A 144,179-nucleotide genomic window follows, 5' to 3' on the forward strand; every position below is an offset into this window, starting at 1 on the left:
CTAATTTCTTCTTTCAATGGAAATGGAGGAATGATTGGCTGTTTAGGAAGCATTTAAAGGTTCTGATAAAAATATACAATAGATTAAAGGGTTTTCCCCAACAAAATGTTAATACAAAGACTGCCCAGTACAAATGCAATTTGGGGCTGTATTAACAGGAGTGTCAAAATTAGCGGCCCCGTGGCGCAGAGTGGTAAAGCAGAAGTACTGCAGTACTGTGGTCTGAACTCTCTGTTCACAACCTGAGTTTGATTCCAGCAGAAGCCGGATTCAGGTAGCCGGCCCAAGGTTGACTTACCCTTCCATCCTTCCGAGGTCAGTAAAATGAGTACCCAGCTTGCTGGGGGGGAAGTGTAAAAGACTGGGGAAGGCAATGGCAAACCACCCCGTAAAAAGTCTGCCGTGAAAACGTTGTGAAAGCAACGTCACCCCAGAGTTGGAAACGACTGTTGCTTGCACAGGAGACCTTTCCTTTTTCCAACAGGAGTAATAGTGTCCAGGGGGTTTTTTGAGCAGGAATGCACAGGAATGCAGTTCCGGCTAGCTTGGCATTAGGGAGTGTGGTCTAATTTGCAAATGATTTCCTGTTGGGCTTTTTCTACAGAGAAACCCTATGCAAAACAATGCTGATGTCAGGGGTTGTGGCCTAATATACAAATGAGTTCCTGCTGGACTTTTTCTACCCAAAAAAAAAAGCCCTGGTGTCCAGATCACACAAAGTGATGGTATCACTTTACTCTTCTCTGGTTAGACCTCACCTAGAGTATTGTGTTCCATTTTGGGCACCACAATTTAACAATATAGACAAGCTGGTATGTGTCTATAGATGGGCAATGAAGATGGTGAAGGCTTTGGAGATCAAGTCCTACAAGGAAAGGCTGAAGGAGCTGGGTCTGTTTAGCTGGGAGAGGAGACAACTGAGAGGTGATATAATCACCATCTTCAAGTACATGAAGGACTGTCATATAGAGGATGGTGCAGAGTTGTTTTTTGTTGCACCAGAAAGTTGGACCAGACCCAATGGGTTGAAATTGAATCAAAAGAGTTTTTGACTAAACATTAGGGAGAACTTCCTGACAGAGTGGTTCCTCAGTGGAACAGACTTCCTCAGGAGGTGATGGGCTCTCCTTTGAAAGTTTTTAAAAAGAGGCTAGATTGCCATCTGACAGCAATGCTGATTCTGTGAACATTGGCAGATCATGAGAAGGAGGGAAGGAAGGGCTGCATCAGTGCTTACTTCTTGTGGCCCTTTCTTACACATCCAGGGAAATGATGTTGGCCACTTTGGGGTCAGGCAGTAACTTTTATCCAGGCCAGTTTAGCCAGGAATCCTGGAGTGGGGGTTGTTTGTTTTTGAGGGTTTTTTGCTATTTTCTGGGCATGGAGCAAGTGTCACTGGAGTTGTAAGGGGGAGGTATTTGTGAGTTTCCTGCATTGTGCAGGGGGTTGGACTAGATGGCCCTGGAGGTCCCTTTTAACTCTATGATTCTATTTGTTTATTCCTTTAGTTCTCAGCCTTCAAGGAGAACTGTACTTCTCACCTGGTTTTTGAGTGACATTTGGACTTTGCTGGCCTTTATCTCTCCAATGAGATGACTCTTTATTGTTTACTTCTTCCCAGAATGCAAGTGCTATAATCTAAAACCAGCAGCAACTCCAAAGGACAAGCCAACTCAGCATCTTACGCTAAAGGCTGGCAAAACCAGTCTAAAGACCAGGACCTGCAAAATCTGCTTTCTTTCTCCCCTCAATTTTTTCTTATTTTTTAACATCTGGCCTCATGAAGAGTTCTAGTGAGCTTAAAAGCTACACAATGTTTTGTGTTATTTCAGTTGGCCCTTAAGAAAAGGTATTTCATGGATTTTGGTTTTTTGTTTTGGATTTTGTGTGGGCTGTATTGCTGGTTACAGCTTTGTTCACTGAAATGATGAAGGGTTTGCAACATACAATGAAGCTATATTTAGAAAAGCAACAAAATGTGCAAACATCACACAACATTTCATTGGAGGGGGGAGATTCATGTCAAAACAGACGGTTTTGTTCTTCCAGATCCTTTCTAACCCCTAAGGAAGCTCTTGCCGATTTACTTTTCAAATGGAAAACATGCAGGCTCTCAAGGGTGTACCGCCAGACAAGTTTGCTTACAAAGACTTTCGAGCATTTCAAACATTGATGTTTATCACAAACAGGGTACGTGTGCTGTAGGGAGTCTATCCAAGCATGCTATTGCCATTTGCTTTTAAAACCCCACTGGATCTGGAATTTGGAATTTGTTTAAAGGCTTGATGAAAAGAGATAGCTATAAAGGTGATGATAGATTCAGGTGGGTAACCATGTTGGTCTGAAGCAGGAGAACAATCTTTGAGTCCAGTGGCACCATGTCTCCTCTCAAGCATGCAGGTGACCTTACAGCATCTTCTTCTTTGAAGTGGGGCAATTGGCTGTGTACAGTTATCTCCCCTGTCCCCAGACCGGAGAAATACATTCCATTCTACTAAAGTCACCTCCATGCTTGAGAGAAGAAGAAGAAGATATTGGATTTATATCCCGCCCTCCACTCCAAAGAGTCTCAGAGCGGCTCACAATCTCCTTTACCTTCCTCCCCCACAACAGACACCCTGTGAGGTGGGTGGGGCTGGAGAGGGCTCTCACAGCAGCTGCCCTTTCAAGGACAACCTCTGCCAGAGCTATGGCTGACCCAAGGCCATTCCAGCAGGTGCAAGTGGAGGAGAGGGGAATCAAACGCGGTTCTCCCAGATAAGAGTCCGCACACTTAACCACTACACCAAACTGGTGGAGATGGTGGAGTGCAATGGCAGGGTCTCAGTTAGTTATTCTGAACATTCCACAGTTATGATACATCTGCCCATCAGTCTCCAATTTTGACATATTTATTTCCTTCACTATGCCCCCCCCCCAAATTAAGCCCAAACAAATGGTAACATATAAACTAAGCTTGTTATTCCTCTTGAATCTGTTAAACATCTGTGTGCTAATTTACTGCTCACCCTCTAAATATATGCATGGACTGGTAATTTCTGTTTCATTGTATCTGAAGAAGTGTGAGTGCACATGAAAGCTTATACCTTGACTAAAACTTAAAGGTGCCTCTGGACTCAAACTTTATAAAGGTGACAACCACTGTTTATTAAGAGAGTTTCATCCGGATCCATATGCAGCAGGGTTAAGATACCTCTATGCTGGAGCTATGCAACCTGATCTGCAAGTAATTTCTGGACCCAGGTGGCCTCTTCTTGACCATGGGGGGAAGAAAACAAAGCATGCTTCAGCTCCCATTAATGCCAAAGAATCCCTCCTTTGAGCCCCAGCCAGCTGGAGGATTTCAATAGTTCTCTATTTTTTTCTTAGATTGCAACATATTTTCTTCTGCATCATTCACTATGCGGGAGGGGGGGACCCAACCATGATATTTACTTTATATTCGCCTGTTTCACTTCCCTGTAGATTGATTTCTAGGTAAACTGTTGCTTGCCTCAGGATACAGAGGAGACTGGGCTCCTTCTGTACATTTACTCTGACATGTAGAACCACTCTTACTAACAGGCATGGTGAAGTCAACTGCTTGAGACAGCAAACCTGGGGCGCTATTCAAGGACAGTAAATTCTCAGTTATTTCATTGCATCTTATAACCAGAATTTACTATAGAGTTCTACTTGTGCAACAATAGGAATAAATGGGTTTAAACATACTTAATTCTATTTTGGGTTCTGGTCCATTTTTAAAAAAATTCTGGGACAGAATGCCACTTTTATGTTGTACCTTTAACTGTAGGTGCCTGTCAATAACAATTGTTGGTTCTCCCCTTTGCTACTAAACCTCCCTCAGCTTAGCAATTGCCATAGGTTTGGGAAAAGATTGCCCGGGTCCATCATCACCATAGACATCCTAAAACAATGCTATAAAGATTAAGTTTCACTGTCTAATAGAGGAGCCTTTAAACAAATTTCAATAACTTCTTACAGATTTGAATCACTCAGTGACCATTCCTGAAGATGAGTACATTCTTTTGCTCTCTCTGTTCTGAAAACTATGACAGAAAGAGGAGTGGTTAGTATGTAACCCAACATCAGTTGCTTTCTAAGGTAGGTATAATTTGAATTGTCCCACACTAGCAATCAAAGCCACTCAAAGTCTTGAGGATTTATTTAGTTTCATTTATTAGATATACACACTCAAAAATGCTTTGTGCTTTAGACATAACAAGAAATGTTTTCACAATTAAAGCATATGTCCAAATGTAGCAAATTACTGAAATGCAAAATACAGTATTAAAAAACTAAAAAAGAGTCAAAATGACACAAAAAATCTGGGGTAGGGGTGCCTTCAATTACTAAAAGAAAGTAACACTGCTACTTTGTGAGGAAGCATTACTTTGCAAAGCTGGAAAGAGAAGGCTAGTAATAGGTAGTCCATAGAGTATGCCATGCAGGAAAAAGAAATTATTGCTCTAATGCAATTAATGCAGAAAGCAAAGCAATGACAAAGTATAAAATCTGAAGGGGTTTTGTTTTGTTTTTTTAACTGCCCATGCCATGGCAAGGGACTTTGAAAGACTGGGCATGATATCTGGTAATTGCTAGAAAACTGAAATGACAAGCCAGGTTCTTTGGCAAAAGATCTAAGTGAGAAGAAGAAAGCTGAAGCTTTGCAGTCAATACAGCACTTGCAAGCTTCTTTTTATCTGTTCCATATTGTCCATTGATGGGAACCTAGGGTTTTGCTTTGATGAAAAGCAGATGCTGGAGGCAGATGTTTAGAGCTCAAAGGAATGAAACACACTCTTATAAAAGGCTTCCCTTTTAGGCAACCAAGGCAACAAGCAGAAAGGCTGTCTGACTGCAATTTCAAACTTGTGGCAGCTAGATTCAGTCTCATTTGGAATCATATAACTGTGAGGAACTGAATTGGACAACTGCCTCAACTTACCATCATAAATGTTTATAGTTGCCAAGTATCTGGAGGGGGGAAATCCTGGCTTAATCAGGTGTTATTTACATGGTGATATTATTTACTCCATGCAAGAAAAAGCTTCAGCTGCCCATTTCCCTTCTATTCTCTCTCTCTCTCTCTCTCGGCTTGGCTTCGTGAACGAAGATTTAAGAAGGGTGCAATAGTCCACGTCTGCTGCAGGCTCGCTGGTGGCTGACAAGACCAATGCGGGACAGGCAGGTCCGGCCACAGTGGCTGCAGGGAAAAGTCTGATTTAGGGTTGGTGCTGTAGCAGTGCGATTCTTCCTCAATCTCCTTTTGTCCCCAAGACCAGTTATGCGTGCGTTCTCAAAAGAAGAAACAGCCTGGTGGATGGTGTGCCTCCATGCTTTGCGATCTGAGGCTAGGTCAGACCACTGGTGATGGTTGATGCGACAGGTGCCAAGGGATTTCTTCAAGGAGTCCTTGTACCTCTTCTTTGGTGCCCCTCTATTTCGATGGCCGGTGGAGAGTTCGCCATACAGGGCAATCTTGGGAAGGCGGTGGTTTTCCATCCTAGAAATATGCCCTGCCCAGCGCAGCTGCGTCTTCAACAGCAGTGCCTCGATGCTGGTAACCTCCGCCCGCTTGAGAACTTCAGTGTTGGTCACAAAGTCACTCCAGTGGATGTTGAGGATGGTGCGTAGGCAGCGCTGATGAAAGCGCTCAAGGAGTTGCAGGTGATGACGGTATAAAACCCACGATTCAGAGCCGTAGATGAGGGTTGTCATCACAACCGCTTTGTAAACATTGATCTTTGTGCCTTTTTTCAGATGCTTGTTGCTCCACACTCTTTTGTGCAGTTGGCCAAAGGCACGGTTTGCCTTTGCCAGCCTGTTGTCAATCTCCTTGTCGATCTTAGCATCTGAGGAGATGATGCACCCCAGGTAGCTGAACTGCTGGACTGTCTTCAGAATTGATTCACCCACAGTGATGCAGGGAGGGTGATAATCTTCCTGGGGTGCAGGCTGGTGGAGAACTTCTGTCTTCTTCAGACTAACTTCTAGGCCGAATAGCTTGGCAGCCTCTGCAAAGCAGGACGTCATATGCTGCAGAGCTGATACCGAGTGGGAGACGAGTGCAGCATCATCAGCAAACAGTAGCTCTCGGATGAGTTTTTCCATTGTCTTGGAGTGGGCCTTTAGTCGCCTCAGGTTGAACAGGCTGCCATCGGTGCGATAGCGGATGTAGACACCATCGTCATCATCTAGTTCTACTGCGGCTCTTTGAAGCATCATGCTAAAGAAGATCGTAAAGAGAGTTGGCGCGAGAACGCAGCCTTGCTTTACACCTGTGCCTATTGGGAAGGTCTCCGAGAGGTCATTGCAGTGTCTGACTTGGCCTCGCTGGTCTTCGTGTAGCTGGATGATCATGCTGAGGAACCTTGGGGGACATCCTAAACGTTCCAAGATTTGCCACAGGCCTTTCCTGCGAACGGTATCGAAAGCTTTGGTAAGGTCGACAAAAGTCACATACAGAGCCTTGTTCTGTTCCCTGCATTTCTCTTGGAGCTGCCTGAGAACAAATACCATGTTGGTGGTGCTCCTGTTAGTTCTGAAGCCGCACTGGCTCTCTGGGAGGAGTTCTTCTGCAATGGTGGGCACCAGTCTGTTCAGGAGTATTCTGGCAAGGATTTTGCCTGCGATGGAGAGCAGGGTTATCCCCCGGTAGTTGGAGCAGTCTGACTTTTCCCCTTTGTTCTTGTATAGGGTGATGATGATTGCATCGCGAAAGTCCTGTGGTAGTTTGCCTTGTTCCCAGCAGGTGACAAGTACTTTGTGAAGTGAGCTATGTAGTACTGTGCCCCCATGCTTCCAGATCTCTGGTGGAATTCCATCAACTCCTGCTGTCTTGCCACTTTTCAGTTGCTTGATGGCTTTTACAGTCTCTTCTAGAGTGGGGATCTCATCCAACTCTGTTTTCGCTGGTTGAAGTGGGGTGAGGTGAATTGCTGAATCTTGAACTACGCGGTTGGCACTGAAGAGAACCTGAAAATACTCCGACCACCGGTTCAATATGGATGCCTTGTCTGTGAGGAGCACTTGGCCGTCTGCACTACGCAAGGGACTCTGAGTCTGATATGATGGACCATATATTGCCTTCAGGGCTTCGTAGAACCCTCTTAAATCACCAGTGTCTGCACACAGCTGGGTTCTCTCAGCAAGCTTGGTCCACCACTCATTCTGAATGTCTCGAAGCTTGCACTGGAGGTTGCTACATACAGCGCGAAAGGTTGCTTTTTTCCCAGGACAGGAGGGCTGAGCAAGATGTGCTTGGTAGGCAGATCTCTTTTTCGCCAGTAAATCTTGGATCTCTTGATTGTTCTCATCAAACCAGTCCTTGTTCTTCCTTGTGGAGAACCCGAGGACTTCTTCAGAGATCTGCAGGACCCTTCTATTATTGGGGCAGAAAAGGGACTGGACCTTATTCTCTGGGCTTGATTGCAACCAAACAGATGGCTAATCACTCAGAGGACCAGAAACAACAAAGGGCAGGGGCCCTTGTATTTAATACTTGCATAAAAGAGAGAACTTCAGATTATGATTATGATGAAATTCAAGTTTTGGCCATCTGCCTCCTACTTCACACAGTTCACCACTTCACACTGGATTGAACCTGGATGTTCTTGAGATTACATAGGCCCTCCTGGGTGCCATCAACATCATAGAGCACTCCTAGTATGTGATGATTTGCACACCAAGAATCCAGTCTCATCACAGTTTCTATAAATTCAGTCAGCATATAGGGTTACGCACTTGCACTACAAGTTGTTGCTTACCCAAGAAACATGACTGCCTCTTGACCCATGGGAACTGCACTTCCCATTATGCTCATACATGTGTGGATTCATCCAGAACTTTAGTGGATGCCAAGTTGCAACCACCCTTCATCACACTGCTCCTTTAAAGTTATCTGGGTTGATAATAGATATCTATAAAGGATAATGGATATCTCTAATATCTCCATGATGTTGGATCAAAAGCCCAAAAGACTGCATTGACAAAATAGTGCCTCCACACAGCTCTCTCTGTTCATAATTAATATTGACTGAAATGGCCTATTCCAACAAGCTAAAACAGTAAAATCAACAATAAAAATCAGAATAGTTAAAACAATAAACCAATAAACACTGATTCTGAATTAGATGTGAATTGGAATTCCTCATGAATTACAAAAGAATTGATTACAGATTGGGAATAGTGATTAGCCCATTATAGTGATGGTCAAACTCATAGGCTGAACTGGAATAAAGCCTTCAAGCATCATCTGTGAATGCTAAAGAAGAAGAAAAAGAACAACCTTTCCCCCCTCAAGTTTTAAATTGGCACAGGTTTCTTTTTTGCATACATATGTGCATGCTGTCATACTAATGACTAGGAATTGTACTATAGGCATGAGAGGAGGCAACACATTCTCTAAGTAACTACACCAATCTTGCCTATGCATGCCTGATATGATGGCTCCTGTTCCGTTATTACCAGCATGAATTCCCTTGTGCTGATACCCAATGAACACATTCCCAAAAAGGACCTCTATGTTCATCCTCCTCATAATCATCTCTTACATGGCTGCCAGAGGCCTCTATGAAATATTCTGGGTAATATTAAATTGCAGTACTTAGATCTAGCCCAAGTTTGCCTCAGGCCACTCCTGGATAAGAGTACCTCATCTGCCTGAAAAATTCCACAGAAATATTAATAAAGGTCCCATTCATATTCTGGAGCTTCTCTTTGCCCTTTTGACATATGAAATAATGCAGGCATGGAGGGAAACAAGCAAGTTTTCCAACCTGAACATCCCTCTTCCTATCCACAGCTTGATTAAAGCAAGAGTCTGGGAGAATCATTTCACCTCTGCTCACCTAATCACTGCCACCCCTGTTGACTTTCTGATGCACAGTATGGCTGCCTTCCCTGTGTTTGAAGGTTTTTACCTTTCACTCTCCTAAATTCAAAATCTGCCAATGAGAACCAAGACCACACACCTTCAAATATACCCTTGTTCTGTAGTTTCTATAAAAATGGCACTCTAGCCCCCCCAAGCTTTGTAGCTGATTTCCGGATCCAACTGATATCCTTCCTTATTCTTGTGGAAAACATTGAAACCGATTTCGCACACAGCTTACCCCATGGTCACGTTCCTCTTCTCTGCGCAGTGTCCGTCGGATTTTCTACTATCTGTGCCGGAGTTACAGGAAGTGCTGTGGCTTTTGAGTAGCAAACGTAAACTGGGTTTTAGCGGTTTACACTTGCTACGCGAAAGCCATGACACTTCCTGTAACTCTGGCACAGATAATGGGAAATCCGATGGACGCTGCACAGAGAAGAGGAATGTGATCGCAGGGTAAGCTGTGTGAGAAATTGGCATGAGCTTTCCCCTCCTTTGAACTCTGGAACTTCATCTCTCAACCAAATTTTCATCACCCACTCTTGGATTGGACTCAGACCACCTTTTTAGGATCAGGCTTGTATGTTTTATTTCTCCCCTTTATTCTCTCGAAGCATAACAGAGTTGCCTAACTGCAGTAACACAACAGAACAATGATATTTTCAAGTCAGAACAATTAACTTTCCCCTCATTCACAGCTTGCCATCCCCAAATTCTCCAGTTTTACAATTTTCCCCAATAAACTACAGCTTGTAAGCAGGTGAACCTAAGACATTTTCTTGATGTGCATTGTATTTATTTCACTGCTTTAAAATGTTTGATTGTTCTATTTTTGTATTTTCTTTCTTAGACCTATATTCTGGTTAAGGTAATAAAAAACATTTTCCTTCAGTGAGATGTTCTTCTTCTGAGTGTTGTTCCAAACTGAGACCCTGGTATACACTGGACAGTTCAGGACTGTGTTATCTAATGGGGAGTTCATTTGGGACCCTCATCTTAGAAGCTAGTGCACAGTGTGTTCAGCTGGAGACTTCCTGTGCCACCAACAAGAGGGAAAAGATGGTTTTTGGGGGTGGCAAGCTGTGAAGGAGGGAAAAGTTAATTGTTCTGACTTGAAAACATAATTGTTCTGTTGTGTTACTAAGGTCTATGTTTTTGTTACATGATATGATGTTAAGTGAAAAGTAAAAATGTTTTAATTCTCTTTGAATTTTTACAAGATTTATTCCAAGTTCTGCCCCACAGAACTCACAAACTGAGGTTATATAAGCTCAAAATATACTGTACCTCATTTTAATTGCAAAAGGGCTGATCATTTCAGAATAAGGTTCAACCCAAAATTAAAAGCAAGAGGATTCATATTATGAGTCCATTATTTTTAAAATAATTTTATTGAAGTTTTCCAATAAACAATGAACAGAAAACATGAACCAAACAACATTACAGTCTATCGATTATAGGCAATAAACATGAGGAACAAAATACAGAAATTATATTTAAAAAAATATTGAAGTATATCCATTCAGTCATTCAACTAAAATAGGTTTATGATAGCTTATAAGATAAAGGGTATATAATAGAAAAGAAGATAGGATTGTTCCTTGAATAATTTCTAAGAATACTAAGAATACTCTTGGACTACAGTCCTGTTGTCAGACTTTATAATAGTCATTTTGGTTGTTGCTAGGAGCCCAGTGGCACAGATTAGTAAACTGCACTCCAAGCTCTGCTCATGACCTGAATTCTGGGGTTGGTAAAATGAGTACCCAGCTTGCTGGGGGTAAAGTGTAAATGACTGGGGAAGGCAATGGCAAACCATCCCATTAAAAAAGTCTGCCATGAAAATGTTGTGATGCGACATCACCCCAAAGTTGGAAATGACTGGTGCTTGTTATCTATTTTAGTAACAGTAATAAGTATTGCATAGATTTTGGTAATCAGACCATGTTTAGTTCCATTTAAAGTTTTGAGAATCTTCTCAAATTCTGTAAAGGGCACAGAGTGAAGCTTATTGAGTTTAAGATACTCCAATAAATGTTTCAGTTGTAAGTACTGATACCAGGGTATCTTACAGTTAGATACCTCTTCCATTTTAGATTTGTCAGATATACCCTGTTTATTGGAAATGTTTATTAAATGGCATATCTTGGCCTGCTATGCTTTAAAAATAGTCTGATAATTCCCAGGTTGGAACCACTCTTGATTCAGGAAAGATGAAAAAATGGATATTTTAGGTAACAATTTTTATCTTCTTTTATCCCAAATTTGCAGGTGAAGAGTTCAAGAACCTATTGTCTTGGATTGGGGTTGATCCATATTTCGGTTGATTCCAAATGGTATGCTGAATTGTCATGGGTTTAGTATAGGTTTGAAATAACTTGATCCAATCTTTCTGTATATTATGATGTAACATTAACTAAATATGATGTCTCCAAGTTTGGAGAGTTTAAACATAGTGCTAAAGTTAATACATGGTTTATTATTTGACCAGTGATTTCTGCCAATGTTTCAAATAGTTAACTGGAATTGTCAATGGTAAGGCACAAAAATAAAATAAAAATTGAGGGACAATGAAGGTTTTAATGAGGTTGTATTTGTTTATCCAAATTTGATTATTTTTAACAGAGTGGCATCATGACATCTTCCCAGCTCTAGCTGTAGTAGGTCCAGTTTGCTCCAACATAATGCCACAAAATGAGAAATGCAGCATCTGATGAAATGTTTACACCAGTGTTAAAGGTACAGAAGCCCTATTGCTAGTTGCAGCTGCTCACCATGAATTAGCCCTTAAGATAATATTTCTGAAAGATCATGAAAGAAAGAAACAAAACCAATTCCTGCTGGCAAAGAAGGGATCTTGTTTCACCATCAAGTGTAAGGATAAATGGATGCAATGTAAAGACCAAATGCAAAGATACAAGAGTATTTAGTCATCTACAGAAAGAACCCTCTCATCTAGAGTTACTAGTTATCTATCAAGAGATCTTGCCTGTTCCCATAAAAGTTAAGTAGCTGCTATATGCCTCTTCCTCAACCATCTTCTCACCCACTTTTATGCACTGCTTGCTGTGAAACCAGTGCAAAGACCTGCTTACATCAACAGGTGAGGAAGGATAATAGGGGAAGGGCAATGCAGAGTAGGATGTTTGTCAGCTACATGCTAGCTACCTCACCATTTCTGCACATTTGTTTGGAGGGACAGTCATGATATCTAGGATAAAAGATGGCAGTCTGTTCTCAATCCACTCCTGCTGACACGAAACATGGATGGGAGCATGAAAATCAGATGGTGCCCCAGGGAGTCAGTTCACTGAAGTTCAAAGCACTCCTACTGATCCAGATTTTTAAAAATTATCACATCTTAATCTTTTTGAATTTTTGTGGTTTTCAGTCAGCTCTTAGTGATTTGGTGGTTTCATGTGTTAGATCCATTACTCTCTCTGAGCTAGAGAGTTCTTGGGAAAGTGAAATAGAGAAATCTGTTAACATTCCTAATGACAGGACACTTTTATTTGAATTTAGTCAGGAGCACAATAACATAACACATTTATCCATGCAACTTTGTTTAACAATAACACTCTGCCACAAACATATTTCACTGTATATTGATATTACAAATTCTGTTTCACTATATTTCACTGTATATTGATATCACAAATTCTGTTTCACTGTATTTTGCTATTACAAATTCTGTTGAAGTTACTGCACTTCACGTTCCTCACAAATGAGGAATGCTGTGGTCTTGGCCATGCTGTGATGACTTCACTGGAAAATTAACTACAAAGTTTGTTCACCAAGCATAAAACTGATGTGACGGTTTCTCTAAGACTTATTTACAAGATGGATTTAGAACATGTCTCTCTGATAGTCTTGGTTTCTTTTCTTTTACCTTGTTAGCAATGATGTAGGCAGTGGATAAATACAGATAAGTATTTATTGAGAGAGAATTTTAAGAGGTACTTGGCAGGATGGTATACACCACAATGATAATCGAAGCACTTGGTAATTTGTTATTGTGTGCTCATTACACACAATAATTTGTATAAATAAAGCCTGAAGTGATGAGTTCAAGGGGGGAGGGAATTGTTCATACTGGGGGAAAGATTAGAAAAGTCACTTTCCCTTGGTTTCATCCATTCTATATAAAATTATTTCCCTAACAATTTTCAAGTTTCAAACTAGGGATTCCCTAGGAATTACAGCTTATCTCCAGACTACAGAGATCAGCTCCCCTGGAGAAAATGGCTGCTTTAGAAGGGGGGGGATCTATGGCATTGTTCCCCATTGAGGTCCCTGTCTTCTCCAAACTTCATTCTCAAATCTTCAGGAGATTCCCAATCTTGATCTGGCAACCTCATCCCCTGCCGGTGGCCAGGGGAGACCTAGCAACCTTATTTCACATACTCATTGCATATCCTGTTCTATAACCTATGTTTTTATCCTAAACTGACTGGTGCTTAAAAAAAAAATGCTGGATATTAATTAACATCTTTTTATGTTTTGTTTTTGTTATTTTTATTTTATAAGCTGCCTCAGGCCAGTTACTGGAGAGGTGGCATAAAGATGTTCTAAACAAATAAATAATATCCTGATCACCAACTTGCTTTAAGAGAAGGCCACTTTGAAAATAGGATTAAGGATAATGAGTCAGGCTTCCCACCCCTCCCCCAAAGTAACCATCAAGAAATTATTTTGCCATGGCAACTACTTCTCCCACACAAGTTTGGTGTTGCTTTATTGATATAAGGTTTAAAAAATAAGGCCAAGGTCAATGGTGCAAAATCAAGTAAAATATATATTTTATTGCTCAGTTAAATTTCCAAAAATTCCCTAAACATTTTGCCAAAAGGCTTCATCAGGGGAATCTGCAGAGGTTTTTGTAGCAGGAACTCTTTTGCCTATTTGGCCACATACCCCTGATGTAGCCAATCCTCCAAACGTTTACAGTAGACCCTGTACTATGAACCCTGTAAGTTGTTGGAGGATTGGCTAGATCACAGGGGTGTGGCCTAATGTGCAAAGGAGTTCCTGCAACAAGAAAAGCCCTGGGAATCTGTAATATATAATAACAATACTAAGTTTACCTAAGAATAGTTAAACTTATATAAATAAAAGTTAAAATCCAGATCCTAAAATATCAGTCACATACAAAACTGCTAGAGCTTGTTCTGTCCCTGAGACTGCATGAGGAAGAGAAACTCCTTCTGAAGAATAGACGACAACAACAACCTTTTTTGGCATAACAACATAGATGTGCACAATCGGCAAGGGAGAAAACATATATTACCCCAACATTTGCAACATTCCTCTCCTCTTAGAAGCACAGCACAGATATTTAGCCACAGTCTCAATAATCTCAGGGTTATGAGAGGACAATAGGAAGAGAGTCTTACCACCATCAGATTGTCCCTCATGATTTCGAAGAAGAGGATCTAAGTACATGGTATGAATATCACAGTAAAATGTACAATGCAGGAGAACATGTTCAGTACTTTCTATATCCCTTGAACCACAAGCACAAAACCTGTTGGAATATGGAATTTTCTTAAGCCTCCCATACAGCGCAGCAGAAGGGAGGACATTAAAATGAGCTAACCTGGAGACTCTACAAAGGTTAGGGGAAGTCAAGCAAGAAAGATATGATGCCAAGGTTCCACTAGAGGAGATCCCCAACCTCAAAGGGGAACAACTGCCAGAGGCAAGGGTTCTGAGTTCTTGCATTTCAATATCTACAAGTTGTTGTTTAATTAGAGCAAATGCAGTCCTCTCAGGGAGGGAGACGGGCAGCCCAATCCAGACATACATGGCGGCCGGTCGTGGTGTAACTGCTGCGCCACTAGTAGACTTCCTGAGGACTTTGGCACACTGGAGCATGGGGAGGCGAGAGACGTAGCTTGCCATGAGGGAGACGGTCACCATGGCAACGCCGCTGGTGTAGGCATGCAAGGGAGGCAGAGGCAGCCGGAGGGGAGGGCCAGCCCACCCCCCCATTGGCCAGTCCTGGCACATGCGCCGCGGCTCATGACAGTCAGGTATGGGGAGAGGCGACCCCAGAGAGGCTGATAGCCATTCCCAACCCGCCCCCGAACAGAGAACAGAGCCAATGATGGGCAGACCATCAAAGACAAAGGAGAGACGTCCTACCAAAACAAGGAGGGAACAGGAGTGAGGCTGGGCATGCGCAAATGAGAAGCCTAGCTTGCTGGCGAGGTGGGGGTGGGGGCAGTACAGGCCCGCACGGGACCACAGAGAAGCCATCAATCCCCTTAAACCCTGCCGCTGTCAGATACTCTGCCAATGGCAGGCAGACAAGCAGGAAGTACCAAGCGCAGGAGTTCGCTGTCATAGACAGTAGCTGGAATGTGTGTCTGGGAGTGAGCAGCCCAGCAGCAGACACCCCCCCACCCAGAGACCTCCTGTGTTGCCCTGATGCCCCCTGCCATGTGCACAGAACACCTCCCTCGGGGGCCGCAGAATTCAGAGTGCGAATGCAGTAGCTGCAGAACTCAGAGTCCACTTCATCAGCCCCCCCCTTTGTGCCCTGCACACAACAGCCCTGTGGGGTCGAGTAGGCCATCAGCCCACTTCCTCCCCCCCACTCTCCCAGGCATTCCCTAGGAGAGGCAACTGACAGAGGGGGGAGGCTGCCCAGGGAACGTGCAGCAGATGCCAAGCAGGAGAGACAACAGAGGGCACAGCTCAGACTTTATTGTTCTGGAACAGAGTGCAACAGTCTCCCTGGTGTGTACTGGGCAGTCTTGCCATGGGCAGGGATCCATTCAGAGTGGTGGCCAGAAACAGCTGAGGGAGTGGCGGGGGTGGTAGAGCAACACGCACAGAAGCCTCTGGATCCCCACCTGCAAAACGGAGACAGAGATCAAGAGCACCTGCGGGGGTGGCAGCTGGAGGAACAGGCTGCGTTCCAGCCGGGTGCTCTCTTAAAGGGACAGTCTCTGACGCACCTCCCCACATCGGGGCAGCTGCCACCCCCCCATGCCCTGTCAGGGGTTGGGAACGCGGCAGAGGGCAGACCAAGGGAAGGGAGCAGGCAGCAACACAGGGGAGCGGGGTCAGCAACTGCCCCCTGCTGGAGCCCACTGCCTGGTTCAAGTGCTAGAGACGCTTGAACACCAAGCGGTCGAGAGTGAGGGGAGGGGGAGGACACTGGGGGTGCACAGTGAAACTTATCCAGCCATGGACAACAGTCCTCGCGAGCAGAGCCTCCGGGAACCTGGAACCTGTGGAGACCTGGAAACGAGCAGTTAGCCCCAAGATAAAGACCTCGCTCTCCCCCTCGTAAATCAAAGATACTGTCAAAGCAACTGCGCAGTGCAAAACTCATCATCAACATGCCTGCCTGTCTTTCACTCTAAGTCCGTATAGAAGGGAGCTCGCCGGCAGAGCTTCCCACCACGCCAAGCTGTCCCTAACAACTGAGTTGTGCGCGGCCAGAGCAGAAGTATTTCTAGGAGGGGGGAAACGCGATTGGTTGCTGGGGAGGGGGCTCATCAGCCCGAGGCACTAGGGAATTGGTGAGGCAATCACACTGCTCCCTAAGGGGTTTGCGAGCTTCCGCAGTGGTGGAGCCGACCTTTGTTTTTTGTTTCAATGAGTGCTATGGGGTACATCAGCATTTTCCGTGGCGCAGGTTTGCGCCTGGTGGTGGGGGTGTTCCCACACTGAAAGGTCTCTGGGACCCAACCAGCAGTGGCCACGCCCCTGGGTCAGCCCCCTCCTGTGCCGATGTGCTGCCCTGCACCTCTGCTATGCCCCGAACTCAGCGGGGTGGCACTTCACCCTCAGTCAATGGTGGTGGCACACTGCGGCAGCCGGAGAGTGGCACACGCCCCATTTCCACTAGCACTGAGGGGGATATGCTGGAGTATCTCTCCCTACCACTGGCGTAGCGGTAAGTCCGCCTCCAGAGCACTTTCAGCCTCCCCTCTCTGGATTGTGCTGCTAATCATCAAAACTGAACCCAATTATGGAGATTTTTTTTCTATATTGAGTAGCCATGCAGATAATTGGGGTTCAGATAGCATGCATGCAATGAGACTATTGGGGCTACTCCTAAAATGTAAACTTAACCAGAATTTAATTGTTATAATCCTTGCTTTTGTCACTAAGAGTCATTGATTGGTCTCCAAGCATATAGCTGCATAGGGCATGCATGCTGGCAGCCCTAATATTTTCCTTTAAAAGGGCTGAAGAATAGAGATAAAATAAGGAATCACCCAACAGGTTTTGGCTCAAAGTTAAAGAAATTTTTCCCCCTTGTTTCTAAATTAAAGTTACCACCCTGATCATCTTTTATTTTTATTTATTTTATTTTAGTAAATTTATATTCCACCCTTTCCCATAGAAGGGCAGATTACATCCACAAATAAATGACAATTAAAACCACCAACAAAATAATAATAAAACAATATCAAAACAGAAACAATAAGATAAAATACAGCATAGGTGATGCGGGCACATTTTACAGATTAAAAGATGTATATCAGCCTGAGTCAGGATGGTAAAATGATAGTCACTGTGGGGGAGGGAAAACAGATAGTATAAACAAAAACCTGGTGGAATAGCTCCGTTTTACAGGACCTGCAGAATGCTAGTAAGTCAGATAAGGCCCGAATATCTGTAGGGAGCTGATTCCACCAGGTTGGGGCCAGGGCCAAAAAACTTGCAATAGTTCTTAATAAACAGTAAAAGATCAGTAGATAATTTTCACTGGAAGAACTTTACTATATTCTGCCATTCAGGGAATTTTTGGAAATTTAACTGAGCAATAAAATATCTACTTTAGCTGATTTTGCACCATTGGTCTTGGTCTTATTTTTTATGTCCTGTGACTTGTGTGGCTCTTTATCTTCTAGTTATTGATAGGGGGACAACTAATAAATCCTCATGAGTAGACATGGTCCTCCAGTTGCTTATCCTTAGTGCTGTACATAATATATATGTGTGTGGTTTTCCAAGGGGATCAGCACTTCAATCTCCCTGCTGCAAACCAGGCTACAAATTTCACCTAATTCTAATTTAACAGTAATAACAAGTCACTGTATCACCAGATATCAAAAATACATCAAAATTAAGGAAGTCCTAACTAAATTCTGTTTTCAGAATTACTTACGAACATTTAAAAACTGCACACAAATCTCTGTGATCTGTGGTAGCTGCAATATTTGGAATTTTAACATTTTGATTAATTTGCCAAGGACAATAAAACGTAAACAAAAAGTGGAAACCATGGGTAATAATGCTAACACAAATAATGTTACAGAAGGGATAGTGTGGGTCTTTCAAATAGGGTTGCCAAGTCCAACCCCAGAAATATCTGGGGACTTTGGGGTGGAGCCAGGAGACACTGGGGTGGAGCTAGGGGGAAGGGGGGAAACGGCGTTGGGAAGCGTGGCGAGCCACCCTGCAGCTGCCGCCTCTTCTCCGCTCGCCATGGCTGCTCCTGCGAGATGGGCTCAGCCTGAGCCCATCTCGGAGGAGTAGTTACGGCGAGCAGAGAAGAGGCGGCAGCGGCGCAGTGGCCTTGCCCGCTCCGCCTCTGGGGTGGAAGCGGAGGGGGGGTGGAGGCAGGCCGGGGGGCGTGGCGAGCCACAAGTCCAGGTCCTAGAAGGGCCTGGATTCGCGGCTCGCCATGCTCTTGGCCTGCCTCGCCCTCCCCTTCTCTGGTTTTGCCTGCTCCTCCGAGATGGGCTCAGCCTGGGCCCATCTTGGAGGAGCAGCTGCAGTGGGCGGGGAGGGGGCGGCAGCAGCGTGGCGTGGCGGCCTCGCCCGCTCCAGGATCGGGTGGCTCGCCATGCTCCCCAGCGCAGCGCCTTTCCCCCCTCCCCCCGCTTCCGTTTTTTTGGGGAGTGGGGGAAGAGGGTGGAAATCCTGGGGTCCCCCGCCAGGGTGGGAGGGTTGGGAAGCCTATTTTCGAACAACAAGCCCAAAGGGTCCTTGAGAATCAATAGAGTTGCACCTCCTCTGTCAGTCTCCTGGTGCAAGCAAGGCTGTTACCAGCCCTAAACCTCCCTGCCCCAGAAGATTTAAAAAACCAGGAACAGCAAGGGTCCTACAAGCAAGGGGTAGGCCTCAATTCTGCAAGGATCTTGTCCACATCCTCACACTGAAAAAACAGAAAAGTATTCCAAACAGTTGGACACGTTAGCACCCTGGTACCACCCAACCCTACCACTGCTCACTCCATCAGCTTTAAATGTATAAATCCATTAACTTCAATGTATTTAGAAGGGTGTAATTATGTAACAAACATGAATTTGAGCAGACTTCAGAGGATGGTGGAAGACAATAGGGCCTGGCATGACTTTGTCCATGGGGCTGCAAAGAGTTGGACTTGACTGTGTGACTGAACAGCAACAAAACTATGTTTCAGACAGTATTGTGAATGTATGACTTGGCCCTCAGGTGTGTCAGTTTTTATCTGAGTGTCAATTATTTTTAAATAGTTTGTTTCAGTCCGGTGCGCAACCACACAACACAAAATATTTTGAAAAATCAAACTTCAAAGTCTGGGATAAGAGGATTCTGAATGGAGGCCATAATCATTTAAATCTTGAAAATATTTCAGAAATACATCTGAATTCAAAACGACATTCATTGGGAACACTGTTCATAACTGTGCTCTGAAAACACTGCAAAACAATTTCCAGCTAAGTGAAGAAACCACATATCTATCTTCTATTTTGATTTTCTAAAGAAACCATCAGAAGTGGAAAACAGACTTCATGTAATTCTCAGGAGAAACCTTGAAAGAAATATGATGCTGTTCAACTCTTAGGTCAATGCTTCCTTTTTGCATACTTGCACACACTACAGCACGTATGGGTTTTTCCCGTTCTTTATAATATCATAAGGGGAAAAATGCTGCAAATGAAGTAATTTTTTAAAATTATATGTGGAGTTGATATTTTATGCTAAATGCTACCCAGACACAGTGCCACATTAGGGGACTGTTCACAGATGGTTCTTCCTTTCCCAGATGGAATTTTGACTGAACTTTGAAGATAAGCAAGGACAGGCATACCACTAATGATGACAGCAGAATCAAGGAAAGCATAGACGTCCTAGAGTAATGTAACACAAATTGAGTTGGGGTTTTTTTATACTCTCACTTTCTTTCACTGCATCATACTGGTATGATGTCATAAACTTTATCAAAAGTTAGCAACATGAATGTCACCAATGAAGCTGAACATTTTCAAAGAATGGTTTTGGTTAACCAATGCATTAATCTACAACTTCCCATTTGTCATTTTTTTGAAAAGCCTTTCAGTTCACAGACTTTACAGTTCCTGCTTATACAAGTGCCAACATGCATACTCTTACCATTTTAGTTTCCCCTGTCACATATATCAAATGGAAGAACTCAAAGTCTACTCCAAAAGCTTCCACAGTAGTGAAAAGGATGTAACGTATATAAGGAACAATGGTGTAACAATATAAATGAGGAGGGGCCTTGAAACAATAAACTTTAATTGGGTCATGCCCTCAAAGATAGCAAGAGGAAGGATTCCTCTGTTCACATATTAGCTATTTTGAAACAGATGAAAACAGATGTATGTATTATCTGTGATGTTGTAAGCTGAGAGCCACACTATGCTTGCGGAAAGAGGCAAGAATACTGCATGTCATTCCCATGGAACATCTGTTGAATGGGTCCTCAGAGAGCCAGGTGGCTGGCTTTGGATTCTTATGGTTCTGGCAGGAAGACATCATCCTAATTGCTGCTGTAACTGTTTGCTCAAATGCCTAACAAAGGATATGCAGAAATGATAGGCTGCCATCAGGACGGGCCTGACATGCTGTTTCTGTAACATGGTATTCTATGTGTATTCTGACATGACTTCCTGCTTCATGAAAAACCTGATTACAATGCTTGTCTAACAGACCTCTGACTTCTGAATTCTATAACTTTTAATTTTGGCCACTGGTAACAGACATAACTACGTACCCAGTAAGAAATGTGCAGGTGGAGTAGGGAGGAAGATATGTGTGTAATCCAGTGTAGTCTAGGCAGAACTGGTATTTATCACGTTGCTTGGTAACACAGAAGGAGGACTCGGCCATTGACCTTGATTCTCCAAATAGCTCTATGTGGTGCCATCTGTTGGCACTAGTTCTGGGTTGGTGGGAGGCTTTTTGTGTGCATTTTTTGTCTATAGCTGTATGCATTGTTCTTGCTTTCATCATTCCTGGCTTTGGCTGTTCTCAGCACAAGGCAAATGCTCTGTATTTGAATCCAATAAACCTTTTACTCTTTTAACATGAGAATTGGTGAGTTGGTTCAATAACTGGCATAACTTTATAGCTGCTCTATTATGGTGAAATCATGAGATGGACAAAGACATGTGAAATGGAAAGGGTATTCATCAAAATGGCAAAGAAAGATTTTATTTTTAACTAATTTAACTAATTTCAAGGCGCTAAAGGCTAGTACGAATGGAAAGCAGGAGCTGGCAGAGGAGTTAAATACTTTTTATGCCCGGTTTGAAGTGGATCAAAAGGAAGCGGAATTACTAGTAACATCATCATTGGGGACCGAGCAAGGTGCTCCTTTCGTTGTGAGGGAGCACGATGTTAGGTGTATAATGAAGGCAGTAAATTCTAGAAAGGCTGCAGGTCCCGATAATATCCCTGGTTGTGTGGTAAAGGAATGTGCAGGGCAGTTAGCCGGGGTGTGGACTGAGATTTTCAATCGTTCTTTGTCACAATCCATTGTTCCCACTTGTTTGAAGGCTTCCCTTATTGTCCCAATACCAAAGAGGACGCCAGCAAAGGTTTTAAATGACTATAGGCCAGTGGCCTTGACTTCTGTGATAATGAAGTGTTTTGAACAATTAGTTCGAAAATATATTATTTCCTGCCTTCCTGTTATTTTTGATGAATATCAGTTTGCTTACAGGAAAAATAGATCTACTGAGGATGCTGTTAATACTGTTCTTTATACTGCTTTATCGCATTTGGATAAAAAGGGGACGTATGTTAGAATGTTGTTTGCAGATTTTAGTTCTGCTTTTAATACAATATCACCCCATAGACTGTTGTTTAAGCTTAAAGATTTGAAGCTGTCGGACTCTATATGTGAGTGGATTTTGAATTTTTTGTCAGGTCGTTCACAAAGGGTTAAAATGGATGGATATATTTCCTCCGTGAAGATCTTAAATACTGGCACCCCTCAGGGATGTGTCTTGAGTCCACTTCTTTTCACTATTTACACGTCTGATTGTGTTTCTAGCAGTCTGAGTAACAAAATCATTAAGTATGCAGATGATACAACGTTGGTAGGGCTCATCTCTGAGGATGATGAGTCTGCGTATAGGAGGGAAGTTCAACAGCTGTCCCTTTGGTGTAAAGTAAATAATCTTATTTTAAATATAAATAAGACGAAGGAAATTATAGTGGATTACAGGAAGAGTAGTTTGGACACCCAGCCGTTGTTTATTGATGGTGTTATGGTAGAACAGGTGACAGAATGGAAGTTTCTGGGAATTACCATGAAACAGGATCTAACATGGGGGGCAAATACTTTAGCGCTAGAGAAAAAGGCCCAGCAACGACTATACTACTTAAGACTCTTAAGATCACTACAACTGTCAGGGAGTCTGCTGGTTGCCTTTTATTGTAGTTCCATTGAGAGCATTTTATCTTATTGCCTCTGCGCGTGGTTTGGGAGCTGCACGGAAGCAGAGAGAAGGGTGCTCCAAAGAGTGACGAGAAGAGCACAAAAGATTTGTGGATGTTCTCTTCCCTCATTGGTGGATCTGTATAATATGGCATGTAAAAGGAAGATACAAATGATCCTAAGGGACCATACACATCTGGGCCATTTGCTTTTTGAGATCTTACCATCAGGTAGACGATATAGAGTGTTGAAGGCTAGGACAAACAGATTTAAGGACAGTTTCTATCCAAGTGCTGTGGTTAGGTTAAATGCAGGGTTATGAAGGATTATCTGTTTTAGATGTATTTAATGGTTTAAATGGTTTTAATGGTTTTATGAATGTTTAATGGTTTTATGAATGTTTATTTAATGGTTTAAATGGTTTTAATGGTTTTATGAATGTTTATCCGTTTTAGATGTATTTAAATGGTTTTAATGGTTTAAATGGTTTAATGGTTTCAGATGTATTTAAATGGTTTATGAATATGTGTGTTTGATGTGTTGGTATGTTTGTGGAAGAGCACCTCATTTCGTTGCTCTCTTTTTGTTGAGAACAATGACAATAAATTCATCTATCATCTATCTATCTATCTATCTATCTATCTATCTATCTATCTATCTATCTAGAAAGATTTTATTTTTAAAAGTATTTTTACAATGCAATGTTTTTACAATACTTTTGTATTTTTTACAATACAAGACAGCATTGTCTGTATATCTTTGGGACGGCCTCTGCCCATATGAGTGCCCCCCCCGGGCACTATGCTACACAACATCTTCTTGTGATTCCTGGGCCTAAGGATGCCCAACTGGCTTTGACAAGCGCCAGGGCCTTTTCAGTCTGGGCCCCTGGCTGGTGGAATGAGCTCCTGTTGGAGAAGTAAAAGCCTGGTGAAAAAGCTCTGTCTAAAGGCCCTGCGGGATTTAGATAGGTCCCACAGGGCCCGGATCTCCAACAGGAGCTCATTCCACCAGCTAAAGGCCCAGACCGAAAAGACCCTGGTGCTTGTCAAAGCCAGTTGGGCATCCTTAGGCCCAGGAATCACAAGAAGATGTTGTGTAGCTGACCATAGTGCCCAGGGGGGGGCACTCATATGGGCAGAGGCCGTCCCAAAGATATGCAGACAATGCTTAGTCTTGTATTGTAAAAAGACAAAAGTATTGTAAAAAAATACGAAAAGCTTTGGCTGTTCTCAGTACAAGAAAATGCTCTGTATTGTTCCACCACAGGCTTCTGCTGTCCCCAGCTCAAGCAATCAATTCTCCACCAGTTGCTGCATGGGCGCATTTTGATCTGTAGCTCCCTCCAATTTCCCTCACAGCTTCCAGATCTCTAAAAAAACAAGAGCAGGAAGCTACAAGGGAAATTGGAGGTCCTGGACCTAGGTCGTGGTGGTTTGGAAAGAGAGATCCCTTTGCCGACATTTGATGGGCCGCTTTTAGCGCCAGCTTCTAGGGTTAAGAGCTTAGGGGTGCTCCTGGAGCCTAAACTGATAATAGAGGCCCAGGTGGACAAGGCAGTTGGTTCCGTACCTGGAGTGCAGTGACTAGCAACAGCAATCCATGCGACGGTCACCTCAAGATTAGACTACTGTAATGCCTTCTACATAGGGCTGCCCCATTGCAAATTTGGAAGCTGCAACTGGTGCAAAACACAGCAGCCAGGTTGTTATTGGAGCTACCTTTACATTCACACATTCAACCTGCACTGGGGATGCTGCACTGGTTGCTTGTAGCATCCCAGGTTCGCTTCAAGGTGCTGGTTATGACCTTTAAAGCCCTATATGTCCAGGGACCTGCTTACCTCCAGGACTGCTTCTCCCCATACGAGCTCCAGAGAGCACTAAGATCAAGTTCCCAAAAAAACAAAAGACACTTGGCTGGCTACCACTAGAGCTAGAGCCTTTTCGGCAGCAGCCCCTGCCCTGTGGAATGCTCTCCCCAAAAATATCAGGACCCTGCGGGACTTGCCACAATTCCACAGGGCCTGTAAAACAGAATTGCTTAAATTAGCTTTTAATAACTAACGGGGAAGCGACCACTATACCACAGCATGGATATCTAAACCCATCCCAGTATAAATATAGAGCGCCAAACAATATTTGACAATATCACTGTAAGCAGCACTAAATACGAACTAATAATACTGACTCCAGTATTATTATTGGATTTTAGGAGTGAAACTGTAAATGTGTACAATGATTTTTAATAATTTTACTGTATGCTATTTAAACATTATGTATTTTTAACTGTTGTTAGCCACCCTGAGCCCGATAGGGGAGGGTGGGATATAAATATAATAAAATAAATAAATAAATAAATAAAATTGGTTGGGAGAAAGTAATTAAGAATATGATGCTCAGCCTGGAACTGGGGAAATATTTATGTACTTACTTATTAATTTATACTCCACTTGTCTTCCCAATGGGGGCCCAGAGCAGCTTACATCATTCTGCTTTTCTTTTTAGATCCCCACCAGTCTGGTTTTCGCCCAGGCCATGGGACGGAGGCAGTGCTGGTTGCCCTGGTGATCCATGCGACAGTGATCCATGCGACAGTGATCCATGCGACGGTCACCTCGAGGTTGGACTACTGTAATGCCCTCTACATGGGGCTGCCTCTGTGCCAAAGCTGGAAACTTCAGCTAGTGCAGAATGCAGCGGCCAGGCTGTTATTGGAGCTCCCTAGATGAAAGCACATACAGCCGAGGCTGCGGGAACTGCACTGGTTGCCATCAGCCCCAGCTATTGGGCATGGACCTGCTATTGGCTGGCTGGGGCTGATGGGAGTTGTAAGCAAAAAACATCTGGAGAGCTACCGTTGTCCACCCCTGGTGTACTGGATTCAGTACAAGGTGCTGGTCATTGCCTTTAAAGCCCTATATGGCCAAGGACGTGCCTACCTTAGGGACCCCATATATTCCCCAGAGGGTACTGCGATCTGGTTCTCAAAATCTATTGACAATCCCTGGGTCGAAGGAGGCCAAACTGAAAGTTACTAGAGAAACAGCCTTCTCAATCTCAGCCCCCCACTGGTGGAACCAATTGCCAGAAGAGGTGCGGGCTTTGCTGAGCCTTGCTCAGTTCTGCAGGGCCTGCAAGACTGCTCTTTTTCAGCTGGCCTTTACTTAATCCAGAGTTTCCTGGATGACACTTCCACCTTGGATCCATTCCAGTCCGGCTTCCGCCCGGGCCATGGGACAGAGACAGTGTTGGTCGCCCTCATGGATGATCTCCGGCGACATCTGGATCGAGGCGGTGTGGCAGTATTGCTGTTGTTAGACCTATCGGCTGCATTCGATATGGTCGATCACCGGCTGCTGACCCGCCACCTCGCCGATGCAGGGATTCAGGGGTTAGCCTTGCAGTGGCTTTCCTCTTTCCTTGAGGGTCGGGGACAAAGGGTGGCGATTGGAGGAGAGCTGTCCTGGAGACACCTACTTAATTGTGGGGTGCCTCAGGGGGCAGTTCTCTCTCCAATGTTATTTAACATCTACATGCGCCCCCTTGCCCAGATTGCACGGAGATATGGGCTAGGTTGTCACCAGTATGCGGATGACACCCAGCTCTATCTATTGATGGGCAGCCGAACTGGCGATGTCCCTGCAAATTTGGACCAGGCGTTGCAAGCTGTGGCAGATTGGACTAAGTCGAGTGGGCTGAAATGGAATCCAGCGAAGACAGAGGTCCTTTGCCTAGGTCACAGAGGTCCGGAAGGAGGGATCTCCCTTCCAGCTTTTGACGGTGCGCCACTGGTACCAGTGTGCAGGGTCAGGAGGTTGGGAGTGCTACTGGAGTCTTCCTTGACAATGGAGGCCCAGATAGCAGCCACTGCCAAATCCGCCTTTTTTCATCTTAGGTGGGCGAGGCAGTTGGCTCCCTTCCTGGAACGCAGTGACCTGGCAACAGTGATCTATGCAACGGTCACCTTGAGGTTAGACTACTGTAATGCCCTCTACATGGGGCTGCCCCTGTGCCGAACTGGGAAACTGCAGCTAGTGCAGAATGCAGTGGCCAGACTGTTAATGGGCCTACCTTGGTGGGAACATGTGCTGCCTAGGCTGCGGGAACTGCACTGGCTGCCAATTGTATACCGAGTTCGTTACAAGGTGCTGGTTATTACCTTTAAAGCCCTATATGGCCGAGGACCTGCCTACCTTAGGGACCGCCTCTCTCCATATGTTCCCCAGAGAGCACTACGATCTAGCTCACAAAATCTTCTGGAAGTACCTGGGCCAAAGGAGGCCAAATTAAAAACAACTAGAGAACAGGCCTTCTCTATAAAGGCTCCCCAATGGTGGAACCAGCTGCTGGAAGAGGTGCGGGCCCTATGGGATTTTAATCAATTCCGTAGGGTGTGCAAAACCGCCCTCTTCCAACTAGCCTTCTAAGATGGAACCTGGCATAAGCATCACGTCATCTTTAACACAACTGAGATAGTAGCACCACTAAATTGTTTTAGACTGTTTTTAGATTATTTAATGTTAACTGTGAATTGTATTTAATTGTATTATCCTGTTTTTATTGTTATAACATGGCTTATGCCATGTCCTGTAAGCCCCCCTGAGCCTGCCTCGGTGGGGAGGGAGGGGTATAAATAAAATTTATTATTATTATATTAATGATCTTACAGCATACTGTTGAATGAATACCGTCGCCACGGAAAAACTGTACGATGTATAACACCAAGTTTTTAATATTAGAATGTTTTTTTTAATTACAATGATGATTAATTTTATAAATGTTTGATTTATAATATGTATGTACCTATAATATGTATTGTTTTAATTGTTGAAGTGCCTGTGTTGTGAGCCGCCCTGAGCCTTCTTTGGCAGGGAGGGCAGGATACAAATTAAATATTATTATCCTTAACAGCAACCCTGTGATGTAGTTTAGGCTATGAGTATGATGAGCCCAAGGTCACTCAGAAAATTTCCATGGTGAGGTGGAGATCTGAAGGGGAGGGACGGTGGCTCAGTGGTAGAGCATCTGCTTGGTAAGCAGAAAGTCCCAGGTTCAATCCCTGGCATCTCCAAAAAAGGATTCAGGCAAATAGGTGTGAAAAACCTCAGCTTGAGATTTTTTTCTTGCATAGAGGCTTTTTGCCTTTTCTGATTATAGTCTCCAGGTGGTGGCAGGAGACCACCCAGAATTACAACTGGTCTCCAGGTTATAGAGATCAGTTCCCTTGGAGAAAATGGCTGTTTTGGAAGGTAAACTCTATGCTATTAAATCCTAATGAGGTCCTTTCCCAAACCCCATCCTCCCCAGACTCCAACCCCCAATTCTCCAGGAATTTCCCAACCCATAGCAGCCAACCCTAGCTCTGAGCCACTTCTCTCTCTGCTCACACAGAGCTGCTCATTGACTTGCCAGAACACCCCCTCCCTCTTATTTACTTGTGAACACCTCTCCCTGGCTGGGGTTGTGTCAGGTGGACTCAGGACTCTGAGCCACCTGTCCTTCGGCTCATGCCAAGCAGAGGGGCTTAGCTACTGGGCTCCTTGGCTGATGACCCACATCCCCTTTTCCTGGCTGGAGTGATGTTTCCTGGATTGGGCTCTGAGCCATCCATCTCTCTGCTCACACCAAGCAGAGGGACTTAGCTACTGGGCTCCTCAACTGAGGACCCACACCCTTCCTCATTGGGATTTGTGAACACCTCTACCTGGCTGGGGTGGTGTCCAGGGGACTCATACTCTGAACCACCTGGCTCCTGGGCCCAAGGAGAAGGGCTGGCCACCCACAGAATTCAAGTCTACAACAAGGAAGTGGGCAGGTGACCACCTCCTGGGCCAGAAGGGAAGTGTGGCGGGTCACCCTCCAAAGCCCTGTTAGCAGGGGGAGGTGGGTGAGTAACTGTGTCCTAGGCCTGAGGAGAAGGCAACCTTGTCACCCATGGGGAGGTGGGCTAGGGCTCCCAAGTTCCCCATAGCCTTTGGTGGGGAACGTTTTGTGGGGGCAATGCACGGACAGTGTGATGACATCTCCTGGAAGTGCCATCATCGCCGGCTGCTCTAGGCTTTTCCAGGGAAACTATGGATTTCCTGGACTCTCTAGCAATTTGGAAGGGAAAAACTCTAGGGTACCTATTGTACCATAGAGTTTTCCCTCCCAAATCACTAGAGAGTTTTTCCAGAAATGGCTAGAGCGGCTGGCGAGCGACATCGTCAGCACAATGATATCACTTCCAGGTGACATCATAGCACCAGTGACGTCAGGGGAGGTTCCCCCCGCTGGCCCAATGTGGGAACCTTCAGGGCAGGAGAACCCCCGCTCAGCCCGGGGGCTTGGCAGCCCTAAGGTGGGCAGATAACTGCCTCCTGGGCCTGAGGAGAAGGATTGCCCATCTGCAGCAACAATGTCTAAAATGACAAGGCAGGGAGTACTCTGGCCCCCCAAAGCCAATCCTTACCAAACTTGGCAGCCAGGTAGAGGGGCATTCCAGAGATGTCTTCTGTGTGTTTGATGCCTCTAAGTTTGCAGGGAAACTGTTCAACATATTACTGAACCTGCAGTTGTGATTTCCCCTGAGAGCACTTTCCTGGGGGCACCTGCTTCGGGGGGATGTAACTTGCCCCTCTAAATCCAATGCTCACAAAACATGGAGGGCAGGTAGAGAAGAGTAAGCTGGAGAATTGCTGTGAGTTTGGAATTTCTAGCCCACATCTGCATCATGAACTTCACAAAATGAGCCAGTTAAGTGAATGGTTCATGGTGAATGGTCCATGAAGGTTCATGGTTTGTGGTTTGTATGGCCTCATGAACCAAAACAAGCCTCCATTTTCCCATTGTGCCCATCCCTAGTTGGTACCTGCATATTTTTAATTTATATTTTAACATATATAAACCAGGCGCAATGGAAACAGAAAGACTGCTATAGCGGGCCACAAAATTGCTGATCCTATTATCAAATTCCCCAAAGCAACAACATGGATCTTCACAGTTCCTCACACTCCTTTCTATTTAGCTACTGCCAGCTAACAACTCTCTGTGCCCAGAATCAAATAGCCTCTAGCTGTTTCTCTGTCCCTTTACCACCATTTTATGAATGTCACATTCTAGGGACTTGACAGAGATTCTGGACCATTAGGGCCATTCAAAACCCTTTTGTTTCATCCCTGATGTCCTATCGATTTATCAAGGAAAATCACAATTATAGGTCTATTCATAACTTCATCAAGAATTTCAAGAATTTATACTCAGCCTTTCAGTCCATTGGATTCTCAAGGTAGCTACCAATAAAGCTAAATAAAATAATGACACCTTGTAATAAAAAAGAAGGGAGCAACTAAATCAGCCATCTATAACAAAAGCTAATAAAGACGCTAAATAGAACAAGAGGGAAAACTGTAACAGATCAGACTAACATTTTAAATAATATTACTCTTGTAGACTGGAATAAACTGCATGACATTCTAATGATAACAGAGATTATCAAACCACAGGGATTACCATGACACCATGTTGGTATGTGACTTCCTACTCAATGCTTTCTTATCTGTAGCAGTGAAGCAACATTTGCACAAGATCAGAGTGATACAAACATAGCTCAAACAATTTTAATTCACCTTTTCTTCTATGGAGTCATCTAGATTTGTGTTTTGGGACAGATCTTGCTGATAAATCACCAGCATGTGCTAGAAAAGTGACTTCACTTAGCTTGTTTTTCATATACCATTATCGTGCAGATTTAGAGTACCAGTCTTCCATCACCCTGACTGTATCATTCAGTGCTGAGCTATGCATTTAGCAGATAACATTGTGCAACCTTTGGGAGTCTGTGCCACTTCTGACTACAAGTGGGAGAAGCTCATTCTTAATGTTCTTTCACAGGGAAGTATCTTCACTTGTAGTAAACTAACACAACAGACAGAAAGGTTCAAGTTCAGTTCTCTACCACATATCCTAATGCACTGTTTTCCAACACGGCATGTAGGGGCACAATTGCAACCACCAATGTATTCTCTAGCACCCTCGTCTGTTGATTCTTGGGGATAAAATGCAATGAGTGAAAGGGAAAGAAAATGACAGGCAATTTCACTGACTGACTATCAGTTGACATTTAGCTAACTGACAAGCAAGGTGCAGAACTCAGGTAGGCAGGTACCTTTGGTTTGGTCATAGACACAGACATTTTTATATTTCTGGGCTTGAAAAACTTGTGTGCCAGAACACCCCATCCCTCATATTTACTTGTGAACACCTCTCCCTGGCTGGGGTTGTGTCAGGTGGTCAAGGTGATCTGGTCAAGATCAACTCTTTCCCTTTGGAAGTGAAACCAAATAATGTTTTGCCTCCTTCTTAAGGCAAAAAAGCAGCTCCCATATTTCCCCTTCCTCCTTGGTGCAGCAGATGTTGAAGCAGAATCCAGGAGGCACAAGCTTTTCACCTGTAAAGAGCTCCTCTTCAGAAGCAGCTGCCTGCTAGGATTGCCAGCTCTGGGTTGGGAAATACCTGGAGATTTGGGGGGGATGGAGCATGAGGAGGTCAGAGTTTGGGGAAGGGAGGGACTTCAATGGGGTATAACGCCATAGAGTCCACCTTCCAAAGTGGCCATTTTCTCCATGTGAATTGATCCCTGTTGCCTGGATAGCAGTTGTAATCCAGGAAGTCTCCAGCCACCACCTGGAGGTTAGCAACCCTGCCTCCACTGTAGGATAATACTTGGATTGGAGTCTCTCAACATCATTGCCCCCATCTTGTGGCAGGCAGTTATGGTTGACTTTATCCTGCCTCCCATGGTAGCTATTTTATGGTATCTTGTGTCAAAATCCCAAAAGTACCTTCAAGCTTAGCAAGGTTTGTGACCCCTTTACTAATATTTGATGTGCAGGGAAGTTTTGTTTTGTTTTGTTAATAAGGGGGGGAGGGGGAGTGTGATTTCCTGACCTGCAGTCTGAAGTGCTTTAATCCCAGGACGACCTTATCTTATAAATTTGCTGGAAGTAAGGAAAACCACCTAATTTCCTAGGCAACTGGAGACACTTCTTGACAGCTTACAACACAGGATGAGGAGAAGTTAAATGCAGTTTCATAGGCAACTGGATGACTCTTTGTACCTTCCTGCACTGTGCTACAAGGACACAGCACAGTGTGGGGAGAGATGGAACAGCCTACATGGAGTCCAGGCATTGTTCCTGGACACTCAATAGGCTAACTTTGCCCACAACCTTAATGTCCCTGAAGAACCTCTAAAATTGGGTTCCAGCTTTGCATCCCTTAAATGAGGCTGTAAAATTTGGACTTGTCTTTGGGCATAGTCCTAATGTAAATTGGCTTCCACACAAGAATCAATTTATTGGCCCGATAACACTGTGTGGGGAGGATTATGTCTGGGTCAGGGATGCCGGTTATATGGGGGCGGGGAAGATATGGCGGTGGGTCCAGGTCTTTGTGTTTTGGAAGAGGTCAGAGATGCTGGAATGCTCGGACTTCTTCCCATCTGTGCCCCATCCCAAGGCATGTCGGTTGTGAGGCTAGGACAAATTACTCGGCTCTGACATTGGTGCTGATTAATGCCAGATCTATCAACAACAAAACCCATACTCTACGAGATTACCTCGTGGAGCAACAGATAGAACTGGCATGTGTGACCGAGACCTGGGTGCCTGATGGTGAAACTGTGGCACTGAACCAACTTGCCCCGCCTGGGTTCTCAGTCCTTCACCAATTCCGGATGACCGGGTTTGGGGGGGGGGGGGTGTTGCAATGCTCATTCGTGATTCTTTCTCTTTCAGGGCACTCCCTGCCCCAAATATCACCAGCATTGAATGTGTCGGCATTGTGTGGGAGGCTGAGGAGAGTTTGGCTATCTGGGTGGTTTACCGGCCACCTAACGTGCCCCCAGCAAGTCTGCCTGCCCTCTTGGACGCAGTATTGGCCTGGGTGCTGGACTTCCCCAGGTTAATGGTCCTGGAGGGTTTCAACGTCCATGCTGATGATGTGGCTGCTGTACAGGCACAGGACCTAGTGTCCTCCATGGAGACACTGGGATTCAGCCAGATTATATCGACCTCCACACACCAGGCTGGGCACACGCTGGACTTGAGTTTTGAGACAGGGATAACATCTGATCTGATATCTGTCCTTCCAGTTCCATGGTCAGATCATTATGCCCTGAGAGTCTGATTTGGCTTGCAGTCCTCCTTCTGTTTAGGCAGCAGGCAAATTTATGCTCGCCCGCGGAGCCAATTGAACCCAGAGCGGCTTCAAGAAGCTCTGCGGGATCCAATGCCCCCTGGTGGGTCGTTAGATGAGCTAGTGGAGGACTGGTATTCCCAGTTTTCCGCTGCCATCGATGACATCGCCCTCCGTCGCCCTCTTCATTGCCGTACCAAATCGGCTCCATGGTATACCCTGGAGCTGAGGATGATGAAACGGCAACTTAGACGGCTAGAGCGAGTGTGGCAGAGATCTTGTGATGAGAAGTCCAGAACTTCTTATAGAGTGTTTATGAAAGCCTATGAGAAGGCAGTGAAGTTCGCAAAGAAGGAATTCTACACGGTCTCCATTGCATCTGCAAAGTCATGCCCAGCCCAATTATTTAGGACAATTCGATCACTGACTATAGTGCCTATGGGCAATTCACAAGTTAGAGAATTGGAAATAGGCTATGAGGCATTTGCAACCTATTTTGCAGATAAGATCTCGACTCTCCACCACAGCCTCCCAGTCATGATTGATACAGTACGGAAACTGGAAGCCCGTTGCCCATCTTCGGGTCCTATATTGGACCGCTTCAGCTGTCTTAATAGGGAAGATGTGGACAGGATCTTGACTGCAGTGAAGTCAACCACTTGTCCACTGGACCCATGCCCATACTGGCTTATTAAGGCAGGGGGAAAGGGTATCCAGGGCTCATTAGCCAATATTATTAATCTATCCTTGGAAACAAGGACCTTCCTGGCTAAACTTAAAGAGGCAGTGGTCCGTCTGCTTCTGAAAAAGCCAGCTTTGGACCTGACAGTCCTGGCCAATTACCGCCCAGTCTCAAATTTACCATTCCTGGGTAAGGTAATTGAGAAAGCAATGCCACAGCAGTTTCAAGCATTCCTGGAGGATACCTCTACCCTTGACCCCTTCCAGTCTGGCTTCCGTCCTGGCTATGGGATGGAGATGACTTTGGTCACCCTCGCAGAGGACCTTAGATGGCACCTGGACCAAGGCGGGTCAGCGTTGCTGCTGTTGTTAGATCTCTCAGCGGTGTTTGACATGCTCAATTATGATCTAATGACCCACGCCTTGCTGACATTGGAGTTTAAGGGGTAGCCTTGCAGTGGCTCTTTTCCTTTCTCCACAGTCAGGGACAAAGGGTGGTGATTAGTGATCAGACCTTGCTGTGGCAACCACTTGAATGTGGTGTGCCGCAGGGAGCGATTCTCTCACCAATGATGTTTAACATCTATATGCGCCCCCTTGCCCAGATTGCCAGAGGTTTTGGGCTGGGTTGTCACCAATATGCAGATGACACCCAGCTCTATCAGTTGATGGACGTCCAGCCAGACGCCGCCCCAGACCATCTGACCAGGGCCTTAGAAGCCATGGCGGGATGGTTGCAGTTAAGCCGGCTGAAGCTTAATCCAACTAAGATGGAGGTCCTGTACCTGGGTTGGGGGGGACAGGATCGGCCATCTGACTTCCCACCCTAGATGGTGCCCCTTTGGTGCCAGCCCAGCAGGTGAGGAGTTTGGGGGTGATACTGGATACCTCCCTTTCCATGAAGACCCAGGTCACTGCAGTTGTGCGTTCTGCCTTTTATCATCTTCGGCAGGCCAGGCAGCTGGTGCCCTATCTGACTTTTCAGGACCTAGTTACAATGATCCATGTAACAGTCACTTCCAGGTTGGACTGCTGTAACTCGCTCTACGCAGGTTTGCCCCTGAGACTGATCTGGAAATTCCAACGGGTGCAAGGCACAGCGGCACAGCTTTTGACTGGATTGCCTATATGGGCAAACAGTCGACCAATGCTATGCACATTGCAATGGTTACCAATTAAGTACCGGATCTGCTTCAGGGTTTTAGTATTGCCATTCAAAGCTTTACGTGGCCAGGGACTGACATACCTGAGGGACCGCCTCTCCCCATATGAGCCCCGAAGGCAGCTACGATCTGCCAATCAACATCTTCTGGTCATCCCTGGCTCAAGGGATGTCTGTCTTGCCTGGCCCCATCCTGGTGGAATCAGCCCCCAATGGAGATAGGGGCCCTACCGGATTTGTTACCTTTCCAGAGGGCCTGTAAGATGGAGCTGTTCCGCCAGGTGTTTGGCTGAGGCAGGCGGATGCCCCTGTGTTACTGCCTATACCATCAGCCATCCTCCCCCAAAGTGATCTGAACTGCCATATCGGGTCCACTAATTTACCCCAATCTGCATTATTAGTCTGCCACTTTGTTATAATATACTGTATTGTGTCCTACGTTAATTGTATTTTATTGTATTTTATTGGGTTTTATTGGTTTTATTGCATTGCAGCTATTGCATTATGTGTTGATTTTATATGTATATGATCCGCCCTGAGCCCACTTGGAATAGAGCGGAATATAAATGAACCAAAATAAATAAATAAATAAAATAACAGGTATTTCTTTGCTGATATAAGGTTACCTGTTATTGTTCTATATTTGACTCCTTGATTTTAAGAGCCAGTTTGATCTTGTGGTTAACTGCATGGACTCTAATCTCAGAGAACTGGGTTTGATTTTCCACTCCTCCACATAAAGCCAGCTGGATGACCTTAGGTCCGCCACAGTTCTTGCAGAACTGTTCTCTCAAGAGAAGTTCCCAAAAGAGCTCTCTCAGCTTCACCTACCTCACAGGGTGTCTGCTTTGGGGAGAGAAAAGGAAGGAGATTATAAATCAATCTGAGAATCCAAGTGAAGGGCAGGGTATAAATCCAATCTCTTCTTCTTCTCCTTCGCTTCTCTTAATTACAGCCTCACATAGATACTCAGTTCTTGGAGGATTTTGTCCTTTTCATTTAACTTCCATACAGAAAAAGCAGTATCTTCTAAAGTGTGTAAGGAGCATGATTAGTTATTTTTAAAAGGTGGACTGAAGTGTGTATATTTAAAGGGGTTCCTGCTTGACTCATTGGGAGCCTGTAGGACTGAGCTTGGGAACTCAGGAACAAAGGGCGGTAGGATCGAAATCCCTGCTGCCCTACTCCAATCACGGGCCCCCTGCTGGTTTGAATGATCCAATGACATGCTTACACGGAAACCCTGAGGTGTATATAGTTGGCCCAGTCTCCAATCTTTGCCATGTTGTACCCAGATAAAGAGCTATGATCACTACCACCTCGCCTCTTCCTTGCATTGAACCCACTATATTATAGTGGTAATTAGATCTGTCTCAAGAACTTAGGTGCAAACTGACCATTTAATTTGCAGGGGTAAGTCCCAGTGGATCACTGGCTTAGAGAGCCACTGGTGGCCAGGAACAAGTGGATCCAAATCCTGGTAAATCTGCCAACACTTCAGCAGCCACTGGTCTCAGACCCCTCATCAGCAATGGCAGTTGGTGTCTGCTAATGAACTGTCTCACCCTGCACAGCTTCCAGTTTGAGGGATGATACATTGTTAGTCCCACTGAATTGAGTGACCCCTGCTGTGCTGGCTTGTAGCACAGCAGGGGCCACTCGACCTGGCTTCCTCCAGGGCCATTTTACTTTCCAATCCACTGCTGTCAGGGAATGTTAAATGTAGACTGTCAGCCCAGTTTAATGTATGTTTACTCAGAAGTACATGTGTAGGGTTAAACACTTTTGTGTCATCCACAGAACTATTATAATGTAAGGACAGGAAGTACATTTTCTCCCACCTTACAGTGGCTTGTGCAAAAGTGGTTATCAAACTTAATTGCCACAAGAAGAATGTATCATTTTGCTTGTATCACAAACCTGAGGATTTTCTATTCTTGCAGGACTACTCTACTTCAGGATGCATGTGGAGGAGGGGATTGCATATCTGAATGCTCATCCATGTAAAAATAATACAGGGAAAGGTGGAAAGAATATAAAAATGGAATGATCCTGTATGCTGCTCCCTCCCACATCTGCATTTCAGAGTGGTATATTCCAAGGATCTTTTAATATATTAATTTTCTGTAAATTTTGGGTTGTCATACAAAATTCACCTTCTGCTCATGGCAATAAATCCAGACAATCTTCTTTCTATGAGCATGATGGGAGGGGATCTGCCATAAATAGAACTGTCCTGTTACTCAGGCCCTACCCACGGCCAATGCTGTCCTCAAAAGTGACACTGTTCTAAATCAATTTAAGTCAATGAACTTAGAAGGGTGTAAATCTGTTTATGATGGCACGGTAGCCATTGTGTGCTTGGCAGCCACTTCAAACCTTGAATCTGGCTTCATACAGTTGAACAAATATCTAGAACTCTATAATGTAATAATTGTGTCAATGATTGGATCTCATATAAAGGGGGAGAGCATAGCTTTGCATCTAAAAGAAAAAAATAACGTGTAGGTACCCTTTTAATCCTCCCAGAGTTTTCAACAATTACAGAAACTTTTTTTCATTTGGTTTAACACCATCCAGCTTTTGAAACCTCTCGCTGCTCTGTGACCAGTGGACCTATTACATTTTCCAGTCCCTGTTTGGATTTTCTCTTAACCTTGTGTGTGTGAGAGAGAGTTTTCTGCAGAGACATAATTATGTTGTCTCTCTTGTTATTTTGAGGTCTTAACGCCATTCGGATTAGAATTAGTGCTTGGGTAAGTCTTCAAATCTCTCCTCCAAACATTTTAGCAAATTCTTTCACATCTCTCCAGGTGTTCTGAGAGTCCAGCCTGCTTTATCCCAGAGATTAATTTTTGCCAACTAATTGTGTTTATAACAATAGCTGATGCAGAGCGTGGGAAACTAAGAGCAAAGGTTTTCACTGCCTGAGTTCTAATTCAGGATATCAGCGCGGAAAACAGGGCTATGGTAGAGGTTTGGTAGAATCATAAGAGAGGATGGGTTTGAGCAGAGTCACAGAGTTTGCATTCCCAGTCCCAGCTCTCCTAAATGCTCAGAAGGATATTAGGCTGTGTGAGCTTTAGAAGTGTGCCTTTAACAAGAACACTGTGAACTGGCTGGGGAGAGAGGAAGGGAGTCAGGGAACCATGTCAAAAAGAATGGGAGAAAGTGCTCTCTTTTTCATACAGAGAGAAGCTTTTTGTTCCAGCCAACTTGCTGAGAATAAAGACAAAGGTTTTCTCCTCATTTTGATGCATAACAAGAAAGACCACAATTCAGCCTCCAATGGGCTTGGCTGGCTCAATCAAGCAAAATTCACATGTAGGACAAGTGAACAGTGCTAATTTTTTCTTCTTACTCACTTAAGGTGACCATCATGTATTCCTTCCTGTGTAAGTAAAAGCTAAAGGGCTCTCCACACACACCTTTCAAACATACAGCTTCTCTAAATGGAGTTGCCAACTCCAGCTTGGGAAATTCCTGGAGATTTGGGGCAAAGCCTGGAGAGGGCAGAGTTCAGGTGAGGGAAGAAGCTCAACAGGTATGTGATTCCATAAAGTCCTCTTTCCAAAACTGCCATTTCCTCTGAGGAACTGACCTCTGTAGTCTGGAGATCAGTTATAATTCCAAGAAAACGCCAGGCCCCACTTGGAGGATGGCAACCCTATGCCATGACATATGGTAATTTTTTCAGGTGCCACAAGACTCTTGGTTGTCTTTTCTGCAATAGCTAACTTAGCTACCCCTCTGGAATCATACACATGTATGTATCATACACAGAAATCCAGTCTTGGACTGAATGCAATTCTGAGAAACATCCAAAACAAAAACATAGATTAGAGTTTTGCTGTGACTGTAGCCATGAAATTAAAAGATGTTTGCTCCTTGGGAGGACAGCTATAGTGAACCTGGGCAGTATAATAAAAAGTAAAGACATCACCCTGCCAACAAAAGTCCGTATAGTCAAAGCTATAGTATTCCCAGTAGTAATGTATGGTTGTGAGAGCTGGACCATAAGGAAGGCCAAGCGCAGGCTTCTGAAAAGATCAAAGCATTGACTTTCTACCATGTGAGAAAGCTTTTTCTAAGATGGTACTTGCTGTTTGTAGCTTCTGCAGGGACTTGTATTGAAAATCATTGATTGATTGATTGATTTCACATGGTGCTTTATTTGGTCAGTCCAAAGTTATTTAATCCAAAGTATTTATCATTTTTAAAAGTGCAGCCCAACATATTTTTTCATCAGTCTCAAAAAGGTAGATGCTTGGATTTGCTGTGAAGTAAAATGGGTTACAGTCTTCTACCTCCCCCATTACTATCCCTGCAGAAAGAGGAGGAAATGGGAAATGCCTCCATTCTGCTGGTCAACTCAGCCCCCTTCTTTCTCCTGTTTCTCCCCTTATGAGAAGGCACAGGCTATGAGGAGGGAATCAACAGCCAGCCACTTTATGCTTCTTCTTTAGTGGGATAAATGGGACAGATAGAGACCTATCCTGCCAGATATCAAGCAGGACAGAATGTTAGCACTATATTATCTATTTTGTGGCACAAACAATGGGTACTTACTTACTTCGTTTGGATCATATCATTCTCTCTAGTGTGGACCCAAAACAACTTATGTCATTATCTTTTCTGTTTATCCTCATAGCAAATTAGGCTGAGAGTATGTGACTGGCCCATGGTCATCCAGCAAGCTTCTATGATAGAGTGGAGATTCAATCTTAGGTCTCTCAGATCCTAGCCCACTATCCCACACTGGCTCTCAGTTTGATAAATCAATTGGGTAGGTAATTACACAATGAGTGATTTATATATACTTCCTCTCTAAGGCTTCCAGCCTTGGTGAGCACCACCTCCCCCTCCAGTCCTGGTTCATCTCAGATTACCAGAGATCAGTGTGGCATGCTGGAGTGAGTGACTTAGCATGACTCCTCTCTCTCTGGTTTTATCCTCTCACTTGCCTCACATGGCCTTCCATTGAGCCATACCTCTCTGCAGATCTCTCTTGTCAATACAATGCCCCCATACTCCCACACACACAATGCCAGACAAACTGGCTATTTGTGATTGGGAAAGTACTCTTTAGATTAGGTTTCTTTTTCTTCTTTTGACTGCAGCCTGAATGTGAACTGGATCTATTTGAATAAATGTTAGTTTACCTTTTTTGCAATATACTTCTTGGGAGTTCTATTTACTGCACTCAGTAACATGTTTCTATGACTGGGCAAAACTCTGCTATATTAACCAAATATCCCGATATGGAGGAATATAAAAAAACCCCTAAAACTTGACCTGGATAACATCTCAAGTTTGGGGGAGGGGAGGGAAAGAGATTCTCAGAAAGGTTTCAAGGCCTGGTTTTGCTTTGTTTTTCAAGATTAAACAATTTTTGAAAAGACATTTTATTTTTGTGCCTCATAATACATGAAGATGCTCCTGATCAATAATCACATGTCTGAAATTTGGAGATACGATGACTTCTCCCTCTGTCTCCAAATGATGATTCTGAACTTTATCCTCTGGAAAGTGATCAGACCAAGTGATTATGGGATTTGTTGGTTATGCCCTTCTTAGGCCTAAACCCCAATTTCTGGATGTGGAAATAAAAACACTCTAATAAATCACATGTGTTTTTTGACACCTTTCAGTTTCATAGATTACTAATAATTTGGGAATGTCTATCAGTTTCACCGAACTATGGAGTAGGATATGATTCTCCATTAGTTTTCTTCCTGGAACTTTTTGTGTCTATGAGTAAACACTTCTTAGTTCCCACACTTCTGCCATTGTTCTCTAGACATTCAAGCACGACAATCCTATTATTTAACAAAGAATATTTCCTCCATCCAGCTTTATGAGATCAGTAAATGTGTTAGTAGCTCAGAGTTTTTATCAGCAATCTGAATACTAGGCCTAGCATGGATAAAAATGCAATACAAATAAGTATTTGAACAATGAACTAACGAAGTCAGGGCTTTTTTTGAGCAGAAACGCATAGGAACGCAGTTCCGGCTGGCTTGGTGTCAGGGAGTGTGGCCTAATATGCAAATGAGTTCCTGCTGGGCTTTTTCTAGGAAAAAAGCTCTGAACTAAGCCATTGTTCCGACTCCTCAACAAAAAGGATAACTGTTGGTTTTTAAGTCAGTGCAAGTTTTAACAAACCATTTTAAAGAAACGGCATATGGAATATTGTCTCATAAAATAATCATATGGATGGTTAGATTTGCTTATCATTCTTCATTTACAGAAAGGTAGGCCAAGCACTGCAGGATAAATTCCTTGCTTTTTGTTCATCATGCCATCTAGATGATACAAAAACTTTCCCTCCCACTAGACAAAACCATTTACAGGTAAGTTATGCTGGAGAGGCTTAAGAAGCAGACAGCTGAATACAAGCTACTGCTTCAAGAGAAGATGAAAGTTGTGTGACACTGTGCAGTAGGTGCTGTTTATGACTTTCTGTTGGTTTGGTGCCAAATATGAGCTTATGTTTGATTATTATTACCGCCATACCTTTTATTGCATTGCAGAAATGCAGCCAACTCTGATCGCTTCTTATAAGTGGAAACTTTCAAACTAAGTTGTCATTGGTATCCTAAGCTAAGAAAAAGGGGGAATGACCACTGTCTTTTATAGTGGGGATATGGTGTGGACATTCATTCATCTGCTTTATGTATAGTTTGCCCTTCTCACTGAGGCTCCAAGCAGATTATATGGTATGTTAATGCAGTCAAATACTGTGAAGCAAATAATAAGCAATGTGATAGAATTAGAACTGCAAAAATTGGAAGCATTACAAAAAAAGTGTACCTCTGAATACATATGAAAGCCAGTGTGTTGTTATGGCTAGAGCCCTGGACTAGGACCTGGGAGAGCCAGATTCAAATCTCCCCTCTGCCATGGAAGCTTGCTGGGTGACCTTGGGCAAGGCACACACTCTCACCCTAACCTTCCTCTCTCCACCAACGAAGCTGCAATTCCATTAGAGGAATTTTTAAATATATGAAATGAAATAAAGTTCAGCCTATTGTTTGATATCTGTGGTGGCCCATTCACACAGGAAAGACAACGTTTGATATGACACGAATAAGTGATAAAAAGCGTACATGAATCAGCCTTCAGCCTCGCACCCAACTACCATGTCTTACCTTGTATAACTTTCTGGAATGAATCACAAAGAAGTGTGGGGAAGACGATGGACTGGGATAAAATAAACATGTTGCTGCTTAGCAACATCTGCATAGCTCAGAAATGATAAGAGTAGCAGCCAGATTGATGCCTGGCAACTACCCATGTTCTTTCTCAATTTCCCTCCTTTACAATATCCAGAAGAGCTATGGCTCAGGCCCATTAGCAGCTAATTAGATCTGCAGACTATAAATGAACAACCATTCAGTGATACTTTTCAGGGAGGATATTCAGTGGTGCTTTCTGGGATTCACACACATAGACATGCACACCACCAGGCCTCGGATTCAGTGGGAACTCACAGGAGCACAGCTCCTGAACCTTTCTGAGAGTTCCACATCCTTGTTCATTGAATAGTATGTGTAGCTGCATAACAATCCCTGGATGACCTCCATCATCTATTTTTCCTACAAAATGACCCCTGCACACCACCCACATAATCAGAACCACCAACACCTCCTGCTGACTCTTGCACCAAGTAACTAATTTTACCCCTTGATAAAGGAGAAGAAATGAAACATCTTGGAAATCTGCATCATCTGCCTTTTCAGAGCGTCACACATTATTCCCAACCCAATGCAGGTATTAAGGCAATTATTTAATCCTCCATCTCTTAGGGTAGTTAAGATGTCGAGTACTCAGGACACACAGAAGTTCTGGAAATGAAATCAGAAGGATTAAGGAGTCACTTTCCCATGCTGCAGAGCCCAGGAGACTTTTTGTCTCCTAGAACATTCTGGGGACAAGATCATTTGGGTTAGTTCCATGTATTAATGGCTTCGCTGATTGCTCTTAGATGTTTAATGACTGGAGTCAGCACAAATCCACCAACCAGGTATTTCAATTAGAGGCAAACTCTTTACCTAATTACTCATGCTGCTATACCTGAAAGTAGCTACTCTCAAATCCATTCCAATCAAATCCCAAGTTCCCTTCTTAATGATGGCCAGGCATGGGGGGAGTCATCAGAACACACTGTGTGAGGTGATGTCAGGAATGGCTCTGTTTGAAAGGGAGGATGAGCGATTATCAGACAGCTGGAGGCATCCTTATCAGGCCCAAAGGAGTGAATAATCTTGACAGAAGGTTAGTGAGAAGCCTTGAGCAATGTATTCTGAGGAAACAGCTTTCTCATAGTCATCAGTGACTCCAGTGATGTGTCAGATGTGTGCTTAAGCTATGTCCCATTTGACCACATGGAACCATTACTCATTGTGCATGACCATTTTTTTCCTTTCAGGGGATCATGTATTTAAAATCTACATGAAATAGGTGTTGCTTTTTGCTGGGATGGGGAATGAGCTGGCAAGGAAAATTAAATCTTTTCCATTTCTATCACCAGCTGTTATGATGGCCAACTTTTCAAAAGGCCACTTTAGCTTTCTGTTTAATAGCAGCTTAATGTGCTGAAGTTAGCAAGAGACACTGTTTATCTGCATTCTGTGAAAAGTGACACCTGTTCATTTCAGTGTATCCCCAGTCATTAAAAAGTGCAAAACAAGACCAGGTCCTTCAGGAATGAGTTGGCAAAGGTAGGATATAAATGTTTAAATAAATTTAATAAATAATAATTGTAAAACAATATTAATGGAGTATTAAATAAATGTTCTTTATATTCATTTCATAACAATGCTAAGCATGGCTCATTCTAAGGGTCAAACTACATATCACACTGGAGATCTATTACTGGATTTCCCAACATGCATTTAACCTTAAAGAGCAGCAGGAGGTAAAAAGATCATTTGGCCCAGAGCTGTGGTACTAGGACACAGGAAGCTATCTCTTACCCCTTGTATTTTCACCAACTTCCTGAGCTGCTATTAAACCCAGTAGGGGAAAAAAAGACAGACAGCCATGTCATAAATGCCTTTTTACCCCTCTTGTCAGGGCTCATACAGAAATGGCACAGGGCACTCTGTGCTACCCATAAGGGTTTAAAAAAATGCATCGGAGTATTCAAGCACATATTTTCAACACAATGTAGTTCAACCCTAAAGGTTTCATTTCAATCCACTTGAGAGGAAGAAAAAAAAGCTAAGTTGTTTGGTACTGTTTATATGATTTTGTGTTTTTTCAGTGGAACTAAAGCCTATCTTGTCATAAAAGTATACTTCTTAGCCTATAATAGATATATTCCATGCAGGGCAGAAAAACACTTGAAGAAAATTAGAAGACCTGAACAGTATCTCTCTGTAAACATTGTTTCTTGCTATTAAGTGGTGTCAAGAAGCAGTATACATGCAGTAGCAGACATTCATAAGGGGTACCATATTAGGTGAATCTATTAGAGATGAACAATTCCTTGCTTTGTTTTGACATAAAACCAATCTTTGCTTACTGTTTCAAACATTGATTAATGTCTGCCTCTTTCATTCCAAAGAATATATGGAGATGAAAAGTACAAATGGCCTAGTATCACCAAGTAATATTACAATTTCTACTCTATGTATAGTGTTTAATCTTGAGCAGGCAAAAGCTCCATGTGATGGATATATGGCTGGAATCATGTTAGTGATCCTTCACACAATACCATACAAATAAGAAATGAGCTTGTAATCAAAGGGTAGCCTAGAAATGTTTTGTCGCCTTGCTAGTTTTGTATATGCAAGGAGTGTTTAATGCTAGTGGAATGTCCGAGTATTCAATCTCCCCAGCTTTCATATAAAATGATAACACATAATAAATAGATACCTGCTGTGGAACTTCTAATTATCTGTTCTGCATCATCATATTTCAGCTGGAAATATTTTCATACCCAAGTCCGGTCATTTTTATGTGAGTCTCAAGCATATTAATGATGAAATGTTGCTGGCTAGATTACCAATAGCACTTCAGCCAGTTGTATTTGACATATATCCACATTCAGGGACTTAGAGAACTGGTACCCTTGCTTTTCTTGCTTGCAAGATATGGATTGTGCACAGATTTAAGATTCCATCCAGACACAGTGAAAAACAGCTTCATTGTGACCAACCCAAAGTCAAAGAGTACCATAGAAGCCTTTGAAATCTTCTTTAGGTTAGGTAGGAAGTAAAAACAAGCAAGCAAACAAACAAACAGGACAGTAAAAGAGGACAGTAGAAAAAATGGTGCTGCTGAACAGAATGCATGTTCTAGTCAGCAGCTTGTAAAAATCTTAAAATGAAATGTAGAGGACAATTTCCAGACTAGTGATGGGCACAAATCTAATTTTTGAGGTTCTGCTCATGTTTGGTGACTGAGCTATGTACTGATTTGCTGGTTTGTGATCAAATTGGTTCATATCAGTTTATGAGCCATTAAAAGTTTAAACCCCTGCTTCTGCTCCCCACAGTTTTTGTAGTGAGAAGAAAACAGCTGAGCAAACAGCTGAGCAGCAGGGACTACCACTTCACTGTTTGGTTTAAATAGCTCCAAGCCTGTGAGGAAAATACCTCTAATTCCAGAACATCGTAGTCACCCGCTTGGTTGCCAGGTTGCCTGGAGACTCAGCTCACACACATCTGCCAGGAGAACGTGGACTTTGTGTAACCAAACTGGAAGGGACTTATGAGTACTAACAGCCATAATGTTGCAGCAGCACTCCATGTCTCTGGAGGAGTAACCAGGAGAACAGATGGTTTCCAGTAGCTCCGTGCAATCCCCATCTTGGCCTTGGAAGCAGAAGAAGGTGTGCCGCCCGGAACTGTCCAGGCAAGTGGTTTCCAGCATCAACCATAGAATCCATCTTGGGAGGCTAACACCACCACCAGCTATCTTCCTGCAGTGCCAGACTCCATCACAGCGAAGCGGGAGGCTCACGTACTCAACAGATGTCAGCTATGCATAAGAGCCATCAAGCTTATCTTAGGCGTGGATCCTGTCAGACCGCCTAAGCCTTTGTCCAACAGAACTCAAGACAAAGACTGGTACCAGTAGAAGATCGAAGAGGAGGAAGAACATCTTCACCAAGAGCCAAGTTCCATTGTATAGACCGGGTGTTATCTAGGCAGCAATTTGGCCATCTATTGTCACCTTTTTAGATAAGTTTGATAGACTTAAGTACCCCCCACCTTAACAATTTTTCCCATTCTTTCCCTTAACCGTCATCCTGGAGCTTCCCCCTTGGCCCATTGTTACCTGGAAATCCAATCAGGTAACTAAGGCCAAGTTTGCTCATTGGCTAGCTATGAGCAGCCAATCAGGGAACACCAATTAACTGGCTATTGGCTACTGCAGAAGTCCAGCCCTTATGGTCACTGCAAGGCCTCCCCTTTTTCTGAGGTCATGTACCAGCTGACCACTGTCATCCACCCCTGTACCTCCCATCCCCTGAGGGCTCAAGCTAGTCCTTATAAACTGTGACCCAGCTCCTCACAGGTGTGCATCTAGCAGTACCCCAGTTCCACTGTCTAGATACATCCCCGATTCCTGATGAGTTGAGGGTCCCCTTCCCCTAGTCCTCATTCGCTGCCATTGGAGCCTTCCTTGAAGGCTATGATCGGTAATTATCACCCTGTTTGTCCATCCTTGTGTTATCTCTGAATCTCTCTCTATTTTTCTCAGGACTGTATGGCCGAGGTCACTCGCACATAACCTGACGAGATGGGCATGGATGAAAGCCAGATGCATGTCAGATTTTATGCGGTTGTCCAAACATCAGCATCTGGCAATGGTCATTGGCTCGTTCGTGTCCCAAACTGCCACGACTGAAATGCGGACTTTTTTGATAGTACATTAAATCCGGAATAAGAATGCTTCCGACAACTCCCATACATATTTGAACGCTCCATTGTAGCCGATTCGTCGCAAGCGCACATCTGCTTCCCTACGAGAGCCCACTCCAAATGATATAATTGCACCAGCAATTGTTGACTCAGCCTTCCAACCTTCCGAGGTCAGTAAAATATGTACCCAGCTTGCTGGGGGGGGGGAGTGTAATGACTGGGGAAGGCAATGGCAAACCACCCCGTAAAAGGTCTGCCATCAAAACTTTGTGAAAGCAGCATTACCCCAGAGTCGAAAACGACTGGTGCTTGCTCAGGGGACCTTTCCTAAATGCGGGGAGAGGCAGATTGCCCACCTTTGCTGTCTCCCTGCCAGGGGAGCAAGACCCAGCTTTGCCGTCTCCCCCGCCAGGCGGAAAGACAGCAAAGAGAGTTGCCGTGCTCCCCTCCCCCATTTAAACAGCACGGCGGGGAGTTTAAATTGGGGAGAGGAAGATCCCCCACCTTTGCTGTCTCCCCGCCAGGCGGAGAGACAGCAAAGAGAGTTGCTGTGCTCCCCCCCGCCATTTAAACACCACGGCGGGGTGTTTAAATGGGGGGGGAAGATGACCCACCTTTGCTATCTCCCCGCCAGGTGGAGAGACAGCAAAGAGAACTCCTGGGCTTCCCCTTCCTTTCCGGGTGTTTAAATGGGGGGGGGGGGGTAGATCGCCCACCTTTTCTGGCATCTTTAAAAAAAAAAAAGCCAAGCACAATATCCCACAGTACTGCGCTTGCGCGAGTGTGGAATGCCGTCTCAAAAAATGAGCTCTGATTGAGACCTCTGATCAACCAATGACAGGACCAATGCTGCTTAGAATTGAAGAATGGAGGGATGTCTGATCAGGAAATTTGTTGTAAAAAAGCTGCGGGGTATAATCACAACGGATTAGGGATAGATTTAATGGTGAGTGTTACCGCGGCCTATGTGTGTTTTATGAGTTTATTGTCTTGTATGTGTGCCTATATTTTTCTATAATAATTTTTAATTGTTTTTACTTAATTAGTGTCCCTGGTGAATTTTAAGCAATAATTTCTGGACATATATCCTGTATACATAGATTCAAAGATCCTTTTTAAGCCAGGTGTTTGTCCACCTGTCAATTCCCCAACCTCGTTTCGAGGGCATTTTGACTTACAAGCCATTTAAATCCTATTTTGCACTCCCTGCTGCTTTTCATGGGGAGCAGGAAGCATGGGTTTAAATGGTAAATCACTGCTATCTGCTCTTCATGAACCTCCATGAACTGCCACAAATTACATCAAAATTTGTGGAAGCTTGTGGAAGTTTTTCAGTTTGTGAACATTGCTTCTTGAACTATGAACCTGCCACAATTTGTGACAAACTTTAGTTTGTCAGCTGGTTCATACCCATCCCTATTCCAGACTAACTAGTACCTGATGAGGAAAATATTAGATTGCAACAAGGAAGGCCAAGCCAAAAAAGCCACATTTATTCAAATCAGAAAAGTATACATGGAAAAGAATTGTTACTATGATTGCATCTTTTTACTTTCACATGAGATAAAAAATATTGCCTGTTTTTACTTTAAAGCATTGCATCTTTGCTAATACCTAAATTTATTGTGATTATTACAAATTTTACAAAATGCAATTCTGAGATCAATGAAAATAACACTGCCTGTAATTACGTGATGCATATAACATGGATATAGAGGTTGTTGCAATTGTAATTCAGGTCTGGAGCCAGAAATGCTATGTTGGTATTTCAGGATTCACTGAATGAATACAGAAGTGCAGGGAAGCCTTATGTGCCAGTTTTCTGCAGGATGGGCATATAACTCTGCTATAAATACAGGTGAGAGCGGTGTTCTGTTCCTATGTGGTAATGAATGCTTAAGAGGATGAGGTAGGAATGAAACAGGGGACTGAAGGATACAAGCCCCTCCAACATGCCTTTAGTTCTCTTGTTCCTCTGAATATTACTTTGAGTTGCTAACTTTTTTTTTTATAAAGGCACTTATTATGCCAATATTTTTTTTTTAATTGGATAAAGGCACTGCAGGATCAGCCCACAAATCCATCCAGCATCTTTGGAGAAGTTTAGAAGCATGGCATGAAGGCATCAGCAACTCCCCTGTGGCCTATTCCTGGCTGCTGTCACTCAGAGGTATACTGGCTCTGTACCTGGAAAATCCATTTAGCTACCATGACAGGTAGGTTTATCAGCTGCTGTCATCCAGGAAGCTACTAACCCTTTCAAAAGCCAGTGACTATCTAAGCTAGTGATAATCATACATTTAATTATATATTGCCCTATATTTTGAGGTAAATATGCAAAACACATGCCAGTAGGTTTATTTCATATATGCTGACACACACAATTGATTAACCTCTCTCCCTTTGAGTGTAGATTTTTAGTGGAATCAGTTAGCTATTCCCACAGTTTTCCTTAGGGTAGTATTTTAACAGATTTTCAGAATATGTATTTTAAGCTTACAGTGTGGCAACTTCATTAAAAGTTCTTATATTGCAAAGATCATGTTCTTCACCCTTAAACTGTTTATTGTCTGAAAGGCTCTTTGTGAGATGAATGGAGTTTCTTGCCAAACACATCCTACTTAGTGGCATCAACAAAAGGCGCCCCCCTCCTTAACTATATAGCCTCAATGAATTGCCTTCCATTTGACTTATATCATCATATGGGAAACAACTAACTAAAAAAATACCTGGTGTAATATTTGGCTAGTTTGCAAACAGAACTCCTTTGAGAGCTACACTGGATCCATTCTGAATTCCAAATCAGGTTCTACAAGTTTTGATGGTCTGGGACTATCATACTTGAAGGAGCACTTCTTCCTATATGATCCTCAGAGAGCACTGCACTCAACTGGTACCAACTTGCTGGTAGTTCCTGGCTCCAAAGCGGTCTGATTGTCCTTGACCAGAGCCAGGTCTGGTGAAACTTTTTTTTCAGTGAGATCTAGGCCCTGTGGGACTTGGCTCAGTTCTACAGAGCTAGTAAGACTGAGATGTTCATAGGAGTGAGGACAGAGATGGTTAGAGAGCACAGTGGCTTCCCGGGGTTCCCTCCCCCCTTTATTCTTTTAAGATCCTCCCTATGGGTGGAATATGGATTATATATCAGCCATTTCAACTATCTGTGGAATAGATGTTAGCCACCCTAGCTATCAGTGGAACAGATAAGTGGCACCATCCAACAGTAGATTAAATTGTTGAATGGGACTAAATTTTAACTTTATTGCATGTATCCTATTATGTATTGATGTACAATATATGTTATACACTGCCCTGAGTCCTGCTTGCATGAAATGGAGCAGGATAGAAATCAACTAAACTAAACTAAATCAACTGACACTGTTACAGGCAATGCTTTTAAGTCTCTTATTTTTAATGGGGAAATTAGCTAAGAGACTTGGTAGAGCGAATTAGGAGCGAAGATCTTTGCTTTCAATAATACTGGAGTTCGGGTTTCCAGCCAAGAATAGACCAAGCAATTGTAGCTTTTATAGTGTTTTACTTAGAGTAGGTAGCAGGAGGATTCATACACACACACACTTATGTTTGTACAATCAAACAAGAACCTAAGAAAATAGAGGTTATTGATAGAGGAGTTTAAGGTTCGTTGAAGCGGGTAATATTCACCTGATCCAGGATAGGAGATGTCCATCCAAAGGAAAAATACATGGAGAGGAACTCGAATGACCAGCGTAATGTGCCCTATAGACCCAATTACAGGAGTAATGAGTGGTACAGACTTTAAATGGCGCCCTAGAGAATGCACACCGAGGTGGGTTTTTGACCCACACTATATAAGGGTTTGACATTTGGGGGTCATTAGTTACCAAAGGGGCTTTGATGTTCCATTGATGGCTATCTTGAATTGCTATGTTGGGAAACTTCGCACCTTTTGCTAGGATGATAAGCTTGGAGCGACTGCATAATTTGTTACCGGTTTTGGCTGACACTCAGAAAAGGGATCAAAAGACCTTTAAGGGTAGGATCAATCAAGTTATGCATTTGATTGGATTTAGTAAGGTAGAGGTGATAGACTGGAGGAAGCAACAATTGGCAAGTAGCAGAAGTTCAGAGTGAGAGTTATACTTACCCGCAGTTCCCATGTTATTATAAATCCCGTTTGGGCAGAGCGGGAATGGGTGAGATTACGCTGAGAGACAGACTGCAGGCACCAACCAAAACAAGCTCTCTACTGAGTCCACTCCACCTGTTTTAGATGGAGTGTTGTCTTGACCTGTCTTTGGTTGGACTCCATTTTGTTTAACAGGAGACCCTCTCTCTTTATTTGCACTGGGGTACTCCATTTTATCAGGCAGTGCCTCTCCTTAACAACACTCTGGATGCAAATGCCAGAGAGACAGAGAAGGGCTTGCAGAGCCTTGCAATGAACTCTTAAAACTGAAATTGACAGGGCAAACAAATTCATAAATTATTGAAATTATTTGTAAGTGAATAAATATCCATATCATGAACTGATCTATTCTCACATCAGTCATCCAAACCGGTGATATAATTGGACTGCAGATTGCGGAAAGAAGGTGTGTGTGTATAACACTGATAGCAAACAGGGTCCCACTTAGGGAGGCCAGCCTCCAGGAGGGGCCTTGGGATTTCCCAGAACTGCAGCTCATTTCCAGACTGCTCAGATCAGATCCCCTAGATAAACTGACTGCTTTGGGGGTTGGCTGCATGTCATTGTACCCCACGGAGGTTCCTGTCCTCTCCAGGCTCCATCCCAAATCTCCAGGAGTTTTTCCAACCTGGATCTGGCAACCTTACTCCCCCATCTCCTGCTGGTGGCCAGGGGGACCTGGTAACCATACACCAGATTCTGACAGTGGCTTCTTGGTAATACCTTAGTGGAAATACTAAGCCAATTTGCTCATTTCATGTTGATACATAAGACAAGAACAGCAATGCCTAACTGGAAAGGCATGCATTTCAAGTGAGAAATGGAGCCTTGTGACGTGGGCATTATAAGCATATTGTTTCCTTACTCGGCTTTTCTTTTGCAACATGATGTAAACAAACAGTTTGAGTGGACACAGAAGGACAGGTAGAATGGAACACAGAAGCAGGAAAGGGCTTTTCCAAAACAGAATGGCAATATAAGACGTGGAAGGGGCTATGATATTCCCAATCTTTTTTTTTTTTTTTTAATTTTGGCTGTGAACATTAAAAACGGCAGGGTTATTTTGTTCACCCCAGGAGTTGCAATGAGTCTGCAAATGCAGGATTTGATTTTAGTTCCTATTGTCATTTTCGTGGGATGCTTATGTAATTAAGATAAACATGAAAAGTCATCTGTGCAAGCTCTGATATAACTTCAGGTGCCTGTCGGTCCTATTATGGTCCCACTAACTACTGCATTAGAATATTGGGTATACATCTTTAACCCAGAATGAAAGGGTGACTAATTTTTTTTCATAGATTCAAATACTGACCACAGTGTGCTATGCAAGGGCTCCCCTTCCCCCTAAACAGGACTTTTTTGTAGCAAGAACTCCTTTGCATATTAGGCCACACACACCCCTCCCCCAATGTAGCCAATGTTTCCCCTAAACTGCAGAATCTTGTGAGCAAAAAATCTACTTTGTGAACTACTGGCATTAAAGTTGTGAGCTACTGCATAAATTATTGTGCTCTGGGGGCATCCTCCCTGAGCTAAGACAAAAATGTGTGAGCTGGAGACTAAAAATCTGTGAGCTAGCTCACGGTAACTCAGCTTAGAGGGAACACTGGATGTAACCAAACCTCCTGGAGCTTACAGTAGGCCCTGTACTAAGAGCCCTGTAAACTCTTGGAGGGTTGGCTACATCAGGCGAATGTGGCTTAATATTCAAAGGAGATCCTGCTACAAAAAAATCCCTGGGCAACACAACCCTGATGTAGCCAATCCTCCAAAAGCTTACAGTAGGCCTTGTAAGAAGAGCCCTGTAAGCCCTTGGAGGATTGGCTACATCAGGGGGGTGTAGCCAAATATGCAAAGGAGTTCTGGCTACAAAAAAAGCCCTGCCCATAAGGATGATCTATATGCAGAAAGAAAGAAACTGTTCTGTTGTATATTCTAACAATTGTTTATCAGTTCCAGGACAGGAACACAAACCATTGCTACTTTTCTCTACTAATAAGACCTTTGGTGTGTGTTATGTTGTTTGTTTGTTTGTTGTTATGGCAGAGCTCCTCTGATGACCCATGTCAGGTTTGGGATATGATTGCAGTGGCAGTTATAATCCTACTGACTGACAGTGCAATCCTAAACAGAATTACAACCTTCTAAACCCTTCTAAACTGATTCACTTTGATGGATTTAGAAAGATATATGTCTACTTATTATTTCACTGTAAACTGTTTACATAGCAGAAACTTGGCATGATTTATAGGATCTTCCTATTTGCATCCCCCTCCTCCCAATTTCTGCTTGGTAGCTAGAAGATTTTTAATCCCTTTTATGTCCCTGGGTTTTTAACCTAGTATACATATATCATCTGATGGGATTAGTTTAAGAGGAGAGGCTGTGGCTCAGTGCTAGAACATCTTCTCTGCATACAGAAGGTCCCAGGTTTAATCCTTCATATCTTCAGTTCAAAGACTCTGATGTTTGGAAAGACCTGTCCTTGTCTGAGATTCTGGACAGCCACTGGCATACTGTATGTATTTGTGGAGCTCCAAAACTAGAAAACTTTCCTCACTACTTCCTGTTTTGCCATTTGTATTCACCTCCCAGGTTCAAGTTTCTTGCAGCCATTTTAGCCAGGCTAGCTTCACACTCAGTGCAGGATAAAATTGTCCGTCTTCTTTCTGATTACTACCTGAATGTTACCTATATGTCTTTGCATATGCTAGATACTCAGGAAATCAGTACAGAATTTTTGCTAAATATTTAATGCCCCCCAATTTAATGTTACGCTTGGACACTCAACATTTTAACATTACTCTCTGGGTTATTTTCTTGTATTATTTTATCTATCACTGGTTGAGTAGTTGTTTTTGTTATATTGTAACAGCTTTGGACACATTCTATGAATTTTACCTACCTACCTATCCAAGAGCGCTTTTTTTCACCAGCATGGATCCCCTCTGAACTCTCTCCGTCTCTGTCTCTCTGACCATCTGTCATATGCTAAGCTGAACATTTGTATATGCTAGGGATGCTGCCATTTGAACCAGGCACTACTCTTTTATTTTACCTTATTAGCATATAATGAAGCAAGCCATCTCAACGAGGAAAGGTCCCAGGTCTCAGACAGAGATATATGAAACCATCTTGAGAAATTTTTGCTAATATTTTCAAAATTCTTTTAACTTCTACAAAAATTCTTGCTGATGTTTCCTTTTAATAGGACCCTCCACCTTCACCTTGGATGTCACTGGATGAAGTTTAATCACAACACTAGTTATGAAGCAACCTTATTTTTTTTGGAAGATGTGAACTCTATACAAAAGTTGAACTAGATTAACCTCAGTAGCCTTCTAGCCTAACTCCGATATGATTTCAAGATTTTGCATGCAAACTTATTTTTCCCTAGCTTCTTCTATTAATTGTGCATTGTGTCTGACATTACCTGCTAATAAATGCCACTGCTAAATCTGTTGTAAATTCATTTATGGGAATACCGTATCAGTTTCTGAGATTTAACATGAGGGGAAATACCATGCAATGGTTTAGTAGTGATTTCCTAAGAAGTTGGGGTGGAAAGAGAGATACAAAATCCCATTTTGAAAGAATCATTTTATGTGCTTTTGCAGATATGTTCACATGGATGGGAGAAAGCACATCCAAGTGACAGTATAAAAATTAAGCATTTTTACAAAGCAAATGTGGCAAGAAATTTAAAATGCTGTTTTAAATAATAATGCTTAAATGTGAGGAAAATCTTAGAAAATTGCTCTGAAAATTTCTCATGTTTTTGGCTAACTTGTGATACATCAGACCCAACTATACGGATAGGCTGCATTTTGTACCATGTATCAAAGTCTGAATTCTGTGGATTTATTATTAATACCCACAACTAAGACAGCTAATCTGGTTTCTAGACTATAAAGCCATTTCACTGTTTTCAATTAGTATCTAATTTTGTTACAAACACTGTAAAAAGGGGGAGGGAAGGTATTTCCAGTTTTATAAAGCTACAATGTACATTTCCAGTTTTATAAAGCTACATATATTCAAATAAAGCTCCATTTGTAGTGATAATGTTCTTATTTTTGTTAATACTCTCAGTTTTGTCCTGGTCTGTTCAGGAATGTTGTGTATGTGTAAAATGGTAAAAGGAGGCTGGCGACTGCAAGCAATACTAGGGTGGCCAGACCGTCCCGGTCTCCCGGGACTTTCCCGGTTCTGGCCACCAATTCCCGGCTCCCGGGCTGGCTATACCGGGACCATTAGAAGTCCCGGTATAGCCAGTGGGGAGCCGGCGGGCCGCGCGCGCGAGGAAGGCGGGGAGTGAGGGAGCCAGCGTCCCTGCGCGTGCGCACGGCGGTGTGCGCACGCGCAGGGACGCTGGCTCCCTCACTCGCCGCCTTCCCCGCCCGCGCGCGGGGCCCAGCGGCGGTGGCGGAGTCCGGGGAGGCCGCGAAGAGGCCGCCGCAGGTCCATGGAGGCCCTCCAGAGGCCCACGGAGGCCGCAGAGAGGCTGCTGCGGGTCCCTGGAGGGCCTCCAGAGGCCCGCGGAGGCCGCGGAGAGGCCGGCGCTGGTCCCTGGAGGCTCTCCAGAGACCAGCGCCGGCCTCTCCGCCACCTCCCTGGCCTCTCCGCAGCCGCCGCCAGCCCCGCCAGCAGCACCAGCCGCCTGGAACAAGGTAAGCCAGGTTGGGCCGAAAGTGGGGGGGGCGGCTGGTGGGAGGGGGCGGCCGGCCTTCCTTCCTTCCTTCCTTCCCTCCCTCCCTCCTTCCTCCCTCCCTCCTTCCTTCCTTTCTTCCTTCCTTCCTTCCCTCCTCCCTTCCTTCCCTCCTTCCTTCCTTCCCTCCCTTCCCTCCCTCCCTTCCCTCCCTCCTTCCTCCCTCCCTCCTTCCTTCCTTCCTTCCTTCCTTCCCTCCCTCCTCCCTTCCTTCTTTTCTTCCTTCCCTCCCTCCTCCCTTCCTTCCCTCCCTCCCTCCCTCCCTCCTCCCTTCCTTCCTTCCCTCCTTCCTTCCTTCCCTCCTCCCTTCCCTCCCTCCTTCCCTCCTTCCTCCCTCCCTCCTTCCTTCCTTCCTTCCCTCCCTCCTCCCTTCCTTTCTTCCTTCCCTCCCTCCTTCCTCCCTCCCTCCTCCCTTCCTTCCTTTCTTCCTTCCCTCCCTCCTTCCTTCCCTCCCTCCCTCCTCCCTTCCCTCCCTCCTTCCTTCCTCCCTCCCTCCTTCCTTCCTTTCTTCCTTCCCTCCCTCCCTTCTCCCTTCCTTTCTTCCCTCCCTCCCTCCTCCCTTCCTTCCTTTCTTCCTTCCCTCCTTCCCTCCCTCCCTCCTCCCTCCCTCCCTTCCTTCCTTCCTTCCTTCCTTCCTTCCTTCCTTCCTTCCTTCCTTCCTTCCTTCCTTCTCCTTCCCTCCCTCCCTCCTCCCTTCCTTCCTTCCCTCCTCCCTCCCTCCCTCCTTCCTTCCTTCCTTCCCTCCTTCCTTCCCCTCCTTCCCTCCCTCCTTCCTCCCTCCTTCCTTCCTTTCTTCCTTCCTTCCCTCTCTCCCTCCTCCCTTCCTTCCTTTCTTCCTTCCCTCCCTCCCTCCTCCCACCTCCCTCCTTCCTCCCTCCCTCCCTCCCTCTGGCCAGCCCTGGAGTAGACAATACTGACTTTGGTGGACCCAAGCACTGATTCAGTGTAAGGGAGCTTTGTGTTTGTGTCTTCTGGTGCAATTTTGTTCTCAGATCCTGTATTTACTTCATCAGTACATGGGATAAGGCACTTTCTCAACTGTGCTGCATAATGCATCCTATTTATTTTGTCCTGTTTGCTCTGTTGGCTCTATCTGTGCCACCTTCATCACTTTCGGGGTGTGGATCCCCCAGTGGGGTGGTCTCCTGACTCCCTCCGCCAGCTGTTTCTGATAGCCCTGCGCCCCCTCTTTCATTTGATATGTGTCCCGTGCGGGTGCCACCCTCCCGCCGGGAGATGCCGCAAAATGAGCCCCCTTGAGGCTTATGGCGGCAGGGCTCGGGGGAAGCGAGCTAGACTGCTGTTCTTTTGAGGGGTTATAGAGTGTTTCGAGCCCGTCCCTGTGGCATCGGTCCCATCGTAGTGGGGCCCAGGGGGCCGGCGCAGCGGCACGCTGAAGCAGCCTGTCGGTCACATCCGGGTTCCTGTCCTGCATCTCGACCTGTGTTATTAGTGACAGGCTGCTTCGGCGTGCCGCTGCACCCCTACCTTCCCCCTCCCAAAGGTGTCCCTGGCTGGCCTTCAGACATTATGGCCACCCTAAGCAATACTCTTGTGGACATCAAGTCTTCCTGATCTCAAAATAACTGTCCTTTGAGGACAGTAGAGAATGATACAGGTTAGACTGAGACAAGTGTCCCTATACTGATATATACAGAAAACCAGTTTCTGACATCCTGTCACATTTCAGAATAACCAAAAAAATAGGGTTGCCAAGTCCAATTCAAGAAATATCTGGGGACTTTGGGGGTGGAGCCAGGAGGTTTTGGGGGTGGAGCCAGGAGACATTGGGTGGAGCCAAGAACAAGGGTGTGACAAGCATAATTGAACTCCAAGGGAGTTCTGGCCATCACATTTAAAGGGACAGCACACCTTTTTAAATGCCTTTCTTCCATAGGAAATAATGAAGGATAAGGGCACCATATTTTGGGGCTCATAGAATTGGACCCCCTGGTCCAATCGTTTTGAAACTTGGGGGGTATTTTGGGCAGAGGCACTAGATGCAATACTAAAAATTAGGTGCCTCTATCTCAAAAAATAGCCCCCCAGAGCCCCCAATACCGTGGCTCAATTCCCCATTATTCCCTATGGGAATTGTTCTCCACAGGGAATAATAGAGTGCCCAGTAGACATTTCCCTCCCCCCCCACATGCTTTCTAAAGTGGGGGGGGGGCTCCAAACCAAGGAATCCCCTGCCCCCTCCCTCTCTCTCTCACACAAATACTTACGGGGTCTTGTTCCTGCAGAACTTTACTTGCTCTGAAAACTGAAAGCAAAAGAAAGGGAGGGGCCGTTCTCCTATGAAACTGTTGCTGACCCTTTCCCATTAAGCATTTCCTGTTTCCTGCTTCCTGATGAGCCTTAAAGGCACACTGACCTGTTTGCAGGTTTCTAAACCTGCAGGAGCTCTAAAACTTCATGGTGACTGTGGGGGCGGGGCTTCCCCCGTCGGCCAGCTGGCTGGGGGTGGGGGGAAGCCTGTAAAAACAGGGAATCCCCCGCTGGGACCTGGGGATTGGGAAGCCTACAACAAAAAGAATTCAGGGCTGGAGTATGTAGATAAAGGGGAGGGAATATACAGTTTTAGTGGAGTTGAGTTATGTAGTGCGATGTAAATGAACCTGAACCATAATTTGGAACATAACTAACAGAAGTTTACCCTTTACTCTAGAGATTAGGACCAGAGAGTAAGTCTAGCCATTACTCCAAATGTGCCCCTAAATAAGCGAATTGCTAAGAGCAAAATGAAGCTCTCTACTTTTGGGTAAATGTTGTTACTACTAGATGGTCAGGCAGGCACTCAATAGTCAGGCCCCTTTGGCCTTTTTACAGGGCTTTTGCTGAGCGGGAACCCACAGGGACAAAGTTCAAGCTGGCTTTGTGTCAGGGGGTGTGGCCTAATATGCTAATGATTTCTGCTGGACGCTTTCTGCAAGGAAAGCTCTGCCTTTTTATAATGCATGTCTGCTCAGACCTCTGCATATATTTAAGTGTAGACCAGTTACTACTTAGTACCAACTTGATTTAGAGCTCTTTAGGCATCCCCTGGTACTTGAAGTAAAAGTTTGTTTCAAATTGTTCAATGTATTTGTTATTTTTTTCCTTATCAGTCTATTTTCAGGTCTTTGTTTCCCTCCCCCAAGTATTTCCCTGAAATGCATAATATTTCACTTTTGTACAAAATTGGCATTTTGAATGAAAATTGTCCGGCTACCATCAGACAGGGGAAAGTGCTGTCTGGGGCTAATATTCTGGCTTTATGGAGTAAGAGTTAGTCTTCCCTCCAGAGTAAAAGTGCAATCCTAAAAAAAGATTTTCATGGCAATAAGCCCCATTGAGTGAAATAGGACTTCAAGTAAACATTCTTAGGATTGCTCTCTGTGTTGGTATAAAATGCATCAGTAAAACTTGGGTACTTCTGATGTCAATTTGCTGATTAAACACTTGCAATCTTTTCCCATAAAGTTTTGCCCCACAGCCTCTGACCTTACCTTTCCTTTCAGGAGAAAAATGTTCCACTTGAAATCTTGTTTTCTTTATGGGAAACTCTTTAAGAGACAAGAGAAACTGAAGGAGCCAGTGAAGCGACAAAAGCATCTGTAGTGCTCTGGCTCTTGGTGAAGGTTACTAATCTGATCTTTTCAAAGAAAACATTCCCTCCTTTGTTTTGTTTTTAAAAAGATCTTACCCTGTTTAAAATTCATTCTGTGAAATCATGGCTATTTGTTACCTTCTCAAGGGCACTTTTTCCAAAACAGTTAAAGAACAAACATTATTTTTCTTCCTCAGCAGCCAAAAGTTGCATTTTATCATCAATGTGCAAAAGGTTTCCCAGTGGAATGCTGGTGGGTCACCTAGAAAACTATGAAGTGAAGAACTGCAACAGCAAGAAATGGGTCCTAAAAAGGGGGGGGGTACATTTATTGTAAACAGATACAAACCACCTAGTCAGTTTCCCCACAACTTTCTTGCTGACAGTTATTTGTAGTTGCTGCATTTCATGGCGCTAAGGCTGCAATCCAGACTCATGAGCAAAGAAACATGGTCTATACATAATCCAGCACAAGTATTGTTCTGTATTATATTTATCCTGTCTATTATGGAATAAAACTCACCAGTTGCCAGTAGGTTTTCCATGTAGACACTGACTAGGCCAGACCTACTATAGTAGTAACTAGGGATGCCAATCCCCAAGTGGGGGGAGGGGATCTGCCGGTTTGGAGGCCCTCCCACCACTTTAGGGTCATCAGAAAGCGGGGGGTGGGGAATGGCAGCTGGGCACTTGATTATTCCCTATGGAGACTAATTCCCATAGGGTATAATGGAGGATTGATCTGTGGGTATCTGGGGCCTTGGGGGGGGGTGATTTTTGAGGTAGAGGCATTAAATCTGCAGCATAGCATCCAATGACTTTCCTCAAAACACCCTAAAAGTTTCAAAAAAAATTGAACCAGGGGGTCCAATTCTATGAGCTCCAAAAGAAGGTTCCTGTTTCCTTCATTATTCCAAATAGAAGGAAATCATTTAAAAGTTGTGCAATTTCTTTAAATGTGATGGCCAAAACTCCCTTTGGAGTTCAGTTATGCTTGTCACAACCTTGCTCCTGGCTCCACCCCCAAATATTTCTTGAATTGGACCTGGCAACCCTAGTAGCAACAAGGCATTATGTGCCTGTGTTGGTATGGATGATTCCCACTGGTCATGACTAATCTAAGCACCACTGATTTCAGTAGGATTTATGGTCTAGCTATGTGTCATACTTTTCCTGGGTCATTGTGACAGATGAAGTCTAGGAATTCCATATGGGGAACCCAGTTCTCAGGTACACAGGATCCTGATTATGACCATGAATAACCATGTCACATGGTGAGAGGCCTTCCACGGGGTGTTTTTCTGTCCTGAAATGGCCCTGAGGAAACTACTGTTTGCCTTGTTTGTGCCTGGAATACATATGCAACCCATCAGTCCATGTTAAGTTTCCCAGGGGATCAAAAAATGGTTCCCCAGTGTTATTTGGGTCAGAAAAATGGTATGGGGGAAGGCTTCATCCCTTTCACCTCATGAACCCTGATCCCATGCTGAATTCAGTCACCACATGCTTCAGAATTGTTGAAGTGATGGCTTCTCCCACCAACCACCTTTTAAATGGAACTACATATTTAATGGCCCACAGGCCCCTCTAAAATTGCATCCCTTCTAAAATTTGCTACTTGAAGCAGCTGCTTCATGCTGGTTTTGTTATATATTTGATGGGCTGTACTCTTCAGGCAAATTCTCCGTGGCCTTCTCCTAAGCTATAATGAATTGTGAAGACAAACCAGAACTTTTGAGAGAGAAATCAAAGCGTGAGTCTGATTAATTCCTTTGCACAGACATTGTTTTATTGCACTATAGATTTAGTGTACAGCAAAATAATGGGTTGGCTTTGCCTTGTATTCATTTATTTTTGCAATTTTGTATTTTGTGGTTTTGGATTCTGACTGAAGTTTGCACATAATCTAGACTTAATGTGTATTAATTGGTGGCCTCAGCCAAGCTGGGGAATCAAATGTGTCCTAAACTAACCGGAGACAATGCCTCTGTTGACTGTCCTTTGATATACAATTCCTAGGCTTGAGTGAGCACAGTTTGAAGACCTTCCTATTGTTAGTCCCCTGCTGAGAGCTCTTAAAAAGCAAAATAGTGAACAGGGGTACAATAAGATGCCTAAATACTCAGGGGAATTGGAGCCATTCTTAAATTTCTCTTGTAGACCATTTTTATTGGCTTTCTTTTTATGGAAAATGCCATTCCTAATTAGCTGCAACAGAGGGTGGCACCCCAAGTGAGGGAGGGAGGAAAAAGAGGCACTTGAAAGTCTCCATTGTGCTTCTGAAAGGCACACTGTTTCATACTCAAAAATTGCTCAGTTTACAGAAGAACGATATTGTTATGTGAAATAAGTATTGTAAAAGGTCTTTGGAAGATCAGAGTTTGAATTTCAATGTGCAACATGCTTTTAGAGATGCTGGCCAAATCAGGTATTTTTTAAAAGGCAGCCTGGCCATCTATCTGGCCTGAAATGAGATGCGTGGTGTGAACGGAGCTTTTAATTATTTTGTGGTATATACGCCAGCAGCCACCTCCCAGGATGGAGCGGCTTAATGAGAGGCCTTGAACTTTCTGAAGGTGGTGGGGGGAACCTTAGCAAAGTTTATCATCTGCCCTCAACTGACTGTGTGTTGCCTTGTCTTTAGGAACGTAATTCCCTTATCAGCTGAGGAATTACTTTGTTTCAGGTTACTCTATTTTAGATAACAGCAAATCAGAGGACGCCTAGTCTTGTGCAGCTGCTAAGTGTGGGAGAGGAGTTTCTCCCCCCCCCCTCCCCCAGGGTAGATAGTGTCCTCAAAAGCTAGATTTGTAGCCAAGGAAGATAATGGCCCTGTTCAGGATAAGAAACCTTGGATGGCTTGCTTTACATATCAGAGCATCTTCTCTGCTAACAACCTTCAGTGTAGCTGTTCAGCCTCCAAATATGCCCTTGTAGAAAATAATTGCTTAGCTGCAGAGGGGATATGAAGTTGGCTACATATCTCACTATCTGCTTTTAGAGAAAGCAGGTTTAGGTTTAGGAGCGTGGGCTCTTCTGAACATACTTTCCAATATTTGACGAAAGAAAAGAGATACTGTTTGTTACTTCATTGGAGCAAAGTGTTTATAATAGTGTTGCCATCAGTTTGTGGCAAGCTGACCTGGACTCTGATCCTGCACCATGGAAAAGTCTGACTTACTTGGAAATGATTTCTCTTTAGTAACTACTAGCCTGCTTTTCTATTTAAAAATAAAAAAAAAACCTAAGGGAATTTATAATCCTAGAAGAAAATCTGCATCAAACAAAAATCTGCACTATAAAACTCAAAATCACAATACAGAATAAACTTGCAGTCTTTGCAGACTCAGATCAATAAACTAAACTAAACTATCTTCCCCATACCCTCAGAGGTGATTCAAGGTCAGTCAGTAAACTTCATGGAAGATAAGAGATTTGAACCTGGGTCTCCAAGACAATAGTCTAACATAATTACTATTATACTACATTAGCCCTGACCTGGATGGCTCAGGCTAGCCTGATCTCATCAGATCTCAGAAGCTAAGCAGGGTTGGCCTAGGTTAGTGTTTGAATGGGAGACCACCAAACAGTTCCAGAGTTGCTACCGAGAGGGAGTCGATGGCAAACCACCTCTGAATGTTTCTTGCCTTCAAAAACATAAGGGGTCGCCAGGTTGTTTTTTTTTTTGCAGCAGGAACTCCTTTGCATATTAGACCACACACTCCTGATATAGCCTACTGTAAGCTCCAGGAGGATTGGCTATATCAGGGGTATGCGGCCTAATATGCAAAGGAATTCCTGCTACAAAAAAAGCCATGGGAGTCACTATAAGTCTGCTGCAACTTGACAGCACTTTACACATTCTCACACACCTGCTCACTTGACAAACAAGATACAATGAGATGACATGCTGTAATATTCTTGCAGGTATTACAGAATAATAACTAGTTTGTAGCTAGAGCTATAGTCACTCAGAACAATATTAACATAATTACATATTAAATTCGTTTTAAATTTATACCACAGCAACTTTCCAGAATGTGTTAACATAAATGCAAAAGGTATTCACTCCAGATATACATAGAACCGAATATTCCAACGTGGATGAATATAAATGTATATTAATATAAACCATCCAGAGCTGACCCTAGACTATCTGGCACCCTAGGAAAGGCTAACTTCTGACACACACACACACACTGACAGAAGTGGGCCTGTGGCAGCAGGTCATGTAACATTGTGTGATATCATTGAGTCACATGGGGGCGCCTGATTTGGCACCCCAGAAGGCCGGCACCCTAGACAATCACCTAGTTTGTCTAGTGGCAGGACCAGCCCTGAAACCATCATAGACCCTCAGTAAACTCTGCCCCCACAACCGGCCGGCCCTGTGGCCCGCAAAGTTCATATTGCGGGACTTTCAAAAGAATCCAGTGCAGATCTTGGGATGGGCCAAAGTTAGGGTGGAGTTCAAAAATTCTACAGGGACCCTGGACATTCTTGTGGTGAATGGGATTGGCTTGGTTTAAGCCCCTGGGCATCAAAATTGTAGGGGTGGACCACATATAGGCCCACAATTTCAACCAAGTGTGCCGGGAGTTCCCGGAAATATTTGATGGGACTCTGGGAACGTACAAGGGGCCACCTATCGTGTTGCAGCTGGACCCCATGGTTAGGCCCTTAAGGCTGAAGGCTCGGCGGGTTCCATTTGCACTTAAGCCAAAAATCAAAGCCAAACTGGACTGCCTCATGGCCCAGGGGTGCTGGAACCTGTCTCCCACGCCACTTGGGAAACCCCCATAGTCACCCCGGTCAAGCCGAACAGGGACGTGCACATCTGTGCAGACTACAAATGCACAATTAATAAAGCACTACAGGATCACCCATATTCCATCCCGGTGGTCAGCCATGTCCTCACCTCCCTAGCCAGTTTCAGTGGACGAGCAAACGGCTGAGGCTCAGACCATCGTTACGCACCAGAGGGCTTTCAAAGTGCAGAGGCTACAATTTGGGGTCAGCGTGGCTCTAGGAGTTTTCCAAAGCTTAATGGACTCTCTCCTTAAAGGGATTCTTGGAGTACAACCCTTTTTTTGATGATGTTTTGATAGCGGCACCTGACGCCGATGAGTTCTGCCGCCTCCTTTGAGAGGTGCTCCGCCATTTCCAGAATGCGGGTCTCAAGGAGAAGCGGGAGAAGGGCTTGCATGGGGTTCTAAGGGTGGAGTTCCTGGGGTTTGCGGTGGATGCCATGGGAATTCAACCAACGGCCAACAAGACTAGGGCGATAGTACAGGCCCTTGCCCTCACTTGCAGGGCGGAGCTACAAAGTTTTTGGGGGCTCCTGAACTTTTATCATTCATTTTTGCCCCACAAAGCAGCCCTGGCCAAATCCCTACACAGACTCCAAGATAAGGGTGCCCCATGGGTCTGGGGAAAAAAGCAGGCCACAGCCTTCCAGGCGATCAAAGACATCTTGGTTTCAAAAGAGGTACTCCACCATTTTGACGATTTTAACATGTGATGCTTCCCCTTATGGAGTGGGTGGGTGCCATCCCGGGCCACCAGCTCCCGAACGGGAGAGAGGTTCCCATGGTCTATTACTCTCGCACTTTGACCCAGGTTGAGCGCAACTATGCCCAAATAGATAAGGAGGCATTGGCAATCATGGCGGGCGTATACATATTCAACGACTACATGTATGGTAGACGCTTCATGATTGCCACAGACCACAAGCCATTGCTCGACCTACTCACCCCAGACCGCTAGACACCGCAGATCCTGTCGCAGCGGGTCCTGCGGTGGAACGAGTTCCTCAACTCATACACCTACAAGCTTGTCTACCGCCCTGGCAAGGCAATGGGCCACGAAGACACCCTCAGCTGCCTTCCGCTGCCGCAGATGGACCCAGATCTGGCCCTGGCCCACCACATGATGCTCCTGGAGTCTCTGCTGGAGTGGCCCCTCCATGCAGCAGAGGTAGCCAGGGCCATGGGCAGAGACCGCATCCTTGCACATGTTTCGGACTGGGTGGGGAGGGGTTGGCCCACCGGCAAATTGGACGCTGCATTCAGTCCGTTTGTTTCCTGCCGGGAAGAACTCTCCTTACACAAAGGGTGTATTCTTTGGGGCAGCAGAGTGGTGGTCCCTCCCCCACTCTGGAAGCAAGCGCTCGAAGCCTTGCATGAGACGCACCCGGGGATTGTGCATATGAAAGCTCTGGCATGGAGCTATGTTTGGTGGCCGGGAATGGATGAAGAAATTGAGGGGTGGGTTAGGAGGTGCCAACACTGCTAAGACTTCCGGCCAAATCTGCCCGGCACCCCCGTTCACCGCTGGGAATCCAATCGGGTGCCGTAGTCCCGGCTATACTTAGACTTTGCGGGGCCACACCAGGGGCAAATATTCTTTATCTTGGTGGATGCTTACACGAAGTGGCTGGAGGTCATCCAGTCATTTCCACCTCCACCGCGGCCTCTGTCAGAGCTTTACAGAGGGCTTTTTGCACCCACGGAATCCCTGACACCGTAGTGACGGCCAACAGCACCATGTTTACCTCCAGGGAGTTCCAGGAATTCCTGAATAGGTACTTCATCCACCACATACAGTCCTCTCCCTTTCACCCAGCTGCTAATGGCCAAGCAGAGCGCATGGTTCGCACAACCAAGGAGGCCCTGGGTCGCATAGTCCAAGGGGATTGGGACCACCGACTGTCTGCCTTCCTGTCTATGGGAGTAAGCCTTGCCGAGTTACTCATGGGCAGGTGGTTAACCACCCTGCTAGATAGGTTACACCCTGACCATGCCCTGGAACTCCGCAGCTCCCCCAAGACCAGGGAGGCCACTAGAGGGTTCTTTCCAGGGATCTGGTCTGTGCCAAGAACTTTGCGAGCAGGCTGGAGTGGATACCAGCTCGGGTGCTGCAGCTCACCGGATCCCACTCTTACAAGGTCTCGTCGGAAGGGGGGCAGCTCCTCCACAGACACATAGACCAACTCCACTGCCGCACCCTGCCAGAGGAACTGGCAGGGCCAGGGGGAGTGGAGAACGGGGAGAGCATGGGGCCGCCGCAAGAAGCAACCCTGCCGAGCTCGCCAGGGTCACTGGCAGAGGAGCCTTACAGGGCGGGGGAGATACCTCCACAGGATCGAGACAATACTCTGCCGACCGTGGCCCAAAGCGAGGAACCAACGGATACAGAACCCCAGACAGCAGCCCCAGCTCCCCAGATCAAACTGCAGCAGTTGCTCAGAGAGCGGCAACCGCCTGCTCATGTGAAAGACTATGTGTCTTAAACTGGAGGGGGGAGTGTTGTGTCTGGCATTCGTTCTGGAAAGTACAGCACCTGTGGGCAGTGCCTGGAAGGGACGAACGCAACCCGCCTATGATGATCAGTGGCAGGAAGTTTAACTGGCCAGGATTGGACCTGATCAGAAAGAAGGTGGTTCCAGGAAATGTATATAACAGGGAACCCAGCCCCGCCATGTTGTCTTTGTGATGTACTCGCTAATAAAGCATGTTGCCATCTGAACGTCTCCAACATCAGTACATTACAGACACATAGCTAGTGGGTGCCTCATCTGAGGTATCACACATCTACACACACTACTCCTCATGTTTGAGTCTTCTGAGTCTCTCTCTCTCTCTCTTCCTCCCTCCTACCTCCTGCTCTCCCTTCTCCTCACTCTCTGCTGGGGTTTTTGGGTGTTTGTGGGTCAGGGTTCTGATCCCACACAGCCACTCAGCTCTCGCCAGATAGTGGAGCAAAGTTGGTGGGCACCTTGGATGAGGGCTCAAACATTTACACACACACTCACATCCAACCCTTCCTTTTTGGGTCTTCTGGCTCTCTCTCACTCTGCTGGGGGCTTTGGGTGTCTGTGGTTCAGGGCTCTGATTCCACCCAGCCTCTTTGTTCATGCTGGGAGGTGGAACACAGCTGATGGGCATCTCTCCCAAAAGCACTTTCCTGGGGGGCACCTTTTTTGGGGGGTCTGTAACTTGAACCCCCAAATCCAATCTACATATAATTTGGAGAGCATGTAGGGAGACAACTCAGGGATGCCTAATGCATGTTTAATGCCTCTGGCTCACACAGAGTCCATTTTATACACTCCAGAACCGGTGTGTGTGGCATAACTCAGACCTCCTAAATCCAATCTTCACCAAACTTGGTTGGAAGGTAGAGAAGAGTCAGCTGGTGATTCCTGGCAAGTTTGGTGTCTCTAGCATCCCAGAGGTCTATTCTGCCATGTCCTGAACTCCCCAGAACACTTCAGTGTATGTGAGGCTGGTTCAGTCTGTGGACTGCTATGGACCCCCCACATACACACACACACGGACATACTGAATTGAACTGCCTATTTCAGTCTGTGCTCATTCTTAGTGCTACTGCAAGAGAATGAGTGGAGGAAGGTAAGCAGGCACTACTACTGCTGAGTGTGGGACAAAGATAGGATTCTGCCCCCCCCAAGTCTTATGGGTCTGCACTTGGTATCTTATCATGGCACAAGGTTTTGAGCCTTAAATCTATAGATTAGGGCCATTAATAGACAAGACAGGCATTTCTACAAACATGAGAAAAGCCCCAGGTTAGATCTGAAATGTTTAAAAAAATGGAGGTTGACTCCTCCCCCATAATAGAAGCAGCACTTATAGCTTTAAGAAGTGAATGTGCTTTGAGATCCCAGAGGCTATTGTTGGGGGGTTTCTAGAAAACCACAACAATACTGCCGGTTTTCCAGTCCATATTTCTGTTATTAAGAGGGGAGGGTGCAGGGCGTCTTCCAGGGTTATTTTGGCCTGCCAATCTACCCCTGCTCCCCCCTCTTCCTGGAATGGAGGACTCATCAGGGTCAGGCCAGCAGCAGAAACTGGAAATTGCTGCCATGCAACTTGCATGACTCACCCAGGCCTGGTGGCAACCACTTGGTGACTTGCTACTATGCAACAGCAGCCACTATATGACTCATCTGGGTGAATCACTACCATGTAATTTGTGGGACTCATCCCAATCTAGCAGTGGAGACCAGATGACTTGATATCATACAAGTCACCTGGGGCCCAGTGGCAGCAACCACACAACTTGCATAATTTGGCCAGATCTGGTGGTGGTCACCCCACTGCTAACCTGAGCTATAACTTTGACAGCTTGGCCTAGGGAAAGGCTGCCAGGGAGATGTGAAGGCTGAGATCCAGTGTTGTGTAGTAGTCAGAGTGTCAAATTAGAACCTGGAAGACCCAGGTTCAAATTCTCACACTGCCATGGAAGATTGCTGGGTGACCTTTGGCCATTTGTCTCAGTTTAATTGAACTCACAGCATTATTGTATGGATAAAATAAAGGAAAGGAAAATTATATATGTTGCACTGAATCACCACTGGAAAGAAAGGTGGAGTATAAATGAAGTACATAAATAAATAAAGCTGAAGACTGGTGTTACTGTCAATAGTGAAAACCTTATTAGCAAACAAATGGAAAGATGAAAAAGTTCCAACCATTCAGTCTTGGAAGGATAGGATTTGAGGCTATTTAAGACCGATTCCCCTCTAGGCTTGTTTCAGTGTTGGAACTCTTCCTCCCCCCACCCACCCACCCACTGTGACGCTTCTGTCCAAATTCATACAAGCTGCCTCGGGGCTGCGACTAGCTCAACCTCTTTCCTGCGGCAAGCAAGATCCTCTGAAAACTTGTTTCTGCTTGCCATGGGAAAGAGGTGATGCAAATTGCAGCCCCAGGGCAGCTTGTGCAAAATTGGATGGAAGCATTTGGGGGCGGGGGACACCAATGCCAGAACAAACCTAGTGGGGAATCGGTCTTATTCTCTCTAAATCGGCATATTCAAGAAATTTTGGTTCCCCACAGTTATATGAGAGGAAGGTCATCACTCCATGGTTTCCAATTATTTCTTATTTGACACAAGAAGACATTCCTCCACAGAATCCATTGTACAACTCAATGATTTATTTCTGACTTTATAACTTCAGTTTGGCATTTTAGAGATTGTCTCCCTGTGTCCAATCTATACTTTGATTACTGTGTGTTCTAATTTGTTTATTTGTTATTTATTCTTTTTTCAATAAAATGATAAATAAAATGATAGGTTGGTGGGTGGGAAGGAGAGAAGGCAACAGGGAAGGTAGAGAGGATATGAAGGTTGCCAGAAAGAAGGAAAGAGGAAACATTGTGAGAAGGGGAAAACAGGAAAATGAACACCCCCACAATTCCTTTTGGGTCTCCCATTTGTGTGTGTATGTGTGTATGTATCTGGTGTTTACTGGTCCAAAGCGCAGCTGCTCCAAAGTGGGCTGCCCCAGGACAATTGCACAGGTGGACACTGGAGCCAGACAGCACCCCAAAAGAATCTTTGGACCATTCCAATATATATGGCTCTTTTTCTAGCAGGAGCTCCTCTGCATACTAGGAGGATTTTTTCAGGTGTGGTGGGCACGCAATTCTTCCAATTCCCTATTCAAATCTTCTTTGAAATAGAGGGTACTTAGTTGCACTCCAAATAGATGCTTGTGGAAATAGAACCAGTGTTTGGACCAGGTACTATTGTATGTCTTCTTGCAGAAGACAGTCTCCAGAACATGGGGACGGTCATTTAGGGTGGTCCAAAGATTGTTTTGGGATACAGCCTGACCCTAGTGTCTGCCTGTGTGATTGTCCTAGGGGAACCTCACTTTTGAGTAGCTGGCACAAGAGTACACTTTGGATCAGAACGCAGCATATGTCCTCTTGGAGAGGACAGTCCCCTGCACATGACACTATGTTACTTGTGGTGGTCCAGCCTTAATTTCAGTGTACAGAGGGCATGCAGTTTTCCAGTTCTTTATTCAAATTTCCTTTGAAATACAGACATCTTGGTGGCAGTCCAAATAGAACCTTGTGGTGCCAGAACTAGTGTTTGGACCAGGCACCATTGTATGTCTTCTTGCAGGGGACAGTCTCCAGAGTGTGAGAATGTGTCATTTGGAGTGGTCCAAAGATTCTTTTGGGGTGCAGTCTGGCTCCAGTGTCCACCTGTGCAATTGTCCTGGGGCACCCCACTTCAGAGCAGCTTTGCTTTGGACCAGTAAACAGCATATGTCCTCTCAAAGGGAAGAGTCCCCTGAATGTGGGGATGCATGATTTATGGTGGTCCAAATCTTATTTTGGGGGTCAGAGCTTTCAAAGTCTCCTCAATGCTCTTTAGCTGAATTCATGAATAAGTCACAACTTAGGAACAAATAAGGAACTGGGAACCGGGAACCAACTTCAACCTCCTGCTTAGGAAACAGATACCCAGAGAGTGTTTGAAAGCAGCAACACTGAGGAATTTAGTTGGAAAGGAGTATCTGGATATGCTCTTCGGTTCAATCTGTGAAGGTTTGGTCATGATTTCCGACAACTTCACAGAAAAATATTTATGCATATTACAGTCACAGTAAATCCTATTTTGGTTAAAACAAAAAAAAACAAAAAAAGCCCACAACAATCCAGTATCTCTCTCTCGGCTTGACTTCGCGAACGAAGATTTAAGAAGGGTGCAGTAGTCCACGTCTGCTGCAGGCTCGCTGGTAGTTGACAAGACCAATGCGGGACAGGCAGATCCGGCCACAGTGGCTGCAGGGAAAAGTCTGATTTGGGGTTGGTGCTGTAGCAGTGCGATTCTTCCTCAATCTCCTTTTGTCCTCAAGACCAGCTATGCGTGCGTTCTCAAAGGAAGAGACAGCCTGGTGGATGGTGTGCCTCCATGCTTTGCGATCTGAGGCTAGGTCAGACCACTGGTGATGGTTGATGCGACAGGTGCCAAGAGATTTCTTCAAGGAGTCCTTGTACCTCTTCTTTGGTGCCCCTCTATTTCGATGTTCGCCATACAGAGCAATCTTGGGAAGGCGGTGGTTTTCCATCCTAGAAATATGCCCTGCCCAGCGCAGCTGCGTCTTCAACAGCAGTGCCTCGATGCTTGTAACCTCCACCCTCTTGAGGACTTCAGTGTTGGTCACAAAGTCACTCCAGTGGATGTTGAGGATGGTGCGAAGGCAGCGCTGATGAAAGCGCTCAAGGAGTCGCAGGTGATGACGGTATAAAACCCACGATTCAGAGCCGTAGATGAGGGTTGTCATCACAACCGCTTTGTAAACATTGATCTTTGTGCCTTTTTTCAGATGCTTGTTGCTCCACACTCTTTTGTGCAGTTGGCCAAATGCACGGTTTGCCTTTGCCAGCCTGTTGTCAATCTCCTTGTCGATCTTGGCATCTGAGGAGATGATGCACCCCAGGTAGCTGAACTGCTGGACTGTCTTCAGAACTGATTCACCCACAGTGATGCAGGGAGGGTGATAATCTTCCTGGGGTGCAGGCTGGTGGAGAACTTCTGTCTTCTTCAGACTAACTTCTAGGCCGAATAGCTTGGCAGCCTCTGCAAAGCAGGACGTCATATGCTGCAGAGCTGATACCGAGTGGGAGACGAGTGCAGCATCATCAGCAAACAGTAGCTCTCGGATAAGTTTTTCCATTGTCTTGGAGTGAGCCTTTAGTCACCTCAGGTTGAACAGGCTGCCATCGGTGCGATAGCGGATGTAGACACCATCGTCATCATCTAGATCTACTGCGGCTCTTTGAAGCATCATGCTAAAGAAGATCGTAAAGAGAGTTGACACGAGAACGCAGCCTTGCTTTACACCTGTGCCTATTGGGAAGGTCTCCGAGAGGTCGTTGCAGTGTCTGACTTGGCCTCGCTGGTCTTCATGTAGCTGGATGATCATGCTGAGGAACCTTGGGGGACATCCTAAATGTTCCAAGATTTGCCACAGGCCTTTCCTGCTAACGGTATCGAAAGCTTTGGTAAGGTCGACAAAAGTCACATATAGACCCTTGTTCTGTTCCCTGCATTTCTCTTGGAGCTGCCTGAGAACAAATACCATGTTGGTGGTGCTCCTGTTAGCTCTGAAGCCGCACTGGCTCTCTGGGAGGAGTTCTTCTGCAATGGTGGGCACCAGTCTGTTCAGGAGTATTCTGGCATTTTGCCTGCGATAGAGAGCAGGGTTATCCCCGGGTAGTTGGAGCAGTCTGACTTTTCCCCTTTGTTCTTGTGTAGAGTGATGATGATTGCATCGCGAAAGTCCTGTGGTAGTTTGCCTTGTTCCCAGCAGGTGACAAGTACTTTGTGAAGTGTGCTATGTAGTACTGTGCCCCCATGCTTCCAGATCTCTGGTGGGATTCCATCAACTCCCGCTGCCTTGCCACTTTTCAGTTGCTTGATGGCTTTAACAGTCTCTTCTAGGGTGGGGATCTCATCCAATTCTGTTTTCACTGGTTGAAGTGGGGTGAGGTGGATTGCTGAATCTTGAACTACGCGGTTGGCACTGAAGAGAACCTGAAAATACTCCGACCACCGGTTCAGTATGGATGCCTTGTCTGTGAGGAGCACTTGGCCGTCTGCACTACGCAAAGGACTCTGAGCCTGATATGATGGGCCATATACTGCCTTCAGGGCTTCGTAGAACCCTCTTAAATCACCAGTGTCTGCACACAGCCGGGTTCTCTCTGCAAGCTTGGTCCACCACTTGTTCTGAATGTCTCGAAGCTTGCGCTGGAGGTTGCTACATGCAGCACGAAAGATTGCTTTTTTCCCGGGACAGGAGGGCTGAGCAAGATGTGCTTGGTAGGCAGATCTCTTTTTCGCTAGTAATTCTTGGATCTCTTGATTGTTCTCGTCAAACCAGTCCTTGTTCTTCCTTGTGGAGAACCCGAGGACTTCTTCAGAGATCGACAGGATGGTAGTTTTTAGGCGTTCCCAGAGTGCTTCTGGAGAAGGGTCTGTGGGGCAACTGGGGTCCTCAATTCTTGACTGGAGTTTTGCCTGGAAGGCAGCTTTAACTTCGGCTCACTGAAGGCTCCAGTATATCAAATGTCAAAAGGCAGGGAGATGCCTCATCTGCTGCTGGAACACACAAAAATGCAGTCTGACAGTTAAGGCATACGTTTAATACACTGATGTGGGCAACATCATCTGGGGGGAGATCCATGAACCAAAGATATATTCTGGAAACATTATTCTGCACCCTTGGGGCCTGAAGACCCAGGAACCTTTCCAAGCCAGATCTGATATTCCAGAGATGCAATAGGAGAGGAAGTTCTGAGTGACTTGTTTTCCTCTCCCCATTCTTCAGTTTCCCCATGATGTGCATTCTTTTAACTCAGAGATAGAAACATTTGAAGCAGGAACTTAGTGGGTATAAGCTTGAGAGAGGTTTCAAGATGCAGCACTTGCCACAAAGTAATTAACATGGATCTTGGGGCCCGGACAAAATACCCAAAGCTAATTTACTATTAAGAAGGCAATACAGATGAAATAGATATTATGCCAAAGTGGAGGCCTGAACTATGAGATAAAATGCTGTAGATGTTGGGTTGCCAATTCCAATTCAAGAAATATCTGGGGACTTTGGGGGTGGAGCTAGGAGGCATTGGGGGTGGAGCCAGGAGCAAGGTTGTAACAAGCATAATTGAACTCCAAAGAGAGTTCTAGCCATTATATTTAAAGGGATTGCACACCTTTTAAATGCCTTCCCTCCACTGGAAATAATGAAAGACAGGGGCACCTTCTTTTGGGGCTCAAAGAATTACCAAAGGCTAACACCACCAGAATCCATCTTGTTTTCCTGACTCCATTACAGCAAAGCAAGAGACTCACGTATCCAAAAGCTGCTTCAACTTCTGCATAAGGCAATCAAGCTTATCTTAGGTGTGGATCCTGCCAGACCGCCTAAGCCTTTGTCTAATGGAACTCGAGACAAAGACTGGTGCCAAGAGAAGACTGAAGAAGAGTCAAGTTCCTTTGTGTAAACCGGGTGTTACCTAGGTAGCAATTTGGCCATCTATTGTCACCTTTTTAGATAAGTTTGGTAAACTCAAGCACACCTCCACCCAGTAATTTCCCCCATTCTTTTCCCCAACAGTCATCCTGGAGCCTCCCCCTTGGCCCATTGCTACCTGCACAGCCAATCAGGTAACTAAGGCCAAGTCCACTCATTGGCTAGCTATGAGAGTCCAATCAGGGGTTGCCAATTAACTGGCTATTGGCTACTGCACTAGTCCAACCCTTATGGTCACTGCAGAGCCTCCCCTTTTCTGAGGTCATGTACCAGCTGACCACCTGTCATCCACCCCTGTACCTCCCATCCCCTGAGGGTCCAAGGTAGTCTATTTAACCTCTGACTCAACTTCACTCATGTGTGGATCTAGCAGTACCCCATTTCTGCTGTCTAGATCCATCCCCGATTCTTGGCCAGTTTTGGGTCCATTTCCCCCATCCTCTTTCGTCGCCCATTTCTGCTGTCTAGATCCATCCCCGATTCTTGGCCAGTTTTGGGTCCATTTCCCCCATCCTCTTTCGTCGCCGTTGGAGCCTTCCTTGAAGACTACAATCGGTAATTATCACCCTGTTTGTCTACCCATGTGTTGTCTCTATATCTCTCTCTATTTTTCTTAGGACTGTATGTATGTTTCATGAGCACATGCCTTGTATGTGAGTTCTATATTTTTCTGGAATAAATTTTAATTGTTTTACTTAATTAGTGCCCTTGATAAATTTAAGCATTAATTTCTGGATGTGGAATCCTGTATACATAGATAAAAGATTATTAAGCCAGATGCCGACCTGACAATTCCCCAACCTCAGTTTTGAGGGCATTTTGGTTTACACACAGATCAATGCATCATTATACCCTATGGGAATTCATTTCCATAGAGAATAATGGAGTGCCCAGCAGACATTCCCCTCACACTTTCTGATGACCCTGAAATGGGGGGAGGGCTTCCAAACCAGGGGATTCCCTGCCCCCACCTGGGGATTGGCAACCCTATGTAGATGGAAAGGAGATGCAATCCCAAATACATCTACTAGAGAATGTGTCCAATTGGGGCTTAATTTGAATATACATGCTTAAGAATACACTGCCACAAAATAAAACAAACCTAACAATCTCTCACCACTTTCCACTTAAACATTCCTGGCCTGCTTTCCCTGGAAAGACTAATGGACCCCCTGGGTTGCCAATCCCCAGTTGGGGGCAGGGAATCCCCTGGTTTGGAGGCCCTGCTCCCATTTCAGAGTTATCAGAAAGTGGGGGTAGGGATTGAATGTCCACTGGGCATTCCGTTATACCCTATAGAGCTATCTCCAAAGGATATAATGGGGGACTGATTCATGGGTTTCTGGGGCTTGAGGGCTGTTTTTGGAGGTAGATGCCCCAAATTTTCAGCATAGCATTTGGTGCCTCTCCTCAAAAAACACCCCAAGTTTCAAAAAGATTGGATTTGGGGGTCTAATTCTATGAGTCCCAACAGAAGGTGCCCCATCCTTCATTAGTTTCAATAAAGGGAAGGCATTTAAAAGAAATGTGTTCCCTTTAAATGTGATAGCCAGAACTCCCTTTGGAGTTCAGTTGTGCCTGTCACAACCTTGATCCTGGCTCCACCCCCAAAGTCCCCATATATTTCCTGAGTCGGACCTGGCAATCCTATTCTTCTACGAGTGTGACTCAAAGGCTTTATCTACATGCAGGGGTGGCCACAAGTTGTTTATAAACCTGAAGGCAATTAGGGCAGCTGCGCCAGTTATTACCTCCCTAATGAAGATAAATAGAAAGTGATGTCAGAACCAATTACATGATGTTCTGGGCTGGGAGAGGAGGGGCATGCTCCTTTAATCTTGCAATTGAGACAAATGTATGCTGGATATTGAGAGATTTTGGGGGAGTGAATCAGTCTATAGTGGTGGGAGCAAGAGGAGCTGGAAAGGGAAATCTGTGACAGAAACATTGGCCATGATGATGCATGTTAAATTGGCTTTGACTAATAACAGACTGCTATTTCATGACACCATTCATTTTTTTTTTCCAGTGTGGTATAACCTTATTTTCCTTGTACATGAGATCCTATTGTCCCAGGATTTTGTGACTGCTCTCTGAGTGCTGCCTTTTGAAGAAGTTCTGCATCTCCATTATAGGGTAGGTTTGTTAAGTACAGACCACTTGTTACCAGCAAACAAATCCAGCTGACAGCTAGGAATGTATTTACTGAGAATTCCATAAGGCAATAACATTCTATTCATGACCCATATTCCTTTGTCAGTAATCCATATAAGTGTTGTATTATGAGCAGCAAAAGTGTAGTACTTTGTAAAGAGATCAAATTGGCTCTGTGAGATGAAAGCACGTACATTATCCTCTGGTCTCATTTGTTGAAGTAGCAAAGAGGATCAAGGAAATACAGTTCGGGATGAAAAAGTTTTGAGTGCTGAAAGACGAAAAATGAAAAAGACGGGAAAGAGTCTTGCCTACTGAAACTATCAGTTCTTATTCACGAGTCCTCAGACAACAACAGCAATATGTAAAGATTGATGCTATAGTATAACAGGCCCGTAGCCAGGATTTTTCATTCAGTGGGGCCCATCAGCAGTGTTTTTATATGGTGGGACCCAACATTTTTGTGGGCTGCCAGTATTTCGTGGGGCCACCAATTATGCTCATACCATACACATTATGCCCATTCTTAACAGTGATATGCTCATTCTTAACAGTGATATATAATTTATTTAATTCAAAAATGCAGACAAGTCATTTTTTACTCAGAAATGTTTAAAGTTTATTTTTAAAATGTAACAATTACATCTTACTCCCCCTGAAGAATTCTTGTAGTCAAGTAAGTTGTAGATTCAGGAGGAGAGACAGCAAAGGCAGAAGGTGCTTGCTTGCTGGCTTAGAGCTCAACACGCTGTATTTGCATGGAGGGAGGCATGTCTTGCCGGCAGCAACAGCCTTTGTTTGTAGGCAGGTCACAGAAGCCAGCCAGCCTTTGATTGGAGGAAATCTTGCTGTAGCCACTTATTGATTGGATAGCCTCCCTCCCTTCCTGCATGCTTTGCAAACAGGAAGAAAGTACTGCTGAATCAGAGCAGCAGCAACAGCGTCCAGCAATATTTGTTCAGCACAGCGCTACAAGGCAGAAGAAATGCTCAGTGGTGAGCAGGACTGAACGGAGGGGCCACATAGTTGGAGGGGGTATTTGAAAGGTGGGGCCGTGCCCCTCCCGGACCCCACTGTGGCTACGGCTATGTAGTAGAAAGATGAGGAGAGCTTTACATCTACTCAGTGGGGAGCACTGCTACTGACTTCAGTACTGCAGGTATTTGAAAGGCAGCCATAGCCACATAGCTCACAAACAGCAGAGATTAGTCCTTTTTCATCAGTCAGATTGTCAACAATGGGATATACTTTGCTTGCAATGCCTGTTATGTCTCTCAGGTCAGGCAAACCATATGATTGCTTTGCTGAGGCATCACAATTTAAAATGAACTCTGTTTTGATGAGTTTTCTGTAGTAGGCTTGCTGAGTAGCACTGCTGGCACATGCACACAATTTATTGGTTTGCTTGGATTACATATGCCTCAGAGCATTTGGAGGAGGTCAAACATCATTTTTTTTTAGTGCATTAGATTATATGTGTTCCTTTGCATGTGTGTAGTGGGTAGCATTAATGTCCATCATGATGCATACCAGAATTTATGAACTACGGTTTCCACTTGACGATGTGATAACATGCAAAGTATTTGGAGCCCAATTTAGAACTCTCAGTTATCATGAACACACTTGAACTAAAAATTACCAAGGAAAGTAACATTTCAACAGTGATTCTTTTCTCCTGTCATGTGGGCTGGAAGACTGACAGATTGCAGTGGGTGACAAGAAAAACTACAAGAAAGCAATACACAAATTCACATGCACACTAAAAAAACCACCTATGATCCAACATAACACTTTAAAGAATTTTTAGAAATTATTTTCCAAGCTGTTCACAATTAGTGATTCGAAGAGTCGAAGCACGAGGGCTTTTTTTGAGCAGGAATGTACAGGAACCCAGTTCCGGCTGGCTTGGTGTCGGGGTGCAACCTAATATGCAAATTAGTTCCTGCTGGGCTTTTTCTACCAAAAAAAAGCCCTGCAGGGCATTTATGGGATGCCACTGAAGTACCCTAAATAGCTTAGGTTTGGTGTACCTGAAGAACTCTCTCCACCCATATTTTCTACCCTGTACTCTGAGTTCAGCCAAGAGAGCTCCACCATGAGAATTCTTAGTCATGGAAATTTGACCAGTGGTGACCAAGGTGAAGGCATAATCTGCAGCTGCCCCTGCTCTATGGAACTCCCCCCCCTCACTCTGGACTGTGTATGATTTCTTCATTGAAGGCATTGCAGTGCCTGTTGAAGACTTTTAAAAAAAGATCAGAAGATCTTTTAAATTAAAGCTTTGTATCATGCTATTATAAGCTGTTTGGGTTCTGTTCTCTTGGAATTACAAATGATCACCAGACTACAGAGATTAGTTCCCTTCAACATGACCTCTATGGCATTAGATACTGTTGAGGTCCCTTTCCCTCCCAAACCCTGCTGTCTCCAGGCTCCACCACCAAATCTCCAGGTATTTCCCAACCCAGAGCTGGCAAATTTTTCAAAGGACAGTCACAAGCAGAAAAAAATAAAAGAATTCTAAGCTTTCTGTATACTAAATATTTTTATATATTAATTATTACTAAAATAATGAATCAAAACAGAGCACATTTCTTAACATCAACTATTTTCTAGCCCCACTGAATACATACGTTTTGTCCTGGCAAGTCCAATGCATCCTCATTTGATTCATACTTATAGAGGACATGCTGTCTGACACTTGAATGTTTGATGTAAGGCTGAGGGGGAGGATAGGGCTTATTTCCCCTTAGAAAATACAATACATGCACTGTGGATTTTATTGCTGGGACAAACATCAGTGAGTGCTGTTTTTGACGAAATTGCATTCCTTCCGATGTTTTGATGCAGAACACCCCTACCTCCTTATGAAGTGCTGATTCCTTTTGAATGGAATATGGAAAGCATTAGATTTCACTGAAACAAAGTATTTCTTCATAATCCAGACCCATGACCAACAAGGGAACAATGGATTACAAACTGTGATTGGGAAATGAAGTGTCAGGTTCAATGGCAGCTCAAGTATTCAAGGTCCTTACAGTAACAGAGGGGGTTGGGGGAGTGTCAGTCAGTAGAAGCACGCACTGCCACAGGCTGCCTCCTTGGCCTTACACTACTGATGACCAACTCCCAATAAAATGTTCGGTCAGTTGGGATAATTGGAAACAGAAAGGCTTAGATCTTTCAGTTGCTTCATTTTAGTGTTAGTAATACGTTGCATGTGATCTGGGCTTCAGTATTCTGTACTCTTTTGGGGGGAGAAACCAGTACTGAAGTCAAGAGCTTATTTCTACATAATCTAGGGTTGCCAGGTACCCCTCGGCTACTAGTGGGGGATGGGGGGTAGGATTGCCCGATCCAGGTTTGGAAACTCCTAGACATTTAGGGATGGAGCCTGGGGAAGACAGGGACCTCAGTGTCACACTCTTAAACATCCATTTTCTCCTGAAGAACTGATCTCTGTAGGCTGGAGATGAGCTGTGACATTGCCACAGTAGGGGCTGTTTGGGGGTGGGGCTTCCCTCACCAACCAGCTGGCCAGTGGCAGATTAGAGCCCCCCAAATTGGGGGCTGACCAGGAGTCTGGCAACCCTAGGTTTGTAGAAAGATATGTCTTGTCTGCCCATGTTAGGTATCCATGGACTTGGCTATGTTGAGAATCAAATGTATTGACAAATGTTACATAGATACAGATATAGATATAAACACATATATCATTATAAATTTCTGTTAATAAAAGATTTTTGCCAATTGTTGCCGCAACCTCCAATTATCCCTTCAAGCTGATCCTGTTCCATAGAAACAGCATGGTGAGGATTATTTGAAGCTGCAATTGAAGGGGGATATGGAGAAGTCATGCTCTGCTGATGGAAATCCCTTCTGTCAGTTGGATTTATTGCAAAATCCAAGACAGGGATTGTCTCATTAAATTGTGATGCTGGATTATCAAGAATTAACCCATGAAAGCTTGCATGCACTCATTGCCCCATTTGACAATCCTGAACATCCCACTAGCATGCTAAATAACACTGCACACCTAATAGCTGAGAGCCCTGTTTAAATAAGACACTTGATGCAGTCAGTGTAAATCACATGGGCAAGTTCTTCACATTAAACTGGGCCTGAGGCTATCAGCTTTGTTTTACCCTTTAGATTTCTGTATTTACCCAAAAGGAAGACAACCCTGAATATAAGATGACTCATTAAAAAGAGAAGGCTGTATAAAAAAGCAGATGATCCAGCATAAAGTGTCCTCTCACCAGCCTCTATATTCCCCATCCCACGCTACTTCTGCTCCCATGGGCTGCTTGCAAAGTTACCTGCTCATTCTTGTGGTGGTGGTGGTGATGGGGAGAATGTTACCATCTTCAGAATACACTAGTTAGTTTTTCTTTTCTTTTCTTTTCTTTTTTGGAGGGGGGGGGGTTATTTCTTAGATTCTGTAACAATTCTATACCCTGAAGCTATTCTCTTTTCATCTGCATAGGTCTTTTCCGGTAGAACACATACTAGTTAAATGAATGACTTTGTCAGAAAGGTATTTTGATCCCCTTGAATCCTTGCGCACCTTAGACACATACATACTTCTTGGTGACTCAGGGCCATAAGAGGATTTTGGAAAGCAGAGTTCTTGTATACCTTGAGTGATGGAAGATTTTACTGGGGGACTCCAAAACTTAGGAGGAGGAGATATTAAGAGAAAGAGGTTTCCTAAAAGACACCCCAGGCAATTTGCTGTCTCAGCAGTGGCAGAGGGGGACTGAGCAAGAATGACTCCTGGGTGGTCATAATATAAATGACCCACCTGTTTTAAAAGCCAAACAATAAAAATATATCATTTTTAATTAATATGGTAGACTGAGATATGAACTCATTCTGCCAAGATTTATTTTTAAAAAATTCCTGCAATCTTCCTGTCAAAGATTCCAAGGCATCTTATACAATATAAAACCAGGTAAAATGCCCCAAAGCAAATAAAACAAGTACATGCAATATAATTTAGCAGTTTATTGGATGGGGAAATGAGGGCAATGCCTTTTTAAAAAATGTTCCCTTTCTTTCACCTCTCACTCCACTTCAGAAACTAAGAATATTGTGTCACCTTCTTCACTTAACTAAAAATAATGTCTTTTAGGTCATTGTGTCAAAATTAAGTTGTGATTGTAGCACTAGATGGAACAAGCTGTTCATGTTCTCACACTAAGGCCACCAAGGCATGGCTGCCTTTTGCATCTTATCACAAATGTCTTGCAAAGTATTGTGACTAAGCTTTCATACTAATCATGCAAGCACAGTCCCTCTGTTCCTTATAGAAATCCATATGGAAGATTTTGAGTGGCCTTTTAATGTACTGTGTTCAGACTCTTAATGTAGTTCAACGCAGTTCACTTCAATTCAGTTTCTCATGATTAGATGTCAAAAACATGAGTATACTTTAAAATACATATATTAAGTATTTATTTTCTCTTGGATTTCATCTCAGTCACTTGCAATGTTCGTTTGCAAACTACCTGCTAGAAATCATGCATGCCAACTTAGAAATACTTTCTTGAGTTCTTAAGCTGCAGAGAAAAATGGCAATATTTCTCCACAATCCAGCAAAAGAAGGGAATGCCTGTGTTTGTTTCATGAGTTTCCAAGACACCGAGGGGTGTTGGGAAGGGAAGTGCCACAATGTAGAGTTTTCAGATTTCTTCAGCATGATGGAATAATTTCCAACTGTCAAAAGCTTCTTTATTAACTGACAGCTTTATATCATCTGATCATTCCTTTTCATGCTTCTATAAATCATTCCTTCTTTGCAACATGAAGAGGGGGCAGCCTCCTGGGGTCTCTCCAGATTTTTGAAGTGAAAAGTTTTGGCTGCTCTGGTTATATGGGTGTACTAAAAAGAAAGGTAAGTAAGACATAAAATTAAATTGACATCTTTGTTGTACTAAACGGCAGTAATTTTGGTTTTCTATGTGCCTCTCACCCCTTTCAAATTCTAACCAAATGCCAATAACAGTGGATAAATCTGTTTTGTATCTACTCTACTTTTCAGATGTAGGTTCTTGGATTAATGTAATCCCATAGTGAACACTCAGACTGGCATGGATATTATCATCTCTGCCATTAAGTATTCAAAGCCTCACTCTTGTCTGTGTATTAAGGATGGAAATTCCTCCGGAAAGTACTCTTCCTTTGGTATTTCCGTGAAAAAATACCACTGGATTACTGTCTGTCTTGAAAAATGGAAGAAAGAAATCTGTATTTTCGATTTATCTTCTTAGAGTCATTAAAGGAACTTCAGGCTTTAATAGCAGGCATGTTAACAACAGAGGAACCACTCATTCTACGGCATTCCTTCAACTAATGAGTTGACTGGAGAACTCGTCTGGAGCTCCTAGCCTAGTCCTAAATCCAAAACATTAACTTCTCTAACTTCTGCTCCACAACAATACCCACAGATAAGTTTTAAAAAGAATTTTGCAAGTTTCCTCCTCCCCCCCCCTCCTCTCCATGGCAGGAAGCCTGGACATTTTTGTCTCTGATCCATCATAAACATTCTACTTTCAAGCTACCCACATTTTCTTTCAAGTCCAGTGGGCACATTTTGGCAAAACACCTACGTTAACCCCGGTGTCAAAATGTAGACACATAAAGCACATTGTCTATTGGGATTACTCTTAATTTACCAAAACTACAGACCAAGTTTTGTTATTTTTTTTCTGTACAAGAGGGGTGGGAGATGAACAACTGGCCACCCCACCCCCCATCATGCCGTCTGTATTGAGGATAAATGGACTTTTCCCTTCTAAGGGTAATTTGTTCTTCTGCTCACCTTGCTGCTTGAAACTTTATAGTATCTGTGTAAAACCCACCTTTTCAAATATGACCAATAGAATAATTATTTATTTAAGCATTTCTATCTAGAACTTCAAGCAGAAACCTAATCTCCTAGAGATGATAATATTTTAAGATAATAACAAGAAAATATGTAGTAATTTAATAAGTACAATATAAGATATAAATACAGAATTCCCATATCAAGAAATATTAAAATCTGTAGCAGAAAATAAAAACAAGCAGAATTAATATTCAAAGTACTGAGGCAGGAATTGTATATAAATAACAATTTGTTATAGATTTTTTTATTTATAGGTTGGTTTAAAGGAACAGATCAGCAGTGCAGGTCTCTGAGTAGAAAGAGGAGAAACCTGGCTGTGGTATAAGGTTGCCAGGTTGAACCCAGGAAGTACCAAGGGACTTTGGAGGTGGAGCCAGGAGCAAGGTTATGACAAGCGTGATTGAACTCTGAAGGGAGTTCTGGCCATCATGTTCCTTTTAAATGCCTTTCTTCCATTGGAAATAATGGAGGATAGGGACACATTTTGGGGGGCTCATAGTGAGGGGAGAGTCTCCAAACCAGGGAATTCCCTGCCCACAACTGGGGATTGGCAACTCTAGGCACTTAAATTTAAACTAGTTATTGCTTCAGAGAGTATGAGTTTTCCCTAATGCTTCCAGGCACAAACAGACTTTTACAGACTAGCCACTAGATTGGATCCTCTGACACACAAAGGATGCCACCCACAACAACCTGCCCTTTCATTAAAGTCAGAAGTTAAATAGAGACAGAGCTAAAACTGTTCTGCCACGCTACCAAGCAGAGACACCTTTCTCTCTGTCTGCTTTTTTCCTGAGCCAGACCTGAGCAGCCTTTCACTGTTCTCTCTCTGAGGCAGAACTGTCCCCTGCTCTGTCAGTCTTGAAAAACTTCTCACCCACAATACATCTAATTTGAACATGGACACTCGTACCAGAGCTTGCAATAAGCCCAGATGCCAGTTTTGCTGCCACATGCACCCAGACAACATTATAACTGGACCCAACATCAACTATAACATTTCAGGCTCATTCACAGGCTCATCTTCTAACATTGTATATGCCATAAAAAGCCAACAGTGCCCCTTAGTTCTCTACATTGGGCAAACAGGTGAAACCCCATGCCAATGGATAAATGGATGCAAATCTGACATCAAGAATCACAAAACAGAGAAACCTGAAAGAGAACACTTCAACCTTCCAGGACATTCAGTGGGGGACCTCAAAGTAGCTATTCTATTGCAAAAGAATTTCAGAAACAGACTAGAATGGGGCCACTGAATTAAAAGTTATTATAACACTCAGAACTATAGAACCCCAGGACTTAACAGAGATATTGGTTTCTTATCTCACTACACATGCTAATCTGTTCTGCATCTCACTACACACATAGGAAGGGCAGGATATACATCAAAGGAAATAAAAAAAATAATGTTGTTCAGTTCTTGCATCTGTTTGTAAACCCTTTTATTATGTCTTAATCCAATCTGAGCTAGATTTATTTATTAGTTACATGCATCTTGATTTGACTCTAATAAGCTCTTTGTGGCAACCCCCTTTCCATCATCTACCCATATGTAATGATTGGCGACTTCTCTTTCAATGTGTCTGAAGAAGTGTGCATGCATATGAAAGTTTATACCCAGAATAAAACTTTGTAAGTGCCACTAGACTCAAACTGTGTCCCACCCTGCTCTGTTTTCCTCTAGCACTGCATTCCCACTCCTAAAAGATGATTGGATGCTAGAGCAGAATTCCAATAGGCCCAGCTGACTGACTGTTTCTTCCCTCCAGGGACAGAACAGCCTCCTGTCCATTACAGGATGAAAATAGCTTCTCACTGTTCTGTGGTTTGTGGAGAAGAGGGAAGGCAAAATAAGGCAACAGGGCATGAAAACACCCATGCCAATCAAGAAGGAAGCATTGAAGAGGGACCATCAACTGAACTGTTTTCTGGCAGTCTTGAAAGAGTCTTTGGACATACCATATGGCCAAAGAGAGTGAAAGGATGGCAGAGAATGTCTGTGACTCAGATTGCCAAGCACACTTAATTTTCAGTCTGTGTGGACTTTTGGACCCATCTGGCTACCCTTCTTTGAAGAAAGCTAAAGGGGGAAATTTTAGATGGAACCTGAATACCATGTGCCCTTTGTTCTTATTCAGACTAAGATTAAGCACAGGGAATCAGGACACAGCTATTAATAATCTAGCATACCCAATGCTGTTGAATCAAGAATGGAAATAGTGTGGATTGTTTGAGCATTGGTAGAGCTAATTAGTGTGCCTTCCCAAGCCATCTAAAGCTAAAGTGCAACTTTTAAGCCCATCTATTGTTGTTTTGTGTGGCTATATGGGTTGGACAGGGGATGTCCCTAGTGTTGTGTAGCATTGATCAAACTCTTACTTACTTGAGCAGCCCCTAGAGCAGGAAGGAAGCAAGGCTTAGCAACTTTCCACATATTTCAACCTAATGAGGAGTGGTATGGGAAGAGCCAGGGAAAGTCCAAAAGGGATAGTGAAAGGTCTGCTCTTACCGGCAGTATGCCTCTCTTTCCCCACAGTCTCAATATTATCAGAGCTGTTCTGGAGGGAATCCAGATAAACCCAGCGGCAAAAGCCCTCCCTCAGAAGGGGAGGGGGGATTGAAAATGCCTCCCTCCAATGTTTATGGCAAAAACATCCTTCATGGGGTAGAGATGAAGCACAGAGTGCATCTAGCAAGCAGCCATGTTCACCTTGAAGTCCCTTCTTTACACATATTTTGATACACAGGCTAGTATAAACTAAACAAACAAGAAGTTCAGTGGCACCTTAAAGAGTAGCAACATTTATTCCAATATGAGCTTTTGTTAGTCAGAGTTCACTTCCTCAGATACAATGGAAATAAAGTTTGGAGCCAGGGTGAATTTAATTGTAACACTAACAATTGCAGGCTGCTGTTAGTAGTAGTCAATGCTCAAAAATCAGGGTGATATTTTACTGAAGCAAGAGCACTCATAAAACACTTAGTTTAGCCCATACATTTCCCATCGCTTGTCCTTATTCAGGGAAAGAAAAAATAAGAGAAAGAAAAGAAGGCCCCATTAGAAGTATCTAGTAAGGATTAAAGAACTTTAAACAAATTCAGCTCCATAGGGGTCCACCATAACAACTGAAGCCTTTGTCTAATCCAAGTGACAATTGAGTCTGTATGGGCTGTTTCATACACCAGCTGCGAAATGTCACAAACACTTGTCAAATGCCTACCAAGGCAGAGGTCTCATATGCATTCCTTTGAGAATGTACTGTTGTTACTAACTTGCTCTGATTTATAGAACACAAATTTAGTGAAACGATTGGGTAGCTGGAAATTATAAAAGAGAGGATGCTGTTCAGTTCTTGTGCTGCTACTTCTGGTTTTTAAATGGTGTGTGAACCCTAGTCATCACAAACACCATGTCATATTAAGATATTCTGACAAAAAGATGGCCCTAAAACATTTATAATGGAGTCTTTCCTTCTCTTCCAGTATGTGGATAATCTTTAATCTTGTATGTGACCACTGCAGTTTATGAATGCATAGCAATAATGTTTAAGTTATACTCTGTCTGCTTTTCCCTACTTTTTTATCATTTAACAACTTTTATTTAAGCTTTATCCACATTACAATATTGTATAACACCATTTATAAACTTACGTTTACATTATGTCAACTTTACGATATTGTATAGTCCTTTTCCAGATAGAACCAGAACATGTAAGTAAACACATTTTAAAAATATATCATGCTTTCATATAAGAGTTGTTTAGAATTATTTCTTCTTGAGTCAAAAAAGTTATTACTGGATAACATTGCTTTTCACTACTTGACTTCAGTCAGTTCCTGTCATGATATCTTATGCTGTTTCTAAGTAGAAAGTGTCCACAGTGTGAAATGGTAAAGGTAGTCCCCTGTACAAGTACTGGGTCATTACTGACCCATGAGGTGACGTCACATCAGGACATTTTCTTGGTAGACTTTCAAAGGGTAGTTTGTCCTTACCTTCCCCAGTCATCTATGCTTTACCCTCATATAAAAACCATGATGTGTTGTTTTACAGATACTTACCTGCTAAGTGTGTTGTTTAAACTATTGTTTCAACAGTTGATGTTCACAGTCTCAATACTGTCATGAAGAAACAAACTGGTGTTAGACTTTGTTTGGAAATAACCACTTCTGAAGCAAGGTGGCCTAGACCAACCCCATGGCCATGACTAGGGCTGCCAAGCGCCTGGTCAGAGTGGGGGAATTCCCCATCCCAAATTTCCATTCCTACCACTGTTTGGAGTAGCAGTAAGATAAAAAATTTATTTTATTTAAATTTAATTTAAAACTCACCAATGTCACTCAAGCAATAACATCACCGCTAAAGGACTATCCAGAAGTGATGGTGGTATCTCTAGGAACTGGCAGAAACTCCATGGTAAAGCCAAGAGCTACTGCTATCACTTTCAGATATTTTCTGGAAGTGATATTATTATGCTAGCTATACCACTACCAACACCCAACACCCTCCCAACAGTTGCTAGGCTCAACCTGGCAACCCTAGCCATGACAACATTGATGAGGTTGGACATAAGAACATAAGAGAAGCCATGTTAGATCAGGCCAATGGCCCATCCAGTCCAACATTCTGTGTCACACAGCAGAGTCAGGAGCAGACTGGACATGTTACTTACAGCAAACTTTCTTATTGAGCTACTGCCCTAGGGGCCCACTGGTGGTGAGGTGCAAGCAGAGTCAAGCCTCAGTAACTCTGCCAGTGCTTTCAAGGACTGCTTGACACAAATCCTCAAGTGCCAGTGGTGATTGGTGTCAGCTCACCAATAGTCTCCTCTTGCACTTCTGTTAGCTTACCATTATTAATGCTGCTTAGCTGAATGGCCCTGAAGCCCTGGCTTGTAGTACAGCCAGAGCCACTCAGCTTTGCTTGCTGCAGGGCCATTTTAATTTCCCAGTCAGCCTCTAAGCAGAGCAGGAAAAAAGGATTGTTCTAATGAAAATACGAGAAGTTCTAACAAAGAGAAAGCTGAGTGTGCCCATCCTTAATTGAGGTGAGAACAAATATGGAACTGAAATATGGGACACACACTGCCCCTTTAGAAAGCCTCATAAAATTATAAACTAGGTTCAGAACTTTTCAGATTCAGTTTGTGATAGGGTTCACTCTTGTAGCCATTTCTAGCTACTACTCTCTGCCAACCCCCAACCACCATTGTAAAGCAATACAAATCTCTCTTTTTTGTGTGTGTGTGGACCTGGAAGCCATGGCAACTTCTGGTGACTGACCCCTACTGGGGGCCTGGAGGATATTAAGAGAGGTAGCTGAATAAAACCTGCCTCTGTCCTCCCAACTGCTGGTATTTCAAGAAGGTCTCCCATCCAAGTACTTGCCAGAGTTGACCTTGCTCAGCTTCCAAAATCTGATGAGATCAGGCTTGCCATTTTGATAGTGGTGACTAAGGAGATAGCTATGTTGTCCCCAGAAGGAAATTATGTCAAAGAGCCCCCAATTTGAAATTTTCTCTGTAGCAGAAGAGAATCCCTCTTAAGTATCCTTGGGGGTGGGTGTCATTTTTTCATCTTAGGACATCTAGTGAGCCCTCACTGCCACTGGTTAACCCTTTCATAGTCTCAAAGGTAATGGGTTGTCCCTCTGGAGGGGGAAATTGGCAGGGAATATTCTCCATTCGCCTTTTCAGAGACTTCTTGTGGAAAGGCTAATTTTATTTCAGGAAAGCTGAGGAAAACAAATGTATTCTAAGATGGAGAAGGAGACAGAATATATATATATATATTGTCATTAATCTTCAGTAGAGCTGCTTAAAAACTGGCCATGGGGGGTTCTTCTGTCCTCATCTTGTCCTCTCCTTACTTGGAACCTGGCTGATCATATGTATTTTGGGTTAAAGAGTTATGATAAAAAAGAAGCAACATAAAAATCTTGTTTGGGGTGGTGCTGCTTGCAGGACACTGCTAGGCCATGTCTGCTCTCAACAAACAGAAATCTTTTATGCTGGATGGAGATAAATTGAAAATTAATTGGTCAGAAAATTGTATGAATATGAATGACTAAGCAAGACTGAATAAATTGCTCTGCTGACAGCAAATAAACAAGCTTTATATTGGGTAATTGTGCTATGTGGGCCATGCATCATACTAGCAATTATTTTAGCACAGAAACAATGGAAAGCTTGTTTCACCAGTTAGTCAGTTTAAGCATATTACTTTCGGGTGCTCAAATTTGTGATAATCAAGACAATGCATTTGCTTTTCTGAAATAATTTGTGGTGAGTTGCCATAATGCATCCAATGCATTTTCCACTCATCACTCTTACCATTTTTTCTTGTTTTCCAGTTAATATTTCTCCTTTCTTATTATTCACTAGATTTGCAGCCCACTTTTCTGGAATGGACTTTTGATGTTTTTATCCTGTTTAACTTCATGGGTGCCTTGCTAAGTAGACTAAGCCATTGACCCAGCATCTGCATCTCTGGGTGAACTTTGTAGCTGAATTGGGGACCTGAACCCAGATCTCTCTTTCCCAAGTTCAGTATGATTAAGTGTGCCATGCTGGCTCTCTTTTAGGACAGGAAAGTTGTCTTGTGTTGGGTTACAAACATGGCTGTTTCAAAATTCATCTGGGTTTGTTTTTACTTGATGGCTTGCAGAGAAAACTCACAAGTCTTTCAAAATTCCAATGTGGATCTGGCTTGATATAATTATCTTAATAACCACCAATTGCTGCTGAACTGGCAGTGCTCACAGGCTCTCTTTTCAGATCTGTTTCCTCTGAACTCACATTACTTACTTGCAAAAGTCCAACCAACTTAACCCTATCTACTTCAACCCTGTCTACTTCTGGCAGCTACTGCTATTTTTCTCGCTATTACTAGCTGAAGCGATGTACAAGGTGGTCCATATCTTGCCAGACACTCTGTTTAAAGTCAAGAGGGTGCCCTTCCTCCTATTGCCATATAACACATTTTATTTAATTTTCTAACTTAGTTTTTACAAGATAAGCACGACATAACATAGATCAATTATAGCAAACTTACCCCTCCTCCTATTGGGACTCTTTGAAATTTTCATCCTGTCAAATCCTGCAGGTTCTGAAATGGGGATTTAACTCTTCCCTATTGAGAACCAGTTTGGTGTAGTGGTTAAGAGCAGTGGGCTCTAATCTAGAGAAGTGTGTGTGATCCCCTACTCCTCCATAGAAAGCAAGGTGGGGACCTTGCATCAGTCTCAGCTCTCTCAGAGCTCTCTCAGCCCCACCTACCCCACAAGGTGTCTGTTGTGGGGAGAGGAAGGGAAGATAATTGTAGCAGCTCTGAGACTCCTTCAGGTAGTGAAGGACAGATATAAAACCAATTCTTTTTCTTCTATACCATGTCTCCATTTGACTTCTCCACTGCCATTTGAAGCTCCAATAGAAAAAAATCAGATAACCAGCCTGTGTGTTTGCTGGTTTTAAGGAACCCAAGGGGGCATTTTCTGTTGAGGAAACAGAGCACAAAGGTGAAGAGTTAGACTCTTTTTCACCACTGTGGCCCTGATCCACAGCAGCCACCCTCCAACTTTTTAGGGTGAAACTGGGGGTTCTAATTGTCTCATATAGGCCCTTTTCACACTTATCAGTGGAAACTGGAAGGAAATCGGTATTGTGCCGCCCTGGAGTAATCCAGGACAGGGATGGAAGTTTTCAGACACATGGTTTTTTCCCCCAATAGGGTTCAGTAATTGAAGCAAGCCATTTCACACTATTCCGCTTTTATCTCGCTTCCATGAGCGATGGCGATTTCCTTGCCCTTTTTTGCCCTTCGGTGTGCGATCTCTGGGGGTTTTTTTATAGTGCAATCTGAAGAGAAACCAGAGTATATCTCTGTGGATATGCCCTTCAGGCCTGCGCAGAGGAATTTTTAGGTGAAGCACAGTGTGCGCAGTACTGGCTCCACCCTTTCACCTTGGGGTCATCTGCCATGGCCCAGTAAGCCGGGACGCCGGCAGCGAGTCCTCCAGGTGGTAGGTGTTACATTAACGAGCTCTATCTGCCCGGGTTTGATGTTAGAGTTTTCCTTCTCTTGGCTGGCGAGGTTGGTGGGCCCAGCCTGCCCATCCGGTTATACCGCCGGACATTCGGTCGCACCATGACGTAGCAAACTCTGTGAGAAACGGGGGGGACCAGCGGGAAGGTGTTGCCACGGATGCAGTAATGCAGGAGAGGCCATTGCAGTGACCATCTGCCAGGCATAGCCGGACAGTGACCACACGGCGTTCACTACACCGGGAAGGAGAGGCTATGTATTACGCATACACTTTCCCTGGGGGGACAGGATACCCAAGAGGGAGCCCCCCCTCCCCCCCACTATATACCAGAGTATATAGTGATGTTTCAAAACAACCACACCATTGGGATGCTTCGGCTCCATTGAGATGCCTGAGATCACTGCTGCTGAAACTTGGTAACAAGTGCCCCATTGGATACATAGTTCAAGTGGGAGATCAGGGCACCAGGCATTGGTCTGTCACCATAGCAATTTCAACCCGGAAGGAGGAGTTGAAAACTGGAAGAAGCTGCTCTTTGTTAATAAGGACTCAGGCACTCCTCACTGCCAGGACAGCCACAGGACTGTTTGAAAAGGTAACAGTATTCTAGTAGCAGCCAGTTACTGAGTTGGGTCTGTCTGAAATGACAGCAGAAACCCGTTGCTGTTCAATAACTGACCAGCTGCCATACCGAAATACTTAGGTTGTGTGAAAAAGATCACAGTTGGTCTTCAGAGAATATTCAGCTATGACTTACGTTTGTGATAGTTTAGAGTACATCACAATTACATAGGGCTGGTTGGAATTACCGTTTTCAGCATTTCCCACATTTTCCAACAGTAAAAATTCCCATTTTTGTCAGTGAAAAGTTTATGTATGCCAAAAAAAATTGCTTTGAAAATGAAGAATTTTGCGGCATGTTTGCATGTGACATTTAACGTCTTCGGTGCCTTGTCAGGGTTTTATGCCCTTCAGTGATTAATAGGGCAGTGTCTGATCTATGAGAACTGGAATTATTCTATGAGAACTGGAATTAATCATAATAAATTACTAGAGGTATTTTAATTTGTAAAAATCTAACTGGCTAATTTAATTTTCCAGACCAGGATGCAAAGTTTAAGCCCCAAAATTTGTTCCTTAAATAGCACAATCAATTACTTTCTTGCTGAAAATTATAGTTTTGCGCAACTGCTTCCTTCAGAGGAAAAACAGCTTTGAAAGATCATGATCTGAAGTGAGGAAGTGATCTGAAATTAAGACCTAGCAGGAGCAGAGGAGGTGTTACAGGCTCATGAATTTCTGGCAGCTTCACAGTAGTTTTACAGCACAGTGGCCATTTTCCCACTTAGCGTTTGCTCCCCTTATTCCGCGGCGCAATTATGTCTGGATCATTTTTCTCGTTTTCCCACTAGTGACTCTTTGCGGAGTCGCCTTCCCTGAAGCCCCGGCTCAAATCGTTTTCCCACTGGCATCGACTTGAGTTCGATGCCCTGTCAATCATTTTTTTTTTTTAAAGCGCAAGTCTGGTTGCGTAATGACGTACTAACGTACTAAGGTAACATCGAGCTGTTTCCTCCCCTTCTTTTCGTGGACAAACCGCATCACGTGTGCTGCTGCTGCTTATGGATTGGCTGCAGCTGTAGAATCCTCCACAGCCCTTTATTTATTAACAGAAGCATTCACAGTAGAGAATCCTAGCACTATATTCCCCCCCCCAAATTCTGAAGTTGCGAAATATCGCAATAACGAAGAGAGAGAAATCGAGGGGTTTGTGTGTGTGTGTGTGTGTGGCAGCTTCTTCCCTTCGCTCCCTCCCGGGTGGCGAAGCTGGGATTTCCTCCGCTCTCTTTCCCCTCTCCGGCTGGCGCTTGCAACGGAGGACCTGACTGATTCCTGCTGCCAGAGCTCCCCCCCCCGCCCCATTCTCTCCTTCCCCTTCTGTGGCGGGTGTGAAGAGCGAGCTCCGTCTATTTTCTAACCGAGCGGAATGTAGCCAGGGAGAAGAATGCAGGACTCCAACTTCCCATTTTATACATGGCGATTTTGTGCAGGTCCAGAAATCCTGGTGGCACAGCTGAGGGAGGCATTCCCTTTTTAAAACACACACACATGAACGCTTTGGCCCGCACCGGCACTAGATTCCCCCCCCCCAACAATGGTCGTTTTCGCATTATCGAGATAACGCAACAGCGAAATTACGCAACTAAAGTCAATAATAATTAAAAAAAATTCTAGCGAAACCAATTGAAGTGGCAATTGAGGCTATTCCAGGAGGGTTTTTTTTTTCCTTTGTTAATTTCGAAATATCGCTATTACGCAAAACTGTGAAGTTAAAAAAAAAAAATGGCCGCGCCGGCACTTCGGGGAAGCGCCGCGAAAGGCTGATGATTGGCCAAGGGGGTGGATGGGGTGGGAGGACGGAAAGGGAGAGGGTGCCGCCCACACAGCAGTCGATCCGGCGTGGATGGATTTCCCACTGCAAAGTCCACGGAGTGGATCCGGCGTGGATCCGGAGGTTTTCAAAAACTCCGGCAGCATGCTGAAAAACATACTCCGGTGTAAAACCCCTGAAGCGCCAGAGCAAAGCGCGGCGCCGGAGCAAGAGGTGCGAAATCCAGGAAAAGATCCGGAGGTAAATGGGGCGCTACGCTGGAGCAAAGGCTAGTGCGAAAACGGCCAGTGTTTTGCAAGGAATCAGTAAATCACACTTTGCTTTCAGGAGTAGCCATTTGCTGATTTTCATCTTAAGGACTTTGAAGTGAGGAAGGCCCAATGGTAAAGCCTCCATTGTCCTGATTTTCGGAATGGAGAGCTTAAATAATCTAAATAAATAAAATAAAAGCCCCCCCTCCCCTCCCCCCAGAAGCCAACTTCATGTTTGGTTGTGCAGCCACAACTTCATTACAAGATACAGCTGAAGCCAGAGGTAAACCTCATTTCATTTTTTAAAAAATGAAAAACAAGTTTCTAGCTGTTTTACTTGTGGTATATATATATGATATTTGATCCACTGCTCAGTAAGGAAAAGGCCTGCTTTCATCCTCCAGTATCATGTTGCCACCAATAGCAGTGTGAAGCACTACACCTGACCATTATTAGTAAATTTTATAATCCAAATTGTATGTAAGTGCCAATATAAAATTTAAAACACTGGATGCCCATGACACTGGATGCTTTAGACTCTGACTGTCCAGTATTAATTCTCAGCATTCTTCCTTCATCTAATACTAGGGTTGCCAGCTCCAGCTTGGGAAATGCCTGGAGGTTGGAGAGATGGCACTTTGGAAAGGGCAAAGATTCAGCAAAGATGTGATGCCATAAACGCCACCCACTGGAGCTGCCATTTCATCTCTGTAATCTGGAGATCAGTTGTAACTAGTGGGGACCTGCAAGAAACTTGTGGAAAGACTACATCCCTTTCCCCTTTTTGCTGCCTTCCCTCTTCCTCGTCTAACAATCTTCCTTCCCTCTCCTTCTCTATCAACCTACCTCCATCTCTTTTGCCCCATCCCTTCTTTGCCAATCTACCCCTCCTGCTCTGACAATATACCCCCATTTTCCATTTTCTCCAATTCCTTTTATCTATCATCCTACGCCCTATTTCACTACTTTCTTCCATTTCCCTTCTCTGTCAATCTACCCCATCTCTTTTGCCTCCCCCTTTTCTCCATCAGTCTAACCAACCATTGCTGCTCTCCCCACCTACCACCCACCCCTGGAAGTTCACTCACCCCACCTTTGCAGCTGTCCCCAACTACCCCCCCCCACCCTTGGCACTCTACTCCCCCCCCCAACCTTGCTGCTGTCCCCACCTCCCTTCCAGCAGGTCAACTGCAGGCTGCTGGCTTGGGGGTGGGAGATGGAAGTCGCAGGCAGGGATATTCACAGAGGGGATCACTGCTAATTTCCCCCATGCCTGAGTAAGGGGAGAGACTTGTGGGGGGTGAGAGACTCACAGGGAAGAATCTCATATATCTCCCCCCCCCCCTCCACAGTGCAAAGCCAGGCACAGCTAGTAATCAGCTCAGGGTCTCCATCCGTTGCTGCCAGACAGAGGGTGGCTATTTGTATTCTACACTGCTGCTGTTGAGTCCTTCATGGCTGCTGGCATCCTCTGTGATCACTGCCAAGGCCAGTATGGCTCCTGGCATCTTCCACCACCATGGCTGAGCACAATGCAGCTGCTGGTATCCCCCATGGCTGGGCCCAGCCCAGCTGCTACAATCCTCCTCCAGGCCCAGCTGCCACTGTAGTAGATTCCTGCAGTGGTTATTTCAAAAAGTATCAAAAGGTAATGGAATTGGGGGGGGGGGGGTAACTTTTTCGATTTTTCTGCAGACCTACGGAGTCTCCTGGGTCTGTAGAAAATCCTGTTGGGAAAGAGTTTGCCCTCTGTTTGCAGAAATAAGTATCCGCAGACAGAGGGGACTGTTGAGAATTAGATATATAAATTCCAGGAGAATTCCAGGTCCCAGAATATTTCTGGCAGCAGACATTAGGAATGTGCAGATTTTTTTTTAAATGAGTCAAATGCGCAAATTGAATTATTCAAGTTCTCCCAAAGCCATGTACTGGATCTTCCAAGCTTTTTATTTCTTGACAAGAACATCATTGTAATATTTTCCACTTTTGTAACATGCATAGCATCCCATCTACAGCACTGTAATTTTCCAATAAATTCTAAAATGTACAATATGCCTTTATAGATTTTTAAAAAATAACACAGCTGCTTATGTCTAAGGGTAATTATGGCTTTGAGGTTGCTCATATTATTTTTATTTTGAATGATGAAGTCTTTGTCTATACAAACAAATAGACAGGCAGGCGGGAACCATGAGCTTTAAAACTGGCAAGAGAGGAAAAAGACTTCTTTTGAGCTTCTTTTATGTATAAATTAATTCAATTAAAAATCAATAAATTTAGGTCAGAGACAACCAAAGTGCTATACCTCAAAGACTCTAATGGTTTAGCACTGGTATCTAAGGGCCCGCATGCTCATTGTTATGATCCTTTTCAGGAGTCCTGCTCTCTGTGCTTCTCCCTGGGTTTGAAATTACAAGTATTGAGAGAGGGGGTTATTTTGTTGGTTTTAAATTTTTATGCTTTTAATTATTATTTGGAAGTTGGCTCCAGCCATAAGAAAAAGTGAGATATAAATATTTCAAGAAATAAATAAACTTTGAGATAAGATGAACTAGTACTGAGAACAGGTGTGAAGGAACAGTCTCACAAGCCCTGTTCCCTCTTGGTATGGGGTTTCAGGAGGGGAAGGACTTCAGCAAGATATAATGCCTACAGCCTACCCTCCAAAGCAGATATTTTATCCAGAGGAACTGATCTCTGTCATCTGGAGATTAGTTGGAATTCTGGAAGATCTCCAGTGCCCACCTGGAAGTTGACAACCCTAAAAGTTACATGCAGCAATGAAGTGTTATTACTGGAATTCTAGTTGTGTGATTTGGTCACAAACAGCAGATGAGGGCTCTGATATTGATTGGATCTATGCACTGGGGAAGCAGGGAGTTGAATTCCTTCCAAACCATCTTCCTAATAGGAAACAGATGCACACACCAATTGATTTAAGTAGCCAGATAAAATCTTGTTTTATCTACAGAGCTTAAAGCAGCCCCAGAAAAATGGCACACAGAAAAGAGTTGATCCAGATGATCAAAGTGATCCATTAGGGATGCTGGAACACCCACCAGTTCATCTGACGTCTCACATCTTGTCAGTGCCGGATTAAACCCTGTGGAGGCCCCTAGGCAGTCAAAATCTCAGGGGGCCCCATGCAAATTGCCTCTGAGTCGGAGCATTCACCCTGCCACCCATGGCCCCCCTGCAGCCTTCAGGCACCTTCTCAAAAGCCCCTTTGAAAAAGCTGCAGGGGAGAGGCAGAGAGAGGCAGACTTGGCAACGCCACCAGCAGCAGCCGCACCAGGCGAGCTGGGCAAAAAGTGGCTCAGTTGCTGGCTGTGCATGCAGACTGGGAGGGCTGCAAGCAAGAGGAAAACAAGGGCGGGGGGCAGAACTGGCCTCGGGCCCCTAAAGGCATGGGGGCACATAGGATAGTGCCTGCTTGGCCTGATTGTTAATCCGGCCCTGCATCTTGTTCACCAGCCACAAAGAGGAAGCCAATTTTATGATCATGAGTCCATTCATGGATATTCAGGAGGTTGTTTCATCCTGTTTCTCCCTAATACCACAAATAGCTTTTTGCACATGTACATTCCCCCACAATATGATTGACTTTTACTGCCCCCATTCTTGCTGTATAGCTGTCCCAATTGCCAGGAAAAAGAGACAGTGAAATCAGTCACAAATCATATCAATCATAAATAAACAAACACTGAATTAAAAAAAAACCACTTTACCCTTCAATGTAGGTCTGTTAAAGGCTGCTAACCTGTTTGAATGTGCAGTATAGGGTCACCAGGTCCAAGTCAAGAAATATCTGGGGACTTTGGGGGTGGAACCAGAAGACTTTGGGGGGTTGAGGCAGGAGCAAGGGTATGACAAGTACAGTTGAACTCTGAAGGGAGTTCTGGCCATCACATTAAAAGGGACCACACGCCTTTGAAATACCTTCCCTCCATTTGGAAATAATGGATAGGGGCACCTTTGTTTGGGGCTCATAGAATTGGACCACCTTGTCCGATCTTTTTGAAATTTGGGGGTGTTTGTACCATAGAGTTTTACCTCCTAAATGGCTAGAGCATCCAGGAAAATCATAGAGTTTTCCCAGAAACGCCTAGAGCGGCCCCGCACGGGCACCACCATTTTAATGACACCACTTCCGGGTGATGTAATTGTGCCAGTGATGCAGGAGGAGGTTCCTTCCACTGGTCCAATGTGGGCTGGTGGGTTGAGAACCTCCCAGGCAGGAGATTCTCCACCCGGACCAGGGGCTTGGCAGCCCTAGCAGAAGGGGCAGCACAGCAGTGACCTTCCCCTGTCCCTAATTTAAAGACCCCAGTGGGAGGAAGGGGCAGGATGTGGGCAGGGGGGCAGCCTGGGGCAGCAAAACCCCCAGCACCCTCACCCCCACCGGTCCATGGAAAAATTGTCTTTCACAAAACCGGTCCCTGGTGGGGGCCACTGCTCTGTGGGAATCAGTCTCCATAGGTCAGGGGTGGTCAAACATGCTTAATGTAAGAGCCGCATAGAATAAAGTCAGATGTTTGAGAGCCACAAGACATGAACAAATATTACACAAACATCTTTAGTAAAACTCTTAATACTTTCTTTTCACTGAAAGATAAAATACATATGTATGTACTTTACAACATGACTATGCTAGAAGGAGACTTCTTTAAAAACAAAAGCTGGGAACAACAGTTACCATAAGTCCAGCATAGGGAAAGGTTAGGGAATTATTTTGGCACCAGTAGGAGAAGGAAACACACATGTACCATATAAATCACTCACCACCATTTACATCATTATGTATCTCTCTTTGCCTTAACACCAAAGTTTGTAAATACTACTCTTACAAGAACTATGAAACTAAGGGGGAACCCTGAGTCACCCTCTTTAATTCCATCCCTCCTTCCAGTGGCTCCCTTGGGTCTTGCACTCTCTTTCCCTGCTCTAGGTATCTGTGTGAGGAGAAGAGCTTGCAAGCCTATCTATTCCCCTCTCCTTCCCCACTTTACACACAGCAGACATAGCTGCCTACTTATCGGTCAGTGCTCAGAGGTTGAAGTCTTGATGCTAAGCATGCTTACCTAAGAGCCAGCATTAAGTTGTTCTTCAGCCTCCGGGAGTTGCACAATATGAGTGAAAATGCTGCATGTGGCTCCTGAGCCACAGTTTGGCAACCCCTGCCATGGGTTATAATGGAGTGCCCAGAAGACATTTCCCTCCCCCCACATACTTTCTGATAACTCTTAAGCAGGGGGAGGGCCTCCTAACCAGGTGATCCTCTGCCCCCAACTGGGGATTAGTAACACTAGCACTGCAGTACCTTTGTCTATGTGCACTTTTATGTTTTAAAAAAATCAATGCAAACCAGTTAGGAATGCATTCAAGTCATTAAATTCTGAACCGATCTGGTTGGGGGGGGGGGGGTAGGCTCATATCTGATCATTCACCTGAAGGCAGAAAAGCATGTTCAAGAGCTGAAGCAGGGATGTCTCAGGTCATATTCTCAGATGCTATACTGAAACAATATAATAAAGTTTGAGTCCAGAGGCACCTTTAAGACCAACAACGTTTTATTCAAAGTATGAGCTTTCATATGCAAACACACCTCTTCAGATACAATGAAATGGAAGAAAACCATTCAAACTTATAGACAGGGCAGAAAAGCAAATTAGCATATTACCCACCTGGATCTGAAACAGTTATGTAAACGTTTTTTGCTATGCCAAAAAGAATCTATCTTCAAGTTCTGTGAACTGCTGCATTGAAATATTAGTGTAAGTGCAATGCCTTAAGTAAGGACATAAATTGGAAATGACCCCTCCAAAAGTGCATCCTAGCTAAGACTTCTTGCATTTTCAGTATAGCACCATCTGCTGGGGAAAGAGGAGTACAAAGAACTTGGAAATGTTAAAAACAAGACAAGAGTGTTAGCTGATGTTTTGAAGAGGTCTCTAAATAGTTGAGCCCTAGAACATGGGTTTTGCCAATCAAAATTTGGCTATATTTTACTGTTATTTTTCTTCCTGTTATTGTGAAAGAAAGGTAACATCAAGTAGGTGAGGTGAATGTTTTGCTTCGGATGATTTATCTTAACCTGGTATTCAAATAGAAGAGATAAGGAAAACATTTCCTAGAAATAAAAGTGGTGTTCAGCATGAATCCTTTTTTTAAGAAAGGGACGTCAAACTGTGGGCAGGCAACAAACTAAAGCTTTGCACAATCAGTATAACCCACTAATAATAAAAACCATAAGATGTAATTCCCCCACTGTGCTGATAGCTATCGCAGTGGTGTTACAAAACTACAAAGGAAGTACTGTGCAGCCTTCTGGATTTCAAATGACAGGAAAATTCTTGCATTATTTGATCCAGCAATAACTCAAATATGTGGCATTTAATTAAAGGCTAAGTTATATATTATAAGGAAACATATGAAGCCTCAACAGCTAGCTTTAATAAATAAAAGCATATTGAGGATGCTGAGATTTTTGTAGCTAGGGAGGGGTGCTTAAATAATAATAATAATAATAATAATAATAATAATAATAATAATAATAATAATAATAATAATAATAATAATAATAAATTTTATTTGTATCCCGCCCTCCCCGCCTAGGCGGCTCAGGGCGGCTAACAACCTTTTATACATGTACAATAATAAACTTTTCACCACCACCATTTTCTGCTGTCTCTTACCAAAATTTCCTGGATGCATGTGGAAGTAGAATCCCACTGGGGACAGTTAAAAGAAGTTGTGCAAAAACAGCATGTGGAGTGTTAAGCACCCTCTTCCACCTCTATACTGTTTCTCCATAGAAAATCATCCCCCCTCCCCCCCCACACACTTGCTTTTGATGACCAAGAGGGAATATTGGGAGTTCATTATGAATAACATGTTCTTTGTTCGTAAAATGGTCCTATATAACAACACATTTAACACATACTTTTTATTGATGATTGATAATGAGATGGGTAATTTCCTCTTAGACACATTAGCTTTTGAAACTATCTGCAATGTAGAATCTCGTGCACATGACTAGTGGAAATATCCATGGTCTCTTGATACCCTCCCAGATCCCTCACACCAAATCCTTCTTTCATTTAATCTGAAGAATGAGCCATAATTATAGACACTACCAGATGGCTGCCAGATTCACTGCACCCCAGAGGATGATTTTCTTATTTTTATGTCATTTATAAACAAATATCTTTCTCTCTGCTTGATGGCCTCTTTTCTTCTGAAATGAATTATGTTGTGTTTTCAGCTCTTTCTTCTGAGCTACAACTTTTAGGCTATTCCAAAGGATAACCCTATTTACAGAAACAAAGATAAGTCAAATTAGTCACTTCTTTCTATATATTAACAGCCAATCAAATTATATGGTTAAATATTGTTTCTGTTCTGATAAAATACCTGTAAATTGTGCATGTTGGGTGGGTGGGAAAATAAATCCCCACAATAATGATGCTCCTATTTAGTTATTTTGCTTGCAGTATTTTGTGTCATCATTCTGATACTGAGCTTTTGAGACAGCTTACAAAAACCAATAGAGTATAAGTCAATCAAAAGGAAATTACCTTAAAAGTTACTCAAAATTTTAATTAAAGGTAGGAGCAGCAATAGTCAAAAGCAGGCATACTGAATTTTTTTTTATGGCTAATGCACTGTCTCCAAAGTAAGGTCAGCCACAATCCATGCTTTTTCAGTTGAGTTTAAGGACATTAATCTCTCTATCCCTGATCCAGCCGCAGGTATACACAACTAGTCATATGCAACAAGCAGTGGTCCAGGTTGAAGAGAAATTCTATTTCCATTAGAGCAGGGGTGGCCAATGGTAGCTCTCCAGATGTTTTTTGCCTACAACTCCCATCAGCCCCAGCTAGCATAGCCAATGGCTGGGGCTGATGGGAGTTGTAGGCAAAAAAACATTTGGAGAGCTACCGTTGGCCACCCCTGCATTAGAGGATGCATCCAGACAGTTCAGTGTGGCTTCGCTGATCATCCTTATGTGGTGTAGATATGCCTGAAAATACAGAATTCTCTCTGAAACTGTGGTTGTTCCTTTATGGAACTAGGAGAGAGGTTGGAGGGCATTAGTCTGATGGACATGATCCCATAGATAGGGCCCCTTCCTCAGATGATGGACCAATATCCTTTTGTACCAAGAATACCTCTCTGGAGAGGTGGGCTGGTAGTGGGTGATTTCAGTTATTAGGAATATAAAAAGTGGGATCTGGGACAGGCATTTTGTCTACATGGTGACTTGCCTGTTTGCTGTGAAGGTTGTAGACATCCCATGCTGTTTAAATATGTTGGCTGATAGTGCTGGGGAGGAGTCAGTAGTCATGGTGTACATTAGCACCTGTGAAATTGGGAAATGTAGTTGTGTGGTCCTGGAGGAAAAATTAGGTTACTAGACAGAAAGTTAAAGGCCATGACCTCAAAGTAACATTCTCATAATTGCTACTAGTTCCATATGCAGGGTCAGCTACACAAGTAGAGATTAGCAATCTCAATGCATGGATATGAAAGTGATATTAGGAGGAAGAGTTTAGATTTCTTAGGCACTGTGGTGCTTTCTGGGACAAGCCAAATGTGTATAAAATAAATGGTCTTAATTTGAAACAAATATTAGTACTTGAAATAGATGGGCAGTGAATTCGGGGTGGACAAAAGGAAATACTTTATACAATGAGTGATTAAAATGTGAAATTCACTACCAGGGGATGTAGTGAGGGCTACAGGTAAAGACAGATTTAAAGGCAGATTAGGCACAGTCGGATTAGACATATAGCCCAGGCTAGCCTGATCTTGTCAGTTCTGAGAAGCTAAGCAAGGTCAGTCCTGGCTAGTATTTGGATGGGAAACCACCAAGCAATACCAAGGTCATGACTTGGAGTCAGGTAACGGTAAACCACCTCTGAACATCTCTTGCCTTAAAAACAGGGTTGCCAAAAATCAGCTGTGATTTGACAGCAGAGAGAAAGAGTGATGTATAAAGGTTAGGGCTATCCATTGCTACTAGCAATGGTGACTAAAGGGAACCTCCAAAGTCAGAAGTACTACACCTCTAAATACCAGTGCCAGGAGGCAACATCAGGGGAAGGCCTCAGTCTTTATGCTCTGTTGTTGGTCCTCCAGAGTAACAGGCTGGCAACTGTATTAAGATGCTGAACTAGATGGGCCACCTGATCTAGCAGGGCTGTTCTTATATTCTTAGCATTATATGCCATTACTGATTATCATGGCTGAGAAAGAGATTTTATTTAGATTTGCCTCCTATTCAAAAGGCATGTACTTTGTTAATGCTTTCCCATCAGTGTGATCCTCAAAATACTTTATTGTTACCAGTCCAATTCTGTTGATGTAGACAGAGCAGATCCCTTTGAGGATCAGGTTGATAATCTCTCTGTGTGACTCTTTCTGGAGGCCTATATTTATGGTCATCAAAGCCATCTGTTTAATTTCTATAAATTAAAACTTGTTTATGTTTAAAATTCAGCTTTAGAAACAGTTTAATATTGACTTGCTTACAGTCAAGCTTGGGAGGTCCAAAATAAATGCCATGTAGCCATACAGACTACTGCTAGATCATTAAAATGTGAAATACTGCAGAGTTAAAGATAATGATGCAAATAAGAGTTTGGGTTTTCCTGCTTCAATTTAATGGGCATTCTCAAGGAATTAATTATACGTGTATTGCAAAACCTACCAGTTTTGCCTTGTTGACTCATACTTGAATGGATTTGCTCTGTGAGTTAATTGTGACTGTAGATTTTAAATTATTAGGATGCAATAGATATGTGAATTAGAGCATGGCAAAATGTTCAGCAACTTTCTCTGAGAAAATTCCTGAGTCAGGAACTCTTACTAGGTAATCAAGTATGCAGGGAAATGGATTCTGTCAGCAACATCAAAAACCAAGGGAGCTATGTTTCTCGTGGTTACTGACTCCTGGGATGCTATCCAGTGCACTGCACACACAGTAGAAGCTTGGGCATTTGAAACTATAGGAAAAGAAGGCCCCTTCTTTTCCTGATATTCCAAGCAGCATAATTAAAATAAACGGGAACTGCATTTTTCATGGCTCCTTATACTCAGGATACAGCATCACCAAGAGCCTCATGAAACCCCCCTCAGAAGACTTTTCCATTGCTGCCTCTGCTAGGTAAATCTTGGAGGGAAGAAAAGGGAGACAGGACTGATACATGGTTCCTGCACTGTGGCATAAAGGGAGAAATCTCCAAACCTTATCACATGCCCTACACATCAGCAGGAGCAAGTATTTCTGTTCTGATTTTTTAAAAAATAAACTAAATGGTTTGAGGCTGAGCCCAGTCCAAAGTGATCTGGGATAGCTCATCCATCACAATTTTCTACCTCAGGGCTTTTTTTTTTTAGCAGGAATGCACAGGATTGCAGTTCTGGCTGGCTTGGCATCAGGGCGTGTGGCCTAATATGTAAATGAGTTCCTGGTGGGCTTTTTCTACAAAAAAAGCCCTGATCTACCCCATCCAACTCCTGTGCCCAGCACCTGAAAAGCTCAATCAATTTCAGCCAGACCCTTCTCTATGCTAAAGCAACAGATCAGTCGCATGCTGCCAGATGATATTTGCTGCTGCTTAGGGGCTGTAAAAATGGCCATTTCCTTGAAAAGAATTTTTTAAAACCCACATAGCATACAAACCTGACATATTTTTCTATTTGTTTGCTTGTACAAGAGAGCTCTTCCCTGGTATCAAATTTGTTCTGTGTTTAGAGAACCTTTCCCATACTTAGGAACATCTGCTTTAATGGAGACATATTCACAGGCAGGATCACCTGCCTACCAAGTACTTCTTCCTGTTTTCCTTATGGGTCTTGAATAATGCAACCCTATGCAGAGTTATGCTAGTTTAAACACCTTGAATCTAGTGGAGCATCCTGAAGTAGCAGCATAGGATTTCTCTGTAAAACAGGTTTTACTATTCAGCTAGAAATAACACAACAAGAAACCAAAAAGAACAGATTTCTTTAAATGACAGGCTATAGTAACGTCATAAGAGAGACAAGTCCAGGCATTTGCAGTTGTTGTTTGTGCAACAGATATGACTAAATAAGATTCCAAAGGGGGGATTAATAGAAAACATATCCTTTGCTTTGGTCTTGTTAGCTTAGTTTAGCTAGTATTGTGATTAAAAAGAGAGAGAGAGAGCCCTGGCTCAGCATTAACATTTTTTTTACACTTTTCAGCTTGTTGATATTTAAAGTGAATATGAAAAATATTTCTGCCATTAGTAGAAAGAAGCAAGTCACTGTTTTAAAGGCAAATGCTAAAGGACTTCTACTGTGATGCATCCATCAGGAAGGCAGCTGTGTCTGCATTGTAAATACTTCCAAGTTAGCATCAAGGCAGATGGATGTTTCAAAGTTGTAATACAGGTCAGCAGGGAGGCTGTATCCAGCTTTGATTTTACTTCTAACCATTACCTGGACCAAACAAACCAAGATGGACTAAGAAGAGCCCTACTGTATCAGAACAAAGGACTATCCATTCTAACACTGTATTTTGACCAAAGGCCAGCAAGATGCTTATAAGCAGGGAATCAATTTATGAACCTAATTTATCATAATCACAAACCTCTAATTTATGTCTCCAGTAGCTGTCATTCAGAGACACATTGACTTTAAAATATTTCATGCCACATAAGGGATTTTGAATCAGATTTTGACAACGCATACTTCTCAGCATTTTCCTATCTTCCTACATACAATATATAAATGAGATCAGAATTAACTATACATGTGACAAGTAGGCTAGATGAAAACCAGGAAACAGTATTTGATGACACTGCTCTTCTTGACCTCAGAGAGAACTATGGCAATCCTAGCCACAGAACATGCTGGCCACTCATGTTCTGCCTGTTCAGAGAATAGCAGATGTACTTCCATCATTGGTTGGAAAAATTCAATGTCCATGGCTCTTCTGCCTAAGGAATAATTGTCTCACTGTCCAGAACTGACAGGTGGAATTGTCTCTGTCCAAACTTGGGGGCTGGGTGAGACCATCAGGAGGAAGGGTAGGCTCTAAGGTGAGAAGATTCCTCTTGGGATTAGTCTCCAGAGCCTCAGACCACGCTGCAGGAGGGGGTTTAATGCCACCCCAGTTCTTGCTGCTAGTGTACCACTGTGAATGGGCAGAGCTTGGGGTCCACCAGGACAGGTTTCCCTCTCTCTGCGCTGCCCTGTCTTGTCCTGAGTTCTCCTTATTCAGTCTCCCTAGTTCTCCTTGAGGTCGGTTCTTCCCCAGCTCTGGATTTTCATCCACAATTTTCACCCTCTGTCCCTCTCCCACCCCCACCTGATGGTCCATTTCTGCACTGGACCCAGGTGCAGCTCTGCAGTCATCATCAGGATGAGGGTGTACCAGGTGGCTCCGAGTTGGGGAGATCCAGCCAGTGGTGAAATCTGCACCCACCTCCTTTTCCTCCTTTGTGGGAAGGATCCCCTGTGAGACCAGCGGGCTGGGCAAGTCTGGGCCCTGGATGGGAGCCAGACAGTCTATTATTGATTTACCTTATAGTCCATATTTCTCACCAAGAGCCAAGACATGTCACAAGATATAAACAGTGCAGACAGACTACATAAAACAACTAATGAACAATGCAACAAGATTAGAATTACAGAATGATGGAACAACGTGAACAGCAAAGCAGCTAAGGCAGGCAAACTATAAATAATACCAAAGGGTATTGCAAGGTAAAGACACTGCAGTAAAAACAGGTGTTACCTACAATAATGATTGCAAAAGACTATTCCATTGTAAAGGTGCCCTCCTGGCCTGTTCAATTGACTACAGTCTTAATCGCTCTCTTTTTAATTGCCTTGTGGATTTTTAAGGCCACTTCTGTCCGCATTGCCTCTCACACAGGGCTTTTTGGTAGAAAAAGTCCAGCAGGAACTCATTTGCATATTAGGCCACACCCCCTGATGTCACCCTTGTTTTGCACAGGGCTTTTTGCAGAAAAAGCCCAGGAGAAACTCATTTGCATATTAGGTCACACCCCCTGGCACCAAGCCAGCCAGAACTGCATTCCTGTGCGTTCCTGCTCAAAAAAAGCCCTGCTCACACAGATATGTATTATTTGCTTTTAGGCAAATGGTTGCCTGATAGTATTGGCTCCAGCTGAAAAGCCACTCCAATAGACTTTCCTTGTTGGATGTAATGTGCATGCCACATCAATGAACAAGACACTGTCCAAGGCATCTGGCAAGAGATATAGCAACAGATTGACCTGGCCAAAGGTAAACTCAGAGGCTGATGGCAGAGTATTCCCAGTCTGCCACATGTATCCTATATGGAGCTACAGATTGCCATGAGTCAGATGCTTTGAAATTTATTAGGTTTTCTTCAAGAGGCCCAGAACACTGCCAAGCTAATACTGCCTCTCTTCAGTAGCCTTCTTAGGAGGTTTTGACCACAGCAAATGCACAGGTGATATGCACAGATGAAATGCACAGATTGTTTTTATGATATTGTAAGCCGCCCTGAGTCCGCTTGCGGAGAGGGCGGGATATAAATGTAAAGTAATAAATAATAAATAATAAATAAATATCAGCCAGCTGTGAGATTTGCACCCATGAAGAACTCTGCACATGGTGTGTTCATCACATCATCCCTAGAGCATGCACAGTACATATACACATGTCCTCTCTCATTATAGGGCACCATCAATGTACCTGGTAGGGTTACCAACCTCTAGGTTGGGGATAGAAATCTCCTGAAATTACAGCTAATCTCCAGATGACACGAATCAATTATTTATTGAGTATTTATTTACTTATTTAAAACGTTTATACCACTTCTCCTGGAGAAAATGGCAGCTTTGGAAAGCGGACTACATGGCATTTTACCCTACCAACATCCCTCTCCTCCCTAAACTCTACTCTCCCAGACTCCACCATCAAATCTCCCAGTATTTCTGAACCCAGAATTGGCAACCCTAGTACCTGGTCCTTTACAAAGTAGCATAAACACAAAAAGGCAGATCCTGTCCCAAAGAGTTACAGTCTAAGTTTCAATAGTGGAACAGAAGGAGGAGAAGAAAGGAAGAAGCAATGGGTCAGATGAATTATTTCAGTTGCATTTATTTAGCCTTTCGTTCAGTTGGCAATGAACAAAAAGGTTTTCTTGGAACAGAGAGAAATATGGAAGAGATGTCAGCCCACTTTAGTTGATTTTGCTTTCTACTTATGTGATTATGATATTCCTATGTTAATGAATAACAACATGATTTTAAGTATATTATGTATAGTATTGTCTCTTTTAAAAATAAAGTCACAAACACTAATTTGGGTGTTTTACATTAGTATTGCCCTTGGGAAGTTCTGTTTATATTCTTTCCGTGGCTAAACATTTGGACTAAATATGAAGGAGAAAAGTCATGGAAGGAATTTTCAAACAAGACATGCACTCCACCCTTATGACAACATGATTTCTATTGAGCCAAATATTTTCCTTTGACAAATGGCCTGATAATAGAACCTAATTAGGAAAAGGTGTGAAAGACCTGCTATAGCCAGCATGTTCAATGAAAGAAAGGAAGAAAGAAAATGGAAGAAGGAAAGAGCACAATATGTTCATTTTGTCCATGTGTGTGTTATAATAGCATATGGAATAAACAAGTTGAAAAACAGGGTTCAGGTATGGTATACATATGGCACACATACATGCCTCTTGGTGGCTCTTATGAGGGCAGAAAGGTGGGGTGTGTGAATTTTGTAATACACAGAAACACTCTAAATCCTGTGATAAGGCATGTAGTGAGGAGCAGGGGCTTTGTTGCCCAGAGGCTGCGGAATCAGTTCATCCCCAGCACAAGTGATCTTCAAGTGATGCCACTCTCCAAAGAAGCCAGCTCCATTTTAATTGCCTTTTGCAGAATTTTATTTCCTGCTAGCTCCATGGGCTGCCTGCAAGTGGGAAGCCACTTAGCTGGGCTCAGGGAGGTGGGGCCAAAGAGGTTCTTCCTGCTGCACATGAACAGCTGGCTGTCTTTTCAGCAACCCAGGTGGCACAGATAGGAGCCCAATGTACTATGGTCAGAGGAGGAGGCGGTGGCAAGCAGTGCATCCTAGCCTGGTGCCTTGGCCAAGAACACGCAGGCCTGAAGGGGGCAGGCTCAGGGCCAAACCAGCCTTCCTTTTCCCATATGGGTGCCAATTCCTAAAGATTTGGGGAAAGAACCTGGGGAAGGCCCACATTTGGGGAAGGGAAGGATCTTAGCAGGGAGTATAATGCCCTAATATAGGCCATTCTGGTCAACATTCAGACTGATTTTCCCCCATTTGCTTTCAGGCTGGATAAGAGCTCTGGACAGGCTCATTTAGGGTTGCCAAGTCCAAATCAAGAAATATCTGGGGACTTTGGGGATGGCACCAGGAGACATTGGGAGTGGAGCCAGGAACAAGGGTGTGACAAGCATAATTGAACTCCAAGGGAGTTCTGGCCATCACATTTAAAGGGAGAGCACACCTTTGTAAATGTCTTCCTTCCATAGGAAATAATGAAGGATAGGGGCACCTTCTTTTGGGGCTTATAGAATTGGACCCCCTGGTCCAATTGTTTTGAAACTTGGGGGGTACTTTGCGGAAAGGCACTACATACTATACTGAAAATTTGGTGCCTCTACCTCAAAAAACAGCTCCCCCAGAGCCGCCGAAACCTTCAGATCAATTCCCCATTATACCCTATGAGAATTGATCTCCACATAGGGAATAATGAAGCACTCAGCAGATGTTCCTCCCCTCTCTCCCCCCGCCCCCCATTTTCTGGTGACTATGAAGTGAGGGATTGGCATCTCTACTCACAAGTTGCAGCCAACTTCTTCCAAGTAACACAGACACCCTATCCCAAGAGGAAGCCTTTCCAATCAGAGACTGGAGCCTCCGGAGGGGAAAAAAATTACATGGTGGCTTCCCCCCGCCAGTCAGCTGACTGGGGGCGGGAAGGAGACTGGGAAAGCAGAAAAACCCCCGCTGGGACCTGGGGATTGGCAAACCTAGGCGCAATCCAGGCACCGGGCTGTATGTTTGGCATACCTGCTCAACAAAAAGGCAGAAGAGGGTTTCTGTGGTTTTAAGAGTATCTTTAGAATCCCAACATTCCTTTTGTATAAATGACACTTAGAAAGTCATAGGTCAGGGGGTCCCCAACCATTTTGAGTCTGTGGGCCTCTTTTGAGTTCTGGCAGGCACAGCCACAAATGGCTGCTACAGGAGTAGCAGCCAGCTTACCATCAGTTACACAGTGAAGATCCCTGTGCTGTGATGCTGCTCAAAGCATGTTGTTTTTTTAAAAAATACACACACATAGCCATTGGTGGCCCTAGGGCAACTGGCACCCTAGGTGCCCTCCTCCCCTTCAAGAAAAGCTGGAGAGCTGGGGGGGGGGGGGTGTGCATGCGGCAGCACAGAGAGGTTGCCCGCTCACCTAGGCTTGCCAATCCCCAGGTCTCAGCAGGGGTTCTCCCGCTTTCCCAGGCTTCTTCCCACCCCCAGTCAGTTGGCCGGCGGGGGGAAGCCCAGCCATCATGTGCCTTTCCCCCTCCAGAGGCTTCAGTCTGTACTTGAGAAAGCCTTCCTTTTTGGATGGTGTGTCTGTGTTTTTAAGGCTGAAGGGAAGCGGGGGGGCGGGGGGGAAGCAGAACAACATGGCTGTGAAAGGAGCCCAGACCCTCCATTTGTTGCACAATTCTTGCAGAGGTTGTTTGCATAGTGTGAAGGTAAACTTGAACCTTTGGTTGCCCTGTGTTACTGCAAAAAAGTTGAAAGTTCAGCAACTCATGAGTAGAGGTGCCAATCCCCAGGTGGGGGCAAGGGAGCCCCAGTTTGGAGGGTCATCAGAAATGGTGGGGGGGGAGGAAAATGTGTGCTGGACCATAGGGTATAATAGAGAATTAATCCTGGGGTATCTGGGGCTCTGGAGGGGCAGGGGTTTTTTTGTTAGAGGTACCAAATTATCAGCGTAGCATCTGATGAGTCTCATCAAAATGCTCTCCAAGTTTCAAAAAGATTGGACCAGGGGGTTTATTCTATGAGCCCCAAAAGAAGGTGCCCCTATCCTTCATTATTTCTAATGTAGGGAAGGCATTAAAAAGGTATGTGGTCCCCTTAAATGTGATGGCCAGAACTTCCTTTGGAGTTCAATTGTGCTTGTCACAACTTTGCTTATGGCTCCACCCCCAATGTCTCCTGGCTCCACTCCCAAAGTATCCTGGCTTCACCCCCGAAGTCCCCAGATATTTCTTGAATTGAACTTGGCAACCCTACTCTCACTATTGCTCTGGAAGTGGAAACAGAGCAATGGCAGCCAGGTGGCCTCTCTGCACCACCGCACATGTCCTCCTTGCCCTCCAGCTTTGTCCATGGGGGCGGCAGAAGGGGGTGGGTGGCAGGGCAGAGTGGGTGCTGTGGAGGAGGCTGGGTGACGTGCTGCCTCTCCCCGGCTCTCAGAGACTCTCCCCCCGGGTGATATCAATTGCCCTGGAGGTGGGAGTGGAGGGAGGGCCCAATTCGTTGACCCTTGGCCCATGCTTTAGGCAGCAAACTAGGGCTGCCTAGTGGATGGACCACCTCTGCGCACAGAGCTCTCAAGAGGGAAATGAAGGAGAAATACACAAGTGCTTCTCATAAATTTTTAAACCTTTTTTGAGAATTTTGTTTCCACAAAGAGGTTCCAGAACACCATTGGAGTCCATGCTCCAAAGTACCCATTTTCTCCAGAGGAACTGATCTCTGTAGTCTGGAGATGATCTATAACTCTAGGGAATCCTCAGGTCCCACCTGGGGGCTGGTATTCCTAAAAAAATGGTCTTGCTGGACCACATCAAGATTGTCTAAGAACAGAATTGTATTCACAACCCCAGCCCATCAGATGTTCCTAGGTAAATCTGTAGATTATGGCAGTTCCCTGAGACTTGTCACTAGCATTTGGTATTCAGATATTTACAGCTTCTGTAGAGAAAATTCCCATTAATTAGCATGGCCTACAGCTATTAAGAGATACTCTCAATGTGTCTAATTCTTTTTTAAAGCCTTCTAAGTTTGTGACTAGTCTACATTAGAAACAACTTTGTACTGCTGTAACTTAAACTAGCCCATAGCACTGAGCCACATACAATCCAAAATCAATGAAACTGAGTGTCTTCAAATAAGAGCTTTGAACTTTTTTTTTATAGGCCCTTCTCAATAACGTTGTAGATTAGAATGTGGCTGAACCATACAGGGTTAATTGAGGTCTGATGGAGAAAAACACTTCATTTCAAAGACCTCTAGCAGAATAAAGCCAAACTTTTGTGTTCAGAATCCCCATCTCTGGTGAGGTTTTCCTGTTTTCAATAAAACAAAAGTCAGTAGTTAAAAATCCACAGCTTTAGCACCTCAGAAAGTTGAGAGATTAATTTATCATTAAGTGTCATCTCACAAAAGCCAAATTTGCTCAATCCACATCTGTTCACCAAATGAAAATATGGTGTGTTTCAAGAACACCTTGATCATGTGAATTTATCTTAAAATGAATCTGGATAAGATTTATTCCTAAGTAGCTCATTTCCTGCTGACATTTAAAGATCCTTGCTTATAAAGCACATGTAAGGGTTCAAAGTCAATGATTCCATTACTTCTTTCGTAGCATAGGATCTATGTTACAATTCATGATTGCAAGCTGATAAACGGGGGGGGGGGGGACAAAGTAAAAGCAATATTTTGAATGTAAACTTTCCATATTTCTATATATATTTGTGTTAATGTTAATATACATACATGTGCTTTTTATAAATATTCATGGCAAAGGTATTCCAATCATGGTTAGGAAAGGAAAGGTCCCAGGCATGTCCAGAATAACTTGACAAACAATATCTGCACTCTTCAAGACATGAGGAATCTCTTCCAAGTTTTTGGTACATTAGATATTTCATAAACCACTTTCACAAAAGGCACTTAGATTAGTTCTAGACATGAGGAATCTCTTCCAAGTTTTTGGTATATTAGACATTTCATAGACCACTTTCACAAAAGGCACTTTGATTAGTTCTAGAATTTGCTCTGCTTACATCATTATAAGCCACATAACACATATATTCAAGTACTCTAATTATGAAATCAGAGCCACTGTTTGCTATTATGGCAGAAGTCAGAACCCCAGCACAAAAAGAGGCAGTTAGTAATACGTGTTTTTAAGTAAGTTCATCTGTTTAAATACAAACAGCAAAGTCTGTGGATCTGCCAAGGTATAAAAACTAAGGTTCTTTGTTTCTAGGGGCTGTCATTGATAATGGATGCTTGCTGTATCAAGATTCAGCAAAAAATATTACGTCTATGTTGTAAAAATGAGACATAAGGGGATATGACTATCAGGAAAGTCTGCAGCACAAGCCCCATTGAAATCAATGACAGCTGCAGAAAAGCATGGGAAACATGCCAGGAGATTGTGCCTAAAGACTGTGTATGTGACCTGGGGTTGCCAGCCTCCAGGTGGGGGCTGGAGATCTTCTGCTTTTACAACTGATTTCCAGCTGGCAGCGGCGGTGGCACTAGGGTGCCAGCACCCCAGGCAAGGGTCTGCCGCCACCCCCATTTCTCCCCCCTGTGAGTGCAAATGCGACCACAACCATGGTGGCCCAGTACCCGCGCCTTAAAGCATGTGCACCAGCCAGCCAGCCACCATGGCTCTGCCTCCCCATCTGTGCTGGAAGTATTTCCTTTGACTCGAGGACAAGGGCAGTAGGGAGGGCCCAAACCAGCGTCCTCCTCAAGACCTGCACCCCAGGCAGCCACTCACTGCTGCCTTATAGATGTGCCAGGCCTGGCTGGCAGAGATCAGCTCCCCTAAAGAAAATGTGCTGCTTGAAGGGCACTTGGTGTAATTAGTAGACTGATCAAAGCCACCAAGTAATACACCATCTTTCAGTTTGCATAAATATATTATAAGGATTATGTACAACACATAATAAACAATACAATAATGATAGAGGTCAGCAGTGCTAGGACCTTTTTGGCCAAGGGGCCAAAAACCCTGTCCCCAAATGAATAGACGTAAGTCCAAACTTGGAAATAGTCTGTTGTTGCGTCCTGCCACTTATCTTGGAAGTGAAGGAGATGTGCACCGACTGGAATTAATTGGAAGTCATGCTTTGTTTGGTTTGTTGTCTCTGTCCATCTTTTCTGACTGTTTGTTTCCGAATCTGTTGAATCTGATGGAACTGTTGCATCGAAATGGCTGCTTGGCAGAGTTCCAGGAAGATTTTTGATTTTCTAGACGAAAGCATGGTAGCATGAGTTGTGCATGAAAGGAAGGCTGGTATCCTTGTCTGCTGTCCTGTTGACATTAAAATTTTGGCATTACCTTCTTTTTATCTTTGGTATTCACCAAGATTTTGTCCAGATCCTAACCGAAAAGTTGACCTCCATGAAATGGATAAGACATCACAATATTCTTTGAATGAGAATCCGCTGACCAGGCTCTCAGCCAAATAGAACACCTGCTTGCTGTTGTCGATGCTACGGCCCTTGAAGCAGAAACCATAGTGTCAATTGTCGAGTCTGCTAAAAAGAAACCGCTTTCAGTATTCTGTTGGCTCCCTCCATGGTACGATGGTCCTCCTCTGGTATCTTTGATATCAGCTTCCTCATCCAGACGATAGCAGCTCTTGCAATCATGGAACCAATTGCCAATGCCTTGAGAGTCATGGCGGAAGCCTCATGTGTCTTCTTTAACGCGAATTCTGCTTGCCAATGTGGTCCTTTAGGCTGCCCTGACCATCTTCTGAGACCAAGCCATATCTCTGCAGTGCTGCTACAGGAGCATCAACCAGGGAAATCTGCAAGAAGCTGTTGGTAAATAAATAAAGCTGATACAGTTTCTTTCAAAAGCCTGGGTATTGTTTATTGGCAAATGGTTTTCTCCATTTGTCTTTCAAAATATTTAGGAAAGGGAAAGGCTTTTGTATAAGATGCCTTTTTTGGGGGGGGGGGGGGAATTCCATGTCTCCTTTCTTGTGTTTAACTTTTTTGCTTTCCTCCTCCTTATCCTCCACACCTGGATCATCATAGAGATCTAGTGCTGTAAGTGTTCTAATGAGTAAATATTGATAATTTCTGATTTAAAGAACCTCTGTGCACGTTCTGGTACATCAATAGGTAGATATTCCTCATCGGTGAGGAACTCCCCCTCTTCCTTATCACTAAACTTATCAGATTGATCATCACCTTCTGAGAGGTCTTGATCTTGTTCCCCACTTAAGAGAGGTGTTTGCTTCTGAGCTGCCTTAGTGGGCCATTTGCCCTTTCCCTTAGACCTTCTTGGTGGGGATTGCGAGGAAGAGGAATGTGATCTATGCCTCTTTTTGCTGCGTTTTTTACAAAACTGCTGCATCTCCTCTATCATCTGGTTTCTCAGTACTGAGAAAAAATTTTGAGGCAACAACATAGGCACCAAATCCTCCTGGACATTACCTTGAGCAGCCACCAGGGGGGTCTACTCCTGAGGAGGGTGTAAGAGAGGAGCTATGGCCGACCATGCATTGGGCCCCTGTACTCACTGATTTTTCCCTTCTTAAAAAGCCCGGCTCGCATGTCTCACCCTCTCCAGAGCTCAGGGGACAATCCTGCCTGTGTGCGCTCTGCATATCGCTGCAAGCCGGGACATCGTCAGCAAAGTGGCCTGTTTTGGTGCACTTTTTTGCCTGGCCACGAAATGGCGGTTTCGTCGGGGAGGTCCATGCAAGACTCTCCTGGGTCTTGCCGGCTCAGCTGGCATCTTGGGTGCTTAGGGGCTCACAGTCTCCTGCTGACAGGAACCCATCATCTTCTGAGTGCCTCATACGGTGAAGCCCTCGCCTTTCTTCGGCCCCGGTAAGAAACTGACACGGGGCAATAAAATGGCGGTCAGGATGTCTTTGGGTGATCCCTCACAGCTCAGTAGTGAGGTAGGCCCAGAAAGTGATAGAAATAAGAAGAAAATAGACTAAGAGTTGTTAAGAATGAACAATGAAGTAGTAGAAATTAATAGAGGTTTAGAATATGTAAAAGTGTAGGTATGGATGGCTGAGTCCTAAGCTCAATGCTCTCCCTACAGAGGCAGGAAAAGAACTGAAATGTGGGCGACTCCCAACAAGCAGGAAGTTGAAAATTAGTCCTGCCTCCCTACTGATAGGTTGGGAATCACCCACAAGGTGGCCTCCGTGGGAGAACGGGGCTGTGGGGGAGGCAGGGAAAAACCCGGGAGAGAAGCGGTGGCAAAAACAGGGCTGCGGGGAGAGCGGGGGAGGCAGGGAAGAGCCCAAGAAAAGTGGCAGTGGCAAAAATGGGGCTGCGGGGAGAGCAGGGGAGGCAGGGAAGAGCCCGAGGAGAGCGGTGGTGGCAAAAATGGGGCTGCAGGGAGAGTGAGGGAGGCAAGGAAGAAACCGGGGAGAGTGATGGTGGCAAAAATGGGGCTGTGAGGAGAGCTTGGGAGGCAGGGAAGAACCTGGGGAGAGCGGCAGCAACAAAAGCAGGGCTGCGGGGAGAGCAGTGGGGAAAGGAGGGGCCACACAGGTGGAAGTGGGGGTTGAGTGGAGGGGCCCCACCGTGGCTACAGGCCTGCTGTATTATACCATTAAAAGCCAACAATGCCCTTCAGTTCTCCACATATAGCAAACAAGCCAAACCTACAACAAAGGGCAAATGGACACAAATCTGTCATCAAGAATCACAAAACTGTAGGAAAACATTTCAGCCTCCCAGTGCATTCAATCGGAGACCTCAACATAACTGTTTTGTTGCAAAAGAACTTCAGAAACAGACTAGAAAGGGAAATTGCTGAGTTGCAAGTTATTACAACAATCAGGACAATGGAACCCACAGCCCATAATAGAAATATTGGTTCTTATCTCGCTACGCAGGCTAATGTCATTCAGGTTTCACATCTGTTTGTAAAAACCTTTATTATGCTTGTATGCTAACTTGCTGCTATTCACAGGTCTTTCCAATTGCCTTTATCCAGTCTGTTTACTGCTCAGTTACTTATGCATCTTGACTCTAATTGGCCCTTCCTGGCTACCGTGTTCTCACCCTCTACCTATATGTAATGGTTGGTGACTTCTGTTTCAATGTGTCTGGAGAAGTGTGTGCGCACTCGAAAGCTTATACCAAGAATAAAAGGTGCCACTGGACTCAAACTTTGTTCTGTAACTTCAGACCAACATGGCTACCCACCTGAATCTAAATTCCAAATTGTCTTAAATGAAGATTACTCCTGATCTATTATATTCAGCAGAGCAAATTTTCACCAAAACATGTGGCAACTATAACAAATAGTTTAAGTGGTACAGTACCGAACATGAGTCTACACAGTAGCCCATGGTTACACAAAAAGGCATAGATTTTCTTGTTGATATCCTTCAAACAAGGAATACTGCCATAGCAACATACTGCTGTTACTCATGCTTGGGTGTAATTTATTGTTTAAAACACTAGGGCAACTGTATTAATAGTGAAACAAACAGCACCATCTACTGATACTGGAACAGTATGATCAGGATGCCAAGAAGCTCTATGAAGGCAGATGTTATGCAACAGAAAGTATCTGAGAATGTTTATATTCTCTAAGCCATCCCAAGATGTTGTTAGTAAAGCTGTTCCAAAATAGAAGTGGAAGCGATGTCTCAAACATGATGGAAAAGATAATGGAATTGAACCTAGATGATGGAGTGTATTGTGTATCTACATGGAGGCAAGTCCTGTTCTTGCGACCAATGGCTATTTGTGAAAAATCACCCTGATAAAAAAGAATACTAGATATAATCTCATGCAAGGTGCCAATATTTATTAGCAGAGACACAGAATGTGAGAAATGTCATGGTTAAAAACTACTTAGTTTTTGGAATTGTCAAATTTGGTGTGTCAAATGCCTGTAACAAATACAAAGCCAGGAAAATCTGAGTCCAAGGATTAACTTTCTTCATTATGCCAAGGTATTACAATATATGTTTGCAATGTTCCATGCTCTCTGAATCCAAATACATTGAGGTGAAATGAAAATTTAACCAATAGGGCTCACAGCTATCTTTTCACAGCCCTGTTTATTTAGGATGTTGGAGAAAAAGGATCAAGTACAATCTTTCTTTAAGATAATTATTATGGTCTGGTTCTTAGAATGAGCAAACACTAAAAATGTTTGTGGTTTGTCTCTTCTTCGTTCATTTTTATTTCAACAAATATTAATTCATTCCGTACATAAGGCATATTCTAACAGTTACGTGCGATTAAACCCACTAACTTCCAAGAAGACACTATGAAACATGCACATGATGTAATCATGGAGAGGGCCTATGCACATAGAAGAGGAATGAGCATGCCGATGCCACCTGTTTGAAGCTGAGCATATTGACTGCACCCCTACTGTGCATATTTACATGGACAGAATACCTGTAGGCAAAGCAAGCAGTACCCTCATAGATTCCACCCTCACAATCAGGCATCAACAGAAATAGAACCTACACATGTACTTCTTTATGTGCATAGCCCAGTTGTGGCGAATGAGAGTTGTTGGGGGCAGGTCCACAACATCCGGTCATGCATGGGGGCAGATCAACCATTCTTGGTCTCACCCTCCCCATATGCACATTAGCCCTATCAATGAATACTTCATGTATACAGAGCTTCTGTTTCACCCATTACACTTTGCAGTACTTACATTGACCTGAACAAAGACTGCTTCTCTAGTGTGTGACCTATCTGTGTTACATATTTATGGGCTTGTCCGAGGCCTAAACTCACAACAGAACATTGGTTTGCCTGGTTGTTCACTCAGGCAAATGTCAGCAGCCCAGGCCATTCCCCAGGCCTTCGAGAAGGATGAGGAGGGAGATTAAATGCACTGATGTCCTTCTTCTTCCCTCCTGGTGGTAAACTGCTACCTTTTTGATGCCACTAGGCCACTCTTCAGTGGTCTTCTAGGCCAGTATGTATGAAGTCTTCACAGGTCTGACATATCCCATTTACTCCTCCACTGTGCTTGTACTAGTTCTGCTTCTTGTATTAGTAGTAGCTCCTTCAGTGTGCTTGAACATGTTGTACTAGTTCTGCTTCAAACACTATCAGTGGGACATGGTGGGAGAATCAGTGGGACACGGTGATTCCTGGATATAAGTTATATCGGAAGGATAGGGAGGGAAGGGTTGGAGGTGGGGTGGCTCTGTACGTCAGAGAGGATATACGGTCCAGTAAGACTGAGGTCAGAGAATTAGATTCCCTTTTAGAAATGCTTTCGGTTGAAATAGAGGGCCCAAAAGGAAATTTAACTATGGGAGTTTGTTATCGCCCACCAAATCAAAAGAGAGAGGACGATTATAATATGATGGAAGGCTTAAAGATAGCGGCTAAACGTAAAAACTGTGTCGTAATAGGTGATTTTAACTACCCGCAGATTGATTGGGTCAATATGTGTTCTGGTCGAGAGAAAGAGATTGAGTTTCTTGATGCTCTCAATGACTGTGCTATGGAGCAGATGGTCTCAGAACCTACTAGGGGTGGGGCGATCCTGGATTTGGTCCTAAGTAATGCCCAAGACTTGGTGAGAGATGTAAAAGTGATCGCGCCGCTTGGGAGCAGTGACCATAATGTTATTGATTTCACCGTTTGTATAAATAGGGAGTTGCCCAAAAAGACCACCACAACCATGTTTAACTTTAAAAGGGGTAAATTCTCTGAGATGAGGAGGCATGTGAGGAGGAAACTGAAAGGAAAGGTAAATACGGTCAAAACCCTTGGGGAAGCTTGGACACTATTTAAAACTATAATCCAAGAAGCTCAGCTAAAATACATACCACAAGTTAGGAAAGGCACAAACAGGTATAAGAAAAGGCCTGCATGGTTAACAAACAAAGTAATGGAAGCTGTAAAAGGTAAGAAAGACTCCTTTAAACGGTGGAAAACCAGTCCAAGTGAGATTAATGAAATGGAACACAAGCTGTGGCAAATCAAATGCAAGACTGTGATCAGGCAGGCAAAGAGGGACTATGAGGAGCATATTGCAAAAAACATAAAGACCAACAATAAAAATTTCTTCAAATATATTAGAAGTAGGAAACCAGCCAGGGAGGCAGTGGGGCCCTTGGATGACCATGGGGTAAAAGGATTACTGAAGGAGGATAGGGAAATGGCTGAGAAGCTGAATGCATTTTTTGCCTCCGTCTTCACTGTGGAAGATGAGAACTTTTTGCCCACCCCTGAACCACTAATGTTGGAAGGGGTGTTGAAAGACCTGAGTCAGATTGAGGTGACAAAAGAGGAGGTCCTACAACTAATAGACAAATTAAAAACTAATAAGTCACCGGGTCCGGATGGCATACATCCGAGAGTTCTGAATGAACTCAAAGTTGAACTTGTGGATCTTCTAACAAAAATCTGTAATCTTTCATTGAAATCTGCCTCCGTTCCTGAGGACTGGAAGGTAGCAAATGTCACCCCCATCTTTAAAAAGGGTTCCAGAGGAGATCCAGGAAATTACAGGCCAGTCAGTCTGACTTCAATACCGGGGAAGTTGGTAGAAACCATTATCAAGGACAGAATGAGTAGGCACATTGATGAACACGAGTTATTGAGGAAGACTCAGCATGGGTTCTGTAGGGGAAGATCATGCCTCACTAACCTGCTACATTTCTTTGAGGGGGTGAACAAACATGTGGACAAAGGAGACCCGATAGATGTTGTTTACCTTGACTTCCAGAAAGCTTTTGATAAAGTTCCTCATCAAAGGCTCCTTAGAAAGCTTGAGAGTCATGGAGTAAAAGGACAGGTCCTCTTGTGGATCAAAAACTGGCTGAGTAATAGGAAGCAGAGAGTGAGTATAAACGGGCAGTCTTCGCAGTGGAGGACGGTAAGCAGTGGGGTGCCGCAGGGCTCGGTACTGGGTCCCATGCTCTTTAACTTGTTCATAAATGATTTAGAGTTGAGAGTGAGCAGTGAAGTGGCCAAGTTTGCAGATGACACAAAATTGTTCAGGGTGGTGAGAACCAGAGAGGATTGTGAGGAACTCCAAAGGGATCTGTTGAGGCTGGGTGAGTGGGCGTCAACGTGGCAGATGCGGTTCAATGTGGCCAAGTGCAAAGTAATGCACATTGGGGCCAAGAATCCCAGCTACAAATACAAGTTGATGGGATGTGAACTGGCAGAGACTGACCACGAGAAAGATCTTGGGGTCGTGGTAGCTAATTCACTGAAAATGTCAAGACAGTGTGCATTTGCAATAAAAAAGGCCAACGCCATGCTGGGAATTATTAGGAAAGGAATTGAAAACAAATCAGCCAGTATCATAATGCCCCTGTTTAAATCGATGGTGCAGTCTCATTTGGAGTACTGTGTGCAGTTCTGGTCGCCGCACCTCAAAAAGGATATTATAGCATTGGAGAAAGTCCAGAAAAGGGCAACTAGAATGATTAAAGGGCTGGAACGCTTTCCCTATGAAGAAAGGTTGAAACGCTTAGGGCTCTTTAGCTTGGAGAAACGTCGACTGCGGGGTGACATGATAGAGGTTTACAAGATAATGCATGGGATGGAGAAAGTAGAGAAAGAAATACTTTTCTCCCTTTCTCACAATACAAGAACTCATGGGGATTCCATGAAATTGCTGAGCAGAAAGGTTAAAACAGATAAAAGGAAGTACTTCTTCACCCAAAGGGTGATTAACATGTGGAATTCACTGCCACAGGAGGTGGTGGTGGCCACAAGCATAGCCACCCTCAAGAGGAGGTTAGATAAAAATATGGAGCAGAGGTCCATCAGTGGCTATTAGCCACAGTGTGTGTGTGTGTGTGTATATATATATATATATATATACATATTTGTCCGCTATGTGACACAGAATGTTGGACTGGATGGGCCATTGGCCTGATCTAACATGGCTTCTCTTATGTTCTTATGTTCTTATCAGCAATATACAGATGCCAGCATGAATTTGAACCTCTTGCACATTACCCACCCAAGTAGAGTTGCAAACCTCCAGGTGGGACCTGGAGTTCTCCTGGAATTAAAAATGATTTCTGGACTACAAAGATCAATTCCCTGGGGGAAATGGCAGCTTCAGAGGGCAAATTCTCAGATATTCATGGTGAAATCACTCCTCACGTTCTCACATCCAGAAGTACCACCAGGGTGGCCAAGGCACTAGCTAGGGTTGCCAAGTCCAATTAAAGAAAAATCTGGGGACTTTGGGGGCGGAGCGAGGAGACATTGGGGGTGGAGCCAGGAGCAAGGATGTGACAAGCATAATTGAACTCCAAGGGAGTGCTGGCCATCACATTTAAAGGGACAGCACACCTTTTAAAATGCCTTTCTTCCATAGGAAATTATGAAGGATAGGGGCACCATCTTTTGGGGCTCATAGAATTGGACCCTCTGGCCCAATCGTTTTGAAACTTGGGGGGTATTTTGGGGAGAGGCACTAGATGCTATACTAAAAATTTGGTGCCTCTACCTCAAAAAATAGCCTCCCCAGAGCCCCCAATACCCACGGATCAAGTCCCTATTATTCCCTATGGGAATCGTTCTCCAAGGGAATAATAGAGTGCCCAGTAGACATTTCCCTCCCCCCCATGCTTTCTAAAGAGGGGGGAGGGCCTCCAAACCAGGGAATCCCCTGCCCTCTCCCTCTCTCTCACACACAAATACTTACTAGATCTTCTTCCTACAGAACTTTCCTTGCTGTGAAAATGAAAGCAAAAGAAAGGGAGGGGCCGTTCTCCATGGAAACTGTTACTGACCCTTTCCAATGAAGCCCTTCCTGTTTCCTGCCCAGCCTTAAAAGGGCACACATTTTACAAATGGAACAGGAGCTCTACAACAACATGATGCCTACACATATGTTCTCCCCCCCTCCACCCCCCCCCCCCGCTTCTGGATTTTTGGAGAGCGGGGGATGAGGCTGCAAATCCAGGGGTCCCCTGCCAGGGCGGGGGGGGGGGGTTGGGAAGCTAGCCCTGGCAGAGACAAGGGTGCCCTGCCCCAGGTCCTGTTGCCCAGTGCTGCTTGAAATGATGGCTGGAGAATAAAAAACAAAAACAATGCAGCCTCATGTAGTTACTGGAAGATCTTACCAGAAATGAGAAAGGGTAGCTTTAGGATCTGCCAGAAACTCTATAGTTTTAGCACAGAGTTTCCATCGATACCTAAAACAACAGCTTTTCACTTCCAGTTAGGGTTACGAAGTCCAATTCAAGAAATATCTGGGGACTTTGGGGGCGGAGCCAGGAGACTTTGGGGGTGGAGCCAGGAGACACTGGGGTGGAGCCAGGAGCAAGGGTGTGACAAGCATCATTAAACTCCAAAGGGAGTTCTGGCCATCACATTTAAAGGGACTGCACACCTTTTAAATGCCTTCCTTCCATTGGAAATAATGAAGGACAGGGGCACCTTCTTGGTTACATATATTTTATTTAAATTTTAAAGGAACAGGGTAGGAGAATACAGAATAGGAAAGGGGAAAAGGAAATGAAATAAAATAAAATAAATTCACCAACATATACTCTGCATCATTAGATTACAAATAATACTCTTAGATCAATTTTGCACACCCCACGCCGCTCTGCCGTTCCTCTTTTCAGCATGGCGTCCTTCCGATTTCCCACTATCTGCCCCAGGGCTTCAGCCTGTGTCACCATTTTTGCGCGGCAAAGAGAAACTGGTTTTTAGTGGTTTCTCTTTGCCATGCAAAAACAGCAATGCAGGCTGAAGCCCCGGGGCAGATAGTGGGAAATTGGAAGGATGCCGTGCTGAAAAGAGGAACGTCAGAGCGGCGTGGGGTGTGCAAAATCGGTATTAGTCTTTAAAAGTTTATAACCTCTAGATTATAACTAATATTTAGCTAGTATAAATTTTATAATATCAAAGTTAAGGATCTTACAAAGAAGTGCCACAGATCATATACAAAATCATATTTATGCATTAAGTCATTCATTAAAAAAGTTTCCAAGGTTCATAGCTTACAGCAGAATCAATATGTTCTGTAAGCTATGAACCTTGAGTCTGTGTAAGAAGTCATTGAAATTGGGTTCCATTGTGACAGTCTGATAGCTGAAGAAGACCAGTATTGAAACGTCTTATGAAGGCTGTAAGGATTTCCTGGTCCTTCCACTTGAAAGAATTTCAGAACATGTCATGGACTGTATTATGAACTTTATTTATTGGAGGAAGGATTTCTGAAGACCACTTATCCCTCTACTGGAAATTTTGAAAGTAATTGTTGTTTGTAATTGTAATTTTTCTGGAGGGAAGAAATTGTGAAGTGATGCTGACTTTGTATACACTGGTTTAAAATTGTATACATGGAAAAAATGATATATAAGGATTTAAGCATATGTATTGTTTTCTGTGGTATTCTACTTGCTTGCCCACCTGGGGATTAGCAACCCTACTTCCAGTAAGAATTTCAAGGCTACATTTTAAAATGAAATTATCCTGCAACATTGCACAACACACCCAATCCTGTCAGTTGTTACTGCCTCGCCCTGCCTGGCAACTCTTAGCACAACCCTCAAATCTCCATGAATTTTCCCAGCCTCAGTTGGCAACCCTATACCAAGAAGAGAATACAAATACCAAATTACAGTTAAGACAAAGTTCACTTTATATCACCTCATGTAGCTGTGTGCAAGCAGCTACTTTCCAAGGGGACAGGAGGACCAGATTTGCAAAGGTATGAAGGGAAAAAAATCGCTCAGAGAGGTTCTGTTCATGACTAACACCTTTGCAAGGTGTCCTCCATGTGGTAGTACATGAGCCTTTAACTGCCAGTGTAAACTGTCTCCAAGAGAGCAAGATAGGTTCCAAAAAGAGTGAGCAAATAAAAGGAAGAGGTTTTGAACTGAAATCTATCAGAAGGCAAATACACTTGCATAGTTGGATAGCATTAGACAGATGGACTGCTAATGATAACATGGTGTTGGAAGAGGGAAGGGCTTGAAGAGAAGTGAAAATATTGCAGTATGCAAGAAGCAGTGGGAGTGAGGGAGTGGGTCTGGGTCACACTGGGTACTGAAGAGCTTCACCTCTATTGTCCTAACTTCATTGTGTTCATATGGATTCAGCCCAGCTGGAGAGCAAAGAGGAGGGGATACTGGAACTTTATGAGCTTTCCAATTGACATAGAAAGAGCTGCAACTGGAATGTTTAAAAAAAAAACAGAAGAAACCTGAAAGCATTCTCTGATTTTATTTCAAAGAAGAAATGGCTTAAAAAAAAGTTGGACTAGAATTAACAAGTATCACACAATTGTTCTAGGGAAAACACATCAACAGTACTTTTTTTAAAAAAAATCAGTAATAGAAGACTACCTTATTTTGTGGCTGGAGTTATTAATTCCACCCCACCCCCCGTGAAGAAATAACTTCCCTATAGAAATTAAAAGCTTTACAGCCCCATCCTAAGATTTCAACACCAACACATTTCTGACTGATGCAGAGTCAGCATCGCTAGTGGGTATCCTACAGTTGTTCACTAGAGATCCAGGAGAGAACATCCCACCCCGAGATGCAGAAAGCACAGCAATTGCACGGGAGTCCACAGCAACCCTGCCATACCAACTTCAGTACTGAATGAAAACTGACAATATCCCCATGACAGGAAGGCTCTGCTCAAGGACTGTAGCAACTCCCGGCTTCAGGGCTGGCCACATATTCAAGCGAACTCTCAACTTTGTTTCTCACAGACCTCGTTCCTGGAGTCCCCAAAGACTCCAGCAGTCTCCAGCAGATGCTCAAGCAGCCAGTGGTCTGGAAGCAGCACTGTTAGTCACAACAAGGCCAGGAAGTGTCAAAAAGGCCTAGGATAAAAAGCAGCAGTGGTGGCTTTATCAAAGGTGGCAGTTTTTATTGCAGTCATGACTTCATCATCAGCGGATGGGATAAAGAGGCACAGCAGCGAAGAAGGGCATTTCTTTGAGGGTTTCACTGATTAACATACCCTTCCCTCTCCTTTCAAGGGTAGACTGGCTGCCCCCCCCTCCACTGGTCAGTTATCCTCTCCCTCTCACTAGTGTGTTCAGTGCTACTTCATCGAAGATCTGGCCCTGCCTTCCTAGTGGGTTACCAACACATTACCTTGGCAATCTCTTGTTGGGTTGCCCCTTCACCTCCATCACCATATCAATGTGTGGATGAGACGATGGCGTGAGAAAGAAGAGTTTAAGTTCGTTAGGCACTGGGATGTTTTTTGGAACAATCAGGACCTGTGCAAAAGAGACAGCCTCCATTTGCCTGAGAAGGAACCAAGCTACTGGCACTTAAAATCATAAAGGTGCCAAAGCAGCTTTTAAACTAAAGCCTGGGAGAAAGCCAGCAGGAGACAAAATGTCTCTGGTTTGGGATGGCTTATCTCTAAGAGATAATGGGTAGCTGTTACTGTTCTAGCAGGAAATTGATTAGGACTAACCACTGAGAGGGTGACAAACAATATTGACTGCTTGACAAGATCTAGAGCAAGGGTGTCAGATTTACAGCCCATGAGCTGCTACCAGCCCATCCAAGGTTTTAATCAGGCCCATGGCTCTTTTCTTCCCCCCTCCTCCCCACCCTGTCCTCACCCTTTTAAGCTCCAAAGCTGCTGAAGTTCCCAGCTCCTTCTGCCTTGTCTTTGCCTGCTTCAGCAGGAAGCTCTTCTGGACTTACAAAGCTGCAAAGAAAATGTGGAATGGATTTTCCATTAAGGTCTCTGTGCGCAGAGAGACTACTAGAGACCTTAATAGAAAAAACATTCCTCATTTTCCTGGCAACACATCTCACCAAGTCTTTCTCTGGGCTCTTTCCGATGCTTTAGTGATCCAACTGGGTGAAAATGAGTTTCCAGCTTGGAAAGGGGTTGAACTTGCCATCACCATGGCTGCAGATTTGCAGAGTCTCTTCTCCAGACTCCTGAATAGGATGCTGCTGTGTTCAGAGCTGCCTGAACAATGCTAATGGAGGAAGACATCTTGCGAAACAGAATTGATTCAGCCGGAAGGGAAGTTTGCAAGGTTGCAAGACAGTGCATCAATTCAGCAGGCAGATTTCTTATATGGTATCCAGACATTTCTTGTCGGGACATTGCCTTCTTCAGGGCACCCACCTCTCAGAGTGGGGATGGACATCTTATCATGACATCTTTTTTCAATCTTACTGTGAGCCTCCCTGTGTGATAAAGAAAGCAAAATAGATATTGTAGATATAATAAAAGCTGAATGTCTTGGCTTGATCCTCAATTTTTATTGGAAGTTGTGGCTACCACAGAAGTGGCTTTGCACTCTGTCTGTCACCACTCCCCCATGTCATTGGGTAGTCTCACTGTGACCTGCCTACTGCCGGCCCTGTCAGGCCAGAACCCCATCAGAAGGCCTCTGACCTTTGAGTGAGACTGTTCTCTGCTGAGAGGTTCTCCTGGAGCCTTACTGATTACTACTGCCTCTCCTGTTGTAAGAAGTCTGGGATAGTTTGTCTCCCCTCCCCACCCCCCACAAACAACACTGCTGCAAAGCAAACAGTAAACTGTGAGAGAGATGTTCTTCTGTACCTGCCTACTCAGGTCCAGGAATGTTAACAGTCTTACCTCAGAGACATCCAACTCTTCTCTGTGTCTTCTCTGTTAACCAGCCTTAGAAAGGGCTGCAGTGCTACTGTGGCCTCACAAAAGGCCTACCAGCACACTCAGCCTCCAAAGGCCACACAAATAGCCAGGGAGGCAAGGCCCCACTTATTTTATCCTGGGAAGTGCTAGCCAGAGGCTGTTGCTAGGCAACCCAGGCTGCTTTTCTCCGTAAAGGGTGAGGCCTCAGGAGAACAGAATAGCCTACAGAATGCAATTATTTTCTCCAGGATGGGGAGATAAATCAGTTGTCTGGAATTCAGTTCTGATCCCAGGAGATCTTCAGGTTCCACCTGGAGGCTGGCTACCCTAGGCCTGGAAGCACCCTCTGGGTGACTTGATGCCACCTGGCTGGCATGACCTAACTAAGCCCAGCTGCTTGCTCCTGTTCATCAGCAGTCCCTCTATGACAGCCAATGTGAATTAGCAGTTGCCAACTCCAGACTGGGAGATTCCTGGAGATTTGGTAGGTTGGGCCTGGAGAGGGTGAGTTTGAGAAAGGATGAAACCATGGCATAGAATCCACTCTCAAATGTCTGGAATCCAGCCATTTTGCCTGGATTGTTGCCCATCTCCAGCTGAGGGCTGTGTCATTATACCCTGCTGAGGTCGCTTGCTTCCTGCTTTTGTCCCCATTGTGGAGAAAGACTGTACTTTTACTAGGTAGATACTGTAGGTTGGGGGGAGAAGACGGAAAACTGAAATCAGATAAAATCCCCTACAGAAAATGCCTGCCTTGAGGTGCATACTCTATAACACAACCAGGCCAGGCCAAAAACAATGTCACAAGCTCATGCTGATGCTAAACACCACAAGACTGGATATGACAGAAAAAGGTGGCAACAATGCACTGCAAACAAAAGGAATGATGTCCTTCAGTGTCTGTGTGTGACTGTCATCATGATCCCCTTGCACACCTCCCCCCTCCCATTATTATTCCAAATTGGAATTCTGGACCAGTTTCAGGGCTTTGAGCCACCACAGACAGGGGGACACACACTCATTTATGGGGGGGGGGAATGAAAAGCCAGTGTCTGTTTCAGCTGCAAGGTTGGTGGGAAGACAGCAAGGGGGAGGAGCAGTGTTCCTGCTAAGTTGAGTTAGCATGAACTAGCTCACAGATTTTTAACCTCCAGCTAACACCTTTTTTGTCTCAGCTCAGGAAAAATGGCCCTGGAGCACAATAATTTATGCAGTAGCTCACAACTTTAATGCCAGTAGCTCACAAAGTAGAATTTTTGCTCACAAGACTCTGCAGAGGGAACATTGGTGAGGATGTGACTGAAAGCCAAGGGGTTTTTTTTTGGGGGGGGGGGGGGTTAGAGTGGGGTCTGCCAGACCCAGGTTTTTGCTGTGGAAGCTGACAATGATTTTGAGCCAGTCACAGACTTTCAACCTAACCTAACTTACAAGGTTGTGCAGATCAAAGTGGGGAGAGTAGAATGATGTAAGCTGCTTTGGTCTTCGCCACCACCACCAGTGTGAAGAAAGATAGTCCTGTTTCTATGTAGAAGCTGCAGGGAGGGGGAAGGCAATAGAAACCTAAAAGAGGGACAGATAAACAGAAGAAGATACAGTTGACAACTCCAGGTTAGGAAATTCCTGGAGATTTAAGGGGTGGGGTTTGAGGAGGGATGAGACCTCAGACGGATACAATGCCATTTCCTCCTGAGGAACCACTGTTGCCAGTCTCCAGGTGAGGGCTGGAGATCATTCAGAATTACAACTGCTTTCCAGATGACAGACATCAGCTCCCCTTCAGGTATATGTGGAGGAAGTGTATTCCTTCACTTGGGTGGGTGGAAGACAGCAAGGGTGGGGCACTCACCCAGAGCTTCTTCCTAGAGCCCATTGTATTTTCTTCATAATGGGCCTTATTACTAGAAAATTATGAAATAGATATACATTATGAAAATCTGGCTTCATGGCATTTGTGATGTGTTGCTTGCAGGAGCAAGATGGATTGCCCCACTTTTGTGGCAATTTGGGCACTGGGACAGATCCTTTTGGGGGGTTGCTGTGCCAGCACACCCAATTCCCCAGCATTTGGGACTCCCTTAAGGGGTCTTGGGGTGGAGCCATTCACTATCATGTCCAACTCAGGGACTCAGCTGACTCTCACCACCAGGTGGCAAGGGAATCACACAGCAGCTAACACCCATGTGGAAGCAGGGGTTTAGCACTCTGCAGTTTTCTCCATGGCAGGTGGGCTGGGGAGCAGGTGGGCCACCCAGTACAGGACCCATCCCTATGCTACACCAATGCTCCTGTGGTTGTATTCTATAATAGTTGTGGCCAATTTTTTCCCAAGCTGGTTTGTGTTGTTCACCCTTGCTTCCTTCCTTGCCCTGGGTTTGTAATCTCTTACTGCTAAAAGTGGGTTAATAGGTAAATGGCAGAACACATGGTTTTCAGGCTCAATTGCTGGCATCTCCAGTTAAAAGAAGCTTAGCAAGAGGTTGGGCGATTTCCCACACAGCTTACCGAGGAGCGAAGTCCCTCCTCACCGCGCAGCATCTGCTCGGATTTCCCACCAACTGCTCCGCGGATTCAGGAAGTGCCGCACCTTTTGCGTTGCTAACGTAAACTAGGGTTTTAGCGATTTCCATTTGAGACGCAAAAGGTGCGGCACTTCCTGAATCCGCGGAGCAGTTGGTGGGAAATCCGAGCAGACGCTGCGTGGTGAGGAGGGACTTCGCTCCTTGGTAAGCTGTGTGGGAAATCGCCCTTTGACTGAGGCCTAAGAGAGCTGTCACAAATCAAGGTAATAGAGGGCTAAATGGTCCAATTCAAGGGCTGATTCTTCTGTTACAAAATCCATGCGGCAAACATGGGGACTGTCAAAGAGATGTCTGGGGACTTAAGATCACAACACTGCTGGGCAAAAAGAAGGGGCTTTTCTCCCTGCATCATTTTCTGATTTGAAACAGGATCTAAAATCCACTATTTGCTCCACTGAGGAAACTTATATGTAACTATCAGTACTTGTGAGTTTCAAAATAGTGACTCCTTGGTGTCATTTTAGGGGGAAATAGATGGACTTCAACCCCTACTGCCCATGTACTAAGGTCTCTGTCTGAACTGAGCCCCTACAAGCTTTGGAATTAAGTTCCCAATGCAAAGCTCTAGGCATCTGTCTGATCTAAATTCCTTGTGATGACCACATGTCTATCATATGAATTCAAATATATGAATCAACCCTAAGAAGTAATTGCCATTTGCTAGAAAATTTGGAAATTATTCTATGGTTCTTCTTTCACAAATCTGTATTTGTATGTGGCTTCAGAACAGAAAGTCAACCTAATTCTTGTTCTCTCTTAGACAAGAAGCTCCATTTGTATATAGACATGGAATAATTATGTCCATGATGAAGTAAAGAAAAACTGGGCTGCACCTAGCAATGTGCTAGCAGAACATGAAGGAAAAAATGCCAGGTGATAGATGACTGATTTATTATATAAAGTCCCTATGCATTTCACCATGCAGGCTTCATCAGGGGGAATGAACATTTACCTAGTGCTAGAACTGTCCACAGCAATTAAATTCTTTTGTTGCTGTTATTCCGTGAGCACTGCAGTTATATTGTTTTGTCTGGGAAACTCAGCAATATAATTCCATTGGGGAGGGGCCCAACATGAGAAATGAATCCTGTAAGAGAGAGGAAACATATGTGTGTCTATTAAATTCTTAACCCAAAGATTACAAATTGCCCAAACAAACCACACTAATGCAATAGCCATTCAGAACAAAAACAACAGTCCAAACATGCCACATATGAGCATACCCTATTACTGGAAAAAAGTTTTTAACTGATGTGTGAAATACAGGAAAATATATTACACAGCAGACCTAGAACTGTAATTTTAAATTACCTTCATTCTCTTTTTTTTCAATACGTCCATGTTCATTTATTCATACAACTGATCCCTGTTATATTGTGGTTTAATGATATGTTCTAAAACGTTGTACTCTGTTAGAACTGAAACATGAAACGGTATTTACATAATTGCCATGTCATTCTGTATTATTTTTAAGGCTGCTGTCCAGCATTCAGTAATGAATGCTGTGTTGTGCATGCTGTGTGGGCCATCCTAAGCCCACTTTAACATCTGCACCATTGATTTAATGGGTAGCAATCACTCCTCTTTGGCTACTTTAAATAAATAATAAGAGCTGAAAATATCTCAGGATCAGTCTTGTCCTGCTTCTTTGGATCCATTTCAGAGAGTACACTGAATTCAGCAATGCAGAGAGTGTGCATGGGGCTGCACAGGCTCACACTTGCAAGCCAGATTCTTGTCTATCCTGGCTGATGAAAGTCAGCCAGGATGAGAGGAACAGAATCCTTTAGTAGCCAGACTTGCTGATGCCCTATTCAAAAAGGGCAGGATACAAGTCTGCTATCCTTTGGGTTGCAGTCTTAAGAACACTTCCCTGCACTGACTAATAGCATGGAGGTTAGGAAGCTGCACTGAGGAGCATGAAGGGTGCAGAAGGGAAGTTGGCATGAGAACACTCACTACTCTACCACTAACACAAGATCATCAGCTTGTGAGAGCAAAGCTTATGTATGTAGGAAGTATCTGTGCACAGGGTCTCTTCCCATGGTGGGGAATGTTTGAAAAAGCAGCGTTTAAATTCTGAGCACAGGAAGGGAGCCTCCATGTATACATTCCCCACACATGTAGGTTTCCTGCTCATGAACTGTCCATGGGACGTCAGAAGGCCAAAGCCAGTGCATTGATGTCAACACATGTAGCACTGTATATAAAGACCTTTAATTTCTATAACTGAGGGATTTATATCCTTTACATTTCAAGTAAGTGTTTTAGATAGCCTACAAGTTACAAGATCAAACTATCAATTAAAACATTCAATCAACCATTAATAAATAATAACTAAATAATAGTTTATTTGCACCAGCCTTTACTGTTTCATATTTACTATAGCACTAAATCTTTATCATCCACTTATTGTTTTAGTACATTAATAATAAACTTTTTGTTGTTATACTGCCTGGGTTCTCACAATTAAGAGGTATTTTTATTAATAAGGAAGACAAGGGTGGTTGGGTGCTCTGGGCCCTCCCATTCAGACCCCTACCAGAGTAGTGGCAGCCAGTAGAAGGCCCTGCTAGGCCCCTGCTGTGTGACATCTTTCTAGATTAAAACACCAAAACAACACTTTAAGTTCTGCCTAGGAACAAGGCACAGGTTTACATAGGCTTTTTTTCAAGACTGTACATGCACAAAACCACTGTCAATTCAAACAAATGAGCACTAAAGGTAAAGGTAGTTTCCTGTGCAAGCACCAGTCATTTTTGACCCTGGGGTGACGTTGCTTTCACGTTTTCACGGCAGACTTTTTTGCAGGGTGGTTTGCCATTGCCTTTCCCAGTCATCTACACTTTTCCCCCAGCAAGCTAGGTACTGATTTTACCGACATCGGAAAGATGGAAGGCTGAGTCAACCTGGAGTCGGCTATCTGAACCCAGCTTCCGCTGTGATCTAACTCAGGTCATGAGCAGAGGGCTCCGACTGCAGTACTGCAGCTTTACCACTCTGCACCACAGGGCTCTTGAGCACTAAATAACATCAAGTGGTAATAAACATCAAGTTTATTATTAATGTACTAAAACAATAAGTGGATGATAAAGATTTAGTGCTATAGTAAATATGAAACAGTAAAGGTTGGTGCAAATGAACATCAAGTGGTAGGATTAAATAAATCGTGTTTATAATTGAAGTTTCTGATTTGTAGCTGTTTTAACTATTTAAACAACTGCCTGCTGAGAGAAGCAACAACAAAGCAAGTATTGGGGGGCAGGGGGGAATCAAAATTCAATTGGGGTATATTTATTTATTTTATTTTTTATTTAATTGTAATTTGTATCCCGCCCTTCCCACCAGGTGGCTCAGGGCGGCTTACAGCATATAAAATCTAACATGAGAATATAAAAATTTAAACATTTCATACAGTTTACATGATTAAAATTTAAACAATTCAGACAATTTACATAATTAAAATATTAAAACATATGGAAATGTGCTTGCACAAAAAGTCCTATGAGTAATGGCTAGAGTGAAGCAACATGCCAAACAGCCACAAACAGGTCAACAAGCAGTCAAACAGTCTGTTGAAAAAGTGGCTCCCTGTCTCCAAGTGGTGAGCAGGATGTAAGCCAAAACAGCAGGTACTTAGGTATCCCTAGTTTCACTAAATGTTTTCTCTTCTGTACCTGAAATGTAGAAGATCTTTTGGGTGAGCACTACAGCCCCAGAGAATTTCATCCAAACTGGAAACAGAGGGAGGGGGTATACCAGAAGAGTGTTTCCCACTGATATCAATTGAAACAACTGTTGGACTGATTTCTTAATATAAGTAACTTTGATAATTAGATAATAAAGAAGTGCATGAACACACACACAAACACTACCTTTTACTTAAGTTTAATCAAACATGTCCAGGAAATGGAGTTGTGGTCTGAAGTGATCAAAAACAGGAACACATTGTGAGATGCAAAGAAAATTACTTCTTACTTTGGTCAGAGGCTTACCAATATTCTAGAAGAATATGCTGACCTTTTACTTAAATTGAGTTAAAGGGTTTTTTGCAGTTACAGTGCATCTTTCCACCCCTCTTAGAATATTTCTGAAATAAATAAGAACACATTCCTTGAAATGAGGAACATGTAGCAAGTCTACCAAAGGGCCTCTAAATCATTCTGTTCAAACCTTTTCTAAAAGATGAAATGACTTTCCAATAAGTAACTTTCAGTCATTTTCCCCCTGCAATAACCAGCAATAAAACAGCTGTGTGCATTATAATCAAAATAGTCTTGTTGCCTCTGCTGTAAATAGGCAGAGGTGGTAGCAATGCCTGACATGGAAAGAACCAATTCATCTATTGTGCCCTAGACCTGTCCAACACAGGAGAAAGGAATTAGCTTCACTCTCTGGGAGTGTCAGCTGAAGTCAGGAAAATCAGCAGGCTGTTCACACCTGGGGACTAGGCTTGCCAATCTCCAGGTCCCAACGGGGGATCCCCCAGTTTTGCAGGTTCCTTTCCACCCCCAGTCAGCTGGCTGTTGTGGGGGAAGCCCTGCCCCAACAGCCATCATGTGCCTTTCCACTTTGGAAAGCTAGAAGAAGCTTGGAAACTGCTTGCTTTTTAGAAGGTATGTGTGCCTTTAAATCTGTAGGATCCAGTCTGAATGGGGGGAGGGCAAGCCAGCAGAACAACATGGCTGCTCCCAGTGACCTGCTAGAAAGGAAGGGAAACCAGCACAACAAACAGAGGATTTGTTTTACATTTCTTTCAGAAGTTGTTTGCACAGTAAAATAGTGAGTAAAGAGTAAACTAGAACCTTTGGTTTCCCTGGGTTAATCTGAAGAATTTGGTTGAATATACAGCAGATGGTACATCAACAACTCAGAGTAAATTGCCCCAGTAAGATCACAAAAGTGTGTTTGTGAACTGTTTGTTTTGGCTGCTGTGTGTGTGTGAGAGAGAGAGAGGATGTGCACCTGTTGGGGGATGAGGAAATGAGGACTATATTCAGGGGAACTGTATGGCTGTATTTTTATTTATTTTAGGGAATTAGAAAGTCTCCTGGCTCCACCCCCAAAGCCCCCAGATATGTTCTGAGTTAGATTTGTCAATCCTACCGGGGACAGAAATTATAAGGAGAAAATAAATCTATGATTCTATATTTAGAAGATGCATATCAAAAGAGCATTTTCACACTTTATATAGAAGCACTGGTCCAAAGGCGTTTGGTGCAGTAAAGAATGCCCAAGGTGGATACGTACTGACCAAAACACCCACATTAAAAAAAAAATGTTGTTAGTTAGAGCTCCCAGGATTTTAATTATGGATGTCTTCTCTTCCAATAAGGGCTTCCAGCTTCAAGTTGGGAAATACCAGGAAATTTTGGGGGTGCAGCCTGAGAAGAGTGGGATTTGGGAAAGGGAGGAAGTTCCGTGGAGTATAATGCCATAGTTCGACTCCATAGCAGCTATTTTTTGTTTTCTGTCACCTGGAGATCAGTAGTAATAGCAGGAGATCTCCAGCCACCACCTAGAGGTTGGCAATCTACTTCCAGTTTCACTATGATGTATGGTAGCACACTATGGAAACATGCCTAAGCAGGTCTACTCAGAAGTCCCCTGTTCTCAAGCACAGCTTACTCACAGTGTCTTTAGGACTGCAGTCTATCAGTGTTCCCAGTTTCCTATTTAATGTGTGAAAGAGTTTTAAGGATCTCTTCTGATGGGGGTGGGAGGAGTGCTGGCGTCCATGTCATTCACCTGCTATTCCAGTAGCAGTAAAAGCCCCAAATCTCTTGGGGAGAATCCATGACATGGCTTTCATAATGCAAAGGTGTCACTGGAAAGATCCCTGAGACTGGAACAGATGAGTACTGTTTTAAAGAGTGAGGCCTTCTTAAAGAGCTTAAGAGTGAACTTGAAGAAATATTTGTTGTCACAGAACAGTCTGCAGTAACATAACAATCATGGGAATTGACTCAAGGCCGCACAAATGTTTCCAGAACATGTAGTCTTTATGTCTTGGCTCTGATTCTTGCTGAAGGTAACTTCACTGGAAACATAACAGGATCATTTCAGTCTGTATGGCTGAGTGTGTGAACTGCTGATTCTGGTGAAGATCTTGGCCCATTTTTTCTCATTACAAGCATAGGTTTTCAGCAGAAGTTAATGAGAAATGGTACACAAGGATATGGTTGGGAACCAAAGAACAAATTGTTGATTTAAAATACATTTTCAGCACTTCATAAAACACATATAAAGGGAACAGAGAAGCCCAGTGTTTTGAAAAGTAATGGGTGAGCCTTTTACAGTTTGATTCAGATAAGCACTCAGAGGCTTGGAAGCTGATGGAGCTGGTCTGTTCTTGGAGCTGATCTGTTAGCCTGGAAGCATCATGAAAACAGCCTTCTTGGCCAGAATTCTACTGCTGTTTTGTTTCCATTCCCAAGTGAAATCTAAAAATGTAACCCTTAACCTGCTTAATTCAACAGGGTCCCTGCTGAAATCAATACAACTACTGCAGCATAAGAGGTTGAAGGACTGCAGCCTTAAAGTGAAGAGATACAGGGAAAATAAATTACAGCATTACTCTGTTCTAAAAGGAGGTTGTTCCAACTTCATGCTTTCATGTACATTCTGTATGTTCATATACATTATATTTTCCCTCTTATTTAGAGGATTAGCACCAATATACAAAGTGACTGTAATAGGAGTCTGAATTCAGATCTACCTGAGCCAAAAAAACTACCTAAAATTACTAGTATTTTCCAGGTAGATTTCAGCATCCCAAATATATCTGGGTTTTCTCAGGAAAACAAAACAAAAAAATCCCAAATATGTTCAGGAATTGCCGGGTAGATCCAAAAACAGTGGAGAGGCATGAGCAGATCGCTCCTGCCTCCCTGTTGTTTACTGCGCTTTTACTGCAGTCCCTTTTAAGTTCAAAGGGACTGCAGAATAATATAATAATAATAATAATAACTTTTTATTTATATCCCGCCCTCCCTGCAAGCAGGCTCAGGGCGGCTCACAACATGTAAATACAGTATACAATAAAACCATGTGCAATCAGTTATAAATTCATATACAATTTCAGTTATAAAATCATCCTTAAAATCATTAAAATTACATTAGACTTAAGATTATGGTGCTATAATTAAGATCTTTCATAAAATCCAGTGATTAAAACATAGAACATATCCAGCAGGACTTTCTTGGCACGGTATTATGTGAAGGCTGTTTTAAAGAGGTGGGTCTTACAGGCCCTGCGGAATTGATCTAAGCATCGCAGGGCCTGTACCTCCTCCGGGAGTTGGTTCCACAGTAGGGGGGCCGCTATAGAGAAGGCCCGATCCCGGGTGGACTTCAATCTGGCCTCCCTTGGCCCAGGGATATTCAGCTGGTTCTTTCCAGCTGACCTCAGCACTCTCTGGGGTTCATGCGGGGAGAGACGGTCCCTCAAGTAGACAGGTCCTCGGCCATATAGGGCTTTAAAGGTAATAACCAGCACCTTGTAATGAACTTGGTACGCCACCGGCAGCCAGTGCAGTCCGCGCAGCCCCGGCTGTATGTGCTCCCATCTTGGGAGCCCCAACAACAGCCTAGCCGCTGCGTTCTGCACCAGCTGCAGCCGCCAAGTTCGGCACAGGGGCAGCCCCAAGTAGAGGGCGTTACAGTAGTCCAGTCTCGAGGTGACCGTAGCATGGATCACTGTTGCTAGGTCCTGGCGCCCAAGGAAGGGGGCCAACTGCTTCGCCCATCAAAGATGAAAAAACGCGGACTTGGCAGTGGCCGCTATCTGTGCCTCCATTGACAATGAAGGCTCCAGAAGAACCCCCAAGCTCCTGACTCTATGGGCTGCTTTCAGCGGTACACCGTCAAAAGCCGGAAGGGGGATTTCCCCCCCCCCCCCAGGGCACCACGGCCCAAGCAAAGGACCTCTGTCTTCGTTGGATTCAACTTTAACCCACTCAGCCTGAGCCAACCTGCCACGGCCTGCAATGCTAAGTCCAGGTTCTCCGGGACGCAGCCAGGCCGGCCGTCCATTAGCAGATAGAGCTGGGTGTCGTCTGCATATTGGTGACACCCAAGCCCAAACCTCCGGGCAATCTGGGCAAGGGGGCGCATGTAGATGTTAAATAACATCGGGGAGAGAACTGCACCCTGTGGCACCCCACACACTAGTGGGTGCCTCTGGGACAGCTCTCCCCCAATTGCCACCCTTTGTCCCCGCCCATCAAGGAAGGAGGAAAGCCACTGTAAGGCTGACCCCCTAATCCCTGTGTCGGCAAGCCGGCGGGCCAGTAGCCGATGGTCGACCGTGTTGAACGCGGCCAACAGATCTAACAACATCAGCACCGCCACGCCGCCTCGATCCAGATGCCGCTGGAGGTCATCTACTAAGGCGACCAGCACTGTCTCCGTCCTGTGACCCGGATGAAAGCCGGACTGGTGGGAGTCTACGGCGGAAGTGTTATCCAAAAATCTCTGTAACTGTGCCGCCACTGCCCTCTCAATAACTTTACCTAAAAATGGTAAGTTTGAGACCGGTCGATAATTCGCCAATTCGGCCGGGTCTGCTGTACTTTTTTTCAAGAGAGGGCGGACCATGGCCTCTTTCAAAGATGTTGGAAATTGCCCTTCCAAGAGGGATCTATTTATGATATCCCGTACAAGATATCTTAGCTCCCTCTGACAAGATTTAATTAGCCAGGAGGGGCATGGGTCAAGATCACAAGTTGTAGGGCGCACAGTAGAGAGAATCCCGTTGACTTCCCCTAAGCTGAATGCGTCAAAGTGATCCAATCTAACATCAGAAGACAGGCACAGAGCCTCGGGTTCTAATACTGTGTCCAACGTGGCGGGAAGGTCTTGGCGGAGTGACGAGATTTTGTCTGCAAAAAATTTCGCAAAAGCCTCACAGCCTATTTCCAATTCTCTTGCATTTGGTCTGCCCTGAGGCAGAGTGGTCAAATTATCAATTATCTTAAATAATTGTGCCGGGCGTGAATTTGCAGATGCAATCCTGGCCGCAATCAGGCCAATGGCCCATCTAACATGTGTGTGTGTGTGTGTGTATATATATATATATATATATACACACACACACACACACACACACACACCCCTCTTGAAGCTGGCTATGCTTGTAGCCACTGCCACCTCCTGTGGCAGTGAATTCCACATGTTAATCACCCTTTGGGTGAAGAAGTACCTCCTTTATCCGTTCTAACCCAACTGCTCAGCAATTTCATTGAATGCCCATGAGTTCTTGTATTGTGAGAAAGGGAGAAAAGTATTTCTTTCTCTACCTTCTCCATCCCATGCTTAATCTTGTAAACCTCTATCATGTCACTCCACAGTCGATGTTTCTCCAAGCTAAAGAGCCCCAAGCGTTTTTCTTGGGCCAGGCCGGGGTTTCCTCACCCCAGAGGTTCCCAACCAACCAGCCGCATTGGGCCGGTGGGGACAATCCTCCCCCGACATCACCAGTGCAATGACATCAGTTGCAGGTGCAATTACATCAGTCACAGAAGAATTATGAGGTCCTCCCCCAAAGGAAATGCAGATCTCAGTCTCCCTCCTTGGCATTACCAGCCTGCTGGAGCTGCCCCTGGTCAGACCCTGGTGAGATTCAATAGGGGGCACTGGTGAGATTCAGCTGCCCCTGGTGAGATTCAATAGGGGGCACTGCAGATTTGATTGGGGATGCCGCCCTCAATGCTCCACCACTGGCTATGGCCCTGGCTGCAGGAGAAGCCAAGCCAGCCCCAAGATCAGGCTAGCTTTAAAAAAAACAACCGGTAGTTTTCTTCTTGGGTCTATTGGACCCAGACAAACTTGGGATTTTTGAAAAATCCCGAATCGAAAAACTGCGCCCATATCTGAATACTGTGCCCTACCAAAAAATACCTATTTAAAAATATTGCATACCCCTAGACAGTAAAACTATCTCTTCAAACCTAGGTCTGCCTGAATGATGTTTAAGGTGTCCTGAATCTTCTCTCCCCTTACCTCTTTTCCTTAACAGTTATGCTTCCCTGTCAGTTTTGTCCAAACAGACTCATTTTCACTATTAGAACCCAGCATGAAGTAACCATTTGCCCAGATCCATAAAAAGATCTATAAAACAAATCTTATACCAGAAATGGATCATAAAACAGCTAGAAGGATAAAAGAATCTGATACAGTCTTCCTCCATATAGTTGGCCCATTGTTGTTAACAAAGAACTGTATAAAAGTCTTCTCAGGGGAGCATCACATATACATAGAGGGCCTTTTTTTCTCTTCATGATGCCCTCTATCATGCAAAGTGGAACACATATCTAGAGGATGCACCACTTGTTTTCAGCAGCACACTTCTGCAACCTATTCCCCAGTACAAAGAAAAGAAACAAATACAATTTAATATTCATACATTGCTATGGCTCACCAAGCATACACATGATGAGACCAATCTCTGTCAATCACAAGCAGCTGGGTATTTTGTACCCAAACAATTCACAAGCACTCACTGATATAGAAAGTACGGCTGTAGTCAAGCAACAGCCTACAGCAGAAGAAGCTTTGCTTAGTGTAGTGCTGCTCTTAATATGATTTTCCAGGTATCATCTTAAAGATATAGTTGCCTCTAACACAGAGAATCCTGTGAGCCCTTCACAAAGTCACTTCTGGTAATCAGCTTCCTTGGGATTTAGGTCAAGCAGATCAGAAAAATTCCTACTCCACAAGAGCTTTATTGCACAAATGACATCAGAGTGGCACCAATGTCAGCCCTTCATTATCCAATATAGTGCTTTTTATCTTCTCATTTGCTTGTTTCTGTGGATATTGACACTGCTGGTTTTATATAATAACTTAATGTTGTAGTCTGCCTCATGAATATTTTATTGAATGAATAGAAGAGGGGTCCTCAACCTTTTTGATCCTGCAGGCATCTTGGGAATTCTGACACAGGGTGGTGGACACAACTGGCTGCCACAAGAGGCAGAACCAGCCACAAGAAGTCAGGGAGTGAGGTCATTGATACTTTTAATAGTAACTTCAATATTTCAGGCAGAATCTCTGTCTTTTAAAATGAACTTATATTTTTAAAATATTGTCTTGCATGCACAAAGTTTGCCTTAAATCACACAGTGAAGATTCTTGTACTATGGTAAAAGCTGCTGCTGAATCAACTTTTTAACAATCTGCACAGCCAATCAGCTTCTACAGCCTGGTGGAATCAGCTCTCTATGGAGATCCAGGCCCTACCTGGCTTGCTAGCCTTTTGTAGGGCATGTAAAACGGAGCTGTTCCACCAGGTCTTCAGGTGAGGTGGCGGGCATCTATCCATTATATTGATTGGGCTCCCCTACTGCACTATTGTACTATCAATCAATCAATCAAAAGCCTTTATTGGCATATATCAAATTATAAACAAACAAATAAACAGCTACAGAAATAATAAAACAGTCATATGCAGCTATACATTGGACAATCGATCCTTGATTACCAGACTCAAGACTAAAGCAACCCTTTCAGTTATTTCAGATGACAAATCATTCAGAAGACTGCAGACCTTTACAACATCTGAGCAGCCTGTCATATTGAACAGAATTGGATCTAGAAACCTAAGGCATATAGTATCATATAGGGGACAATAAAGAAGAATATGGGACAATGAGTCAGCTTGTTTTAAATTACATATACATAGTCTTAATGAAAGTGGGATTTTTTTACATCTACCATAGGTAACTGCTGATGGGATTGTATTGCATCTAGCAAGGGTAAATGCTCTACGCAATTTTGGAACATGGAGAGTTGATAAATAAGAAGGCAGATGACCAATAATTGGGGAAATTCCAAAATTCAGAGGGGAGCAAGATTTGTTCACAGCACTCATTAGTTTTTGTAATTATCTAAAATTCTGCATTTAATTACATAGTTTGCATTTGTAAGAGGAGGCATGTAAAGAGAATCCATAGAAAAACCTAAGGTGATTATTTTCCTCTCTATGCAGAAAATCCATTTGGACGAGGATTCAGACAGCATTTGATATAAATAACTCCCAGGCCTCTAACATATTGAGGCCTGTTTCTAGACAAAGAGTGGTATATGAGACACAGCATGGTAGGCCCATGATTTTCCTAGCAAATTTGGACTGAAATCTTTTGATATCAGACTCAAAGGCACTAATCCAAGTTGGAATACCATACAATAACTGCGGAATTACTTTGGCATAGATTTTTAAAGCTGCTGGAACAAACTGGTTGCCTCTATTAAAGAAAAACTGGGAAATGGCTGATGCAGTAATGGCTGCTAAGTTAACTGCAGATTTGTGGTGACATGACCAGGACAAATTGTAACTAAAATGGAGACCTAGGTATTTAAAATGTCTGACCTGTTCTATTTCTTTCCCATCGAATAGCCATTTGTGGATTTTACAAGACTTAGCAAAAATTAGAATCTAAGATTTTTCATAATTCAGATGCAGTTTGTTTTCTTGAAAAAAACTAAGACATCTATTCAACAGTCTAAGCCCAACCCTCGTACTGTGTCATCCACGTATAGCAAGATCGGTACGCACGTAGAGCCCAATTTGGGGGGGTGGCAGTCTACTTCTGTTAGTACAGGAGCCAAATAATTGAGAAACAGATTGAATAAAAAAGGAACAAGTATGCATCCTTGTTTACTGAAGGGAATTTTAGGTGTCAGTTCCCCAGTAGTTGAAAAGAAAGGTTTACCCCCCCCCCAGTACTTTTGAAAGAGAGCTGTCACTGTCCAATAGAGGTTGTACGTTGTAACAGAACACCACTAGTGGTCACACACAACTCCCAACTGAAAACAGTTCAACGTATCATCAACAACTTACAACCTCTATTGAACAGTGACAGCTCTCTTTCAAAAGTACTGGGGGGGGGATAAACCTTTTCTTGCACACAGACAGCCCCCCAATCTCAAACAACTCCTCACCCACAACAATGCAACATCTCATCTGAGCATGGACACCGGTACCAGAGCTTGCAATAAATGCAAGTGCCAACTTTGCTGCCACATACACCCAGACAACACAATCACTGGACCTAACAGCATTAACTACACCATCTCAGGCTCATTTACTTGCTTCCAACATTATATATGCCATTAAATGTCAACAATGCCCTTCGATTCTCTACATAGGGCAAACAGGACAAACCCTACGCCAAAGGATAAATGGACACAAATCTGACATTAGGAATTACAGAACTGAGAAACCTGTGGGGGAACACTTTAACCTTCCAAAGTATTCAATGGGTGACCTCAAAAGTAGCTGTTTTACTGCAAAGGAACTTCAAGAACAGAATGGAGAGAGAAATTGCTGAATTACAAATTATTATGAAACTTGGAACAAACACTTCCTCTGGAATGAACAGGGATATTGGTTTTTTATCTCATTACAGATGCTAAACCCACTCTCACTTAGTACGTTATACATCCACAGTATTCCAATGTATTTCTCTTTTAGAATAGTGTATCAGAATGATTTTTTGTATTGGCATACTCAAAATAGGGATATTGGCTGTTTATCTCATTGCATATACTTTACCCATTTCCATTATATTTTATTGTATTCTTTTTTTTCTATGGCAAACTAGAATGATGTTTACATGTTAAAAATAAATTAGGTGGACAAGAACATCATTATCCAATGCATTTCTCTTTTAGCTGTATTGATATACTCGAACAGGGATATTGGCTGTTTATCCCATTACATATATAGAACCCATCTTTCACTAATTTTAATGTATTTTTCTCCTATGGCAAACTATATGTATGTTGCATGTTAAAAGGTAAATTAGTTGGATGGGATATAAATACCTTCCTTTTGACCCAGGTGTAATACAATATAGTCATTAACAGACACTCTCATATTTTGGCATATTACTGTTTTATTGCTTTTGCATGCTCATGCTATTCAGATTAAAGGTTTGCTCAATTTGTTAATTTTACTGTTCTGTCATTGAATCTTAATTTTTTTTTTTTTACCATTTTGCATTCTAAACCACTCCCTACCAGATAATTTTACTATACTGTGATTGGTTCTTAAATTTCTACCAGTTTGCATTCTGAGCTACTGACTACCAGCTATGTGTGGCTTTGCTCACTGTACCGGATTCCTTGTCTGATGAAGTGTGCTTAGAGAGTACACGAAAGCTTATGTTCTGAATAAAACTAAGTTGGTCTTAAAGGTGCAACTTGACTCCTATTTTGTTCTGTTAGCACATTGGTTAGAGGTCCCAAATTCTTGGATAGATGTCACGCTAGTACATTTGTTTCTCCCTCTGATGGTATCATTTCTTTTATGCAGGGCTTTTTTTGTAGAAAAAGCCCAGCAGTAACTCGTTTGCATATTAGGCCACACCCCTGATTCCAAGCCAGCTGCAACTGTGCTCCTGCTCAAAAAAAAAAAAAAGCCCTACCCGTTAGCCTGAATCCTTTTATGTAGGAATCACATGACTCAGGGTTGAGGATCTCTGCATCAGTCTCTGTCTTGTCTGACAGTG

Source organism: Heteronotia binoei, chromosome 1 (assembly GCF_032191835.1).
Source record: "Heteronotia binoei isolate CCM8104 ecotype False Entrance Well chromosome 1, APGP_CSIRO_Hbin_v1, whole genome shotgun sequence".
NCBI lineage: Eukaryota > Metazoa > Chordata > Lepidosauria > Squamata > Gekkonidae > Heteronotia > Heteronotia binoei.